Source organism: Mastacembelus armatus, chromosome 16 (genome assembly GCF_900324485.2).
Source record: "Mastacembelus armatus chromosome 16, fMasArm1.2, whole genome shotgun sequence".
Classification (NCBI taxonomy): Eukaryota; Metazoa; Chordata; class Actinopteri; order Synbranchiformes; family Mastacembelidae; genus Mastacembelus; species Mastacembelus armatus.
The window spans coordinates 16304173-16440672 of NC_046648.1; the positions used below are offsets into that span (position 1 = coordinate 16304173).

The 136500-nt window shown below is 40.3% G+C and overlaps 12 protein-coding genes across 18 annotated transcripts; 9 read left to right on the plus strand and 3 right to left on the minus strand.

The window, feature by feature from the left end:
- Positions 1-4736: 4736 nt before the first annotated feature.
- kcnj14 (potassium inwardly rectifying channel subfamily J member 14) lies at positions 4737-8448 on the plus strand. Its single transcript, XM_026317872.1, has 3 exons — positions 4737-5847; positions 6849-7166; positions 7747-8448. The coding sequence occupies exons 1-3, from the start codon at positions 4786-4788 to the stop codon at positions 7975-7977; spliced, it is 1611 nt and encodes a 536-aa protein (XP_026173657.1). The 5' UTR covers positions 4737-4785; the 3' UTR covers positions 7978-8448.
- Positions 8449-11701: 3253 nt separating this feature from the next.
- myh14 (myosin, heavy chain 14, non-muscle) lies at positions 11702-38832 on the plus strand. 2 transcript variants are annotated; one of them, XM_026317870.1, is made up of 44 exons: positions 11702-11839; positions 14811-14988; positions 16346-16552; positions 17484-17640; positions 18506-18533; positions 19266-19380; positions 20572-20583; positions 21627-21719; positions 21855-21918; positions 22092-22190; positions 22326-22469; positions 22558-22772; positions 22856-23008; positions 23316-23489; positions 23596-23769; positions 23921-24035; positions 25448-25653; positions 25765-25886; positions 26078-26147; positions 26219-26379; positions 27523-27631; positions 27818-27949; positions 28073-28279; positions 28456-28593; positions 28702-28825; positions 29106-29277; positions 29363-29575; positions 29682-29826; positions 29916-30122; positions 30338-30442; positions 30623-30775; positions 31033-31281; positions 31378-31491; positions 31571-31669; positions 31752-31964; positions 32051-32212; positions 32301-32429; positions 32530-32618; positions 32707-32830; positions 32945-33153; positions 33456-33564; positions 34086-34258; positions 34451-34474; positions 35175-38832. In XM_026317870.1, the coding sequence occupies exons 2-43, from the start codon at positions 14824-14826 to the stop codon at positions 34461-34463; spliced, it is 5862 nt and encodes a 1953-aa protein (XP_026173655.1). In that variant the 5' UTR covers positions 11702-11839; positions 14811-14823; the 3' UTR covers positions 34464-34474; positions 35175-38832. The 2 variants fall into 2 exon arrangements, with proteins under 2 accessions (XP_026173655.1, XP_026173656.1); XM_026317871.1 differs by lacking the exons at positions 20572-20583; positions 34451-34474; positions 35175-38832 and having other exon boundaries at positions 34086-34262.
- Positions 38833-43794: 4962 nt separating this feature from the next.
- Positions 43795-45960, plus strand: LOC113136486 (mpv17-like protein). Of its 2 annotated transcripts, XM_026317345.1 has the most exons (7): positions 43795-43860; positions 44011-44076; positions 44183-44209; positions 44392-44735; positions 45118-45188; positions 45274-45303; positions 45417-45960. In XM_026317345.1, exons 4-7 carry the CDS (start codon positions 44402-44404, stop codon positions 45534-45536), a joined length of 555 nt encoding a protein of 184 aa, XP_026173130.1. In that variant the 5' UTR covers positions 43795-43860; positions 44011-44076; positions 44183-44209; positions 44392-44401; the 3' UTR covers positions 45537-45960. The 2 variants fall into 2 exon arrangements, with proteins under 2 accessions (XP_026173130.1, XP_026173131.1); XM_026317346.1 differs by lacking the exon at positions 44183-44209 and having other exon boundaries at positions 43816-43860.
- A 553-nt stretch (positions 45961-46513) lies between these two features.
- Positions 46514-50899, plus strand: rpl18 (ribosomal protein L18). Its single transcript, XM_026317913.1, has 7 exons — positions 46514-46613; positions 47180-47266; positions 47416-47523; positions 48278-48376; positions 48475-48598; positions 49495-49564; positions 50775-50899. Exons 1-7 carry the CDS (start codon positions 46611-46613, stop codon positions 50848-50850), a joined length of 567 nt encoding a protein of 188 aa, XP_026173698.1. The 5' UTR covers positions 46514-46610; the 3' UTR covers positions 50851-50899.
- Positions 50900-51111: 212 nt separating this feature from the next.
- On the plus strand, positions 51112-62384 carry sphk2 (sphingosine kinase 2). The gene is made up of 8 exons (XM_026317116.1): positions 51112-51218; positions 53047-54604; positions 57110-57259; positions 57361-57455; positions 57601-57716; positions 58271-58474; positions 58595-60188; positions 60462-62384. The coding sequence occupies exons 2-8, from the start codon at positions 54142-54144 to the stop codon at positions 60522-60524; spliced, it is 2685 nt and encodes an 894-aa protein (XP_026172901.1). The 5' UTR covers positions 51112-51218; positions 53047-54141; the 3' UTR covers positions 60525-62384.
- Positions 62385-63785: 1401 nt separating this feature from the next.
- cyth2 (cytohesin 2) lies at positions 63786-72221 on the plus strand. Its single transcript, XM_026317410.1, has 12 exons — positions 63786-63954; positions 66794-66944; positions 68046-68112; positions 68198-68316; positions 68407-68487; positions 68734-68846; positions 69399-69547; positions 69664-69775; positions 70421-70497; positions 71135-71206; positions 71293-71447; positions 71614-72221. The coding sequence occupies exons 1-12, from the start codon at positions 63888-63890 to the stop codon at positions 71699-71701; spliced, it is 1251 nt and encodes a 416-aa protein (XP_026173195.1). The 5' UTR covers positions 63786-63887; the 3' UTR covers positions 71702-72221.
- A 3407-nt stretch (positions 72222-75628) lies between these two features.
- LOC113136477 (neuronal pentraxin-1) lies at positions 75629-79438 on the minus strand. The gene is made up of 5 exons (XM_026317334.1): positions 78749-79438; positions 77400-77892; positions 76987-77240; positions 76087-76266; positions 75629-75838 (listed from the first exon to the last, which is right to left on the minus strand). Exons 1-5 carry the CDS (start codon positions 79436-79438, stop codon positions 75629-75631), a joined length of 1827 nt encoding a protein of 608 aa, XP_026173119.1.
- Positions 79439-86113: 6675 nt separating this feature from the next.
- On the plus strand, positions 86114-95471 carry LOC113136454 (brain-specific angiogenesis inhibitor 1-associated protein 2). Its single transcript, XM_026317298.1, has 15 exons — positions 86114-86241; positions 88009-88150; positions 88341-88416; positions 88555-88641; positions 89222-89283; positions 89494-89565; positions 89988-90125; positions 90694-90846; positions 91139-91315; positions 91805-92450; positions 92527-92728; positions 93002-93064; positions 93499-93667; positions 93776-93816; positions 94353-95471. The coding sequence occupies exons 2-15, from the start codon at positions 88103-88105 to the stop codon at positions 94423-94425; spliced, it is 2007 nt and encodes a 668-aa protein (XP_026173083.1). The 5' UTR covers positions 86114-86241; positions 88009-88102; the 3' UTR covers positions 94426-95471.
- A 1866-nt stretch (positions 95472-97337) lies between these two features.
- ndufa3 (NADH:ubiquinone oxidoreductase subunit A3) lies at positions 97338-98559 on the minus strand. Its single transcript, XM_026316793.1, is given in 5 exon segments — positions 97338-97537; positions 97674-97751; positions 98155-98229; positions 98468-98531; positions 98533-98559. Coding segments are annotated over 5 exon segments (336 nt in total). The 3' UTR covers positions 97338-97445.
- On the plus strand, positions 98559-101745 carry tfpt (TCF3 (E2A) fusion partner). 3 transcript variants are annotated; one of them, XM_026316790.1, is made up of 7 exons: positions 98559-98762; positions 99039-99140; positions 99608-99730; positions 100247-100317; positions 100419-100488; positions 100751-100909; positions 101075-101745. In XM_026316790.1, the coding sequence occupies exons 2-7, from the start codon at positions 99039-99041 to the stop codon at positions 101147-101149; spliced, it is 600 nt and encodes a 199-aa protein (XP_026172575.1). In that variant the 5' UTR covers positions 98559-98762; the 3' UTR covers positions 101150-101745. The 3 variants fall into 3 exon arrangements, with proteins under 3 accessions (XP_026172575.1, XP_026172576.1, XP_026172574.1); XM_026316791.1 differs by having other exon boundaries at positions 98559-98747; positions 99039-99208; XM_026316789.1 differs by having other exon boundaries at positions 98559-98747.
- A 379-nt stretch (positions 101746-102124) lies between these two features.
- Positions 102125-111496, plus strand: cnot3a (CCR4-NOT transcription complex, subunit 3a). Of its 3 annotated transcripts, none has more exons than XM_026316785.2 (18): positions 102125-102278; positions 102913-102983; positions 103138-103205; positions 103293-103367; positions 103491-103580; positions 103680-103808; positions 104026-104121; positions 104267-104486; positions 104599-104732; positions 104954-105010; positions 105304-106228; positions 106348-106453; positions 106566-106707; positions 108387-108495; positions 108992-109190; positions 110080-110212; positions 110312-110437; positions 110643-111496. In XM_026316785.2, exons 2-18 carry the CDS (start codon positions 102959-102961, stop codon positions 110739-110741), a joined length of 2733 nt encoding a protein of 910 aa, XP_026172570.1. In that variant the 5' UTR covers positions 102125-102278; positions 102913-102958; the 3' UTR covers positions 110742-111496. The 3 variants fall into 3 exon arrangements, with proteins under 3 accessions (XP_026172570.1, XP_026172571.1, XP_026172572.1); XM_026316786.2 differs by having other exon boundaries at positions 108387-108486; XM_026316787.2 differs by lacking the exon at positions 104954-105010.
- Positions 111497-112671: 1175 nt separating this feature from the next.
- On the minus strand, positions 112672-117804 carry prpf31 (PRP31 pre-mRNA processing factor 31 homolog (yeast)). The gene is made up of 14 exons (XM_026316788.2): positions 117655-117804; positions 116912-117127; positions 116758-116818; positions 116517-116600; positions 116330-116427; positions 115381-115487; positions 115036-115205; positions 114716-114873; positions 114528-114617; positions 114209-114336; positions 113902-113974; positions 113218-113346; positions 113030-113128; positions 112672-112930 (listed from the first exon to the last, which is right to left on the minus strand). Exons 2-14 carry the CDS (start codon positions 117125-117127, stop codon positions 112817-112819), a joined length of 1527 nt encoding a protein of 508 aa, XP_026172573.1. The 5' UTR covers positions 117655-117804; the 3' UTR covers positions 112672-112816.
- Positions 117805-136500: the final 18696 nt, after the last annotated feature.

A 136500-nucleotide genomic window follows, 5' to 3' on the forward strand; every position in this document is an offset into this window, starting at 1 on the left:
TTGAGCAAAATGAAGAACATGACTTATTCAGTGATTTTTTTTTTTTTTGTTTGTTTGTTTTGTTTTTTTGGTTTTTTTCAATGACACTGAAATCATATTCTGTGCAAACCTAATCTGTCCACATAACACTTTAATATGGTCAGATAATCTGGATGAAAAAGGGATAGGGGATGTTCCACAGAGAGCAACTACATGGTGAGAAACCCATAATGAAAGAGAAGGTGGTGAAAATGGATTAGTGTGAGCCTGTAGGAGAATTATGAACATGATTGTCAAAGCAGATGTTTTGATGTACCAAGTTCTTACATTAACATTCTCAAATTTTTTCCTAATCAGACTGGTATTACAATTAGACTGGCTTCAACCACGTTGTCTGTGTAGTCTTTGTTTTGCCAGTGAATACTGTCCACCCAGTGCTTTATTTCCTATGGCATCATTAGCTCCTTAAGATTTTGGTGATTTTAGTTTATGCTGATGATGTCATACAGTTTATGTTCATGGTACCACATAAAACTTGGAGAAAGTAAACATTTTTTAATGTAAGATATATATCCTATAGTTTAACTTCTAAATCATCATGTTGTACTTGTTTATAGACATACAATGTATGAGAAAAATTGTTCTAAGATGCAAAAAACTTTTTTTCATTATATAGTAATCTGTGAATTATTTTCTGAATGATGTGTTAGACCTACAAAGTGTCAGAAAACTGTGATACATTCACAATACAATTTCCTAGGTCCAAGTTTAAGGTCATAACATTAGTTTTCTTGTATTGTTTGACCAACAGTCCAAAGCCCAAGAAAATTACATCTACTGAAAACTACTGTAAGATGAAGAAAATCAAGCATGCTATAATAAATTCATAACATAAAACTAAAACTTTAACATCACTGTATTTAGTTTGAATAACCTTTTCACAAAAATCTAATCAAATGAATTTTGGTTAAAGTGCTGCTAAATACTAGTAGTCCCATAACATCTTCTAGCCTTCATCAGGAAGGATTGCTGATTGCACACCCTCTTCTGAGGGCCCTGACGGTGTGAAGCAATAAATTCACACAATTTTCCAACACACCCCTGCGCGAGTGTTCTTATACAAGGAGTCAATTGAGATATTTCCCACCTCACCATGATAAGGATAGGCAACATTTGGACATGTGGACTCTCTCACATTACCTACACACAACCATACATCCCTCATCACCTCCTCCAGCTGTTGTCATCGGTTGTCCAGTGACACTTCAGTCCAGTCACTGAGATAGCAGTCCTGAGAGCTTGTTCATTTGGTGGTGCTGGCAGGAACTCATGTGGAGACATCAAGGTCAGGACTGCCTTCTCACACATTTGTTCATTTACTGAGCATAGAGTACAAGCTTGGCAGAATATGTCCTTATTCTTTTGTCGCAAAGCCATATGGTTCAGTTTAAATTCAGTCTAACATTCATTCCTCTCTTGATACATTGAAGAGTATTTGATAAAATGTAAAACTTTTAATGATCTTTCCAAAAGCATGCATTTTCTGTGCATGGATGGTTACTATTTTTACATGTCTGCATACTTGGTAGGGGATGAGATTTCTGTATTTTCTCTGTCCTGTAATAGCCATGATTTATTCTACCTGAGTTCTTTTATAGCTGTTCTTGCCACTTTCTCAAACACTAGTGGTTCTTATGTAATTCCTCAAAGGATTAGCAAAACCATCAGTGAGATTACAGGAGTCACGAGCACAGCTGTAATCCAGAGCCCGTCACCATCTCCACAGCAAGACGTATTCCCTCTTCACCTAGTCCTGGTTTATCACAGTCTATGAGTGGGGCTACAATTTCAGTCTCAGCCTTTGCCCAACAGCCCACCTCCAAATGATTGTAGTCCTGTGGTTTTAATCCACTATGACATATTTATTAAAAATTACTCACACTTGTACCACTTTGTTTTCTGACCCTAAATTAGGGGAGCCCTGCATTTCATCATAAGAATGATGTTTGTCTTCTCTGTAAAAGTCTCTGAATGTCCCTTTTATAGTTATTATATACTTATACAAATATACAATAATGAATATGAATATTAGCTGCACTCAGAATTTTTCACTGTTATAGTCCTTCCAAGATTCTTAAAATTACAGTGGTGTATATTTGGATACCACATCATAGTTGACTCTTGAATGCACAGAAAGGAGTTTCCGAACATACAAATAGAAAGTGACTTAATTAATTCACTGTGTTTCTCTTCACAGGTACATCTGGGTGATGTTTTGCTTTCAGCCATGACAGAGTTTGCTTCTTCAAGTTAAGACTGTTCAACCATATTTGACCAATAAAATAATCCAGTAGTAATACAGCGATTACATATGAGAAACCAAGAAGATGCATCTCAAAGGGTAGGTTTTTGATAATCACCCCTTTTACATATTTATCATATATAATAAGATTTGAATTTTTGGGAATTGTAAATAGATGCAATCTTTTGAAGAGTGAAAGGTCTCTTTGGAGAAAAGAATCAACAAAATAAGTACATCTTATTTGCATCTGTTACGACATGGTTTTGTAATTTCTGACTCGCGTTTAATTTTCGTTCTCTTTTTGTTTCAAGACTGCCAGTGCATTAAACAAGAAGGGCCTAAAGCAAAGGGATGCAAAACAGACAACTGACACTTCTCTAAAAAGAACAGAAACCAGCAGCCTTTTTTTTTGGTCTTCTCCTGTGATTCTTCCCCTTCAGATCAACAAAGCTCAATGTTTTTACTGAAATGTGTCAGAAAGGGAGGTCAACACACGAGTGAAGATGAACCCTTATGTCAGTTCTCATTTCAGGAGGGATCTCTTTCCCCATTTCCATTTATTGTAGACTTTTGTCTACCCTGCTGTTACTTGTTGAATGAAATATTGTTTCTATATTTCTACAGTTAAAGCAGTAGGTTGTTTGAATGTTTTTCAGTTCTATTTGTACTTGCAGGGTTAAAGTATAGGGTGTGATTCTGTCCACTATACCAAAGAGACTGGATGTGTATTCCCTCTATTCTTTGTCAGGATTCAGTAGTAAAGATCTCTCGAAATACTAGGACAAGGTAAATACTAACACCACAAGAACATTTTTCATTACCAGATCTGTTTGTACATTTGCTTTTGCTTTATTTAAACAGATTCTCAGAACTATTTATATAATTGTATATATAATATTGCATGCTCATACATTTTAGATACCAGTATCTAGCGCACCTCAAAGTTTCTATTGCATGATCTTATATGCACATGGCATCACGTTATGATAATGCTATATTTTGTTTGTGTAAACTGATGTTCAGACAGCCTTTTGTGATTTGGGTCAAATAGGGATGCTGAGTAAGATACTACGGTCTGCAAACCCAGATACAGTCTCAGCCTTCTTAGTTCTCAGCACATCTGAGCTTTTCTCCATTGTGGCCTACACCTGATCTATCAACTGTGTCATCAGACTGCCAGAAAAATGTAGAAAACTTTCTCAGGTGACCTATGTACTTACCTTTTTCCTCTTATAAATCTTGAGTAATGCTGGAGATAGATCAAAGTAATCCCTCTCTGTTTTCTTCCTGTCTTATCTTTTGTCTGGCATACGCAAATTCTCAGCCGTAATGCTGAGCTGTAATGAGGTATGTCTGTTCTGAGAAACTAATTGGCTAGGTGATTACTAACAGCCGTGTAGCTCAACTCTGTACTACCCACGCAGTACACAAACAAGTAATTTGACAATGGCCATCAGACACATATGCAGACCCTTAGAAAGAAAATGTGAAATAGTTAAAGCGGTGACATGACTAAACAGGAAATGTCACACAAAACATGGTTCTTTCTGTTGGGCCCATTTTGTCGGGCAGAACTGACATATCCTTGACTTGCGAAGACTGGAAATCTGCAGTTTATAGTCAAGTGACACACATGCATTGTGTGCTATATTTTACTACATTCAATGCTTTAGTCAATCGGCATTGACTAATGAATAATGTTAGTAGTCATTTGATATGCTGAAAGCACTGTTTTCTTTGTTTCCTCATGCCCATACCAAGGGGTTGTGAAACTGGGAAGAACTTTGCTCGTAAGAATTGGCATGTTTTTTTTTTTTTAATCTTCATTTTGTTTTGTTTACTGCATGGTGTCAATGCTCATACCATATCATCCTGTTTTAATTTTATTTGGATTTGTCTGTCTTATATGTTCAATTTCCATCTTTGTGCAGTATTTTATAAAGTACACAGTAATGAGCTGCATATCCTTAAAATGATTCCATCGCCACCCTCTTATTCCATTGCATTGGCAGATTATAGCTTTTATCAATTGATGCCTGCTTGAGACTTTCCTTTTAATTGTTGTGAACTGGACAGAATCAATCCTGCATGCTCTTTTGATGTCTGTTGAGGTCAACACAACCCTGTTACCCCTTGTCAGTTCAGTTTTTGCAAACTGAGTCATAGAAATTGACTCCTTGGGCTACTCCTAACAGCCCTCTTTTCCCTGGTTAATAAATATACCAGTGCTTCTGCTTCAAATCAACCTATATTTAGCTGGGCATTTTCTTGGTACAAGTTGTGGAAAGGACACTAAAACAAGTGATTCACCGGTATATGAACTATCCTCTGGTTATTGTTGGACAGTATGGACCTACAGTTATCTCTTAAGAAGGACTGATAGACTGCGTTGTCAGGACTATACATAACACTGTGACAGCTCCTGATGACCACATCAACAATAAAATCAAGGCTGACTAAGGAACCGTAAACTTCTTTTCAAGAGAGAATTGACTTTATAGTGCATGATGGGAGCAGCACGTGTGAAACGTCGCTTCAGTGCTGTGGTGGATGGGCCAGTAGAGGAGGAGGAGGTCATGAGGCTGGCACAAAGTGCAGCAGATACGGCTCGGGCAGGAGGGAGCCCAACAGGGTCAGGGACCCCAACCAGCCCTTCTCCAACCCATGCCCTCAATGGAAAAGCTCTACCTTTTCAGAGAAATACCAACAATGCACGGAGGCAGAGTGCCATTGGAGAATCAGCTGGGGGAGATGCAGGAGGAGAAGGGGGGGTGAGAGCAGAAGGAATGTGCTCAGGACAAAGGAGCAGACAAGGCAGTAGTGTAGGAGGAAGAGAGGAAGGCCGTTCGTCCTCAGACCAGGATTCCATCTCTTCCCCCTCCACTACCAGCTGCCGGCGCACCAGACGCTCAAGCCGCCGGCCCCGACAACGCTTTGTGGGCAAGGACGGGCGCTGCAACGTAACCTTCGTCAACATGAGCGAGAGGGGCCAGCGGTACCTCAGCGACCTTTTCACCACCTGTGTGGACATCCGCTGGCGCTGGATGCTGGTCATCTTCACCCTCTCCTTCCTTCTCTCCTGGCTGCTCTTTGGATTTGCCTTCTGGCTCATTGCCTTCATGCATGGGGACCTCTCCATTAGGCTTACCCCCAGCTCAGGTTCATCTCCTGGATCAGGAGAGGCCGGGTCCGAAGGAGAGTCTGATAGAGAGCTAGTTATTGGGGAGCCATGCTTCTTCCAAGTGAACAGCTTCATGGCAGCCTTTCTGTTCTCCTTAGAGACGCAGACATCTATTGGTTATGGATTCAGAAGTGTGACCGAAGACTGTCCCCTGGCGGTGGTGGCGGTCGTTTTGCAGTGCATTGTGGGCTGCATCATTGACGCCTTCATCATCGGGGCAGTCATGGCCAAGATTGCCAAGCCCAAGAAGCGCAACGAAACACTAGTGTTCTCTGAAACAGCTGTGGTGGCACTAAGGGATGGGAAACTCTGCATGATGTGGAGGGTTGGAAACCTACGCAAGAGCCACCTGGTAGAGGCACATGTCAGAGCACAACTTCTGAAGGTAAGTAAATAACCACAGTCACAAAAAGAAAGAGATCAGAAAGCATGGCAATTATCAGAAACACAACTTTTTGTTATGAGGAAAAGGTCATTTGGTGAGGGGAAAGTTTTAAAAAAAGTGCCAAAAAATAAAGGTTGCTGTTGTGAGCCATATCAGAAAGGAGGAAAAGGTTGCAGTAGAGAGAAAGGGAGAGACCATCTGGCCTGTATTCTCTGGTTCATAGTTAATGAGGGCTTGTTTTATTTTCCCTTAGGGGTTGGGAAGATTTACCATGGATTAACTTGCGCACAAGTCTTTAACTGAGAATCATTGTCCTTTGTCATCTCATTTTCCTTTGTGTGTACTGTATGTGGGTTAGGTGATTGTACTGCATGTGTGCTTATGTTTACCGTTACTCTTTAGCCTTGTGGAGATAGTTTTAAACATGTTCCTTATTTTGGGGAATCACTTTCATTGTCATGAGTCACTGCTGTCTGTATACATGTGTGTATGTGCTGCAAGAGTTGTCCAGATGATCAAAATCTGTGGAACATTAAGGCTACAGCATAGATAATGGGATCTCTTTCAATATCATGATGGAAAAAGGTCAAACAGGTCAGATGAGATTACATTTACAAAGACGTATAATAAATCCTGTGAGCTATAGCAGATTACTACCATACTCAAATTATACATATAATATAAATATTATAAATACTACTACGTTTGTGTTAGTCCAAATTTTAATTTGAATGTTTTTCTCAGCTGATCTTGGTATTAAGTGGATTTTCAATTTTCCATATAGTATGTCCATTAGGTTGAAAGATGAATGTCCTGTTTTCTAAACCCTGGTGTTGCATGTTATAGTCATGTTCCGCCTGCATTTGCCTTTTGCTTGTTTCATATTGAAAATCATTTCTAGTCTCCATTTATGTGAAAATCAATTTGCAACATTTAATGTGGAAAGTTCTTTGCACCAAATTGTGACTTTGCTTTACTCTCTATTCCCATCCTGCTCTCAGCCAAGAGTGACACCAGAGGGAGAGTTCCTCCCACTAGACAATGTGGACATCAATGTGGGATTTGATACAGGCACTGATCGCATTTTCTTGGTCTCGCCTGTCACAATTGTACATGAAATCAATGATGAGTCGCCCTTCTTTGAGATGGACCAAAAGACCCTGGAGAATGACTCTGAGTTGGAGGTGGTGGTCATACTCGAAGGCATGGTGGAGGCCACAGCAATGACCACACAGTGCCGTAGCTCTTACCTGGCTTCTGAAATCCTCTGGGGCCACCGCTTTGAACCAGTGCTCTTTGAGAGAAAGGACGGCTACCAGGTCAGAAAGGAAGAATAAAAAAACATGTAGACAGGACATGGATTATTCCTTTCCCTTTAATGTTAAGTATGAAATAAAGTGATATTAAATACTTCATTATAGTTGGAAGGAGTTGTATGTATTAACTGTTTGCTACCTGTGAAATGGCTGGTAAATCCACCACTTTGGTCCAAAATGAAATACTCCATTGACTAGGCTATTAGACTTTGTACAGAGATAGACAGCGTATCCTGATGACTTTGGTGATTCACTAACATGCCATCCAGTGCCATCAACAGTCATTTGTCAATGTCCATTAGTTTTGGTTTATGACCAAACACAAAACTAGTGACACTTTTCTCAGCTTCAGTTTAACTTTTGTGTTATACTAACAGACCAAGATGATAATTCACCTGTTAAATATGAGCATGTTGGTGTCGTCATTGTGCCCATAGTACCATGCAGATATTTGAATTTTGCTCAGTGCACAGCCTCACCTCACAGACACACTAGCTTGGGTGTAGACTCTTACATTCTTAGTATTTTTACCATACAAATGAAATGCGCATTGAAAAATTCTTGTGTTCTGTTCTTTTTCCAGGTGGACTACTCTTTCTTCCATCGGACATATAAGATTCCTAACACACCCTTTTGCAGCGCTAAAGAGCTGGCTGAGCAGGAGTACATTCAAAGTTCACGCTCCTCGTTTTGCTATGAGAATGAAGTAGCTCTGCAACTTGTCTCCCCTGATGACGAGCCTGACCAAAGCTCCGAATGTCCCTTCCCACCCACCCGGAGGCCATCCCTAGAAGAACATCTCCACTATAACTGAATGTAAACAACAGGGGGCCTCAAGGGAAGACAGATAGGAAGTATAGTGGAAATGTAGGCAGAAAGAGAGGGTTAGATATAGAGGAGTGAGCAGACCATGAGAGACAGGCTTAGAAGTAAACAGGACCATAATTTTGCTAGTGTCACGGAATTTAACAATGCATTGTTTACAGTGATTAGACAGAAAAGAAGGTCCATAATCCAAGCATGTTCTGAAATAATTTCATCAATTTTTAAAAGTGCAGGATTTAGATTAATTACAATTGTACAGATTAGAAGATTTTACAGAGTAATAGAACAGAAGTGCACAACAATGGGAGATGTGAGGTCAGTCAGTCACACCTAGTTGTCTGATTGGTCCTGGCAATCTTTCAGAATGACTTAAAAATTTATCTCCTAAGTCTCACTTCTGGCCCATCATTACCACAGCACACTCATTTTGCTGTAATCCCTGACTGGCAGCATTTGCAACAGCACCCCATTGTGGCTCTAACCTGCAACAACACCTTGATTTTTCTGGAGAGAAGTATTTGAAGTGGCTTCTGTATGCAGTGAATAGTAGTGTACTTACTACTCAGGAATGTATCCCACTGTGATGGTGACTTATCACAATCATCTTTTTATGGTAAGTATGGATAATGCACCTTTTGTGGTAATTTGATCTTGGGGCCTGTTTAGAATGTATTTGAGCTGCTTGTTAGAGACAAAGTGGAGCAACAGTTACATGGGGAAACAGCTGAAAACTGGCAGCGATTTTGAGCAGTTTCTTTTCCATGTAATGCACTGTATGTTATTTTTTTATGTCTTTTTTCTATATTTTGTGTGAAATATACTCACTGATTGTAACATTTGATATATGTAACATTTTGTGTTGAGTTGAATGCCATTCAGATTTTCAAACAGTACTGTACATGACAGATGATGGACCACCACCAGACATTCTTTCTTGCACTGCAGTATCTTCTCATGTTTTAGATTGCAAAAATTGGCCACACTGTACTGTTTTTCGTTGTTACTTTTGGGTTCTGGTTATTAATAACTGAGCTATAACAGTATAATATTTTATCTTGGTACCTGGATGAACCTTGATGGTTTGGACAGAATCCAAGGCAAAAGCAGTTGCACCAGAGACCTGCAGGCATGTCGAACAGCACTAAGTGGAAGTGAATCTAAGAGGTATTTTGATGAAGGTAATGAAGAATTAGTTTATTATACTTCTGAGAGTCAAACAACAATAAATTTATCAAGGTCAAATTGGTAACAACACTGCATTAAAAAAATGTATTCTGATTACGGTGTAGTAGGTGGTGGTGCCTTCATAACATTAGAGAACTTTATTTTTAAATGTACTTAAAGTTATATTTATTCTATGTATTTGCATAATGCTGCTTATGCAACAGTGTTTTTTCAGTCACTTTAATATTTGCAGTATGATCTGTTAAGTAAACAACATGTCTGCAAATAATTACTGTGATTCTGCTCAGTGATTCAGTAGTATATGACCATGCACTGATGACACAATGATGCTTTTAGCTGTATTATATTGTAGACTATGTGATATTTGCACTTTGTTGTTTTATTAAAAAACACCTGGAATTGTTTATTTTAGAGTCAGTGATACAGATGATTTTACCACCTGAATATTTATATGTGTGATTACAGATGGTGTTGGTAAAAGAAATCTGTCAGGAATGTTATAAAGTGATGTAAGTTAATGAATGACTTATAATCGGCATGTCCAACGCACAACCTGGGAACTTGTTCTTTTGTACTTTGCACTAACATAATATATGGTGACTAATATCGCCGTACCAAGTTTTCATGGTAGTGTTAACATCAGTCACAGTGTTGTACTTGAGTTACTGAAAAGATATTCTGCAGTAGTCTCGGTGGTGGAGGTATTGATAACATATTATCTGTTGTAATTAGTGTCAGTGGTGTTTTATGTTTATGCCCTCTCTTATTCTTCTCCTGTACGTCTAACATGTTCTATTTATAGGCTGCACGATGGGTCATATTGTTCACCCTGCCAACACTTCCATGAAATGTAACTTGAACTTGCAGCACCATCACTTTAACTATGATAGCACTTTTACACACCACAAAAGGAAAAGGACAGATGTTTCATGTGATAATTTCAGTGTTTAGGATTCTCTACTCACAGTAAACTACAGTTTTTAAATTAGATGTATTTCTAATATACACATGGTGTAAAATACATCGTATACTGTAATACTACATATTTTTAATAAGTTAGTGATGAAACCACTAAAGGCTGTAGCTACCTTTCCTTATTTTTCTACAGAAGTGACAAAATCTCTGCTGAAATATAAATCCACAGCTGCCTCGTGCACAGACCGCGTCCACATAAAACTGAATGGCTGTGCTGTAGAGCAAATAAAATACAAGCATCTGATTGCAATTATTGGTTGTGTTCTTTATTTATTCAAGTCACTACACTTGTGACATGGAGTCACAAGTCAAATGATGTCACAAGTCTAGTGACTTTTTAAAATAGCATCCAGTTGGGATCATTAAATGTATTTCATCATTGCTCCCACAATTTTCTTGCATTTCCATTATAATTTTTTATATTTTATGCATTACTGCACTTTGGAAGTTGTACTACAGAACTTTTTACATGAGAAATTTACTTTTGTTGAAGCTCAATTGAACATTTGTCATGTGTATATTATGCTGCTTCATATGTATGCATTTATTACCAGAATTATGGAGACATTTTACTATCGCACATTTTTTAAAAGGGATGCACAGTGTGGTTGTTACGTCTTCACGATTACAGCACTAGATATTAAGACTGAGAGTTGCAGAGAAAATGATCATCTGGCTTTATCACAGAAATAAATTTAAGAAGTGTTTTTTGCTGTATAGTGTCCAAAAGTCTGTATTCTCACTCATAGGCAAGTCTGTCATAGTACACCCTTGACCATATAGCCTACCTAAACCAAACAATTCTTTATTTATTTAAGTTTGAAAAAACAAAACTTAATCTGTTGTAAAATATATTTTTAAACTTACAGTCGTATCTCACAGTCATATGGGTGCGGTGTATATGTTTCTAAATGGCATATTCTGCATGATACGTTCAGAAGTTTTAGCAGTGCCTCATTTTCTAATTTTACAGTGATGTAAATATTTACCAATAGCTCCGGAAAGCTGCGGGTTGGGTCGGTTTTTGTAGGATGCGCTGAATCACTCCCCTGAAGTCAGATCTTTGCAAAAGTCTGTTTTGTTTGAACGGGATTCGACTAAACCTGATCCCGGATCAGCGTCTGCGGACGCACGCCGCCACAGACTGGTAAACAAAGGGCACGCAAATCTGCCTGGTCCTGCGCGAGTGGGCCGAGCAGGCACCTGCTGCATCGCTCCCATTGGTTGCTTGACACCGCAGTCACAGTTAGCCCCGCCTCTGCGTCATTGCCATTGGCTAACGACGGTTAATCTTTTGCTGTCGTTAACATGATTGGTCGCCGCACCCGTTTCATGCCAGGTTTGGGGCGGAAAGCTCTCGTCGCACTCATAAGGCGGGTCTACTGCTCGGTTGTAGATTTTGATTGGGAAAATTTCTCTTATAGGCTTGACTCAAACCCATCTCCTCGTACCCGATTGGTCCTTTAGCAGGAAGCCGCTCTTGGGGCTGAAGCCACGGCTGCGCCCTCACTGCTTTCTGTTTTATTCTCACCGAGAAGTGTGTGCGGCTCCGTGGAGAGAGCCGTGCGCTGATAAAAGCCGCATATGCGGTAGACTACACACCTATCAGGCAGGAAAATACCCAAGATCAAACCGTATCCCGGTCCTTCTCACACCGCAGTCTTATCCACGACCCACATCGGAACCTGAAGGTGAGATGTTTAATTACCTTTACCCTAATCGAACGCGTTAATATCCATTATTATATGTAATCGTATCATATTTTAGTGGATCTGGCTAATCTCGCTGCGTTAGTCTAAATGCGGTGGCATAACGCCTAAAATGAAGCGTTGGTGGGACTAGAGGAGTTCATAGGCTTCTGGTTTAATCTGCATGTACGTCTTCGAACAGACTAATGGAGATGACCTGAAGTCTGGCCAAGGAAACGGTGTCTGTCTAATGGCCATATTAAAAAGGATTTAGACCCATAGAATTATGAGGAATTGGCCTACTGTGATCTGTATGATAATAATAACAACAACAATAATAATAACACTAATCATTTTAGTGACAGTGGTTTTGTGGCTGCCACATGCGGTGCACAGTCAATTGAAGGCTGGAGCCCATGTGATTCTTCTTGTCTTGTACTGAAGGTGTGGTTGCCTTCGTCAGTTTTTCTGCTGTAGTCTAAAAATGCAGGTGTTTTCTAGAGGTCACTCCTCAGCTGTACCGGTTTGCGGCCGCACTGTGGTTATTGTTGCCAGAGGCTTAATAATGTCAACTCTCCTCACGGTTTGTTAAAGTGCGCAAATGCCACAGAATCACCACCGATGCAATGCCACTTCACATCAAAGCTGAACAAAAAGGCGTTTCCAGCTCCCCCACCCGTTTATCACACGCACAATCACGCGCAGGCACCCACACATTAATTGCACATACACACACACATATAGTACAGGCACGCACACACGCAGCACAGGACCCCAGCAGTGAATGACCTCAGTTCAGACTCAGAAGGTTTTGTCTGTGGGTTGCTGCTGCTGCTGCTGCTGCTGCCTGCTCAGGGTGCTGCTGTGGATTTTGGCAACTCCAGCTGCTGCAGGATGAGTTTACTGGTCAGTCCAGGCTGTACTGCGACAACCTGTGAGGTCTCTGCATATATGTGCGCGCCTCTGCTTTAGGGGAATCATTAGCATCTTTAGGATCCTGCAGCAGCATCATACGCTGCCACTATAGTGATGGCATGCAAAGGCTTCTGCACAGATGAAGCTGATGCAGGAACAAGTATAAGTAGTCATAACAAAAAGACAATGCTGACTATGAGCCATTTTAATATTAAAGACAAGGCCATAGACCTCTACCATTGTCCAAAACCAATAAAAACACATCAGGGATATAAGTTCACCATAAGAACAAATGGGTTTGTGTTAAGAATAGAGAAGAATAGTACTGAAGGATGGACTAACACACTGTTGGCTTTGGTCTCTTTGTGGATTTTGTTGATAGTAAGAAACATGTAGAGTAACAAAAGCATTAAAGAACAGATTTGCAGCTGATTTATACCACTGACAGGACACATATTTTCCATAGCAAGTGGCTGGGTGGTGGCAGTTCTTTTGTTCAGCACGTTTCTTCCACACCCACAGTTATATTGGAGTAGCAGGAATGGTAAAGGCAGGGTTGGGGACCAGGCCCTATCATGAACAGACAGAGTAGAAAAATAGTCAGACTGAGGTGTGTGGCAGGAATCAGGCCTGGTGACATATTTGCGGAGGTATGACGACGCCTAAAACTTAATAGTCACTATACAAGCCAGTACAATAACCTACCTGTCTGGTCAAAGTCAATATTCTCGTCAACTCAGACTTACTTCATCCCTCCATGAAGCTGTGATCTTTTGAATGATCTCTTAGGTATTAGTGTCAATAACATCAACACCCAAGCAATGAGATCATCTTTTAGTCAAACAGAAAATTAATCCGCCATTATTTAAAAAAAAGCATAATTTCCAGTTCCAGTTACACATGAAATTCAGGTCATCAAATTCTACAGTCAGATTTACATATTCCTGAGAACTGCCTTTATAGTCTAATGGAAAAATATATCAAGCTGCAGCAGCTAATAAGTAACCTACTTAAATATAAATGAGTCCCCTCCGTTTTTTTAGGAGGAAAGTGGCAGGTACAATATTCAGTTTGGGAGAAGCCTAAGAAAACCATATAATATTTCCAAGTAGGAAATTGGAACAAGTGAATTTCCAATATTTTTGCATAAAAATGTACTTCAGAGCTTAATTGATTTTAAAAATAGCTGGTTCTGAATTTTCTGTCAACTGCTAATGTTGTGTGTACGTGTGCCGTATACCAGTGAAAAGTCAGTAGAGGTCATGCTGGTCACAGCAGCAGCCTCGCCATCTGAAATAAAGTTCAAGTTTTATGGTTACAGGTTTTCCTCTACTCAGTGAACTTGTCACTGAATCACTGTTATACATGACTTCTTAGTTGTCAGAGCAAATCTAGAAGCATCATACTGTAGCACCAGAATTGCTCTGACTGGAGATTGCCTTCATGTTTCAGGGTTTTAGCTGCTGTCACCTCCTCTCTCACAGGAGACCGGTCCCTAAGGCGAATCAGCATTTTGGTTCCGCTGTGTCCACTGGTCCTCAGCAGAGGACCTCATTGGAGTTTCATCTTTGCTTACTTTACCTTAACAATCATCAATTTTCATCATTCTACTTGCTGCTCTACCACCCTGTTTCCTTCTTTCTTGCTATCTCCTCTCACTGTCATGTTGTGTTTACTCAGTCGATTGATGGATCTTGCTGTTTCTGCACCCCCACTCCTCCATCCAGCCATCTCCCTGCCTTTCTTTCATCCCTGTCTTCTACTTGATTTGCTGTGTCTTTCAATTAGGCCATCCCTGGGCCAATCTCAGCTGGATATGGCCTTCATGCTACTTGCGTGCTACTGCTCCTCTTTCTTTATGTGTGGTTGGGTGGGTGGATGCACATGATGGGTGGGTCTGTAATGTCTTGACATAAAATCACATCAGTGTCACAGTTCAACATCATCCGCTCCAGTTTTCAGACTGTCAAAAGAGAGTAGGATTGTGGCGAGAAGTGACTGAACACAGGCTCACTTTTTATTATCCCCCTTTTTTGATTTTCGTTTTTGCCTCACCCAGTGCCAGTAGTACCATGTCCAAGCCAACGGGGGGCGGTGCCAACGATGTCACCCGCTTCCTTTCATCGGGGGTGGGTCCAGGGTCTCCAACCTCCAACCCTGCGTTTTCTGCTGCCTCCCAGGCCGACTGGGCAGCCAAGAGGCTGGTGTGGGTGCCATCAGAGAAACATGGCTTTGAGGTAAGTTGGTGTGGTCTTCGTTCAAGCGAAATCGTGGACTTTCTATCTTTTGTTTCCAGCAAGCACAAACATATAACAGAAGATTAGACATGTTGAATTTCAAGGTTGAATTCAATTTATCTTCACAAACTGTTTTCCCAATCCTTTATCTAACTATCTGATAATTGATCCACTGTTAAATAATAAGCCCCAAGTGTGTGCCTTCAAACAAGTGGGGCAACGCAGTATAAAGTGTGCGAGTGTGCTTTGTGTGGTATCATATTTTATGGGATTTTTAGCTCCTTTATGAGTTCCATGTTTTCTTTTGCCCTGTTAGATTTTTAATATGCTCTCTGACATTAAGGCCTAATGACTGTCAATTCTAAATTCTATCTATCTATCTATCTATCTATCTATCTATCTATCTATCTATCTATCTATCTATCTATCTATCTATCTATCTATCTATCTATCTATCTATCTATCTATCTATCTATCTATCTATCTATCTATCTATCTATCTATCTATCTATCTATCTATCTATCTATCTTAATTAATTTGTTCCACTTTGCCCTGCAACTAATGTAAAGAACATTGCGAGTTTTCCTTGGTCCATACTGTAGGATGTGACATATGAATTCAATGCCCTGTCTTTCCCTCTCTCTGCTGGACTGGTTTCATAGAGAGCTCTATGAATAGAACAATACTTTCCTTCAGCCTCCTAATGTTAAAGAGGCAGTTACAGAGACACTGACTTCATTTTACACAATCATCTGAGAATGGCACTGTTGGACAAACGCACTTACAAAGTACACACATTCATACACTCACTCACGCTATCATCCAGTTTCATAGTCTGAGTTCGTAGTTTACTGCTAACTAGTATATATCCATAGACATGAAAACACACACACACACACATGTTTGGTGTGCAACAGCATGACAAAGAGGTCCTCTCCTTCATTTTCTGTCAGAATTTATCCATTTCTATTCTTTTCAGTGCAGAATGAAAAGAAAAGTCAGAATCTTAAAACCTGGTTGTGATGGATAACTCAGTGTCTTGGGAAAGTGCAACATCCAAGATTTATGAACTCAGAGAATTTGTGGCTACAAAACATATGTTTAATGCAAGACATTTTAAACAATAAATTCTCATCCCTCTTCTGAAGAGATTCATTTGATTTTCCATATTCATTATTCTGAGATTGATTTCCTTTCGGCAAATCTTTGACGTTAACAGCGGTAGATGCAACAGAGTGGATTACCTTCATCAAACAAGGTTAAAGTAGCTGCTAAATGATGTTCACACTCTACAGAACCTCTTTCATCATCTTCAATACTTCCATTTGTTAAATCTCTCCCAATTTTCAACCCCAGTCGGCCAGTATCCGTGAGGAGCGTGGTGATGAGGTGGAGGTTGAGCTTACAGACAGCCAGCGGCGGCTGACTCTCTCCAGGGAGGAGGTGCAGCGAATGAACCCTCCGCGATTCAGTAAAGTGGAGGACATGGCTGACCTTACCTGCCTCAACGAAGCCTCGGTGCTGCACAACCTCCGAGAGCGATACTACTCTGGCTTGATCTATGTGAGTGATATAAAACAGTGACCACATTCACAACATGATACCAATAAAGCAACTACAGACACATGCTCCACACAAGTACATGTACATGCATAAACAAGAGGATGCAGCTTGTGCAAATACAGTCTGTGATGATGTGTACAGGCATGTATTAGCGGTGGACTCCTGTGATACTGATATGGGGTGCTAAGAGCGGAGTCTGATTACAAAGTTGTTCCTGTATGTGGTGCTGGGGGCATCTCCAGTTACTGTTGCAGAAAGGGGGACAAGAGTACAAAGAAGAGTGGGATAGATGGCAATGAATGTAAAAGTGATATTAGCCATAATGACAGAAATACACAGACTGCACATAATATAATATGCACAATTAAAATAGAATGTTATATAGGCAAATGAATAATAATAATAATGGCATGAATGATGGAGGATGGATTGTTGAAATAGCTTAGAAAGGCGTATTACAGCATGAGATAAGATAAAGTAGTGCGTGCATCATTCATGACTTTCTCTGCAGTTGGAATGCGTTAAGAGAACACTAATGTCTGGGTGTGTCTGGGTACTGAGTAGAAATACAGTCACCGGCTACATTTAGATGAGTCACAGCTGTCTAGCTTAAACGGATGATGCATTGATGAAATAAAAAGTTGCACATATGACACAAATCTTGTGTGGGAGTACACTGGCACTGGTGCGTTGTATGAGTGGACGATGCAAACAAATGTTTATCATGGTTATGAGTATTTATGTATGTTATTATGTTGCAATAATACATATGTGTGTAGTTAGTCATTTTAATGTTTGAAATTTCCTTTTTTTAAATGGATCCACAGTCCAGTTTGCTTCATTGAAAGTCCTATTGTCCTCAATAAAAGGTTGAATGTAAATGTACGAAAGAGAGGTTAAATGTAAATCTCCATGTTCTCTGTTTTTCCAGACATATTCAGGGCTGTTCTGTGTGGTGGTGAACCCTTACAAGAACCTGCCCATTTACACAGAGTCAATCGTGGAGATGTATCGGGGCAAAAAACGCCACGAGATGCCCCCGCACATCTACGCCATATCAGAAACTGCCTATCGCAGCATGCTACAAGGTACTCGAACACAGTCCGTGACCTCTGACCCCTGACGATCTCTAACACTGTAGGTAACCCATACATTTGTTATCAGCTGTGCTGACCTGGAACATGGTGGTTAATCTTGTCTGTGATCCTTGATCGCTAAGCAACACCATGAATGCTGTTTGAAGGTGTGGTGAAATCGCGACCCGTGGCTGTTTTCAAAAGCTTTAAAAGTGAGGACAAATAGGCACATCTAACATGGATGTCCAGGTCTGGCACTCCTTTTGCCCAAGAGTAAATCAAACAAAGCTCTATATTTGTTGCAGAGATGATAGTAACCACATACTTTATGGCCCTTCTTTTTATGTTGAATTCATGAAATGACACAACTCCCAGGAACTATTTACAAGCAGTGAAGGGTTGATTGAGCAAGATCTTTGCTTCAAGGTGTTTAGCTGGGATAACAGAACCAGCGAGGCACTGCCTTTCTACCCCCCCCCCTCTCCTCCCACGTCACCGCCCCTCAGGGCAGGTTGGAGGTGTGCTACTACAGTGATTGAACCTGTAGGACCAGTATGAATTATTCCAGACTGTGGGAATCTTAAAAGCAAATACAAACAATGTTATGAACAATGCCTGCCCACTGACTATCAGTATTGTCTGGGTTGGTAGCCCAGGAAGACCAGTTCAGATTGTGACCTGCTTCTGCCTTTAGTATCTCAAGAGTCAGAGCACAGTCAGAGATTTGTGGATAGTGTCACGTTCTTTCTGTATATTCACTATAATGTTATGTGTCAAAATGTATCTGTCTAAGTGTCTTTCTGTGTCATACGTTGTGCGAGTGATGTATGTAATGCTGTGTCACCAGTCCTCATACTGTTATTTTTTCCTTTCACAGACAGAGAGGATCAGTCAATCCTCTGCACGTGAGTAGCCTACAGTAGGACTGTCTGTGTCTGTGTGTGCGTTCTGTATTAGTTCTTGCCAGTGTACATTTTTGTGCTTGATTTCAGATTTAAACCCTATGTCTTCCAAATAATTCTTCTTTTCATATCAAAATAGCACACAATGGTATTTCTCGTGGTTGTAAAGTGTAAACATGCAGAGATGACTGCTGTTCATACTGATGTTTGATAATGGCCATTTTTAACCAAGACTTGAAATAGTCAAATCAGACCTGAACAAAAAGTCAGACCAGAGCGTTAATGTTTCAACTATAAACATAGGCTCCTGTCTGTCCCTACCTGCTTGCCCGAGGGTGTGCCATCTGTCTCTCTGTTATCCTGTCTTCCTGCCAGATTCTTTCTGTCATTGTCAATGGTCTTACTTTAGGTTCATCTTGAATATTTGGGACAACGCGCCTGCTTCTTTTAGATTTTTTACAGCTGCTATTTTTTGCTCCATTCTCCTTTCTTCTTTTCCAAAAACAACAATCCTGACATAGCCTGTATCCTCTACACCTGCTTTCTGTTTAGACCTGTGGCTTTGAATGCACTGCATGGGCTCTATATTTATTGGCATGATGAATGTGTGTTTAGCCACTCGTTCCTGTGTGCTCGCCAGCTTTAAAATGCTCATATACACTATTCCTAACTGACACCATATGTGTTTATGATGAACCTTTTTGTAAAGAGAGCGGTATGACGTGTGTGTTCCAGGGGCGAGTCTGGAGCAGGAAAAACAGAGAACACTAAGAAGGTCATCCAGTATTTGGCTCACGTTGCCTCCTCCCATAAGGGTGGCACTCCGGGTAGGAACAAGGAAGCTATACAGGTACGTCACATAAGTTATGGAGTTTTGCGAGAAATATTTTGAGCAAAGAAACGAAATAAGAAGGGTGAGGGTGTAGAAACTGTAGGAACAGCTGCATGTCAATGAAGCGTTACACTCACTTCATCTTGTCACTCTTTCTTCTTTGTTATTGCCGTTCATCTGTTTGACATATGTTGCCATGATTTTCTGTACTGTTGCCCTAATTTAATTGCCTTGGAGACTTTTTGACCAAAACACAGTTTCTATAATCTGTGCAGAATTTTGGTGTCAGATATTTCTAGTAGAATAGTTTAGTTTACTCACTTTCTGTCAGTTAGATGACATTTTTAATAATTGACACATCTTATTTGTTTAAATTGCACACAAATACAAACAGAAATTTTGTAAGGTGTAGGTATATTTTTGACCATTGGACAGAGCCAGGGTAGCTGTTTCCAGCTAAGCTAAGCTAATCACCTCTTATCTCCAACCCATACTGTGTCTGTGTAATGAGTGTATCAGTCTAACTTTCCGAATAACTGTATTTTCCTAAAAAACTGCTCCTTTAACCTCATGTGATTTAATTAGGTCAGAGTTTCTGCTTTCTGCAGTCCGCTGTTTCTCTTCCCCATCCCAATCAACCTGCATTACATCACTTTCCTTTTTATTTTTAGTTTTTTATTGCTAAATGATCTTACAATATATAATGGGGGTTTCCATGCAGGAACAAGTTTATTTTATCTCCACCTTGGGTTTTCTCTACAAATTATTGTTTTTGATACAATATTAGTTCCTTCTATCCTGCACTTGTTTCCCCTCATTCCCTTTTCTCCACATTGTTCTTCTCCTTTTCCTGCATGCTCAGATGGATGGCTCTAGGTCTTTAACAAGAGGGAGCACTATGGTGAACAGGGTGAGTTTCTTCTGTCCTGCTGTCCTGTCCCTCCCCTTGTTTTTGTGCTGTCTTATTTTCTGCTTGATGAACTCCATAATGATTCTGACTAACTCTGCAGAGTAAACTCAGACTCTTTAACCTGTCACTGCTGATGTGGTTCATTTAATCCTTATACTGTGTATTTGATTTTGCCTATTTGTATTCATTTGTTTGTTGTTGTTATTGTTGTCTTATTTGTGTTTTTTTGTTTATCCCATCCACCTGTTCTCCTCTTCCCTAAAATTTCATCCCCCCCCCCCCCCCCCACAATTCATCAGAGTATGCAATATGTGAGTATGAAAGTATTTAGATTGCTTGGGGTTCACTTGTTGGGGGTCACATTTCGTAGAATTGAAATGTTCTATGTACAATATTCACTAGAGGAAGATACTTATGTCTTCTGTGCATAAAGCTTTTCTCTCTAGCTTTTAACTGAATACAGCCTGGCTTTAGGGGTCTGGTGGGCTCATGGTTGGTGTTGCCTACCTCTGGAGCATTTCTGCCATAGAGGTGGTTATAATGTGTGTATGCAGCTGAATTAGTGCAGGTGTGAGTGTGGAACTGGGTGTCATTGTGTTGTTGCAGGGGTTTGTGTTTGTGTGTGTGTGTGTGTGTGTAGAGAATTAACAAATGTACACACTTTAAGGATATGGTTTTGTCAGTGTCTGCTTTGTCATTAGAAAAATCTGCTGACCTCTTGCGCTGTGTGTCTGTGTGTGTCTGCCCTTAGTGTTGGCTCGCTACCATTGCTTGACATTTTTCACAGTAAACCACCTCCTGTAGCAACAGTAACTCCCTTGATACCCATCACTGGCTACTGCTGCTGCCGTTCCATCGACAGCTGCTGCAATGGCAATGCAACAGTGGCAGTGCAGTAATGCGTTGCAGCTAGCCAATCAGCTTGTGGATGATGTTAACTGTCTCAAGCTGCAGCTTTCTCCTGCTCTCATTGCTCTTCAACAGTGGTTCTCAACAGACTCTTATTAGTTGGTTTTCCTCGAGATTACTTTTTAATAATGTGATTCAATTTTAATTAATTAAATGTGAAATGAGATTGATACCCTTTTTATTGATTGCTTACTATAACTAATGCAGGCCCATTACTCTTACTGATGTTGAGAATCATTTGTTCCTGGGTCTCTGAATGCTGCGTTTTATGGATGCTCTCAAATGCACCAGTTTGTGCCTATGCTCTTCAAGATGGGCCATCTGTTTTTTGTTTTTTATATGTCAGTAGTTACTCCAAAGAGTAACTAAAGTGCATTTTAGTACATAGTCCATAAGAAAAGGTTAACACTTTTTTAACTGATCTAATGTCTCCTATGTATTTCAGGGTGAGCTGGAGAGACAGCTGCTGCAGGCCAACCCCATACTGGAGGCTTTCGGAAACGCAAAGACTGTCAAGAACGACAACTCTTCTAGATTTGTAAGAGCAAGAATTACTTGTAGATTTTTTTTTTTATTTATACAGACAGATACTGTTATGAGATCCTGGTATGTCTTATGTCAGAGTGATTACTGTTGAAATGAACTGAACATAAAACCATTTCTCCCTCTTCAGGGTAAATTTATTCGCATTAATTTTGATGTGGCGGGGTACATCGTTGGTGCCAACATTGAGACCTGTATCCTTTTACATATCTTCAAAGGATTTTGACAAATCAGTATACTCTCTTCTCCACTGGTAGAATGTGTAAAATTATTTCTTTGAAGGTTCATATGTTAATTTCAAACAGTTACTGATAAGAAAATGCATCACTGTACTGTTTCTGGTTGTACCATAACCATATGAATCTAGACCTCCTTGAAAAGTCCCGGGCCACCCGACAGGCCAAAGATGAGAGGACGTTCCACATCTTTTACCAGTTGTTGTGTGGAGCGTCGGGGGAAACTAGAGGTGAGCAAAAAGACAGAGGTTGATCAAACTGTGATATACTGCTATACATGCCATCTATAAAGTGGACAATAATACACATGATTCATGTCATTTTTACTTAAATGTCTTTGCTCATCTTTGTCTTCCCATTCTTAGCGGACCTCCTCTTGGGAACCGCAGATCAGTACCGCTTTCTCAGTGGAGGCTCCATCCCTGTTCCTGGTCAGAGCGACTCAGAGAACTTCACTCAGACCATGGACTCTATGGCCATAATGGGCTTCACTCCAGAAGAGTCACTGTGTAAGAGGCGCTAAAGTGGAAAAGGAGAGAAAATAGTTCACATTCTTGTATTAAATCGCCCTGATGTGCCTGTCTCATCTCTCCTCAGCTATGTTGAAGGTGATCTCTGCTGTGCTCCAGTTTGGAAACATTTCCTTCATGAAGGAGAAAAACCAGGACCAGGCCTCCATGCCTGATAACACAGCTGCCCAGAAACTGTGCCATCTGCTGGGAATTAATGTTCTGGAGTTCACACGGGCCATCCTCACTCCCAGGATCAAAGTGGGTCGGGAGTATGTGCAAAAAGCCCAGACTAAAGAACAGGTGAGTTTGACTAGAGGTTTGTAGTCAGAGATAACCAGATGTGTCCTCATGGGGTGGATTTAACAGTGTGCCTCTTCTTCTAGGCTGACTTTGCCGTGGAGGCGTTGGCGAAAGCCACATATGAGCGTCTGTTCAGATGGTTGGTCCACAGGATCAACAGAGCTCTGGACCGCAGACAGAGGCAGGGAGCGTCCTTTATAGGCATCCTGGACATAGCGGGCTTTGAGATCTTCCAGGTTTGTTCATGCCATGATTTATGGGTGCAGTAGCTTTTTATTCCAATATGTAATACCAGGGATGAGGGTGTATTCTTTTTACCATGCGCCATTATTTTCTCTGACATGTGATGAAGTGTATAATTTTTAAGTGCTGAGATTGGAGTCATAACTGGTGTTTAAACTTTAGGTTTTGACACAGTATCAGGTAAAGTTTAATTCTAAGACACGTTGTGGTCAGTCTTCACAGGCATGAGATGTTTTGCATAGTTTACATTACATGAGCTGATGAGTCATTTAATCTTTGTTTGCTTTCCCTCATCTGCAGCTGAACTCCTTTGAGCAGCTGTGTATCAACTACACTAACGAGAAGCTGCAGCAGCTCTTCAACCACACCATGTTCATCCTGGAGCAGGAGGAGTACCAGCGGGAGGGTATTGAGTGGAACTTCATTGACTTTGGCTTGGACTTGCAGCCCTGCATTGACCTCATTGAAAAACCGGTACATACTCACAGAAACGCGCACGCTTTGCTTTAATAGTAAGGCTTCTTGAATTCTAAAATCAACATTTCATTCAAAATATTTTTTTTTTCACTGCCTTTCTCAGGCCCACCCACCTGGTGTTCTGGCCCTGCTGGATGAAGAGTGCTGGTTCCCTCGGGCGACAGACCGCTCATTTGTGGAGAAACTGTCTGCTGAGCAAGGAAACCATCCAAAATTCTTCAAATCAAAGCAGCCACGCGGAGAAGCTGACTTTTCCATCATTCACTATGCAGGAAAGGTAAGTCACATTAGAGTGACTTAATTTTCTTCATCATTTCATGCCTGTCATCTTTCCCATTCAAATAAATCACACTGCAAATGACGTAGTGCCCTCCCTGTAAGGTCTCATCTAACCTTTTGTCTCTATCCTCGGGGCTCAAAACTCTCAGGTGGACTATAAGGCAGATGATTGGTTGGTGAAGAACATGGATCCGCTAAATGATAACGTGGCGTCTCTTCTCCACCAGTCATCAGATCATTTTGTCTCAGAGCTGTGGAAGGAAGGTGAGACCAGGTTATATGAAGATCCGCTACTATTTCTCTGAAATATTAACTTGTAAACTGCGTATGTGTACATTATGTAAAAATGTATGTAATAAACAACAATAATGTGCTTTTAACTGTAATTTTAAGTCTGTCAAATCTAAGCGATGGCGATTTCTGCTGCTAAATGTACTAACTTGACTGCATTTTTTTTTCTTTTTCTCTGTCATGGAACTATTCAATCTTCTGCTCATCTCCGTTCTTCTTTATGTTCTCTCCTGTGTTTGCTTGCTCTTTTCCCTATTATTTTCTTTTCTCTCTCCACTCTTGTGGTACTCACTGGGACTCCTTTTCCAACCCTCTCATCTTTCTTCCTATGCTTCCCTTCTCCCTGTGCCAGATATCCAAACGCTTCCTCGTGTGTACTTCTTTGACTCCTATACCACACTACAGGCTAATGGCTCAGACAGTAGGTTTTTCTCCCCCTCTGTGTTTCACACTCGCATTCCTCACTCCCACCTCTGCTCAGATAACTGCATTGTTTTCTGGCTGCTCAGCTTTTGATTGTAGTGTGCCTTTTTTGTGTCACTTTCGTGCTGTGGTGTCATAAGTTATTAGATGTTGTTAATTTCTTTTACCGTATTGTTATTGTGCTGTTAGTTCAGCTGCTCTTTCTCTGCTCTTTCTCTTAGTGCAGGCTTTTTTAGCGACAGTGCTCTGTTTGTGTGATGTACTGGTAGTTTTTTTTTTTTTTTTCATTTATATAGAAGTATTTCACCATGATTCTGTAGAAATTCACGTGTTTATGTAGCAGCATGCCCATGATTAGTCCTACACGCCACATTCAGGATCTGCCACAAACAGCTGACAGGCAGAAATATGATCCTGAATGAGCTGTAGAGATTCAATATTTTGGCATACAGTAGTAACATTTAAACAGTTCAAACAGCATGCTCATGAATGCAGATATTCAGCTGACTGGAGTATAGCACTCGATTGAACTGTCAAAGCAGGAAGAGAATAAACCATCATTAAGTATGAACGACAGACAGACAGACCTGTAGTGCAATACCTGTCTAAACATGCACTAAGACAACAGGTTAAGCTAGAAAAGCTTTAACTGTAATGCACCCAGATTGTACTAAGACTGTGTGTATCTCACTGGCTCATATAGCAGAGCAAATATATGCTATTGATAGTGGCTTTAAAATCTTGCCACTGCATCTCTCCAAACCTAGTGTTTACCATCTGACATCATCTGTCCAGAGACTTGATAGCAGATGTGAAAGCAGATGTGGAATCATTATGCTGTGGCATCAATATGGCTTTCACGCAGACACTACATGCCCAATCAAGCCTGGCAAGCACAGAATTTCAGTCTGCCTACTTGATAATAGCTGCAGAAACTGAGACGCTTCTGTGTTTTTATCCAGTGGACAGAATTGTGGGTCTGGACCAGGTGTCGTCAGGAGAGAACAGTGGACCTGTAACGTTCGGAGCAGCAGGACTGAAGACAAAGAAGGGAATGTTTAGGACTGTCGGGCAGCTCTACAAAGAGTCTCTCACCAAGCTGATGGCCACGCTGAGGAACACCAACCCCAACTTCCTGCGCTGCATAATCCCCAACCATGAGAAGAGGGTGAGACGGGGGAAGGGAGGACTGGATAAGGGAGAGAAGGGATAGGATTGTGGTAGAAACCTGTAGTGAAATAGAAGGAATATCTAACTTTTTTCTTTTTTCTTCTTTTAGGCCGGCAAGCTGTCACCCCACTTGGTTTTGGACCAGCTGAGGTGTAATGGAGTTCTGGAGGGCATCCGGATCTGCAGACAAGGCTTCCCTAACCGCATCCCATTCCAGGAGTTCAGACAGAGGTTTGCGTGTGTGTGTGTGTGTGTGTGTGTGTGTGTGTGTGATTGTACGTTTGTACGTTTGTATCACAGAAGAGCCTGAACAACAGACTGATCAACTACCTTCCATAACTGTCTGTGCCTCTTTCACACACTCTGCATGCCTCTGTAAGCACTTCCTCTTAAGCACTTACAGAATCACACTTGTCTTCCAGATATGAGATCCTGACTCCTAATGCTATTCCTCGCACCTTCATGGATGGCAAACAGGCATCAGAGCTCATGGTGAGTCATCTTTCAGTAGCTGTAAACATGGAGTGTAGCCACTGTTAGCTGAACCTTGTGTTCTTCTTCAGATCAGTGCTTTGGAGCTGGATCACAACCTGTTTAGGGTGGGTCAAAGTAAAGTCTTCTTCAGAGCTGGAGTCCTGGCTCACCTGGAAGAAGAGCGAGACCTAAAGATTACTGACACCATCATACGCTTCCAGAGCGCTGCCAGAGGCTTCCTTGCACGCAAGTGAGAATATAACCAAAGAGTAAACATTAACACAGATTGAGGGGAATGAGGTGAAGTCATTATTTAAGCTTTAAACCGTGGTAAGCCACTTTGCACGTGGCACGATATGAGATGTTTTAGTATTTCGATATCTGGAGTTTTTGTACAATACTAATGAGTTGTTGATATTGGTCAACAATTACCTTTTACCAAATAGAACCAAAGAGAGAAGTAAAGACAAACATCTAGCCCTGGTAGGGATTCACTTTAAGTTAAACTTGCTTGGTGCTGTTTAGGAGGCAGTTTGGTATTTCGCTCTTAAAGGAGCATTAATATTTAATCTTTTGTCAGCCCCTATCACTGACTCGGGAATTGCAGGAGCATTGACAGGTCTTTGGCAAAGCCTATGGAAGCCTGAAAATGACATAAATTATGAAGTTACATTTTTAGAAAAGAGCCTGTCTAATTTGAGGTAATTAAAATATATTATTCATTGACTCATTGGTTGATTAATTTGTAAGACTGCTCCTTTTTGTATAGCACATTTCATACACAGTCAAAGTACTTTACATAGTCCATTAAAACATCTTAAAGCTTAGTTTAAAACTGCATTTTAGGAAATGTCCCTAATGCTGGCCTTGACTAATATAACTGCTTTATCCTTTAATTCTTTTGCTTGATAATAAAACATTCTGTGATGCCAGTCCTTCAGATTTAGCACTGACCAATCATGGAACTGTTTAAATGTTAGTGAAAGGGTGCGATGAATGTCAAACGGGTCTGTAAGTCAAATTTTAGCTCTTTTTAAGGTGATGTCATGTCAAATGTATGTCAATAATAATTTCTGCTGGAAGATAAAAGAGTCAAATTTACCAAATTAAGACTCAAGCTTTGTTATGGCTTACATTTTAGATTTCTTCTAGCTATTTAGAGTTAGGAGGAACCAATAAATATAACAACCAGACATTATCTTTGAACATGGAGCAGTTGTAAGTGTCCACATTTGTGCACAACAGGTCGTAGGAGGTTAACGCTCAGAAGTTTGAGTCATCGTGTTTGAGGCAGAGACATGCTAATACTGACAATCCCCCCATGTAGATTACCTGCACATATAGTACACATATGTTTTTGTAACTTTACTGTGGTATTTCTCTTATTTCTCAGAGCCTTTTTAAAGAAACAGCAGCAGCTGAGCGCTCTGAGGGTGATGCAGAGAAACTGTGCTGCTTACCTCAAACTCAGGAACTGGCAGTGGTGGCGGCTGTTCACGAAGGTACTGTGAGGACAACTGTATCACGGCATACACATGATAGACAAAATGAATAAAGCAACGAGAATGGGATTGGAATCAGAACCTGGCAACAGAAACAATATGTTGAAATGTTTTTACAATGACAAGAAAATGAAGTCACAGGAATGTAGATGTCCTTCATATTGACCTCTGACCTGTGCCCGCTAGGTTAAACCCCTGCTGCAGGTGACCCGCCAGGATGAGGAGATCCAGGCCAGGGAATCTGATCTCCACAAGGCCAAGGAACAGCTGACCCGAGTGGAGCAGGACTATAGTGAGCTGGACAGGAAACACGCACAGGTAAACCTCCATTTTATTCTGCCGACCATCCGCCCATGTTCCCCTTAACCATCTGAAAACCATCTGCTTTGCTGTGAATCAGTGACTCACTTAATACTCCTCCTTCTCTCTGTCACATACTAGCTGATGGAGGAGAAAGCGGTGTTGGCTGACCAGTTGCAGGCAGAGGCAGAGCTGTTTGCAGAAGCAGAAGAAATGAGGGCCAGGCTGGCCAGTCGCAAACAAGAACTGGAGGAAGTGCTGAGTGAGCTGGAGAGTCGTTTGGAGGAAGAGGAAGAGAGAGGTGCGCAGCTGAATAATGAGAAAAAGAAGATGCAGCAGAACATACAGGTTAGGAAGGATATGCATTTTTTTACTTTTTATTTTTTTGCCAGATTTTATTATTGTAAAAACAGATGAAAATCTGTGAAGTAACATTAAAACAACATCTCTTACCTTGTTCTGTCTTGCACGGTCGGTCCCTGTCCCTACATGTTACTTAAATTGCCCTTTTGTGTCTTTCTCAGGACCTGGAGGAGCAGTTAGAGGAGGAGGAAAGTGCCCGGCAGCGCCTCTTGCTGGAGAAGGTTTCCTTGGAGACCAAAGTGAAAAGTCTGGAAACCGACCTGCTCACTGCAGTGGAGCAAAGAGACCGACTCAGCAAGGTAGACATCGCAGTAAAGCTTCATGTCCACATTAAAACTTCATCTTCATGTCTGTGTGCGGTGCGTGTTTTATAATCCTGTACAATATTGTTATTTTTCACTGAGCAGGAGAAGAAACAGTTGGAGGAGCGCCTGAGTGAAGTGACGGACCAGCTCACTGAGGAAGAGGAAAAAACGAAAAGTCTGAACAAACTCAAGAACAAACAGGAGGCAGTCATCGCTGATCTAGAGGGTAACTGTCCTAATATTCCATGCACAACATACACGTCTAATGCAAATGCATTTTCTATGAAATACTGATTTGGATGTATTTTTTTGTTAACATATTTAAAATGCGTTTTATTTTAAAACCTTTAAGCAGAGTATGAAGTTTAGGCATAATTACAAAAATGTTCAGATACAGTATAACTAACTACAGTGATATCACTCCACAGTAGCTGAGTCCTTAAATGTTCTTATATTTTAAATGCTGAGATCTAACTATCGTTAACTTGCTTTAACACTGTGCGCAGAGCGCCTGAAGCGTGAGGAGCAGGGTCGTCTGGAGCAGGAAAAGTGGAAGAGGAGGATGGAGAGTGAGTCAGTGGAGGCCCAGGATCAGCTGTCAGATCTGGGCATGGTGGTCGCCGAGCTGAGGGGCAGTGTGGCTCAGAAGGAAAAGGAAATCACCACCATACAAGGCCGGTGAGACACAGGATGAAAAATAAATAAAATGACTATTTTTCATGCTACAAGCCTCCTTTGATCAATCTCTCTGTGTTTCTGCCAGGCTGGAGGAAGAGGGAGCACGTCGTGCTGAAGCTCAGAGGGCACTGAGGGAGGCCATGTCCCAGGTGTCTGAGCTGAAAGAGGAAGTGGACAATGAGCGAGGGATGAGGGAAAGGGCAGAGAAACAGAGACGGGACCTTGGCGAGGAGCTAGAGGCTTTGAGAACTGAGCTGGAGGACACTTTAGACACCACGGCTGCCCAGCAAGAGCTCAGGTAAGTGCTCAGAAAATCTGACTTGGAAAAAACTTTGGGAAAGTTCACATTTTCTGTTTCTGTTGTCAGTTTAAGAAAAGAAGTCCTTTCTCTTCTGTCTGCACAGGTCTCGTCGGGAGGCAGAGTTAAATGACCTCCAGCGATGTGTTGAAGATGAGACTCGGCGCCATGAGGTCCAGCTATCAGAACTCAGAGTGAAGCACAGTGCTGCAATAGACAGCCTCCAGGAACAGCTGGATAACAGCAAGAGGGTATGAGAAACAAACGCATGCATTTATAAACATGCGCACGTGTGAGCATGCACCATTGCTCATCATTTGTCATCTGTCTTCTAATTCAGATGCGTCAGTCCCTGGAGAAGGCCAAGGCAGCTCTGGAGGAAGAGAGGCAGAATTTGACCTCCGAGCTCAAGAGTGTCCAAGCCAGTCGCACAGAAAGTGAGAGAGGTCGGAAGAGGGCTGAAAGTCAGCTGCAGGAGCTCAGTGCCCGCCTGACTCAGTCTGACAGAGACAGAGAGGACAGGGAGGAGAGAATGCACAAACTACAGGTGCAACAGAATGCAGGGGCACTGTTATTAAAACATCATTCCAGATATGTTTAGTGGATCATTTTTATGTGAATTTTCATAGTTTTCTTTGGTGTGATGGGTCTAAATAGATTCTTGTGCTGCAGTAAAGAGATCCTCTTATATTTAGGCTGATTATGATTAATACTAATTATGTTTTCCTGCTTTACCTTTTTATCCTAATCTGTCTTTTTCAGTGTGAAATTGAGTCTCTCTCCAGCAATTTGTCTTCGACTGACACCAAGTCCCTTCGACTCTCTAGAGAGGTTAGCAGCCTGGAGAGCCAACTGCACGATGCAAAGGTAACAAACTGAAATACACACCAGGGCTGGATCGGGTGTTGGGCTTTTGTATTTTGGGCGAGAGCCACAGACACTTTTAGCACTTTCCCAAAGAGAATCTTCCTCTTAAACTGAGGAATTGACTGCAATCCTGGCTCAAAAACACTTTGTTTGACAAGCTTGTCTTTTCCTGTCTCGCAGGAATTGCTACAAGATGAAACTCGTCAGAAGATGACCCTGGCCTCGAGGGTGAGAGTGCTGGAAGAGGAAAAGAATGGACTGATGGAGAGACTCGAGGAGGAGGAGGAAAGAGCCAAAGAACTGACCCGGCAGATCCAGACTCACACTCAGCAGGTAAATCACACACCAACTGTGGAACTACTGCTTCATCATTTAAAGAGATATCAGTATCCAATATTCCTGACAAATCCTACAAATCACAGTGAGCATACAGCTGATACATACAAATATCACAATTCAGTTTCTCATATTCCAAGTAGCTTCTGACAGTTTCGTCTAATACTCAATGTTCACAGATCACTGGTTCGTTGGTTAGTGCTTTTTGACTTTAAATAGCAAATCCAAGACATATATAAACCCCCCCTTTGCAGCTGACAGAGCTGCGTAAACAGTCGGAAGAGGTAAATGCTGCAGTGGAAACTGGAGAGGAGACACGCAGGAAGCTCCAGAGAGAACTGGACAGTGCTGTACAGAAGGAGCGCCAGAAGGAGGAGGAAAAGGATAGAATGGAGAGGCAGAGGGAGCGATTGAGGGAGGAGATAGAGGATATGACTCTGGCCCTACAGAGGGAGAGGCAGAACTGCATGGCCCTGGAGAAGAGGCAGAAGAAGTTCGACCAGGTTAGAAACTCATCATGCACAGGCTACAAAAGCCATAGTTAATATTCCTGAAATGTCTTCTCCTAACCTTTGACGATGTCTAACTTTGCCCCTCAGTGTCTGGCAGAGGAGAAGGCGGTGAGTGCTCGGCTGGCAGAGGAAAAGGACAGAGCAGAAGCAGACAGCCGGGAAAAGGAAACAAGATGCCTGGCGCTGTCCCGAGCCTTGCAGGTAAACTTCCGGAGCACAGGCAATACAAGATCATTTGTTATGTATCTGTGATTGTGGTAATTAACCTGTTTCTTTGTAGGAGGCACAGGACCAGAGGGAGGAGCTAGAGAGGGTGAACAAGCAGCTGCGCATGGAAATGGAACAGCTTGTTAACCAACAGGACGATGTCGGCAAGAACGTGAGGATCTTCCTCTTTGGACTCTTTTGTTATTTCTCTCTGTCCTCAGTGAGTCACTGCCTCTTATCGGCTCTTGCTTTAGGTTCATGAACTGGAACGGACCCGAAGGACCTTGGATACAGAAGTCCAGAACCTGCGAGTTCAGACACAGGAGCTGGAGGAGGAGCTGACAGAGGCGGAGAACTCCAGGCTGAGGCTGGAGGTCACACTGCAAGCGCTCAAGGCTCAGTTTGAGAGGGAGATCAGCAGCAATGAGGAGAAGGGAGAGGAGAAGCGGAAGGCACTCACCAAACAGGTAGAAAGGAGGAATCACAGGAAGAACGTGGTTTTGTTGTTCCTTTCTGCAAATCACTTACAATTTTGTCCTCCCTCCAATGCCAGGTGAGAGAGCTAGAGATCCAGCTAGAAGAGGAGAGGAGTCAGCGTTCTCAGGCTGTGGCATCCAGGAAGCAGCTGGACTCAGAGCTGCAGGAGGCCGTGGCCCACGTGGAGTCAGCCAGCCGTGGCAAAGAGGAGGCCATGAAGCAGCTAAGGAGGATGCAGGTCAGACAGAAAATTCCCCACGCATAAACGCAGATTTTCTCTGCTTCTCAGTGTATGGTCTAAAAACACTTGTTTTTATTTGTCACAGGGTCAGATGAAGGAAGTTCTCCGCGACCTGGATGACAACAAGTTGACTCGAGACGAGGTGCTGGCACAGCTGAAAGACGGCGAGAAGAAAATCCAAACCCTGGAGGCAGAGGTCCTGCAGCTCACTGAGGTCCGTGTGTTCACGTGAAACCCAGCAGAAATATTAAAATAAAATGCACTTAATATGGATTTTAACATTTTAATGACACTGCGTCCATTTCTCTTTGTAGGAGCTGTCTATGTCAGAGAGACAGAGGAGACAGGCTCAGCAGGAACGGGACGAGATGGCTGATGAGATGGTCAACAGCAGTTCTGGAAAGTTAGTATCTCTTCCCTCTTGGTATATTGTGTTATTCAGTATAATGTATAGACTTTTCTGTTGCTACTAAAATTTTATGTTTGTGTAGGACTGCGTTATTTGAAGAAAAGCGTAGGTTAGAGGCTCGGGTGAGTCAACTAGAAGAGGAGCTGGAGGAGGAGCAGACTAACGCTGAGCTACTTTCAGAGAGACAAAGAAAGACTGCTCTACAGGTATGCTAATTCACACACACACACACACATCCACTGCTTCTTTCTCTGTCACCTCTGCCTCCGCAGACGTGTATTTAATCACACAGTGACACTCCCGCTCTGCTTGTGGTCCAGATGGAAACTCTGACCGTGCAGCTGCAGGGAGAGAGGACCCTGGCCCAGAAGGCCGAGGCAGCTCGAGAGCAGCTAGAGAAGCAGAACAAGGAGCTGAAGACCCGACTGGGAGAGCTGGAGGGAGCAGTGAGGGGCAAACACAGGATGAGCGTCACCGCGCTGGAGGCCAAGATAGACTCTCTGGAGGAGCAGCTGGAACAGGAGAGACAGTGAGTGAAACAGGATGTTTAATGTTTAAAATCACCTCTTTACCTAATTTCCATTTTTAACTTCATATTTACTGAAAAAAGTAATACATACATGCATTTATGCATTAAGGTTTACCATATTTTAAGAGTTACATTCCCTTTCTGAATCAAGCCCTAACTTCCTCTGTATGCTTGGCAGCCTATTGTATTTTCAGCGTTTTAATCACAACATTGCCCGCACAAATCACAACATGACAGGAAATAAAAAGAAACTACATTCTAATAAATACAGGTAGCATGTAATGACCTTTCATGCCTGTCAGGGAACGAGCCATCGCCAACAAACTGGTGCGAAAGACAGAGAAGAAACTGAAGGAGGTGATGATGCAGGGAGAGGACGAGAGGAGACATGCAGACCAGTACAGAGAACAGGTAAGAAAATGGACATTCTTCTGACTTAATTGGTTAAGGTGAGCTACATAAGCACACACGGAATAGTATAGCCAGGGGCATATTATTAAATAACAATTTAATGGGGGTCAGATCAGCTCAAATCGTTCACCAGGGCACAAAGAGAGTGTTAATAAATCATCCTAAAATCACTGACTTATCCAGCTTTGTCCACTTTAATCCTAATCCCACTCTGGCATCTGCGTGTGCATTGGGAAGGTAGAGTGTATTCTACTCTGGAAAATAAATCCCTCAACCACAGCAGAGACATTGACTCTTCTCTCAAAACATCATCAGTGTTAATCTGCCAGATTTAATCTGACTCCTGATCCCTATTGGTCCTCCTATTCCCAAACTAATCTGTCTTTTCATATATACATCCTATTGTCTCCCATGTTACCTTTTCCTCCAATTTCATGCGTCACCCTGATTTCTGCAATACGTCCTGTCCTTTCCCTCTTCTTCTTCTCCATATCACTCCTTTTCTTCCAAACCTCCTCCAGCTGGATAAGTCGATGGTCCGCCTGAAGCAGCTGAAGAGGCAGCTGGAGGAGGTGGAGGAGGAGAACTCTCGCTCCAATGCCCAGAAGAGGAAGCTGCAGCGAGAGCTTGAGGAGCTCTCCGACAACAGTCAGACCATGACACGAGAGATCACCTCGCTCCGCAGCCAGCTCAGGTAATCAAAAGTGTATGTGAGTGTTTGTGTGTGTGTGTTCTCCCTCCTTGAATGATCATCATTTATTTTTTGTTTACCTTGTTTTTAACCCACCATTAATTTGAAATGATTTGTTTTGCTTTGCTCTTTTGTTGCATCCATTTGTGTCCATCTAACTCACTGTCCATCTGTCTGCATCACACCAACACTCAGCGTCCCTGAATGAAGACCAGATAAGTAGGTTATTGTGTGTTACTTTATTATTTGTGTGTGTTTGTGTACATGCTAAACATGTAGTACATAGTACATTTTTGGGGATATTTTGCTGTTTTTTATGTTTGCTTAATATTTGTGCATTTCATGTGTACTTATACTACCTTTGCAAAGGAATATATCTGTGTTTTGGTAAGAGTTTGGCTCGGTAGAAGCATAACAAAAGTCTGCTATCAGCACCTGCACAGCGTCAAAAATTCACCCATGCTTTTTTTTTTTTTTTCATTGCAAAGACATTGCACTTTGACAAGAGGTAGCCTGGCATATAAGCCCCATAACATGTACACTTTGCTCTTTCTGCACTTTAAACAAACAGGATACTGTACAATGCTGAATAGTGAGCTGGTATGTGCACTTTGATACCTTTGGTCAGGCTTCCTATGTATCATACAGATTTGAGATTGGTATCAATTTTCTCAATATATCTTGCCAAAATGCAAATAAACCTAGTTCCCAAAATATCTAGGCAATACTTCTTTTTTACTGATTGTCATATCTTGACCTCTAAAATATAATTTTTTGCTTTTATTTTGCTGTTCTAAATTATTTGAAGGCAAAAAATGAAAAATTGTCACTAGCAGATTTCTGGTGTAATCACTGTTTGACGCTGCACTCAGCTGGTTCCCAGTAGAACATACTGTAACTGCCCCTCTCTCTGGTCCAGGCGTGTGCCGTTGCCCCTGGCAATGCGTGGACGCAGAGCATTGGTCGATGACCTTTCTTTGGAGAACTCCGACTCGGAGGAGCCCCCTGCCTCACCAACCCCTTCCTCTGGACTCCCAGGGACCCCAACTCCATCCTCTGAACACAGCCTGGACCCTCCACCGCCCTACAGCGTCAACAACACAGAGTGACACATACACTGACTCATTTATACACATATCACACATGCACACACACAAAGACGCATCTGCCTCTCACAGCCTGGACCACTCAGGGGTGAAAGAGTGACATGCGCACAATATATAACAATGCTGTAATTTATAAAAGTAAATGAGCAAACTCACTTAGGGTGCGAACGTACATCAACTATAAAACAACCTCACTTATATATTGATGCTCTTTAAGATTTTGCCTTGTTTTTTCTGGATAAGTATAGAACATCTGTAAAAAATTAGATTTTACAACGAGTCAACTGGAATTAATTTTTATTTTGTAACAAACTGTGACATAAATCAACATAACAAAGACTGGAGATTTCTACATTACAAAACATCTCTGTAATGCACTTCTGAAACTACATCTCCCAGAGTTCCAAGGGGAAAGTGAATTATTATCAACTAATTTCATGATGCTGCAAAGAACTTAGAGAGCAGAAAACTTATGGTGATCATGTCTTTTACATTAAGAGGTATTTCACAACAATACCACCCTTTGTTGAGGATTGAATAAATTTACAATCTAATGTCACAAAGGGCTGCTGGAGAGTAAAAATACTTCTGAAAGGTGTTAAGACAATCTGATATTACATAAAACAGTGATCAAAAAGAGCCAAATACACACATTGAACAGAGAATTTCACCTTCTGTATGACTGTGTGTTAGGTGCAAATGTAATTTCTGACATCTTCCTTTGTAGATTAACTTTTTAAAAACAACTGGAATAAAAGTTGAAATAATCTATAAAAAACAGAAATAAAAAACGGTGAATAACAGACAAGACAGTATGAATACAACAGCAGATGTTTTTCTGGAGTTAGCAAAAGCAAAGTGGAAATTAGTATCCAATATTTAATCAAACTGTCCAGAGTTTGGCCAAACTTTCCAGAAACTGGGACACATTTCACAACGTTCCCTGACATATCAACCTGTTTTTCATACCATATCATGCTGGTCACAGCTGTCGTACATTTACAGCCTAAATACACTCCCAGTCACTGCATTAGGTTGAATTGGATACATATTTTTTTCATAGATTAGAAACGGTATGTTGTTAGACAATGCAGACTAGATATTGTTACATACTAAAGTCATATAAACCCATATTGCTTCAAAAATTTTAATTTATATCGAAAATGAACTTAAGTTATTATCGCTGGTTAGTTTCTGTTTGACTCTTTTTTTTGTGGGGAAGCATGTTAGTCAGATTATTTCTGCTCCTGCTGACTCTGATGTCAGTCTGGGTTATATAGGGTTATATCATGGTCAGCATTATGGCATCATGTCCCAGAGGTAGATTTGCATGAAAGACCCTTCTACTTAATGTTATTGCTGGTGTCAAAAAAAAAACCCTACAAATTGTCTACGACAGCCGCATAACTACTAGTGTATTAATTTATCTTGTTTTGTTATTTTGGACTGATACATCACATTTTATTTTGACAAGCATCTTGTACATTGTAATTTTGATTTTTACCGATTACATGTTTAAAATATTGATGAAACTTTATGTTTAACCAACTGATGGGCGTATGGATGAGAAAAAGGGACTTAAAGTTGTAGTAAATGTAGAGTAGCTGTAGAGTAGTGTGGATGACAGGAGTAGAGTCTGGTTAGGTTTTTACCATCATCCAGTGATTTAGAAGAAACTCAAGTCTGTGCTCTCAGTCCCTGTTAGAAGAGTTTAGAATAAACAGAGCATGAGACTCAAAGCATTTTCAGATACTAGTAGTATTAGATAAAAAATGACAATGGACACATTGAAGAATTTTTATGAAAAAAAATGACAAGTTGAACAAAAAAGAGATTTTTTTTTTTTTTTTTACCCTAGCTAATCTTCAAAATGATGTATGTGTTTGGTGTAACTCAAACACAGGCAGTTTAATAATGACCCAGCTGTGAAAGCTAGTTTAAAAATGTTTTTATTTTGCTGGAATGTCTCATATATTTCCGACATGATTGTTTTTTTTGGTTGTTTGTTTATGACCTCTTTCAGCACCTGTTTGCTTATCACAGCTTTAAGGGGGTCCAGAAAGTAAATGTCTTGCTTTGAATGCAGAAGCAAAGGCATTTTGGGAAATCTGTTTCTTTTGCTGTCTTATAAGACTTGAAGGACAGGCTCAGTAACACTCTTGTGTCTGTACAGTAAATATGTAGCTACAGAGTTAGTTAGTTTAGCTTTGCATAAAGACTGAAAAGTGGGGGACACAGCTTGGCTCTGTTCAAAGACAAAAAAAAAAAGATGACCAATTGCAGATTATTAAAGGAGCAAATGTAATGTTAGTGAGTTTTAGAGATGCTGATAGGTGGCCATTGTTACTTTCGGGCAAGGCCAGCTCTTTCCTCGTTTCCAGTTTTTATGCTAAGCTGAACTAATTAGCTGTTGGTTGTAGCTTAATGATTTGAATCTAATCTAACCCTTGACAAGATATTTCCCAAAATGCCAAACTATTCCTTTAATGAACTGAGACATGCTGCTGAAAGTAGAGAAGAATGTCATAGGCGCTTTAACCTTCAACTGGAACTAAAGAAAGACAAAGATTGTGTAGCAAAACTCACAAATTATGTTTTTGGAATTTCTGCAATGTTGCTTTTTAAATCTGGATATATGTGTGTGTATACTAAATGGCAAAGATTTAATGGTCCTGGTGGTTGATAATGCCCACAACCAGAACAGCAGTTTTCAATAATCAGGGCTGTCATTTCTGCTATTTGTCCGTGTTCGATACTCAACAGGCTTTTATTTTTACTATGCCAGCTCCACCATGAGTCACAGTTAGTGTCCAGTGAAGGAAGATTTAACTACTTGGGTCAAGAAAGTGTTTGACTACTGACGACATATATTTGACACCCTTTTAAAGTTTTTTTTTTGTTTGTTTGTTTGTTTTTGTTTTTCAATTTTAAAATTATTTTATTTTGGAAATATTCAAGGGATTTTGTTTTCATCTGCGTTTTTTTTTTTTTAAAGATATTATGTAAATGCTGCACACAGTACCAGTGGGAATAAACACAACTCGATGTCAGTACATCGTGTCTGCTTTGTCAGGCTGTAATTAATCTCAAAGAGGTGGACACAGCATTAAGGCACATGAGCTCACATCACATGTCATCATGATACTTTTATTCTGAACTATTCACTTAAATATTGCAATCACAAAATGCCATATGAACATCTAAATATGGCAAATTTCGATAGACCAGAATCTGCAGACACTTAGACTGAACTGCTGGTACAAGAACAGATGAGTTCTGTTCACTTGTAGCAAGAGACGAGGCTGGTGCTTCCCTAAGGTGTTATTTTTCTCTCTGTGTTTCTTTATGGCTTCTGTGGACCTTGAGACATTTTGAAAATGTATTTTGTTATTTTAGTCTTGTTTTGTTAACCATGCTGTAATTGTACAACTTCTGACTGGGGTTAGCTTTAATATATGTCGTTGGTTTTGATCTTCGTGTGTCTGTGTTTCTTTGCACAGGGTGGACATGTGCACACACACACACTACACAAAAATCCACATATTCAGAGAAAGCACGAGTTATTAGAAAGATCACACAGTTTTTTTTAAATGTTTTTATTCATATTTTTAAATGTATAACGCCTCACACAAGCCTTAACAATTATACACATAAAGGTTTTGGTGCAAAAAGGTGGAAAATCAAATTCAGTCTGAGTATTTGTAATATTTACTGTCAAAAGTGTTTAACTGAATAGTTCTGTGTAAATCCATTCAATTGATTGTACTTATTATGTAATTAGTCAGATTTTCTGTTTCACAGTATTTAAAATGTGTTTATTGTTTAGGAGTTAACCAGAATTTAGTAACAATTAACATTTAGATAAAGGGGAAAAACAAAGTAAATATGTTGCAGACCCTAAGACTTTTCTACACAGTCAATAATAACAGACCTATAGGGAAAAAACAGTTTTCCTAACAGTCAGGTGACTTCCTGTCTTTCAGGATGTCGGTGAACAACCAGTCATCCTCGTGTGGTGGTGTTGGTATGGGACGGTGCTCAGGATTATGCAGGGGTGCAGAGAATGACTGAGCTATACCCTCAAATGGTGTAAAATGGGTGTTATTTTCACAGTTTAGCAGCATGCAGTGACTCTCTTGCTGGGAACACTGGTATGCCTGCAGGTCTGAGACATTGTAGTGGTAGTTGATCGATTTGAGGAGCTGGTTTGGGGAACTGTTTGAATCATGGGATGGTTTAAAATTGTTGAATTGTGTCTCTGCAGTGTGGTTTGTAGTCAGTCCCTGATCTTCCTGACACCTGTATGTATACTGATATCTATATTCACTTCTGTCACGGTGTAAATCCTCCACTTTGGATCTGCTGTTACAGATACTTTCTGCAAAACTATCTGACTGATCTGAAAATGCAATTTCATCTGCACCGACCTCCTGGCCTGCATCACCTTGACATGCACAAATACTTTCAAAATAGGACTCTACATCCATGCAGCCTCCTAAGTCATTGTTGCCAGCACTGAATAGATCCATTATATCTGTCCACTGAGCCTCTGCAATGTCAGCAATGCTCCTCTGAGAATGTGTACAGGTCGAGATGTCCGTGAACATTTGGATCGAGAAGTCGCAAGAGTCAAGAGACAACGGAGAGAGCTCTGGTGAGAAAGAAGGAGATATATCCGCTTTTTGGATGAAATCAGAGTCCTGTAGGGCTGTTTGAGGGTGTTCTGCAAGATTGTTGTGTGGCCGTAGCGAGTTGTCGTCTTCATAGTACTCAGTATGAACAAGTTCTGCCCCATGGTAACAGTCTATATCTTTGGGAGAGTTTATGAATGTGAATTCAACCAGTTTGTGATTTCCAACCCTATTTTTCTGTCTTTTGCTCTGGTTGTTCTTTCTGGTGGTGCAGATGGAGGGCTGTGATTTGGGATGCCGTTTCCAAAGATGTCCTGAGTCTAGCTGCTTCTTTGTACTGACCTCAGTTTGATATGAGCCATTAGAGTCATGAGTCTGAGACTTTGAGATGCTGCATTTGTCTGGTTGTTGCAGATGACCGCTTTGGCAAGTACTACCTAACTGTTCAGATGTCTCTGGCTTCTGGGACTGCAGAGCGGGTACGTGTTTTTTCTCGTCCTTAAAATAAAGAGCAGATGCTAGTCGATGGTTTGCGGCCTCTATGTCTGCAAACTTTCTGTTGAGAGTTAAATGTGACAGAAAAGACAAAATGTTGGAACGGTGCTGTAAATATGAAGCAACAGTCAGTAGCTGGTTGGCTTCGCTATAACAGTGCAAGCAGAGGAATCAGCAATCCTGGCTATTTTCAACAATACAAAATATGCCAATAATCATCATATTATACCTTGTTTTTTATTTTTATTTTTTTCTTGGGACTAACCCACTGCCTTAAGATATTCCAGGAGCAAACTGTTATACATGTTTTTAATATGAAATGACTCCAGAGTTTGTGTGCTGTCCTAACATACCTCTGAATCATGTTGTGCAGAAAGCGGCGGTGGTTGACCTGCCGTTTGGACGGCCGGTTCTTCCGGGGTTTCTGCAGGGTCCTCATCATGTGACCTGCTGCTGAAGTTACAAAAGTGTAGAGGTCACGACCCCAAGGGATCCCTCGCTCTGACCCGGGCTCAAGAGTCACAGAGACAGATGGTTGCATGGCTGAAAAGAGAGGGAATGGGAAATAAAGAGATAAGCTTCATGAAAACATATGATGAAACAGTGAAATGACAGAAAAATAAAAAAGTGAAAAAGACAAATTACAAGTTGCTGTCATGTCATTGAGCAATACTATCTTGAAATCAGGTCAACTATATTAATTTTAAACGATTTAAGATGTAAGGAAAAAATTTCTTTCAGCAACATCTATCATGCATTTCAATCTTCTGAAGCAGCTTAACAGCAGAAGCCAACTCTTGAAAATCAAGCAGTTTAAAAATGTCATTGGTTTTAAATGAGACTGTCAATGTAACTAACTACACCACCCAAGTCCTATTTATTACTACATACATAAATGATTGCTGAGGTGCCAGTTATTTCACATCTGTAGTCAGTAGTTATTTTGCACAAGTTATTATATGCAAAATCTGTGCTGCTCTCATTCAATACAGTGCATAGATCTTTGTTATTCCACCCAACCGTTCAGCATATCAATTAATATCAGCTCCACCTCTGCCCACTAAACAAAATGCTGACCACACATTAATGGCAATATTAAATCAATAATATATTCACAGATAATAGAATAACACTGAATGAACATTGTACATAACTCCTTTTTTTACTTTCAAATGCAGTGTTTTTACCTGTAATGGAGTATTTTTACATTGTGGTATAACTACATTTACTTACATAAAGGGTCTGAGTACTTTTCCCTCCACTGCCTGTATTTGCAGGCAAAGTCAATGAGCGATAAATTAGAAATATAAAATGTATATTATGTGTAGTGTTGTGTTCAGTTCATTAGTATAAATAAAAGAGAAGGAAATTCATCCTACCGTCCTGCTCCTCCGGTTGCTGTGTATCTCACTTTATTTCCAGCTCCTCTGGGCACTGAGGAGCCAGGCTGCTACAGAGACAGAGGTGTGGTAAGTTAATTGTCAGTGTGTGTCTTGAATGTATTGTGGGTGTGTGTGCCCAGATTAAGTGAAGTGACATCAGTGGTCAATAAGCAAATGCACAAATTCCTTTTTTTCCCCAGCAGTATGAATGGAATCCAACCTGACAAATTGATAGTGGGTGAGGAAGTGAGACATGATGAGAGGCTCTGAAAAGAAAGAGGCAATTATCTGAGAAGTCAACCGCCCTCGGAGGTGTGGGCACACGTCCCCATTGTGTGACACACTAAAGGCAGCTTGTTAAATACTGGGAGACACAAACACACCAGTTGAGGCAGTTAACAAGCCCTTAATTGATCAGCTTAAACTCTGGCCCTAATTATCACATTCTCAGAGGGAAGAGCTAAGGTGGTTGCTAGTGGCTTTAATTGACCTTTGCAATTCAATAGCACAACTTCCAAGTACAGATTTTTACATATCTATGGCAGCAGGTGGGTGAAAAGGCTGTCCTTTTCACAAAACAGAGAGGGAGCAAGATAGAATGAATGGAATTAGAAATAATTAAATTAAATAAATATGTTTAATGTACATGTTTTTTTCCACATTTTTATTTTTCTATTTTAAAAATTAAAAATGACATAATCTTCACTTTTTCCCTTCCTTAGTCACATCTTGTTTCTTTTTACATGGTTTTGTTTCTGCTTTACTTTTTTGGGGGGGTTGGTCTTTGTTTTGTTGGGTGTTCAAACTTGAAAACAACAACATTAGCACATATGTACTTTCAGTATCTTGTCATTTTGTTGAACTCACAAAACATATGTTAACGTCTCCTTTGTTTATTTGATACATGTTCAATGTAATCAGTGCAAAATGGAAAAGCTTTGCATCAGTAACTTGCTAAAGGTTTGGCTGTCAGGTATTGCGTGTTTTCCCAGTCACAGTGCAGTTGTTTAGAAAACCGCTTTGCATATTTCTTTTGTGTTCACGTGGTCCTGGAAATGTTTTAGTTTTATGCAGCGCCAGAAAACCTGAGTATGGTTTATTCTCAGATCAGACAATGTTTTCAGACTGTTATCTGTGTGCTTTCAATCTGGTGTATTAAGAAGAGCAGAGCTACATTATTCCAGCTGGACACTCTTCATATTCTGCAATCCAGTCTGCAGAGAGGATCATCAGGGCCGATCTTCCCTCCATCCAGGACCTGCACCAGTCCATGGTCAGGACAGGGGGTAAAGAGCATTTCTGAAGACCCCTCACACCCTGGCTACAAACTGGTCAGACTCCTACCCTCTGGTAGTCGCTACATAGCACTGTACGCCAAAACCACCCAGGCTGTGTCTCTGATGAACTCTACTGTCATAGAGTGGCAGAAATAACGAATGTACAATAATCACTCTATGCATATTTACACGTGACTTACCTCATGTAAGGTGTCACACCACTGTTACAGTTATACTCACAGCTATACTTAAATCCTTGCACTCCTATTTGCACTAGTTCACAGATTGTTGTGCACTCCTAGTTTTTTTTTCTTTCTTTTTAACTCATGTATTCTATTTTTAACTTTTATGTACACAGAGAGCTTAGTGCACTGGAGACAAACTCCTTGTTTGTGTGCACAAACCTGCCCAGTAAAGTTAATTTTGATTCTGATTCTCATGAATTGGTGTTAATACATTGTGTTTGTGCACGTATTAGTAACATACCTCACCCAGTCATCTAAATGAAACAAAATGTTATTGTGGTATTTTACATTATCTGACCACTTATATGCAGCAGCTCAGCTAAACTCTTTCATAAAATTAAGACTGTGAGCATCATATGTCTGCTGCAGGAGTGGCATCTATATATAGCACCACCATGTGTGTTTCTGACCAGAGGGCTGCACTGTTAACTTTCTGGTGTTGGTCTCAACTCAGTTGAAAAAATCCTTGGTAAGTGGCATTTACTGTTCGACCCAGGCTCCAAGTACCTTAAATTCACATGATGACAAGGCATGAAAAACATGTGCGATCTGCTCTGCTGTTTACAGCATGTCATTGCTTGGTTGAACCCTTCTTTCCTCACATGTGTTATTTTCTCAGAGTCCTCTCCAGGCTGATAAAGTTCTTATCACACACTCTATGCAACAGTGGCAGAACTTTGGACTGGTAAGAAACCCTTCCTCACTTGTAGATCCACCTCAGCTCCACCTTTTCATGCCATAGAAGCAGAAAATGAGAAAAGAGCTTGTGTGTCTTGTTTCCGATTTAATAGGAATGTGAGAAGAGCTGGGCTTGACTGGTAGGTTTGAATATTATTTGGATAAATGTCATAATCTAGAGTGGTTCAAGATAATGTAATTATTATTGCTAAATGTAATCCTTCTTCACTTAAAACAAGCTGACAATCTGACAATCATGCTGTGAAGCAGTGGCACCCATTGGCTTTATTATGAATGAATCCAGCTTTAATCCTTTTTTCAGATTTGTCACTATGAACCGAGCCTGGACGGTGTTCAAGGCTCACCCATACATCAGTAATGTCTTAGGATACACAACACTGTTTGCCTCTGCTGACCTCATCCAGCAGAGTGTGCTGGGTGGGAAACCTGCCGCAGGATCCACCTCAGAGGATTCAACTGTCATCGACTGGTGTCAGACTGCTCGAGTGGCAACTGTGGGTTTCTGTTTTCATGCCAACTTCAATTACCACTGGCTCAGAGGGCTGGAGAGGATGTTACCAGGAGGAGGAGTAAACGCAGTGACTGGAAAAGTTGTGGTGGATCAGCTGATTGCGGCTCCTCTAACCATCAGTGCTTTTTATATTGGTAAGTGTATAAGTGTGCTGACCAACCTTTCAGTTTTAAAATAAGAAAGTCTTCATTTTTCATTTTTTTTATAAAACTGTCTAAGTTTCATTAGCCTGCTTTAAAAGCTAAATCAAGGCTAAATTCATACTACAGACTGATATAATCAAGATTTTAGAAATACGGACCATGCAGTTTCTGTCTCTTTTCCTTATCGCATTTATCGTTTTCCCCCAAAATATCAGAATGTGCATGTAAATGTAAAGTCTGTGTCATTACCCTCCTCTTATTCTAAAGATATAAAACTGGTGTCACTACTTTGATTTGTTTGATTTGTTAATTAAAACAATTGTCATAAAAACCAACATAATATAAACGATGTAACACCCAACTTTCCTTTTAGGTTTAAGTTTTCTAGAAAACAAAGAGGATCTGTTTGAAGACTGGAGACAGAAATTCTGGACATCTTATAAGGTACATGTTATTCTTATGGCTAGATGCTAAAAATGGTGCAGTGTGTCTGTCTGTCTATAAATCCACTGTCTGTTAATCTCTTTAGGCTGGTGTAGTGTTTTGGTCAACAATGCAGGTGAGACATATTTACTTTATGGCAGCACACACAGAGTCACAGAACTGCACACATATATTCAGTTGTACAGAGACATACTGCATATATTTGTTTTCATCTTTCATTCATCTCAGGCAGTGAACTTTGCTCTGGTCCCCCCTGTGGCACGGACAGTGTTTCTGGGAGGCATCGCACTAGCTTTCACAATTTTCCTGTGTCACCTCAGGCAGCAGCGTGACCACAAACTGGAATAAGACTGAAATCCTAAGCTTTATGATGAAAGTTTTTTTTAATGATAATAGGTGACACTTGGTAAAGGGCAGAATTCTGTTGCAGACTTGTTAGATTTACTGAGAAAACTAGGAAGCAATCATGCATTATAGCTAACGGTCACATCTTTGTGAATCAGCGGATCAGCCCATGTGAATTGTTGTTTTACTCATTTCAACTTCCCTATCTTTCCAAGACAGTGACATATTCAAAAGTACATGATATTTATTAAGCATTATCTCATTTACTCTGCTGAAACTGTTAATGGTGTAATCTGGTTTTCTCAGAATATATAGGCCTCGTGAGTCATTATTTTAACATAGACTGTGTAAGTATGTCATATATATGTCATATATAGGAGTAATATGCTTCATGGAATTCACAGGAAAATGTAAAAATGTTTCCTTACCTGCATTTTGTAATCAATAAAAAAATATTGTTTATTGTCTAAATGTTTTTTCTTGTTTATTTTTTCAAAACAGTTTTATCTTAAAATCAAATTCTACTAGCTTACTTTCATCAGTCATCTACATTGTGAATTTTACCACCACTGTAGTATGGACTGACCATTCATCTCAGTTCCTTCTGTTCAAATACGCCAAAGAAATGTACACTAATGAATTTTTAATTAATCCCATTAGACGTTATCGTTTATCTGTTTATTTATCTGTTAAATTTCTCTATAAAAGTAAATATAAGAACTAAGCTAAATATAAGATCTATCTGTCTATCATTAAATTATACACTGTCAAACTAACTAAAAATATTTATTTCTTGTTCATGTAAGGGAATATATGTAATACCATAAAACATGTAAAAAACATTATCATATTGAAATTAAGTAAATAATATACTATAAATATAAATATAATCAGTTTAAGAAATTAAAATTAGCTAATAACTACCACTAGAGGCACCATCTTAAAACCTTGCTGTTTTTTTTTATTTTGGCCCACGGGAAGCACGTGTTCAGCAGCCAATCAGAAACACGAGATTTCAGCACACTGTTTATCGCGAGACCTCAGCTCTTCCTTTTCCCTTTTCGCTCTGACTCCAAGATGGTAGGTGCCGCTAGGAGAAATTTGAAAATGTAATAGCTTGAGTATCTACGGTCATCCTCTGAATTAAAGAGTCTTATGTTCTTAATAGCAATTTGTCCTGGTTGTTAAGTCCATTTGCGTTACGCTTCTGTTATGATTTCGTTTTATTTGACCCTGTAATTCATATTAGCTTATCCTCATTCGTACAGACTGTGCTGCGGTACATGCAGGCGCTTCGAGCCTAGAGGTTGATCAGTAGCTTGCTGGCGAATGGCGAATATTATGTATTAACATAATTTATGTTTTCTATAAAGTTTTGTTCTGTTCGTAAATGTTAAAGTTAAGCACTCTGTGAAGCATTGGCTCGTTGACTGCGGCGTTGATGTTAGCAACTAGCTCTGCAGCGTCAACGTGTGAACTGGCCTCTGCTAATTGTTGAGCTGCTTGTTAACGCCACACATTCATTGGTGATATTTTATTTTCCACTTTTACTTGGACGTGGGATTTATGAGTGCACGATATGAAGTGGAGCCTGGATGAAGTGAAGGTGCTTTATATATGACTTATTTTTCTGTTCATTCTTCAAGGGAGTTGACATCAGGCACAACAAGGACCGCAAGGTGCACAGGAAAGAGCCAAAGAGCCAGGATATTTATCTGAGGCTCCTGGTCAAGGTAAATTATATTCACATGTTATGGTTTAATCTTCAGAATAATAGCACCGATATTTGCTTCTGTCAGCACAGTAGTTTATGTACCTCTCTGTGACCAGTCAGTCTGATCGCATGTAGTATTCCTGACTGTCCCACTGGGTTTTTTTGCAGTTGTACAGGTTTCTGGCCCGACGCACTAATGCTCCCTTCAACAAGGTTGTCCTGAGGAGGCTCTTCATGAGCAGGACCAACAGGCCTCCCATCTCCATCTCCCGCCTGGTCAGTCTCATTTCTCTGTCCACCACTTATAAATCTAATGAGCATTCATAGTACAGTTAATAGTTTGTGTTGTTACAAGTTGTAGTAAGCAACAAGTCATTCTTTTTAAGAAGCTGGTATGTATTTTTGAAAAGTATATTCACACCTGCAGCAGTTGGGTGACATTTAAAATTTGGTATGATTGTTTTTAACGATGTACTCATTTACTCCACTGGATCTGCGACTGATCACATCAAATACTTTTTGTCTATATGTAAATTTCAGTGTTCCTGCAATCAGTTTCATTCATTTATTCAGTGGACAGCCAACTTACCCACAGCATGTCTGATGACATGTAGCCTTACATAAAAATGATTCCATAATATCTGTATATTCCAAGAATTTATATCTCAGGAAAAGACAGCACTGATGTCACATCAATACTTACCCTGAGTTGAGATATTTGTAGGCGAAAAGTTTTATTAGTTGGATTCATGGAGTTTGACTTAAAACATTTGGATAAAATTTGTGTAAAGATGTTTTCCTATTTGCTGTCTCTTAATACATACACTATATGTTTTTAGAGTAAAGAAATTACAATTAAAGCCAACACATCACATTACACATATTACAAGTCTATAAATATATAATTGTCAACATATAATAATATGTATATAATATATATAATTCTCTAGACTGTTATATCTATAGTTGATAGTGTGGAGCCCAGTCATGGAGGCATTTGATTTTGCATACTTTGTCTCCTTTTTCCCAGATCCGTAAGATGAAGTTGCCTGGTCGTGAGAACAGGATTGCTGTTGTTGTGGGAACAGTCACCGACGATGTCAGAATTCAGGAAGTCCCCAAGCTCAAGGTAATGGCTTCTTTGTAGAATATTAGAATTCATCTGATTCTGTGGGTTTTCACCTTGTCCGTCTAGGATCTGTCTTTAACTTTGTGATCTGTGCACAGATCTGTGCTCTGAGGGTAACTGATGGTGCCCGCCGCAGAATCTTGAAGGCAGGTGGTCAGGTGATGACCTTTGACCAGCTGGCTTTGGCTTCTCCCAAGGGACATGGCACAGTGCTGCTCTCAGGTAACTCAATTATTAAACAATTAAACCCTTGCATTAGTTAATATAGGCAGTGTCCTGCCAGGGTGATGTACACCTGACAAATCACTGCCATCCCTGAATGTATTAAATTTATGCGTTTGAGTGGGAACTCACCGTCTTGTAATGCTATGGATGCGAATACTGCTTGAATTAAGAAGTCAGGGTTTCATTTTTATTTTGACCTGATGGCTAGAAACTGATCAACAAGTAGATGTTTGCATATTTGCTTAATCATATGCGAACCTGTGACCTTCCTTTATGTGAACTGTACAAGCTTGAAACCTAAATGTGTTGTATGACAGGCTTTTCTTAAATATAAACATATTACCAACAAACTGTGGTGTAGGTTTTATGGTAATAATCATTTTTGTGGTTTTCTGTAAATTTCATCCCTTATGTTTATCTCTGTAAAAGAACAGACATCAGGCATGTGCTGTGTCAGATCGGCCTGTTTGAACAATTGTCAGTTAACAAAGCACCATTTTCTTACTCAATGTATTTGCCTGTAAACACAAGCAAGTTCACACATAATGGTTTTCAGTCTTATTCTACAGTCTGCACGTCCATATGGTTCTGCCATGAGGCTGCCACTAAAATGCGAAAGGTTTTAATCTTAAAAAATAAAGGACCCTACACAGCAGAGGCTTGTGCCGTCACTTTTTAAATAAAATGTTTAAAAATGAAACCCTCACTGTAACACTATTTAGGTCTGTCTAAATTGTTCTAGTATTCATTGGTCTTGTGCTTAATTCTGGCACAAGGAGATAGTGTGTGTATACTTAACATGTATGTTAAGTATTCGTTTATGTATGGAGGTTTTTTGAATATGCTGTAAACCAGTCATTAAATCTAAAAATCTATAACACTTGTTTCTTCAGGACCCCGCAAAGCAAGAGAGGTGTACAGGCACTTTGGAAAAGCTCCTGGAACTCCTCACAGCCACACCAAGTATGTAAAGTTACGAAACTAAATGTTTAGTAAGACGTCTGTAGTTTATACTGTTGCCCCAATGCTTTGACCAGCCTGAGGCCAAGCTACCACTAGAGCCTGATTAGATGATTTTACTAATTTAGCACTGTAACTTTGTAGAATTTTGTCGCTTTTTTGTCTGATGCAGTCTTCACAGGACACATTCTTTCTGTTCTCTTGCTCTGTACACCTCACGTCTTGTTTCTCTCTCACCTCCTGTTCTATTTCTCTTTTGCTCTTTTGTGTCATTCTTTGTCTTTTAAAGGAGATTAGAATAGCCTAACTCTTAAGAGAAAAGTTAGTGGATGTAACTGCACAGACTACTGAGGAGTGATTGTTAAACACTATTCAATTTAGCAGAACTATCAATAGGCTGTTGTTTAAAAGCATTTAATTTAATAACTAAAGCTTCAGAGCTTTTTATCTAAGTGTCAGTACATTTAGCTACCTTGATTTAATCAGTGCTTGATCTTGTCATGAGTTGGTTTTTGGGGTGTCAGGAGGTGGGTTGTCTGCTGCTGATATGGTAATATACAGGACAGTATAATTTAAACCGAAAAAAATTGGTTGAAGGTTTCAGTTGTCCATCGAAGAGAAAGGACTGGTGGAAAAAATGAAAAAAAGTTTGTAGATTGCTCAAGCATACCTGCTTAAGCAAACTATAACTGTATCTTGTACACCAGGATGGAGTGCTGGCTTTAGTTATTGGTCATATCTGTGTTAAACAAGTATTGAACTCTTTAAGAAAAGTTCAAATAAATGCTAAAGATGATTGTATGATTTTTATGGAGCAGTCTGTTGCTGTTGCTGCTGTTGTGTTTAAGTGAATTCTGGCCCAAAACACAAAATGTTAAAAGTATTGTAGCTCCAAATTCAAGCTCCAAATTTAATCTGATGTTACTTAGTTGGATTTTGATTGACAGGGTTTTGAAGAAACTAATCCATACACTATAGCCCATTTCCATACATGAGTTAACATTACACAAGATGGTATAAATACCTTTCATTCAGGTACTTCTCAACCATGCACCCTGAGTCTGTTTAATTATTTTGTAAAGTAGCTACTAAAAAATCAGTAGTGCTAACTTCCTAGTGTATACCATTTATTGGCTGTATATATATTTTTCATTTTAAATGATTGTTGGGTTTGCAGTGTCATCATATCCTAAACTCTTCTTCTCTTCCCCAGGCCCTACGTCCGCTCCAAGGGTAGAAAGTTCGAGAGAGCTCGTGGTCGCAGACCCAGCTGTGCTTACAAGAACTAGTCTTTTTGTTTTTCATGCAATCTGACACAAATAAAAGATTGGCTGTACAGCTGTTGTCTTGTGTGTTTTATTGGACACCTTTTGTTACTGACATTGCCATACAAAGCTCCAGCCCTTAGAGGTTTTAAATGGCAATGTGATGCCATTTATGATGCATATTGATGAGAGTGGGCCAAGAAACTGATTTGGCCAGGAAACTGTGGTCGGTCAATGATTGGAGAATGTCGGTGGGTGTTGCGATGCTTTCCTTATCGTCATTGGGTTTCCTCTCTGCCGCTCAAAGCTGCTGCGTCTCCGGACACTTCCTGCACCAAGCCACAGTTTCCAGAGGCTTCACCGTGTGATCGTGAGAGGGCAGACAAGATGAGGTAATTCTGGTTTTTTTAGCTTTATTATACTGCGTTCAGTCTGTCTCATTGTACTTGATTACCACAATAAACATATCTCTAAAAGCCGAAATAATCTGCCGAGCTCGGCTTGACAGGTGGACTATAACGGCCGTTAGCTCATGTTACCGTGTAACGGTATCTGCGCTAACAAGGCTGCTCATGAAACCGAAAAAGAAATGAGACCTGACATCATAAAACACGAGCTTTGGGGTGTACCCATACAGAGGACTATTGTTTTTCACAGTACTAGTTTTGTCAGTGCAGAAAGTTGGCGTGAATTTGAGCTACACGTAAATTAGCTAACTAAACTGCTAGCTATCGCAAACTGACAAAGCTGTCAATTATAACAGCAACTTAGCGAGCTAGCATTTGTTTTCACCTTGGTTTCGCGTTAACTAACGTACTTTTATCTCCTGTCATTTTAAACTCTGCTTCTTGATGGCAGCTTTAAAGGATGTAGCGTTAACTAACGTTTTATCTCTGGCTGTAACGGTATTGTAGCTTAAGTGTAAAAGTGTAGCTAGGTGCTGGCTAACAGCCTGTTAACTTGCTAGCTAACGTTGGAAGGATGAAATCTGTTCAGGTTTATCGACCAATCAGAGCTAAAAATTGAGATCAGCGGTGTCGTTGGACAAACTCTCAACTCTGCTTTCAAGCGTGTACCCGTGACCTTTACTGTAACGTTGGACCTGCTTAGGGTTCAAAGCGTAAGCTAACCAAAACTTACCCAAAATTCCCTAAGTCACTCAACAGCAGCCTCATTGTGTGGAGACAAAATTAGCCTGTTGATTATTATTTCTGGATGTCCCCACCCTGTGGTTCAAGGACCTTAAGGTGCAACAATGGGCATCAGTGAGCTCCTTCTTTGTACGTGTTTTATCAGAACAGGGCATCGGCCACGTATTGATTTTGTCTGCAGCACAGCTTGCATAATGTTTCCTGGCCGCTATAAAACTTGAAAGATGTGACCAGTTTATTAATTTAGGGTACACTGAAGTCCCACAGTGACAGCCTAGTAATTGTACTTAGAGGCTCCAAAGTCTAAAGAGCTGGACTCTGCTGACTCAGAACTTTAACATTTGCGTAATCTGTCATTTATATATATACAGTTATGTGGTAATAATAAGTGTCCCTTATTGTAATTCACAGGGATGCACAGGGAATCATTTTCAAAATAAAAAAACAAGTGATTTTTTAAATTTATGTACAGTTGGTTCTGTGTCCCAGATTTGTTTTAGAATACAGTGTTTCTGTACATGTTATTATTTATTGATCAAGCACATTGTAAACTGTCTTTATTGGGAAGTCGATTGTTACTCTTACTGCTAGTTACAAAACCTCTAAAATCCAGTGACATTTAGGTCAGTGTTTTGCGAAAGCTCAATCCAAGATTCCAATTGTGAAATAGACACTGTGTCCCCAGATCCTGTTAGACAAAAGCCCTGAATATGTAAATACCAACCAGCTGTGGTCATTGTGTGCAACCCTTCATCCAAAATAATGTGGCGTCTCAGCAAGGCATTTGAGGATGTGTAACTCAGAATCATCATGTGCTTCAGCAAAAATGTACCTATGGTCAGGGTGCATCATAGATCTTGCATTGCTTCACCCTGTACCCATAATTCGGTTATCTTTCATAACAGTTCTCTGTATTGTTCTAATCTAAATGTGAAAATATTCACCTTTGTGCAGTGAAATGCAAGTTAATTTGAAGCAAGAAGTATCTACTTGATTTTGTTTGTTAAAGTTGTTTTTTTTTTCTACTTCTACAATTAATTGATTGCTGCCTTCCTTTGTCCTTATACAGGAGCAGAGATCTTTGGGAAGGAACATGAGGCTTTACTCAAGGACATTACCATGACATAAACCAAGGAGCCATCTAAAGTTGTCTCCTTGTTTGTCTTTTGTTTTGTTTTCATTTTTTTTTTTGTTGTTGTGTAGTTTACACCTGTCTTACTTTTAGTGGAGATCAGACAATGAAGTATAGCAGCATTGAAGTATTTTTTGGGTGAAATTTTAATATATCACACTACTGTATAGAGGACTGGCCCACTCCTCCTCTCTGCCTCCTATACATCGCTGAGACTAAAGAGAGCAATATAGGTATTAAAGGTCTAGAAAAAGTCTGCACTTACCACAACTTTATGGCATTAATTACATTTTGGCCAGCGTCTACCGTACAACATACTTTACAGAAATCTCTACATGTGCATTAATTGTTGTAGCCTCCTTGTCTAAACAATGTGTTTGCCAATACAACTAAGAGTTTCACCTTTTCATGTATGTAATTATTTAAAGACTTACTGTTATTGTTGAGTAGCTCCTCTGCTGTCTTATATTGTGTTCACAATAGGTGGCTTAAGTTGTAAACTTATTTTTTACGTATGCAATATTTGCAAACATCATTTTTGTTTACATGACTGATCTTGCGGTGAAAAAAAAAAGTAAGTCATGTTGTTTTTGAATATGTTCAGACTTTGCCAGTTCAATCTTGACCTGTCATTAGCCTGTAGAAGCTGACAGCTTTTTAAGTCCGTGTTCAGAGCTTTTTAACTGCGACACAAAGACTTTTTTTTTCCTAGCATTTTCCATCTTCACTGGATAAATACACTAAAGAGAGGAACTTATGAACAGGATGTAGTTTTTTTTTTTCCCAATGGAGACACCCATCTCAAATGGACAGATGGGAACAGAAAGTCAGGGCAGATTTTTTTGTGATGTTATTTTGAGTTCAAACACTGAAGAAGAAGAATGATATTCAAGGAGATTTCAGGGATAAAGTTCTCAAACTGACTGTCAAAGCCTGAAGAGCTGCATAATCCAATGCTTTAAGCCCCTAACTTTATAAAAATACCCTAGACTTCATTGTTTCTGAGAAATTTTTTTCACAACAACAGTGAGGATGCGATCCCCAGAACCTTCTTCACCTTCACCTGCAGAAGCTCTGCTGCATGGTCAGTTTGCCAGCTGGGGATCAGGCAGTAATAGCAGCAATAACAGTGGCCCCAACAGCCCTGGTGGTCCGGGTGGACTGTCTTCCGCGGTCTCCCCTACTATGGCTCCGGCCTCCAACTATGCCTTGACCCTCACCCACACCCACATACATATCCAGCGCCTATCACCACGGCCAGGGAAGGAAGCCCATCTTCAGCTGCCTTTATTGGAGCTAGTGGGATGCAGCTGCCCTCGCGCCCCCGCACCCCCACTCCTGGTGCTGTACTGGTACCCTCCAGGCAAACGACGGAAAGGGGTGTCTAGACGCAGGCAGGTGAGGGCCTACCTGGCAGAAAGCAGGCCTGAAGCTGAGAAGTGGTCGGCCGCTGTGCAGTGTCTACTCAGAGGTGTGACCGTTACTGCTGACACTGGTGAGTTTGTGTCCCACCAGAGGCTTGCTTGTCCTATTTGATGTGTTATTAGGACCATACTGGTGATTATATGCATTCCAGTACCCTGTATATATCCCTATGGGTGCATTCTCTGGTGTTTTAGGCAACGTCTGTCACACTCATTTCATAATGATCAATAACTGTAAACCTGTACTATTGTTTTATGAGAAATTATATATAACTGAGAATGCTAGGGCTGCAAAAAAAAAACATTAAGAATTGATTAATCTCAACTATGAATTGATTAATCTTAACAGTTCAGAATTCAACTGGGGTAGTGTTTTGCTTGAAAAAGACTTAAGCAGTTATTTGATAATCAAAGTAGCTTATAATTTTCTATTGACCAATGAGTAATTGGGCAGAACGGTGGTTCCTGGTTCAGAGGCAGAGGCCATTCTGTGTGGAGTTTGCATGTTCTCCGCGTGATTGTATGGGTTTTCTACGGGCACTCCGGTTTCCTCCCACAGTCCAAAAACATGGACATTAGGTCGATTGGTGACTCTAAATTGCTCATTAGAGTGAGTGTGAGTGTGCGGTTGTCTGTCTGTATGTGTGGCCCTGCGATGGACTGGTGACCTGTCCAGGGTGTACCCCTGCCTTTCACCAAAAGAGAGCTGGGATAGGCTCCAGCAGATCCCCATGACCCTAAATAGGAATAAGCGGGTATAGATAATGAATGAATGAATGAATGAATAATCAGTAATTGCCCCAATTCTTGCAATTGCCCTGACACCATTAATCATTTTTGTTGATGTTGCAACAACCCTAAACCTACTTGCCTCATTTTTAATAAGGAGCCTTGTTCATTGCTATAGTGCGTACATTTTCAGTGTATTAAAAGTTTTTAGTAGGTTGTACATTGGTTGACTAAATGTTTGTCTGAGTCAACTCCTGAATTCCTTTTGTTTGCTACAAAGCACATGTTGCCTCATTCCACCATGATTTACGGCTCCTTTGTAAATGCTTGCTAAGTATAGCTTAATGTCACAGTGACCAAAGACCTTTCTGTAAGTACAGCATTTTGTCACTGGGTGCACAAATAGTATCAAGAGCAGTGGAGCATTTCAGGAGTTATGTAACCAAACAAAGGGGAATTAACACTAATACACCTTAAGAGGCTATGAGATTTATTGTTCAGAGTATTTAGTTTGGATTTGTGTTTGTTTCACATGACTGCATCTTTTTTGAGTTTATTTATATAATGCCTTACTCCCTTTTTCTTTTCACCTTATCTGTTCTGCCCACACGGTCTGTATCATTCAGTGTCAACTCTAGAGACAGGGAGGGTGTGGCCTCTGCAGCCTGCCACCCCTTCCCAGGCACTTGGTCCCCCAGCCTTAATAATCAACCAGATAGCAAGGCCCCGCTCATTGTTTACTTTGACTGTGTGTGTGTCATGCCATGCCATGCCTGTCTTTTTCATACTGTTGCCTTTGCATCAACACTTACCATCATCTCACGTTTTTTCCTGTCTCCTTCCTCCTCTTTAATCTTTAATGATTTTTTTCTTTTTTTTCTTCCATTCACTTTTCACTGTCTTCCCCCCTAACGGTGATAAAGTCTCTGTATGTCTCTCATTGTCCCTTATCCCTGCCTTATTTGTACTGGGCTGCATTTCACCCTGTTCACTTCAGTTTTACCAGCCTTCTGTTGGACCCTGAGTTTTTTTTTCCCACTGTGCTCGTGCAGCCTTCATTCTTTCTCATTTGTCTGTTACAGCTCTCTAACTTTAGGAGCATCATTTCTGAATCACCTACTCTCTAGATTATGTGATTTTTATATATATATATATATATATATATACACATACTCATGGGCATTATAGCTGTGGTTCCGTGAGTTTGCATAATCCAGGATTATCTGAGAGTGCAGTTGTTTCATCCCAATTTCTGCACCATTGACATCCATCTAAATTATACTAAATCTTAGACTGAATTTCAGAGCTTTTTTTTTTTTTTTACTTTAAAGTCCAAACCTGGATTTTAGTGTAGTAGAGAAGACAAGAATGGTTTCTGTTATTTCTTCTACAAACTGATTGGCTAGATGATTTACCACTGATCTATCTAAAATGTATTTTCTCTCAAACAAGAGAACTGTACCAGACTGCCACAGGGTCAACACAGAGGCAAATCATTTTTCCTCACATTCACGTCTATCGGCAATTTAGAGTAAACCAGTTAATCTAACTTTCATGTGTTGTGTGAAACTGGAGTAACTGGAGGAAACCCACACCGGCACTGGGAGATCATACAAATTGCACCCAGACAGTCCTGCAAAGTAGATCCTGGGAGGGGAAATGAAGGAGGCTTAAATGGTTGAGTGCACTCAGAGTCCAGGGTTGGGCAACACTATGTAATGACATCTTAGCTTATGTCACAGTTGGTTGGCTTTGAAAATGCAGTAAACAACCAGTTCTGTCCTTTGTTCTGGACAAGAACGGTGAGAGATATAACCTATTCTCACTCTTCCTTATTTTTCAAACAGAATTTTCAAGAAGTCTGCTACCTCGGCCCAGGCGACTACTGTTGCTGGTCAACCCCTTTAGCGGCAGAGGCCAGGCAATGCAGTGGTGTCAGACCCACATCCTGCCAATGATCAGAGAGGCCAATATCAGCTACAACCTTATACAGACAGGTAACACATGATGGTCAAAGTTCATCCCTAAGAGGCAGATAATATATTTACATGAAATATACATATGTAATTGTGTTAACTTATAATTACTCTTGACTCAGAGCGTCAGAACCATGCAAGGGAGCTTATCAGAGATATATCACTGCCAGAGTGGGATGGCATTGTCATTGTTTCTGGAGATGGGCTGCTGCATGAGGTGTGTAGTACTCCTGTGAAGGGGGGGGTAATTTAAGGGATGTTCGGGAACCAAAAATACTTACATATTTGTATACCACATAATGGCCAGCTCCCTGTGTCTATCATCAACATGAGTTTCTGAATTTTAGCTGTAATTTCTTTAGGTAATTAATGGGCTGATGGAACGCTATGACTGGGAAAAAGCAATAAAAACACCTGTTGGCATTCTGCCCTGTGGCTCTGGGAATGCCCTGGCTGGCTCCATCAACCACCACGCAGGGTAAGCATGTATCTCGCTCACATTTGTTAAGGTGAGAATTGTCTTTTTCAGCTTTCATTTACTTCCAGACCAGCTGCGTGGAAATAGACAAGCAAGAAGTGCAAGTAAAACATGCTCTTCATATCTCTCTCTGCACTTTTGTATTAAAACGTTTTTGCGGTGTTCATCATTTCGATTGCGTTAATGATCGGCATAGTCAAGGTAATTGGGTGTTATGACAAATTGCATGTAAGCTTGGCATTATGCAGTTATAACTGAGTGAAGCTCAGTAATACCACATTTTGCTGTGCCATCTTTCAGAAGACTTTTTAAGCGTTGTTTTTAATGCAAAAGGGATATGTGGATCCATTGTATAATAATTCACAAAATCAGATTAGCCTAATACCTAACTAATAAGATGTTTTGCCCCTAAATACAAGAGCTCACTGTTTTTGTCATAACCTGGTTATCTACACCGAGATGGCCCTGAATAGTGGAATGACTGTGTTGTTTGTACAGTTGTGTCTTTATCTTTATTGACAAGAGGCAGCATTGTCTTTTTATTTCTCCCACAGATATGACATGTGCCTTCGGGAACCTCTCCTTTTGAACTGCTGCTTTTTGCTCTGCCGTGGCGGTGTCCGACCCATGGACCTGGTCTCAGTGACAACCAGCCCTCCTCCCTCTAACAACAGTCGTCCTGCAGCACCCAGCAGACTGTTTTCTTTCCTTTCTGTTGCCTGGGGTTTTGTGTCCGATGTGGACATAGAGAGTGAGAGGTGGGTGTGTAATTGCTTATACTATAAGCTTGGTTCACCTAAGCATAACTGCAATTCTGCTATATTGTGCAATATCACTTTGTTTCATAGAAAGGTAGTGGAAATCTATTCTTATTCCAGGTATCGTGGTCTGGGCTCAGCTCGCTTCACCCTGGGCACCCTAGTGCGCATAGCTTCTCTTCGATCCTACAAGGGTCGTCTGTCTTATCTGCCACCCTCCACTGTCATCACATCACCAGATGCCACACCTCCTCCTCCAAGGAGACCTCTCTCCCGTAGTATCACAGAAGGTCTGGAGGGCTTCTGCCGTACGCCGATCCACCGCACCTGTTCTGACATGGGTATCAGTGAACAGAGGAGTCTGCGTAGGGGTGAGGGAGAGAGGGAAAAGGAAGAGAGGCAGAGAGAAAGGGAGAGGAGAAGGGAGAGGGCCAGGGGAGGAGGAACTGGTGTGGTGAGGGCAAGCAGCCTGGCGGAGGACAGAGAAAGGGAGGGAGAGATGGAGATGGAAACAGAAGAAAGGTCAGGGACGAGTTCTGAATCAAATGAAAGGGATGAAATCAGTATGGGGAGGGAAGAAAGGCTGGCGGAGATAAAGGATGAAAGAGAAGATGAGGGAAGAATAGAGCAAGATTCCATTGAGATGGAGGAGGAGGATAGGGGGAAGGATGGGGAAGGCAGTGGTGGTTCTGTTGAGAGGGAGGGAGTGTTGCATGCAAGAGAGCTGGGAGAGAGCTATGGGGTAGACATGGGGCGAGAAGCAGATGAAGAGCCACAGAGTTCTTTTACTGACCAAGATAACCTTCAGAAAGCCCGACAGGCACTAAGAAAGAATTCTGCCCCTTCAGACCAAATAGCCAACTCTCTCTTCAACCAGTCTCTCAGTCAGGAGGCACAGGCAGATTCTGGTACTTCATATGGAGTAGAGGACGTGGATCTGAATGGAACCTACTACCAGGAAGAACCCTACCGACCAGATATTGCCCGAGAGCGAGCACTCACCATCTCCTCTCCCTTTCGTCACTCTCCTTTTTCTTACAAGACCAAGACATTGGACCAAAACCAGAACACCTCTAGGCCGAGGCCTCTGTCCCTCCTCCAACACTCCCACTCAAATTCCCTTCCGCCTAAGCTCCCCTCTCTCTCTCTGTCACTTTCTCCCACACCACCCTCTTCCCCATCTTGCGCGTCCCCACACTCCTCATCCTACCTCGTGCCCCGTCCTAACACCCCAAACTCCACCTCGCCCTCACCCTGTCTACGCACACCATCCTCATCATTTAATTTTGACATTGCCGAGCCAGCGGGACCCTTGAAGAACCGTCCTTTTGTCTCACTGCCTTTAAATCTCCCTGGGGATGATTTGTTACCCCCCCTCAACCAACCCCTTCCCACTAGAGACTGGGTCACCATTGAAGGAGACTTTGTCCTAGTCCTAGCTCTTTATCAAACTCACTTGGGGGCTGACCTTCATGCTGCACCCCAGGCCAGATTTGACGATGGACTGATCCACCTGAGCTTTGTGCGGGCAGGGATCTCCAGAGCCACCCTCCTAAGACTGTTCTTTGCCATGGAAAGGGGAACCCACCACTCCGTCAGCTCGCCGTATGTGAGCCACGTTACCTGCAGGGCTTTCAGGCTGCAGCCTCTGTCTACGCGGGGAACACTCACTGTGGATGGAGAACTGGTGCCCTATGGGCCACTTCAGGCACAGGTCAGAAAGGAGAAAAATGGTAGTTGGTACCAAATGTACTTGTCATGAAGTGTAATCTGTGTTTAGTAGCTATAGATGGGGTGTGACACCTAATTTGCTTAGGTTTGAGTTTTGATTTTACTATATGCCATTTATAAAGCCCATGCTCATTTAACTGTAATATAATTTGAAAGACTATGCTGGTAATAGTATTTTCAGTGCAGTGCAGAGCAATGATAATGAATTGACACTGGTAATAAAGTATTTTTTTCTGATCTCTCTATATTTTCACAGATTCACCCTTCCATGGCCCATCTCATCGTTGGTGACTCTGGAGAGAAGATTACCAGATTCTAATCAGAGATTGGTTGAGCTGATTACCAGATACAGGACTGTACTGAGTTATATAATCTGTTTCCCCCTATACTCAGAGAGAGGGGTGAGTGTCTGAGAGACTTAAAAGAGCCTGCATTGCAGAAACAGCTTTTCTGTGGTTTAATGAAAGGGATAATTTACCGAGCAACAAGTCATTGGAGCATGACTGCAAGGATTAATAGCAAATTTGAGAATGGATGAAAAATTCACCTCATTGCACTTCTGTTGGATTACGCTCAGCGTACCCTGAGAAGCATGAAAAACGCACAGCCTGGGATAACGAGGGATAAACAATCGAATGTTTATGGAACTTTTTTTGTGCAGATAGTGCATGTGTTGGATGTATACATAGTATGCATGCAGAGAAGCACTACCTGGTTTTTGCCTTACAATGAGATGGAGAGATTAAATTGAGTTTTTCTTAAACACAAAAGCTATACTTAAAAAATAATACAAGATTGACTTGGGGTAAGCTCCAATAAAAATGGCCCCCAACCTTGAACTACACTTTCATGTCCAAAAGTTGGAGTATAAAAACCTGTCCTTGAAAATGCCTTATCTGACACTGGACAGTACAGTTGTTTACCTCTTTCTTACCCAAGTAAGAAACCTAAATTTTCATATGTCTATCCACTTATCAGATTTTCCGTCCACTATATAGAAAGGTATGCTTATAAGGCACAGTGGTAGACCCACCTTCCTACTGTTATCTTTGAGCACGCTACTTTCCACTGTTTTACATCAGTGGGGAAAATAGCTGATGTAAGTAAACTTTAATGACCATTTTGCTCATGCACTGAATCAATGTAGAGCAGCAAGATCAAGCTTTTCAGGGTCATTACATGAATTGGAACAATGGAACCGTTGAACGGTGTCCATTACTGATGTTTTTACATAATCTGCCTGTTTTTCTTAGCCAGTGGATACATGATGATGATGTCAGTGATATCAGACTTTGCAACACAATAAGACATAAAAATGTCTGAACAAAACAAACTTTGTCAATGGTTTTAGACTGTTCATTTTCAAGAAATGTTTCAGAACCATTAGCCACAGCACTTCATGTCTACAATAAGTCTCAGTAATCATCTTTGAAGGGGTAATCAGAGGACATATCATGACTCGTGTTTAGTAATAAGCAGTGCATTTACTTTGTACAATAACTGGAGCTGAAGCAGCACAGAAAATCACGACACTAGAATACATAGTAACTTTTACATACATCTAAACAGTCGGCTGCAACGTGTATGAAAGTTGATAAAGTTGATGCACTAGTACTAAATTTGCTATGTTAAACGGATCATATTACATTCCTGTCTTGTTTAAATTTGTATTTTAACAGCTTTTAAAAGGTAGGTCTGACTGAATCATTTAGAGACCTTAATATCCTGATATAGACATAAACAAGGAAACAACACTAAAATCAACAGCTCTGTGTTCTGAGATCAGACCTTTGATCAAGAGATAAATCGGATATATAAGCCGGCAGCAGTCTGTTGAAGTGATAGATTCTGCTTTAAAATATCTTGCTATATGCTCTTAAGTGAAATCAGACAGCAGAAGTTGGAGCTCTACTAGAAACTCATGCAAAATTCAGCTAAGTAAAAAAATAAACCTGCTGATATACTTGGTCTGGACAAAGGAAAGTCTTAGCATGTACAGTGTATCAATCAGTAAGATTATGTGCTGACTGCTTGGGTCATCATTGCCCATACTGTATGTCTTGCTCATGCCTGGACAAATCAATGCCTTTGTATAATAAGCCTGTAAATTCTGGCTGTTGATCATGAACTGTTCAAACCTGACTGCAGAAAAAATTGGAGTAAAACTCTTTGCTCTCTAGGCTGTTTTTTTTTCCTTCTTCTTCTTCTTCTTTTCTCTTTGAATGCACAATGTAGCTAGTCTACCACAGTTACTGTTTACACAGCTACTGAATGTGAGTATGGCATTTTGAGTATGGCAACATTACCAAATCAAAGTATCTATATACACTTTGAATAGATTTTGCCTAAATATTTACGCTCTGTTTTAGAGACTAGTTATGACAGTTTACCATCCTAAACATTTAGATTGAAACATGATGTTATAGACCAATGTCAGGTGCAACTCCTCAGTTAATAGCACCATTAAAATGTAAGTACAGGAGTGACTGTAAGGAAATTGTAATTATTATTAATTAAAATATATACATATAGAACATACAGTTAAATAGGCTAAGGCTAAGTTTGTCTGGATCAAATCTACTCGTTTATCATACCAGTGTGTCCTTTCATTTATATAATACAGTCATACGATATCAAGTGTGGGAAGTTGTTTTTATCAACAGCATTCTTTTGATATCTAATGGCATTGTTGCACTGCCCTTAGATTAAAACATTGTCCCTTCTTCCATCAGTCACAGTAAACTTACAAAGGAGATAAATGACATTGCAATTAACTTCGTTTGAGCCTTAATCACTTCTGGTGTTTACTCCCTCACTCTTATTAATTGGTTATTTCTACAATTTTTTGTGTTACAGGCTGCCATTTGGACAAAGCTTTTGTCCATTTATCTGTGTGTCAGTGTATCTTTAGAGGTTTTCCCCTTATAAAAAAAAACAACGTGCAGTCAACTCAAAAATGAAAGTTCCTCAACCACAAAATTCTCTGATTAGGCTCTGAGTCGTGTGTTTCTCAGCAGATGGTGTTAAATTTGAAAGCCACAGAATGGCCACCTTGACTGTTTTGTCAGCTGCTGTTTCCAAGGTAAATAACGAGATTCAACCTCAGCCTGTAAGCCATCAGGGACAAGAAATGCTGGAAATCCAAACATTTTACAATTCAAAGACAATGAGCAATATCCATTTGGCCCTATATGGCCACTGTTGTGAGATTAATTTGACAATTCGATTAGAGTTTAAATGTTTGCATTCCCTAAGTCTTTCTGTATGTCTGACTTTACTTTTGAAGCTTTGCATTTCATGGCTTTGCAATAAATGACTCCACTTTGTGTAATGCAAGAGTATGGCTTGTTCTGTGATTAATAAAATAATAAAAAGTTTGCAGGCTCCTGTCATGCGACCTCTCAACATAAATTATTTACTAAATTAAAATTATAAAAATTATTTATTTAAACACCAAATTATATGTCGAACATACTGCCTCATAGGATTTAGCAATTTATGCAAATTTGATTGCATTTTGAAAAACAACTGACCGGAAGTAGAGTACTCGAAAGCCAGACGCCGCTTCCGGTGTCGCCACCTTCTTTGTCTCCGGCCCAGCACTTCGACACTAAGGGTTGTCTATTTTTTCCTTTAGTTTGAGGATATATTTACACATATATCCTTAATTTTCTGATGTTTAATGACAGTCGACTCTGAAATATTTATGCCTAAAAGTAAAGCGCCAAAAATGGATGAGCTGGACTACAGTAAGTGGGCTTATCTGTTTGCACAGGTTATCTCTGGCTAGCTGTGGCTAATGTGGCTCAGTTTATTTGCTCAGGTGTGACACATTTTATTAGTCTGTTGGACATTTAAATGAAAACGAGTGGGTATATATATTTTATTGTTTCTTCTTAACAGTGTGATCGTGCGTGTAAAACACACTTTGGTTAGAATAAGCCACAAGGCCAACTAAATATTGATTGTTTCGCTGTGTGCTAGGAGCTAACGTTTCAGCTAACGTTGGGGGACACGGTGGGCAGCCTTCGTTTCACATGAAGGGCTTATTTACCAGGCTGAAACCGTCCACTGTCTGCAGCTCGGCTATTGTGGTGTGAAAGCATACGGACAATTAATCCAGATTGTGGGCGTGGTTGGTGTAGAGCAGGTGTTTGTTTTGCAGAATAAACATGTGTGGAACCTTCGGGTGCTGTCAGTCACTGCTGATCTCCAGCTGCTACTCCGAGCTTCACATCTAGTCATTTGTATCAAATTTGTATCACCACTGGTAGCTGAAACTACTACAGCCCTGAACAAACGCTGCTCCATAGCAGTTATTTTGTCCAGTTTTCTTGACACTTTTAGTTTTGTGTTGATTTAACTTTATGGTCATGTGGAGGCTGAATTGTTTTTTATTATTATGTTCATTCATTTCAACAAAAACAAACTATCACCTTCATGAAGGGGGGTTTATTGAAGCAGTGTTGTCTTAGACTGCATTAGTTTTATCTAGGTGGACTTAAAATATTGGAAAATGAGAATTCTTATTTTTTTTTTCATTAATGCATTTATTTCATACAGTAACTTTTTTCCTTTAAAAGAGATTCTTATTTTTAATCATATTTTCATCGCTATATGTATGTAATCAACCACAATAAAATCACAGTGCAATCGGTAACAATAAATCATAATACAGTTATGTATGTCTCCAGTTTTAAGGCCAACTGGAGACATTCAGAATCTGCCCTATTCTTCGAAGACCAAGGAGAATGATAGTTAAGAAAAATAGAGATTACTGATTTATTATTGTACTGTTGATTTTTGATTTTTAGATACATTTATTGATTTAAATTAATTTATTGTTTGCTGTTTAGCTCTTGCCTCTGCTAAATAAAGTACAACATCTGCAGTTAAAATAAAAGCTTCCCTGCTTTAATTGTAATTTTATAAGGGTTTCTTTAAAGTGTCTGTAGCCTCTCCTCGTTGAGGTAAAAGAAATAGGCTCTAGTCGGTTTAGTCTAGACCCTGAAATTAATATCTTCTGAGCAGTAAAAGTATACGTACAGCTTAAATAATGTCCAGCAATCATAACAACTGTTACTTTTAGAAGGAAGCTACTTCACCAGTATCTGTAGTTTCAGGCCTATGCAGGTGCTAGTGATGAGGCAACAGGATAGCTGGATGAATTCCTTTGCTTCAGCCTAGAGAAGAAACCTCTTCTGTACAGCCTAAGGCAGGCTAGTAATTACCACTTTAATGTGAGGGCTGAACTGGACTCCTGTACTGGAGTGCCAGGGTAATATTTTTGGCATTTTTTGCACTCCCGATAGTAGCAAAAATCTTGATGCAGCCTGACAGTATCCTCCAGTAACTGAAAAGTTGGTACCAACCAGCAAAATTCTAGGTAGTGCTCTATGAAATGAATAAGACCACAGCAACACAAGCGCACCCGCCGGGAAAAAAATCGATTTAAATCATAAATCGGATATTTTGTGAAAAAATAAATCATAATACAGTTACTATGAAATCATTTCTCTTTTTACTGATTAAAATTTGCTCTTTAATAGTTAACTTTACTTTTACATGGTTTTAATCTGTATCTAACCTCCCTCTCCGCTTACTATGTGTTCCACAGTGCTGCTCTCCTTCATCTCTGAGGTGTATAGGGCTTATGTTGCATGTATTTAATTTTACCATCGATGTCTGTTTTTTTTGGGCTCTTATACATCTTATATATATGATATCTCAATCACAGTGCTAAATAAAAATTGTTGATTTATCACCCAACTCTACAGTTTAGGACTGTCATTAGTTTCATTGCTTCAAATGTAGGTTTTGATAGAATTGCTGAAAACATTAAATATTTTGTTTCCTGCATAGCACTGTGTTGTACTATGCTGGTCTGGCCTCATCTAAACTTAATAAGTGAATGATGGAAGTGTTAACAGAATGGCCATTTAGTCTAAACATCACAGCAACTCACTGTAGACACTGTGCACAAAGACTGTTCAATAGAAAGATGTGATGCAAATGGCTCACATTAATTTAAATTTCATTGTTTTTCATTATGATAATTTATTAATATTGTGTTGTTTTGTATAATTGCTAGCTGCAGCCCCAGTACCATACCTCAGCAAATAGGCAGTTGTAATGTGTAATGAAATACGTTATACTGCAGTTACAGGTCATAAACAGATTTTTGCACAAACTGAGTGTAATTAGATGTGGTGAGTAGAGAAAGGAGTAGGAAAGTGAGAGATAAAGGCAATGTGTTTGAATATGTGGAATAACTTTGACTTAGAATGAAGTGGTTTTTATCTGTATTTAAGAGAGAAAAAAAACTCTTGGGCCACCCAGTCTTTTTATGTTTTATCTTGCTAACTTCAGTTACTAATATTACAAGTGTTATTTCTCCTTCTTTTTTTATTGTGAAGTATTAATAGAAGTAAAATGTCATGGCCAATTTGAGTACCAATGCAGTTCTTTAAATAGTTGTTTTGATTGTTTTTAATTTTTCTAGTAAGAGCAGTTTCTGCCTTTGATTCTTTGGGCACAGTTACCATTTGTTAGCGGTCGTGGAGTCATTCTTCTTCTCTTCCCTTACAGTCCCTGTAGACCTGAGCCCAGAGGAGCGCTCTGAGCTGGAGGACATCCGCAGGAGGAAGGGCGTCCTGCTGCAAGAGATCCAAAGGCTCAGAGAGGAATTAAGAGAGGCGATTTTAGAGGTTGAGGGACTGGAAACCAGCACAGAGGGCAGGTAAGAAAACTAACAGTAGGACTGCTTCTCTGCACTGAACAGTATTGATTTGGCATTTTTGAAAAGACAAAACAACAGGCGTTTGCTTTGATTGCCACAGTGTGATCTGATTCATTCATCATTTGCCAATACCAGCTTTGGTGGTCATCGTTATCACCTAGACCTAGAACTTGTCATGCTCCCACCACTCCCGTTTAAAAGCTTTTCTCTCTGTCGTGGACGTGATGAAGCACAGTACTCTTAACTTGCTTTTGCTGACATCACTATATCAGCTGCAATTCAGCAACTCTCACAAACATGCTAGATTTGATTTTTGTATCCTTGTGTATACTCATGCAACCTTTTGTGTTAAGCATTTTGATTACCTAGCACCTTCAAAGCACTCCCTTTAAAATTATATATGTTGTAAAACAAATACCTGTTTTGATCATGGCCACCGCCTGCCCATTTCAAGTGTTTATGAAAATTATACAGTATACAATGATTTCAGAAAGTATTCAGACCCCTTCAAGTTTTGTACACTTTTGTGTAGATATTTTAAATTTATGTGCTAGTTGCCCCATTAATCTACACTTAACATCCCATAATGTCAAAGTGAAAACACACAATTTTTGTGCAAATTTATTAAAAAAAAGCCCCCAAAAAACATCACATTTACAAAAGTCTCCAGACCAATTCACACTGCATGTCAGCACCAAAACCAAGCCATGAAGTCCAAGGAACTGTCTGTAGATCCCTGTGCTACAACTGGTGAGACCTTGATTTGGAGAAGGGTATAAAATAGTTTCTAAAGCTTTGAGTGTTCCCAGGAGCACGGTGGCCTCAATAAGTGAAATGGAGCACGTTTGGAACCACCAGGACTCTTTCTAGAGCCCTGACAGGATCTGGAATATTAACATGCAGTTTTTAATGGTTTGAAATTGCCATTTGATGCAATGAAAGATATTAAAAACTATTAATGGTTTTAGTATCCTAATATTTTATAATGTGATCTTGAGTTATATATTTGATCTCAACACTAAGTTCTTACCATTATTGGTATGGACCTGTGACCACAGGAAAAAAAAAAAAAAAAAAACTACTCTCTCTTCTACTATGCAGCAAAACTCTACAGAAAAGCAGGCATGTGGCAATGGGAAGGAAGAAATTCAACATGGACCCGAAAAAGGTAATTCCTTTCAATATTTGTGTTGGTGCATTGTATCTGAATCTTTACTAGCTTTGTTGTGACTGATTCTATCAACTCTCTGCAGGGCATTGTGTTTCTGGTGGAGAACGAGTTGCTCAGACACACTGCAGAGGACATTGCCCAGTTTTTGTACAAAGGAGAAGGCCTCAACAAGACAGCTATAGGAGATTACCTGGGAGAAAGGTGCCATGTCTGCTGATATCTTCTGCTCTGTTTCTTTTCCCCCTCATGCACCAGCCTTTAGTAATTGTGCTGTCTGTTACTGTGTCGCAGGGATGACTTCAACATCAAAGTTCTTCAGGCGTTTGTTGACCTCCATGAGTTCACTGATCTCAACCTCGTCCAGGCCCTCAGGTTAACTATCCCTACCTTGGCATGTTTTTTTTTTTTTTGTTTTGAACCAAGGACAAAAGCTTTGACTAGTATCCTGGTATTATCTTTTAAATAAACCTTCTCAGCAATGGAAAGTCCCACTCTCTTTGCCACTCCAGGTTAGGGATGGAAAAAGTTATGCAAGCGAGCAGGAGTGACTGTAACTCTTCCTTGCTGGCAGAGGTTGTTCTCTCAGACTTGAACTAAAACCCGACCTGTTTTCTACAGACAGTTCCTGTGGAGTTTCCGTTTGCCTGGTGAAGCCCAGAAGATTGACAGAATGATGGAGGCCTTTGCTCAGAGATACTGCCACTGCAACCCCGGTGTCTTCCAGAGCACCGGTAAACATGTTTACATTTCATTTGTTTTCCTCCAGTGAATCACAGGAAGGGGGGGCACATTTTTTCAGTAAGGGCACTTTTCACTGACAGTTCTTTGGATTCCTGCTAGCACCACACAAAGTGAAACTCAGGTAGAGTGGCCTCACAAACAATGAGCCTCTTATCAGAAATGAAGTAATGTAATTGAATGTTTAGTATTGCTCACCCAAACATTACTGTGCTAACTTTTTATGTTTCACCTGTTTGCATGTGTATTCAAGTCTGCATGCACACGATACTGGGACCCACTCATAGCAGGGAAGCTTTAAATTGTTTGAAATGAGGTTTGTTTAGCTTTTCTTTATTTTTGGGACAGAAGAGTTTTAGCAAGGTTAGCATCTTAAAAATGTTGGCTATTTTAACATGTATAATACTGACTTTTATTTTAACGGAGTGGTGGTAGTTGATGAAAGTAGTTTTTGATTCAGGGTCAAACCAGTTGTACTGGTATTGAGGTAATCTTGTTAATTCAAATGCATTTTTGTACAGAAATCCTGTCTCTCCTGTTTGCAGACACATGTTATGTGCTGTCATTTGCCATCATTATGCTGAACACAAGCCTCCATAACCCCAATGTGAGGGACAAACCTGGAGTGGACCGCTTCATTTCAATGAACCGGGGCATCAACGAGGGTGGAGACCTGCCAGAGGAGCTTCTCAGGGTGCGATGATGTTTCTGTGTCTTTTTTTCTTTGTGGGAGTCAGAATGTTAAAAGTGTGTGCCGGCATGTGAGCAGATATGTAGAGGGCCATATCATTATCTTCTCTGTTGCTCCAGAATCTCTATGAAAGCATTAAAAACGAGCCCTTCAAGATCCCTGAGGACGACGGCAATGACCTGACGCACACCTTCTTCAACCCCGACAGAGAAGGCTGGCTTCTCAAACTTGGTGAGATGATGCTACAGAGTCTGCTTTGTTGGGGACTACTGCTGCCTAATGTTTTGGCTTCACCGCTGAATTCCTACAAATTCAGATGTAGTGTAGCAATATTAAAAATGTAAGGGGTTGTTGAGAAAAAGTGATTATGCCCTACTGTACTTGTACTTTTTTCTCTTCTAAGGCTTTATGCTATGATGAATCTGCCATTCTCTCCCTGAGGTTTGCTGTTTCTTTGCCTCCACCTGAATTGTCAGCTTACAGTGTTGTGGCATTCAAACATTGCCATAGCATGATGGTGAACAAGACACTCACTCTCTTTTTGGCAGTCTAAAAATCTGATTGTTTTCTTTTGCATGGCGCAGCCTGTGATCTGTGTCACTAATACAATCTCTCTTCCTCTCATTCTTTTCTTTCTCTCCTGTCCCCTTTCTCTCTCCCTCTAAAACCTGTGGTCCCTTTTGCCTCTTTCTTCCCTGTGATTTCCATCCTCTACTGCCGCTGCTTGTTTTCTCAGGAGGTATGTATTAACAGAGTACTTGTAGTTAAAAGTAGTCATGTAGATTGTAGAGATAATAAAATATTATCCACCCAAATTTAATGCGTTAAGAAACTCTTTCATCTTGTTCTTCCACTTGTGTTTTTATTGTGTTTCAGGGGGACGAGTGAAAACCTGGAAACGACGATGGTTCATTCTCACAGACAACTGCCTTTATTACTTTGAATATACCACAGTGAGTCCTGGTTTACTCTCTGGTTTGATAGTCCATGTAGATGCCTCAGATGCAATAAAGAAGATGTTGAAATGTTTTTTATGATTGTGTCCAGATAATGTGTTTGCTCTGGCTTTGTAAGAAATGACTCTGTGTGATCAGTTGATTGTTTTGTAATAAATTGTAAAGGTTTTTTTATTGAAAGGTTGGCTAACAAAAAGGGAGTAGTGTATCTGCAAGGAAGCTGGGTTACTGAACTCAAGGACCAGACCCATAACTTTATGAATCCACTGAGGGTCAACTGGTTTAGTTGCTTATGCACAGTAAAACAAAAGCCATACAAGTCAGACCAGTCACAAGAGACAACGTATGAAAGCAAAACCATACAAGAACACATTGAGAGGACTGTCCTCTAGCCTCAGCCCTTCCTGACTATACAATTAAAAAGTGAAGGCCAGTCAGAGTGATGCATTTATGAACAGCACAATAGATTTTGTTTAATCAGTGTTTTTTGTTTGTTACAATTTTCCTCCCATTGACAATTTTTTTTTAGAAATTATGCTGAGATTGGTTGGATTATCATCATCATAATCAAAATCCTGTAGCGATTGATTAAACAGAGACAGACAGAATTCTAAATAACTATTTGCATTGACAGGATAAGGAGCCACGAGGCATCATTCCCTTGGAAAACCTCAGCATCCGTGAGGTTGAGGATCCAAGGAAACCAGTAAGTTTGCATTCCTGTGTAACATTGTAGTTAAGTAGGAGTATTTTGATTGTTTATCTAAGCTTCCTCGGCTTTTGTTGTAACAGAATTGCTTTGAGTTGTACATCCCCAACAACCGCGGTCAGCTGATTAAGGCCTGTAAGACAGAGGCTGATGGGAGAGTAGTAGAAGGGAACCACATGGTGTACCGCATCTCCGCCCCCACCCCTGAGGAGAAGGACGAATGGATCCACAGCATAAAGTATGTAAATGAACAACCGAAGATACTGTGACAGGATAAATGGAGTTAGTGGTAAATCAATGAGATGTTTTGAGCAAAAAAACATGAGGTAGCTTCCGGACATGTAATGTAATGGTATATTTTGAGTGTCCACCCACTCACTGGAGTTTCATTGTCATCTGTTCAGGTCTGCTGTCAGTGTCGATCCGTTCTATGAAATGCTTGCTGCCAGGAAGAAACGTATATCACTGAAGAAAAAAGAGGAACAACCATAGATGATTCTCTTTATTCTCTCCGTCTTCCTTTGTCTGTCTTGTTTCCCCGTTTTTACAGGGGACATGTTTTTGTCCCTGCTTCTTACTGCCTGTTTCTATTCATGCCCTCAACAGAGTCCTGTCTCCTAAATATGGATTTCTTGCTATCCCATCCACGAGACTTTTGAAAAGCCACATTTCAGAGTGAAGAAATCACCCACTGTGGCTGCATCTGTTATCTTGGTTACACTACACTACAACCAGAGCACTTTGTCCGTCCCATCTTCTCACCACATTCCTCTCTCATCTAACATTTAAGTGAACTGTGAAACGCGCCTTAGACCATGTTCACACTAATTTAGGTAATTTCTAATTTTGTTTCCTTGTTTTTGGCCTGTCTTCCACACTTGGCCCTTTTTTTTTCTCACCAAATGTGTTCTTACACTGGAGAATATGGAGGATTTGAAAGTGTCCTGATTGTTGTGATCTCAGGCATCCTCATCCATGTTGACCTGCTGCTGAACCACCTTATTCACAGTTGCTTTACCCACAAAAAAACAGCAGAATGTTGCTCAGCAGAAATACTTAAGGCTGCTGATTAAAGCCTTTTGTGCATGCATAATAGCATACACCTTGGATATATAAATTTCATCAAGTTTATAGCATGTTTAGCAGACTTTAAGAATATAATTTCAGAATGCTAGTGTGGACCAGAAAGCCAGAGATTTATCTGCATTAGTGTGAATCTGGTCTTCTTCAAGGTAGCAAGCAGCTTCAGTTCTCATGACCTCGTTCACGTTTTTTTTTTTTTTTTTTGACGCCTCCTAAATCAGATGTTGCCTTTCTTGGTTGTGTTCACCCAGACAAAATGTGAATTTAGTTTATAAACACTACACTTTAGATACAGTGATATTTGGTCAGAGAGGAGGAGAAACCAAGCAGCAAATGATTTCAGGTTACTCAGATGTATCCATCGCTTCCTGTAGTACTATTAACTGCTTTAATACACATTACAACATTAATACTACTGTTCACAAGGAAAATATCACTATTCATTACTGTCTGTAAGTTTATCACCGAGCTACTGTTGATCTTAAAAAGTGGGTTGGGTCTTGAGGCCAAAAGTTGTAGTTAGTGGAGACAGAAATAAGCAGTTTTTGTACTTGTAGAAAGCTGCTTATTTCAGCTCACTGAGACAGCATATGTTCTTCAGCATGTTTCAAGCAATAGCCAAGTAGAAAAGCGTAGTAGCAGTCTGCAGCCTTGTTAGCAATTCCTGCACAGAAGTATACTGAGCAATGATCATCATGTCCTCTCAGACGTAATCTTACAGCATGCCACAAATCATTTCCTTCTTCCTCAATACTACCAGATGTACACTGATATCTCTGCCACTACTAACAACTCTGTCCGACACTTAACTGTTAGAGCCGGGTCTGTCCGCTATAGTGAGTCTCAAGAAATCACAAAGGCAGCTCATTATAATGTATACTTTTTGTAAATAGATGTTAGGATATTTGTTTACGATTCACATAGAAATGATTTAATTTATTCTTTACCTTTTGTTAAACTGATTTTTGTACAAGCTAGTGTAGGACTGCATGTTGATAAGCCAAGGCGTCAGTCTTAGGTGTTGACTTAACGCTGATCATGCTAGTGCACTGATTTGAAAAGTGTTAGTGTTCCCTGTTGACTTGGAGAAACTGCATTTAATGTGGAGGTTGATTTATGCACAAAGTGGCTAAATTCTAGGGTTTTTAGGAAAATAAGATATTTAGCAGCTGTTCTGTGGCCTGATTGAACTCTGTCCACACCATAAGGCTTTTGAGTAAATCAGACTCTGTAAAGCACAAGCAGCACCTCAGCCTCACACTGTGCTAAGCTGACATCCAGTCCAGGATGAGGAAGCTACACATAAGCTGAAATGAAAAAAAAAAAAAGTATTATGGTACAATGGCAACAAAACAAGGAACACTAATAAATCTGTGATTCATTATATAATAGTCAAATTATGTATTTGTAATGAATCAGTAACAAGTTTAGATTTGTGTCCAGTGGTAGATTTGCTTGACAGCCAGTTCATAAACTGTTTCTAGTAGTTTAATGAATTGGCATTTTCTTGATGGTAGGAGAAATAATTGTCTACTGCACTTTATCAATTTTAGCATTTTGAAAAAGATGCTGTTACCATGACTGACAGTACAACTTTAAAACTCTGTATCACCCTCTACTGATGATGACTCTCACACTGCAATATCCAGAAAGATGAACCATGCTGTATAGAAAGAAATCTCACCACCACCATCACCTGGTGAGTTCCCGCTATAGCAGCAACAGTTTCTGACCAACATGAATGGGCTTTTCTCTGTGATCAGAACAACAAATGATTAGTCCTTCAAACACTCATCTAGAATTGCCTTTTACTCTCCCACTTCATCGAACTGACTAAGGCCTAAGTTTATAACTCCATGTGTGTACTTCTGTACATCAGCTTTCTATAGGCATTCACTTTCTGGGTGTTCTTGAAGTGCAAAGTTGCCAAAAAAAAAAAAAAACTGTTGGAACAACATTAAAACGAAAGAATGAACACTGAAATAATCAGACTGATGCTGGTCCTCTGTTTCTGATTCCTTTGACCCCAGAGTCACCTCTTTGAGAAAATGTGTTTTTTTTTTTTTTTTTTGTATTTATTTATTTTTATTTACTGTGAGGTGAAGGTGGATTGATCATCTGTAAATGTAGCAAAAGGAAAATTAGAAAATTACAATACAATGGTGCCAGTAAACTATTGTGTAACAATAAAAGGAACACAGATAACGGACTGCCGGATGTTATTTTTTATTTCTCCTACTTCTGTTCTTTATGTGAGATTAAGTTATGTGATTAACAGATTAAGTCTGGCTAATGCAGCATAATTTGGGTAGATATGCAATCGGAAAACTTGACTTATTTTTCACACTTTTATTTACATTCTCACAACATTTAGAAAAAAAGTCACAACTCAATATGTAAGTCAAATTTCTAAACTGACCTAAAGCCTGTGTTTTATATACAGTACACTAAATACGTAGTGAAGGCCAGATCGTTTCAGAAAAGCCACAATGCAATAACTTCCCCACATCAGTCAGATTTCACAGTTAAAATCAAGTTATCGACAGTAAAGTGAGAAACATCAGTGATTTGTTTGTGAACAAACACTAAAAAAAAGTATAATAAACATTCTTCAGTTGTTAAAAGGAGCCTGGTCAGGATAAAAAAAAAAGTGGCAAGAGTTGTAAAACTGTAATAACTTTAAAATTAATAGATGCTGTAAAACACTAAATTCTGTCTGAGAGATATTTCAGCATTTTTCCCAAAATAGCACATCAATCTATCTGTTACATAGATTATTACAATACAAAGTATAACACAAGTCGATCTTAATTCTACAGTTTCTTTGGTAAATTAGCTGTATCTTCCATGGAAACCTTTTAAAAAGTGAATCCACAGTTGAAATTGGTTTCTCAGCACATATCTATCAGTATCAGTATTAAACTAACACCAGACAGTTTGTCACCTCACCACTGAACTCACGTAAGGATCTGCTAACATTATCACAGAGCCAACAGTGTTTAGTCTTATTACCAGTATGACAATATGTCATACAGCACTTGTCTCTTAAAAATAAAACACTAATTCATGAACATATTAGCCAGTAACTAAGGCCCAAACCATGAAGTCCCTACACAGTCAGATTGTTTTTTATCTTTTTTCTTTTTTTTATTAAAAACTCACTGATTTTAAGAAAGGCATTGATTGTTAATTTTGAGGAGTTGGTGCCACTGAATGATCAATCTGTAAAATCAACTGAAAGTCAACAAAACATTTGGTTTGTTCTTGCCCCGTCTTCTGTCTGGAGCTTCTGATAGATGGCAGATTTTCTCAGTACGTTGCAGGTTATGTGCAGGATCAGTGACAGGGGTCAAAGGGGTGTCTGGTGACGCCTCCATGAAGCTCCACTTCAGTATCAGACCAAGCGATGACATCTCCTGTGAGGTGGCTGCTGCAGGAGGCCAGGCCGTAGATGTCACTAGAGCTCAGGACATGTGACCACATGTGGAGGTCCGACATCTCGCCCACGAATGACTGAGTGGCATCAAAACGGCCCCCAAGGGTGTCCTGAAGCAGAGAGAAACAAGAAGTGTCAAAGAGCATCTAAGGAACAAATAAGACATTTTCACCTCAGATCAGTCAAAAGATAAACATTTGTGAAAAAAAATATAAAAAATGATTACGTGAAAGATGAGTTAACAAAAGTATATAAAACTTAGTCAATGATTAAAACCATGCCCATTATGAATTTAATATGCTCACTATGTGCACAAATACAGAATGCATATACAAAAAAGAAGACGCTTTTTCTTTACCTGCTCCTGTCCCAGGATGAAGACCCCCCCAGGTTTGATGGAGTGCCAGGGTGAAAGATTTCTCCCAGAGCCTTTCTGCACTCCGTCCTGGTAGGCCTCCCACTGTCCATCCCGTGTTGACCAGGTCACACACACATGGTGCCACTTCCCATCACCCAAAGACAGGGGCAACATCGCTGCCTGCAGAAGGAACAGTGAATATGGTGAGACACTGATATAAATGTGCTGTAATACTGTTGTACATGAATTACAAGCACACAGTTTGTTATTATACGGCATTAATATCTTTCAGCCATCAGGCAGAAACCAACAAGTTTTTAAAACTCATTATTTTTAGCCTCAGGCTGAAAAGCCATGTTTCACTGTTCTCTTGTGGTTGTGTATGTTTTCCTCTAAAAACACTCAGTAATGATGTCATAGTCCCCTTCAGTACATCAGTGTACCAAGGTAAGATGTCCAACCACTAGAGGTCAATGAAAACAAGGCTGTTTAGGGTTCAGGACTTAGCTCAATGTCAAAACCCCTCCACAAGCTCTCCAGCTCCAGTGGTGTTTGCACTACAACATTGTCTGATGGACTCTTTATAACAAAAGAAAGGAGATCCAGAAGTATTGTCTTTGAATCTACACATTCTTCCTACTTGTCAAACAAAGGGCCTACATTGCCATTATTACCATGCAACTCAACTTTCAGCAGTTCAGTCGGATGCCTTAGTGTGTTTTGCTGGTATTGACTGATACCAAGCAGGCTACAGTGGTAATCTCTCTTCTTTCTAACTCCAGACCCTAATAGGGTTTATATCACTCACATGATGAAACAACTGAGAAAATAAGTAAAATATAGGTAATTAAAACTGTAACTCAGAGGAGTGTTGTGGACTTTGTATTTTTGCTCATTCACCTTGTCATCAACCAGCAGCTCTATGGGGTTATTTCCCCATTCAATGAGCACTAACTCATTGGACTGTCCAGGTGTGGAGTAAGAGAAGGGCGTCCCCAGGCTGGGCCCCGCACCAGCCTTGATCCAAAGACACAAGGTCAGAGCGAAGATCTCCTGCAGCAGAGTCCTCTTCACCCGTCCATACATGTAGTTGGTTCTCATCGGGAAACTGATCTGGAAGGCGTCAGGAGTCTTGGATATCTTCCTGCTGGAACCTGTGTTAAGGAAACATAACATAATTCCTTGAAAGAACTTTAACTGTTCTGGTCTGGAGGTTTTTATCCTATCATCAGGATTTTCAGACACCACACTGTTATAGCTCTTCAAATGTTTCAGAGCCCCTTAAAGACTTTTGTATTTTTAGTGCCATGTACCTGCGAGGTGCAGCTGATTGAGCATTGTCTCCAGTTTCTTTGAGTGGAAACCAGCCTGTGGCCTCTGTGCTCTGTGTCCTGTATGTGGAAAGTAATTGTGATTGCCTGCTTCATTACTGTGTTGATCTTCATCAGTGTCATCATCTTCCTCATCATCACTGTGGTCATCATGGTCACCGCCTGAATCGTGGTGGTCATTGTTGTCGTCATGATGGTCAGTGTGGGTTCCACTGTCGCTGTGACCCCCGTTGTCATGGTCATCCTTGTGATCATCTGGGTGTCCGTCATCAGGGTGATCGTCGTCATGACGATCGTCGTCATGCCGATCGTCGTCATGATGCTCTCCATCGTCTCGGTGACTGCTGTCCTCATTGTGATGCTGTGGGCTGCTAAGGGCAGCTGTTCGATGCTGCAGCTGTTGCTCCAGAGCACTGATCTTCCTCTGAAGCAGCTCTTTCAAGGAGCTGGAGTAGGTGATGGACGTGTTTCTCTTCTGTTGAAGGAGGTCAGGGTGAAAACAGAGGTGAAGATTAAAGACATCAGAGCTGCTTTGGCATAGACATAAACTGTATCAAGGAATCATCTGAGTTCTGTCACCACCTGTGTGTGTTTTAAACCTCACCTCCTGCTGTTTACATTCACATATAATCTTGAAATACTAAATGCAACAATCAAGTGCTTTGCAGTCCCTCTCACATTCATATGTTTCTCCTCTCAGGTAATCCAGGCTTTGTCCTGACTGACAGGCTTTGTGCGTGTCCTGATTACCAGTCTGTCAAAGGAGATCACGATAATTACTGCTGATTTTAGACCTGTGCATACCCCTCCAAACACACACACAAACACACGCTCCATTGCTCCTGACGTAAGTCTATGATTGCAATCCAGGGGGGAGATATAGGGAACAAAGAGACTGAGAGTCAGAAAATCAAGCAGGTAGCATAAAAACAGGACTCTAAAATTTATTCCAAACCTTAAATGTACCAGATCAATCTACTGTAAACACAAGAGTATCAACATTAGCATATTGACCTTTGAGCCTGTGAGTGGCTTCATGTCATGAAGTAATTCATTATTGCTTTGCTTAAAGTGTTTAGTGGACATAGTGCATATTGGACATACTTGATTAATTGATAATTGGGTGATGACAGCATATTGTGTTTATACAGGGACAAGCCATATATGGGCAGACAGCCCATGACAAACCTTTCTACTTCTGTCTTCTTGATTTTCAGCTTTATTAGATTTGCTTTAGTACACCGATTCATTACACTCTTATTCTTTCTGTAGTTTTGTACGTGTTTTTTATTTTACATGTACTGAAAAAGTTTCCTCCTCTTGTTGCTCACCTGCAAGTTGTCCAGTCTCTCCTTCAGCGCCTGCAATATCCTCTCCATCTGTTCTGGTGCTGATGTGTTGTCCCCTGGTGTCAAATGTTTATCCTTCCCCTGATTGTTGCTGCTGTGCCCTCCACCAGATCGTTGCCCACCTACAGCGGGGTGGTGTGGTGAATCCGGTATGAGGTTGCTGTTTCCATGGTGACCCTGCTGGTTGCTATAGTGCCACTTGTCATTGTAGTTGTGGTGACTGGCCACCCCTGTATGATGGGAATGTGAGGCTGTGCTGTGGTGCTCGTCATGAGGCGTCACGCCCCGGCCGAAGCCCTCGCACAGGCTGAGTTTAGCAGTCAGCTCTCGAATGGTTTCCCTCTGGTCCAGGATGGTCTCTTTCTGTTGCACGAGGCTCTCTCTGAGGTGGAGGATGGTGGCTTTGGCCTCTTCGCTCACCCCCCACCAGCCAGCAGGAGGTGCACTTTGATGGCCTGGTCCGCTGGGCCCTGCTGCCCCTGCGCCTGGACCTGCTGTAGGGAAGCAGGAGGGATCTACATCCAGAGGAACAGGGGTGCAAATAAAACGTGGGTGTGCTCCGTAATCATAGTCAGACCCTGAGATTGCAGATGTGGGGTGGAGAAGGAGTAGCGAAAACACAAATGGAACAAGGAACAGGTGTCGACATTGAGAGTTCCTCATGATCTCCATTCACAGTTTAGAGACACGGACTAAAGATCTTGGCTTCACTTCAAAATGGGTAACGTCAGTTGAAGCAAAAGTTATTTTGACAACTTAGTTGTAACGGAGACATCAGGGATCATGATAACAAAAATCTCCATCCAAAAAGTGTCCACTCATCTGTGAGGAACAGATTCATCTTCTTTTTTGTTTTACACTAGAAGTGGCCTTGCCTCGTTGCCTCGCCGTCACTGAAGAGTGAAATGACCCTGTAAAAACAAAATATTCAATACTAGATAATGGTCTTTTAGTTGCACAACTGGCGATGGACATCACAAAATAATACGGGTCAGCTTTTTTTGTTGAAAATTTCTCATTGAGTTGTCAGTTTAGCCTTGTTACTAATTATAAGTGTGTACTTTATCATCATTTTGATGTATTGGATTTTTTAGTTCTATCTAATATGTTGTCCCAGTGCATCTACAGTTAACCAGGCATGAGGTGAAATGTCTTCTTTTGGTTTTTGCTGTTCTGGTTAGTTTCAGTTTCAGCGCTGTGAGTTAGACACTTTTAGATCAGGCTGACAAAAGGTCTTCAGCAGGATGTGACGGTGGTTGAACATCCCAATATGACGTCTCTGCCCACAGTTAGCTGCATACTCTGTCTGACCAGGAAACTTACATGGCATAGGCAGGTGCCAGAACAGCCAGCAACCTGCACAGAGACGGATTAGTCCAAATCAAAGGTGTGACATCCTGACTGGTCTGGCCAAAAGATAGATGGTAATGTGGGTTGGTAAGACAGGGTTTGGACTTCCTAGAAATATGACAGAAAGCCAGAGCCTTAATATATAATAATATAAAACTCATAACATTATTTATTTTCAAATGATCAGTTCTTGAAATGATTTTTGTGCTTTATTCAGGACTCGGCTTTTGCGGATGATGATAAATATTCTTAAAGGACAGAAGCACTAATGTAATGACTGTAGCACACTGATATATTTCAATATCATAAGGCATTTGCTGTATATTTTCTTGTTTCTTGTTGGATCCCAAAGTATAGCTGGAAATGGAATCCACATGATTTCATACCTATATATATCTATTTTCCATATTTTTATCTATATCATAAAGGATGGCTGACCTCTCTGTATCATTTCCCTCATTATACAGGGTCGGCATTTTGAAATGGCACACACGTGATGTGGCAGCTAAACCTCACTGACCACCTGCTGCTCACAGTGACCAGCCTCTATAATGTGTGTGTGTCTATGTTTGTGTTGATAGTTCATACATCATGCACCATATTTTTATCAATAATGAATCATGAGTGAAAATGTACATCCAAATATAGTCTGTTGAGTGAAGATCATAATGTCTGCCATTATTTAAATTTTGTTCAGTGAACTTTGGAAACCAGAAAAGATTGATTCCGCAATATTAACTGAGAAGCATTTTTGTAAAACTGTAATTCTCCCTGAAGGGAAATAATCTTTGTGATAAACATGTTCCCTCTCTGCAGTCCCTGTTGTGATTTGCTGGGTTTAGAAGAGAGACAGATGGTCGAGGCACAGAACCGTGTCACACCCAATCTCCACTGTTTAACCTTAAGTTTATTAGTTTATCACCACCCACAGGTTGCTCAGTTAACCTAATTGCAAACAGTTGTTGTGCTTCCTTAGCCTTGCACGCTCGTCTGTGTGTGTGTGTGTGTGTAATCCATGGTGAGCGCCGGGGTCGTGCACCATCCCTGCACCATATGGTCAAGGTGGATGTTTAAGTAGTGAGATTAGTCCCAAATTAATAACTGACAACTATTGTTAGAACTGTGAATTAAAAAACAGCTGACTGACAAAAAAGAGACTGTAAACAAACAGATTCTTTATCTAAACAAAACAATCATCATCACAGCGCATTATCAACCCAGGGTCAACATCATTAGGTTGAGAAAACATTTGAATGTTCTTTGTAAATCACATGCTGTTGTGTTTTGCATTCACATTGTTTTATACAGCCTTTTTTGTATCTGGTTTTAAAAAATACTTAGCTGTGTGCTAAGTCTTATCATTATCTTTTCATTAGATTTATTTAGTTTCCACCAGTACTGGGGTTGAACAGACTTTTTTTTTTTTTTCCTGCATTCTGGGAGCTATTTGTTCAAGGTTCAAGTAAGTGATCCATACAAAAACATAGAAACCAAAACCTAGAAAATAAATATCCCTAAAATAAAATAATAGGTAAAAACTAAGTAAAAGTATATTCCATAATAAATTCCCAAACACCAACAACAAGACAAAGATTAAAATGATACAAATTCAAATTGTTCCTAATTTTTTTCATGTATTTTTTTATGATTAACTAATTATCATTTAATATTTTTCACAATGTGTTTACGTACTTTTTTCTGACCTGTAACTCAACGGTCTGAAAACATTGGGATTTTTGCTTCTAAATGATACAGAGCAACAATCCTAACCAGCCTGTTTTATATCTTTACTTTGTTTGAAATTATAAAGCTAGTTTAAGGCAACAGTAAGATATGGCTCCAGTTAGATTAAAAATGAGTCTTTACCTTGAGTACAGCCCGTGTATCCACACCGTGAAGTTGTAGTGAGTTCCCCTGACACACTGATCAGATTGAGAGAGATTTACTCCAGAGGAGTGCTGAACTCTTTCTATCCCTCCTTCATTATCTCTTCCTCCTCTCCACCCTCTCTTCTTCTTTTTTATCCAGGTTATTTTTTTTTCTTGGAAGACCACACCTCTTTTCCTGCTACTCTGTCTTTAAAATGACTTTTTGGCCTCTTGCTCACATCTCCTCCATCTTTTTTTTTTAACCTGGAAATTTTGTTTTTTTACATTGTTTGGGTCCTTTGGTCTGACAAACCAAACCAACGGTTTTTTTTTTCTTCCTTAATTTGTCCTTTTTTTTTTTAACTGGTCATTTGCGTTTATCCTTTCAAACAGGACACACACGTTGGCTTCAGCTCCTCCAGTACACGTCACACAGCTCACCTAGATCTCAGCACGGGAGGAATTGGCCTGATTAACTAGCCGCCAGAGAGAGAGGCGGTGGCAGGACAGCAGATGGCTGCTCTGAGGTCAAAATAAATCACACAACACACAAACAATGGAGCCTGCATGTTGATTACAGGACAGACACTTATACTTACATTAACATTAGATAACAGGTACAGATACACTGGCATACGTTGGACACAACCACTGCTCTTTATCAGGTCCCTGGGTGTCTAATTATAACCCGGCAGGTGGTAGCAGCGATAAACATAGAAGAGATCTTCTTCATCTTGGTGATATTAGTGAATATTGATCATTTTTAAAATTTCTTCATAAGTAAGAGTTCATAAGACCAAGTTATTTGGAGATGTAAACTGCTGCCTGCTGACTTGTTTCAACAATCAGTGCAGTCAGATGAAAGTTAAAGCAAATCAGACTGATTACAGAAACTGGCCCTTCAGTTCATGCAACATCTGTTGTATGAAGGATTAAAGAGGCGATCTTTTCTGGCTGCACCGACTGTGGCTTTCTGCCTCATCGTGTACAATTACATCTGAATTAAGAAAGCTGAGATTTCCAGCTGTGCATGAACACAATTTAAATATTGTGTAAAAATAGTTTTACTTAAAACGTCTGCAAAGCCTCACAAACATTTAATAATTCTACAGATGTGATGCAAATAGAATAAAACTGTCTACTAGAATTTATTATCTGTTTTGCAAATGTAACACAGACATACACACACACACACACACACACACCTTGGCCATCATATTCTATTACATTAATAATGTAAAAACAACAAGCCGATCCACACACATCATGGCCCAGTGCTCCGGCTCATTATATCTCACCATACAATCCCCTGTCTCTCATTCAATAAATAATGAATGTGATATTTACTTTTCCTGCTGCATTGGCAAGGTTCATTTTATTTTGAAGAGCTGTTCAAAAGTGATATACTTATATAAAGTAATGACTTAAAAGCATTATGTCCACAGTGAGGGCACTGAGGTTTCTACACAGTTATAGTGTGTAAAGATGAGAGCTGACCTTTTATTTTTAATGAAGACTGCTGTGTGGCTGACACATTGTTGTCTTGTTTTAAATCATCTAGTTATGACAATAAGGGTTTTTTAAAAATTTTTATATTTTAACAAAATACCCGCAACAGATTTTTTCAATGAGCCTTTCCTTCCTGGAGACAGTATTGCTGACATTTGTCCAGGTGATGCCTGGTCATAACAATAACTTGATATCATTTATACATCATGTCTGCAATATGTTACCAAGCATTTTTTTAATCAGCCCCCTCCTATTTATCTCAAAGTGTAAAAATCCTTCTTTAACTGTTTCCTCACATTTACCTGTGATTGACCCTACAGTGTCTCCTGCACTATTTGTATGTGACACATTTGGACTGAGCCCAAGGAAAAACGTGTAACTGTAAGATCAGTTGAGTGATATTTTTTCAGGCAACCACAAATACATTACCTGTTTCAGAGGCAGAAGTCTGCTGCACCCCCTGTTCAATGAAACCCTTTGTGAAAACATAAAGGTTAGACGGCATATCGATGGGAGAGATGCGCATGATTCATCTTTATTGTTTAATAGGTCAGCGTGAGCAAAGTTCTTCTCTGTGTCAATCTCCTTAGCTCGTGTGAATTAGGCCCTGAGGAAGCCAGCCGACACAAACAGGTTTACGGCTCAGGTGCAAGGACACGAGACCACAGACGCTCCACGTTACCCCCAGCACCGACCCAAGTGACCCAGAACCCCACTTAGCACACTCGTCTACCATGGCTGTAAAACTGAGACTACTCTGATGATGGAAAGAGATGACAGAGGGGTGGTCCCACACAGGCTGAAACTGAGTAAAGATGCTGTTTTTCTGACGTAGGTATGGTCTGTTCTGAGTATGTGCAGTAGTATTAAAATTATAACGTTCTGTGTTAGTTCTAATTTAGGTTTTTATTGTATAGAGAAGTGATGTGCTGCAGTGATGAGGTAACGTCTGGACAGAGAGGACTGTATTCATTTATTTTTTCTTGTAGCTGTGCTGTATATCTAATTTACTGGCTTTGTTCACAATGGATTGAGCTGCTTTGTAAAGTTCCTACATTTACATTCATGTGTGTTTATGTTTTTTAATTACTTGTCTCCCTGGGCCTTCAAGACACTGATTTATTATCACAGCTTCTTACTTTGCATTTCTTACATCACACTGGTTCAGTTTCATGCAGGGGATGAGCTGCAGGAAGTGATGTCACTCTATCACCACCTACTGGAGAAAACCTGCAACTGCAACACAGGTCAGTATCCACCACCTGTACTTCCTACAGTTTGATGCGCATTAAATCACAGTGTCTGTTTTGTGAGCGTATCCCAGCATGTGTTGGAGAAAAAGAGTGTCTTTGCATCCACTGCAATAGTCTGAAATTTGTTGAAAGTATTGTATGTATGCAAGTTACTGTTTCTAGTCAATATTTCCTGAGAGTTGTGGGACATGCATTGATAAGATAAGATAATTCTTTATTGATCCCACAGTGGGGAAATTCAATTGTTACCACAGCTACAGGACAACAGTAAGGTGCAATGAATGAGAAATAAGAAAGTGTGCAAAATGTGTGCAGAAATTAACATTCGATGCCTCAATATTCCTGAAATTCTTAAAATTGTACTTAAAGTGCTGTTCTCAGTATATGTCAGGCTCAATTTACTGGCAATGCAGTTTGAGCAATGGCATTTTTCTGATGGAAAGTTTTATCTGTAAAGAAAACTCCAATTCCAATTTTTTTGGACTTTGAAGGGTAACTACTTTTTGAGCACAAATCCTATTTTTTATCATCTTAAATTGTAACTAATAAATATAACTAGAGTTAATGGAATTTCCCTTCCCTACCTTAGGGTGGAGGGGAACTATGGACCTCAGCATGTCTAAAGGCCTGGCTACAGCCCTGGTAAAGTACAAGTACTTCCCTGGTAAATGTTGCTTACATCCAGTACTTGAGTAAATGTACTCAGTTGCTTTTCACCACTGTGTAAAAAGAACAGATGTCATCTGACTTTCTGAACCACTTTAAACTTTCCTCACCAGCACCTTTATGAAACCAGCCTCAAATCTTTTCATCAGTTTATTGCAGCAAATGAAAAGCCGGCGTCCGTGCAGGGCCTCCACCTCCACCTCCTCCTCCTACACTGTCTTCACTCTGAGAATGGGGAGCAGGAATGTGTGATGGGCTGGGTGTATGTAGGCCAGTGATAGGCCTGCCTGTGCTGCTCTCTCTTTGGCTTAAAAAAGTCATTATTCTCCTGCTGCTGCTATTCACACGAGGTCCCGTTAGCTCATTGTTATTCTGCCCGAGTGAGAGAGGGAGACAGAGAGAGGCAGACACAGAATGGGAGGCTGACTGTGGCGTCCAACGGCAGGGAGCTGGTTGCACTAGGGGAACTGTTTCTCGCTGGTTTTCTTTCTTTTTTTTTTTTTTTCTGTGTGCGGGCGTGAAGGCATGTTGATAATCGGCTCAGTAATGAGGAGAGGTACTGAACGGCACCAAATATCTGACCCCAATTCCTGGGAGTAAAGAGAGGCAGAGAGAGGAGAGGGAGAGAGGAGAAAAGAGAGAGAAGGCCATGTGAAAAAGGGGTGGAGGGGAGTTGAGATTTAGTGCTCTGCTGGATGAAACAACCCCCCACCAACTAACGGAGAGGGAAAGTAGCCTAATAGGAAGAAAAGAGGGGGTTGTTCTGTTCATTAAACACTCAAAGACGCGCAGGAAGCCTTTAACATTCCCAACAATGAGATCAGAAAAGGTATGTAACTTCTTTTTTTTTTTTTTTAAAAAGTAGCTGAATTATTTGTTACTTTTTTCACAAATGGAAGTGGAGCTGAGTGTTTGAGATCAACAGGTAGCTGTTATGGAACTGCACTGTGTGGGCAAATGGCAGGGTGTATTTTCACTCAGGATAAACCTCCACAGTGCACGTTCCTCACTGATTTAATTATATTTCATCTTTAAAATATATCTTTGCACGTGTTTTTGTTCCTTTAAAAGAAATGAGATGAGAGAGTGTGGAAGAAAAGGTTCACTTAGCAAGGAAGTACTGCTTTAGCTGCTATTGTACACCGTGAATTGAACTTTAAATAAAGGCAGGGATGAAGGAGACATACCTGACTGCATTTACCCTAAAACTGGACATATTGAAAACCACCAAAAAATACATATATCTATTAGTAATTTATGGGGAGACTGCAAATAATGATGATAATTGTCTCAATTGGATGTTTAGTCTATAAATTAAGAAGCAGTGAAAAGTCCAAGGTGACTTCCACAGATTTCTTGTTTGGTCTGACTAACAGTTAAAAACAGATTAAACCATCAAATATTCACAAATGAGAATCTATGATTAGGCGTTTCTTGTGCAGGTTATATTCTCTGCTGATTTCAACGCTGCAGCTTTAAGTGACATTAATGGTTTTTAAATGCAGTGTTTAAATCAGAGTTGAAGACATTTAAAGAGGCTAAACCACATGAATGCACCTTCTGTGTCGGCCCTCCAACCACCTGCAGACTTTTCCTGTCGCTTCCTGAAACAAACAACACTTTATTTCTCATGATTAAACCACATGGAGCTGTGTCTTTAAAACATTTATACTGTGTCTTAGTTTTTCAGTATCCCCCTTTATCACCTTAAAATAATCTGCACAGTTTGAAACTATTCCAGGCCAAATAAAAAAAGACAAAGTTAGGACAAGTCTCAGTGTTTTTGCTTTATCCTGCAGGCTACATTTTCCCTGACAAATTACAGGCGGCACCAGGGTGGTCCTAATGAGCCAGAGTCTGGAAATGTTTTCTTTGTGTCATATACCATTAGTTGATCTGGGTCAACGTTTTCTCTGTAATCTTGCTGTGATAACAAAGGCGGGCTACGCAGGGAACACACAGCGATTCAAGTGAGGCTTTTTGCCTGTTTCAAATCCAGGCTGGAAAGTCTCTGGCCCCGGAGAAGTCCCCCTCTTGATCGTCCTCTTTGCCGAGGAAACATTGTTGTCGTGTGTTTATTCAGTGCTCTGACACCTGTGACTCAGGCCAGAGGAAGCAGACATTGTTCTAATCTGAAACTTTATAAGTTGTCTGGCGTAGGAATCTAGGCGAAATATTTGGGTTGTCGTAATGTTGTGAAGTGATAATTTAGAAACTGGCAGCTGAGGCTCTGTGGGGATCCATGTGAAAATAACACTGCTGCCCTTATACAAAGCCCAAGATGGTGTCACCTCCCCATAGCTCGTAGCTTTATGTGACGGTTTAATGGCCTTTAAAATCCTCTAGCCGAAAACTCTCACTTTCAGTTCCACTGCATGTCAAGTACAGTGTGACAATTTGAAAAGATTTTTGCAGAAAAACTCTCGTTTCTCCTTAAGAGCAAGTTATGATGAAACCTCAAATGTTTATATTACAGTTGTTTCCGGAGTTGCTCTGTAATATCTGACACATATACTTGTGTATTTTAGCAGCTGTGCTGTCTATGAAATGTCATCAGCCGTGAAAATAACTAATTACTCTTATTTTACTCTTTTAGGGGGTTTGTGTTTACTGTAAAGCCTAGGATCCTGACCAACAGGAGCAAGCGACGATAAAAACATATACAGGGGCAGCACGTACGTGAGAAGAAAATGTCTCGAACTGAAGAAGTCAACAAGATGACAGAAAATGTCTATAAGGTAAACTCCACTGTCTATAGCTGTCTTATCTGGGTTTTGTGGTGCTTTCCAATAAATTGCTTGTCATGTAACATGGTAATTTTTTTTTTTTTTAATGATGCAAAGATTGGTTTGTCACAAACACCGTCATACAACGCACAGTGTGCAGTAAAACACACCCTAAATTTGTCATGTCTGTGTGTATCAACAGGGGATTTTGGACCAGTTCAACCCCAGCCTAAAGAACTTTGTGACCATGGGGAAACACTACGAAAAAGCCCTGACAGGTTAGTTACACACAGGCTAATTCATGTCCTACATGTCCTATTGCTGTGTTTTCTGATATTTGTGCATTATTATTATCTATGCCTAATTTTATACAAAGATTATTTTCTCATTCCCTGAAAACGTTCTCTCTTCTTAAGGTGTGACAGTGGCTGCCAAAGGGTATTTTGATGCTCTGGTGAAACTTGGAGAACTGGCGAGCGACAGCCAAGGCTCCAAAGAACTGGGTGAGTGGGCGGCTGGTTGACAGAGAAGGACTGTGTTGAGGGGAAAATAAAACCCAATCGCCTTTAGACCTAATAAAGTTTATAGAGTCAGAGTGACAGCTGGAGAGAAGGTGAAAATAGTCTGCGAGCCTGCTGCATGGGTTGGTGAGCGGAGAGATGAAGACAGCAGGGAATGAGGAAATGTAGAGAGAGAGAGAGGGAGAGAACAGAGAGAAAGGGAGAAAGTAGGGTCATTGTTGGGAGATTAACAACACCACATGATCTCATTGTAATGCTGAAAACAGCGGGGGAGGCAGGCAGGAGTGTCGGAGGGCGAGATGCCAGCGGCCGCATACTACAGTGCTGTGTGACCGAGGGAGGGACTCACAGCTGACCGCCAAACTGTGTCAAAGCAGCGACTGTAATGACATTTGAACTGTTATGTTGCTGCATATATGCTGATGTGAAGAGGCTGTGGATGTCAGTGCAACAGCTTCTGCAGAGGTTGAAGACGCACTTTAACAAATAAAAACTGACTTGTTGCTTTACAGTCTAAATATCTGTGATACTGATGCCTTCACTGCTGTGCTGCTCCTGACAGGAGACACACTGTTTCAGATGGCCGAGGTCCACAGACAGATTCAGGTGCAGCTGGAAGACGTGGTAAGACGTGGTCATCAGAGTGAACATTTCATGACATCTATAAGTAATGATGTGGTAGCTTGGCTGAAAATCGAAACTGATTTAAGTTGTAACTCATTTTATATGGTAATGCATATTTTAACTTTTTTTTTTTTTTTAACTTTTTAACAACCATTTTAAAATATCATATGGTATTTAAATTATGTAAAATATGGCTCTTTTCTTCAACAGTTGAAATTGTTTCACTCTGAGCTGCTTGCCCAGCTTGAGCAGAAGCTGGAGCTGGACATCAAATACCTCACAGTACGCCAGCTTTAATATCTCACACTTGTATTTGCACACATACTGTATAAAGCACAGTCTACTTCATATCATTTTTGGACAATTTGATAGAAAAATTAAAGCTACAAAAACTGCAATGAAATCAAAAGAGAGATGGGTAAAACACGCAACAAACCACTGTTGCATGTGTTTGCATTTAAGCCACTAGTCCACTGTATTTCCCATTTGCTATATATTTATGTATAACTGTTTATGTATAATGAAAGGCAAATCAATATTTGGCAAGTTTTTTGTATATACCAAAAGAACATACAATAGAAATGTGTAAAATTTTCTGGTCTTTTGGTAAAACATATGTAGTATTGCATTTATGCAAAACAAGACTTAAACATTCGTTCAAATGTGAATCCTAACAAATCTTGTTGTGTCTGCTTCCCTCTCAGGCCACACTGAAGAAGTACCAGAGTGAGCGGAGGTCTAAATCTGAGTCCATTGAGCGCTGCCAGTCCCAGCTGAAGAAACTCCGCAGGAAGAGTCAGGGCAGTCGTCATCCAAACAAATATGGAGACAGAGAAATGCAAGTAAGTAAAGACCAGGACTCCACGTGGGTTATGGGGAAAAAATTAAACATATACAATATACAGGTAGTAAGTAAAATGCACATTTATAGGAGCTAAAGTGGGGAAGACACAGTGACTTTTATTTGAGAAGTCCTTCAAACATGGATCCTCACTCAGCATTACAGCAGATTAAAGAGCAGAGCGTTGTGTGACAAATAGGCTGTAGTGAATAAGGTTAAAGAACATTCTGCCTCAGCTTATTTTTCAGAAAACGAGCAACTTAGTGCAAAATCTTTCACTGCAGGAAATATGAACGGTATAAGTGAGAAGATTTGTCCACTTAGAGGATAAAAATGAGAAATCACAGAGGGGTGTTGCAAGAAATAGTCAGCAGGGCAGAAGTTTATGATTTGTTGTCATTGTGCAACAGAGAGGATATGATGCCACGTATTCCTCTGCCTCTGTCTGTTATTCTTCCCTGTACATTAAAAGTCAGTGTAGTGTATCATATGTATTAAGGTTTGTGTTTATGTTAATGCATGTAAAGTTTTCAGCTTTTTAGTGAAATCTCTGATTTTTTTTCCTTCAGTTCGTGGAGTTGATGAGCCGTCGGCAGGGCGAGCTGGACACGCTGGTTGCGTCAGGTTACAGGTCTGCGCTCACCGAGGAGAGGAGACGATACTGCTTCCTGGTGGACAGACAGTGTTGTGTTACTAAGCTGCTCATTAACTACCACTCCAAGGTGAAGGCTGAAAATAGTCCCCAGCAAATACATTGTTTATTTTGTTTTGTGGTGCTTTGGCTGAAAACTGTACTGCCCTGCTGTTTTAAGATTTGTTTTTTTTTTTTTTTTGAGCATTTTATATGAATAAATTGTAATATTCAGGACTGATAGGCTGAGTGCCACAGACAGAGCAGGGCTGGAAGATACAGAGAATCGAACAAGTGTTTGGTCTTTTCAAATAGATCACCTCCAACCTTATTCTTTAACAGTGTTGTGTTTACTGTATTTTGGGTGTTTTAAATGAATACAGGTGAGAGAGCTCCTGTCACAGAAACTGTCATCTTGGCAGCAGTCATGTTCTCAGCCGACAAGACTCCCAGAGCGTGCTCTGAATCTGTTGCGTCACACCGCACCTCAGAGCTCAGGGGCTGCTGGGATAGCCGAGGTCCTCCGCCACACCAAGCTTGGCTCTGCTCTGCCAGAACAGGTGAGGTCATACTACTCAATCAGATGTTTGTTGTGTACTTTTTATCACTCTGTGATTTCAGCCATCCTGTGGTTTATCTTCTCATAGAATAGACTCTACCAAAGCAGAGAATGAAAAGCTTTTATTGGTTTTAGTTGTTTTGTCACAACTAACTCTCACGTTTTTCATGTTGTGAGTCAAGCACCAAATCAAGTTGTGAAACTAGTCATTTATAGAATTATGAACACTAACAATGTTATGCGAAGACATTGATAATTATTTATTGATTTTTCAGACAATATTGAAATTGCCTGTGGTCTGTATACTTTTTTATATCAATTCTTCCCAAGTCGCTTTTGCTGTGTCGAGTCTGTCACCAGATTTGGGATTTATGTCATCTCTCTTCAATTCAACAGCTTAGATACTTTAATAAAACATTGAAATGATCCTTTATCTTTAACTGTGACCATAATTTCAGGTAGTTGACAGCATCTGTGCTTGGTTTTCCAGAGGCTCTCTGTTCAGGAAGTCCCTCCTCTTTTGAATGGAGACTCCACTCGCTCCCAGCAGCAGCGCTCGCTCCCCTCCACCACCCAGACTGACATCTGTGCACCTCAGGGCTCACCTCAGACTTTCCGCTCCACGTCATCCACTGGAGGAGCTGCTGGAAGTTCATCACGAGGAGCGTCTCCTCAACACACCAGCACATCCCTCAGCGTATCTGCCAGTCCCCTCCCTGACAGCAGTGCCAGTGATCGCGCCAGCCCGGCTGCATCCACTCCCACCGCTTCCAGCGGCTCGGCCCAACAGAGCTCACTCCTCTTGGCCACGAACACATCCAACCTCTCCCCGAGCCTCATCCCTTCCACGGTGATGACACTCAGTCACATCTCTCCAGCCAGCAGCTCCCCGCAGGGCATGACCCTCCCCATCCCTCACAGTGCTCCTCACAGTCCTCCACTGCCTCACAGTGCCCCTCTCTCCAGGGCCATGACTCCTGTGCCGTTACTTCATCAACAGGTGGGACCAGGAGGAAGCAGCACTTCATCGCCGTCACATAATTCCTGGTTACTGAAGACCACAGAAATGTGTGCAACAGCAACACTTCCACTGCCGAGGAGACCTGTCAGTGAAATGAGGCTGGGCGGCTTTCAGGGTAGGATGTGATAAAGTTGGTTCTGTGAGTGCTTCTGTCCTTCTCCCTGCTCCTAACTTTTTTTCCCCCTACCTAGGATCCAGTCTCCCCAGGGTGCTGCCATTATCTGGACCTACATGTGTGGAAGCCATGTTTGCTCACACACCTGGAGCAACTGAGGGTGGAGCAGTAGGGGGTGGGGCCTGTTTACTGCACTTCCAGGCTGGTGACAACATCACCTTGCTCATCTCTGAGCCCAGAGACGGGTGGCACTATGGCCAAAATGAACGAACCGGACGGTACGATTTACAAGTCAAACACTGATATGGAGTTTGTCTATAATATGTGAACCTGACAAAGCCCTGGATTATTTGCTGTATAACCTCAAGAGACTTTTTACCCATAGCATTGTTTTAATGCACAAAATTAGAAGATTCTGAAATACCTCAGTATCATGTTACATGTAAGCTCCTCTCAGTATATATGTTCATGACAAAGGAGGCTGATTTCAGACACTCTCTCCGGCCTATCTTGCGTCTTACTTTCTAATACAGTAAAATTTTCCCTTACAGGAAAGGCTGGTTTCCTTTCTCCTACACTCAGCCACACCACAGTAAACTGGATCACCTTGAGAGGTAAGACAGCGATGATGCTCTTAATGACAGAAATACTTCCTTTACTCTCAGCCAGTCTGTCACTGTCAGTGATACTTTGAAAAATAGAAAGTTGGAAAAATAGTTGATTCACAGAAGACGTAATAGCTTCGTTTTCATAATGAAACTAATATGGCACCCTTCCCTTTTCCATCCATATTCTGAATGAATCAAAACATCTGTCATGCCAGAAACCCAGAAAGTCACAGGAGCTTGTAAACTTCAGAAACTACTTATACTGTTTGTCCTTCAATCTTTCCACCACTCTTTTTCAGCACATACTTTTCTCTTTCCAACACCAACAGGGTTGTTGATAAATTCACACAAAACCAACATCTCTCAGCTCTCATCGTGCTTCCTTTGTCTTTTTTTCCCTGGGTATTCTTTCCTCTCTCTGTCTGTGACCTTCCCTGCAGCTCTCTCTTGTTATCTAAAGCTAACAGCACCAGTACTGGCCAGCTCGACAAGCTTGTGTCCCCAGGCCTCCCGGCCCTCACCCCCGAGTCAGAGGAGGAGCGCGCCTTCCCTCCCCACAGGGTCAGCACCTTCCGCCCACGGCCGTACAGCATGGCCGACAGCAGCAAGGTCAGAAATGTGAAAAGTGGGAGAAGGTTACTATTCATACTCACGAGAGTAAACAAAATGAATAACGACAGGAATCTAGTTGTTATATTTGTTTCTTCCGTATTTCAGATCGCATCAGAATTGGCCTCGCCACCACCTTCTCCAACCAGGTAACTTTTATGTCTCTTTTTTTCATCTGAAAAATTAATACAGATGACGTCTTCAGGGTTGTCTTGTAGATGGGACTTGAGTTTGTTAGACAAAGCCTGTGTTATGAACTGAAGGCCATGAGTTTGTAAAATGTGGGCAGTCACTGGACAGGGAGGGGCTACTGAGTTGCATCATGGGAACTACTACTACTACTATAATACAGCGTTTTTGAGATTCATTTCTGATAGCTTTACCTATGTTTTACCGGTTTGATATCCTTATCAAAATGTGCCTCCTTCAAGTTCCTAGATTCATCCTCTACACTGACCCTTTAATTACCAAGTTACATAACGTACATGTGGTTATCCCACAACAACCAAAGACATGCCTGGATAAACATTTTCTTTATACCTATTCTGTGGCATCCTTTGCCCACTAATAGGAATTAGTACTATTTTATTATTATTACTATTTTATTTGTAACAGATTTAATGAAATAGAGGACTTCTCATTGCAGTAATTTCATTATTTTCTGTTGTTTCTCTTTTTTTTTCAGGTCTAACCCTTTTGCCCATGTACGGCTCAGAAAAACAGTGACCAATGATCGCTCAGCTCCCATAATTGAGTAAGTGGTTGATTCCTGCAGCAGCGATCCTGCTTTCTGTGCTTTGTCAGTCCATCCAGCCTCAGATTGAGTCCTGGGAACAGCACAATGGTTAGACAGTTCATGTTGACTCTTTTGAATAGTATTTTGCTTTTTGATGTTCTTTTTTGCAGTTTAATCAAAACCAGATTGTGTTACATGTGCAGGAATAGAAAATTGTAGACTCCATATATAAAAGATTCATTTGTAAACCCTTATCTGTTTTAAATATGATCTATTCACTGTTAAGGTAGTTCATAGGAAAACATTCTGTCTGAGTGAAATGTGGGCATTTAAATAAAATATTAGGCTAGTTTTTATGAAGCAAAAGTATGATGTTTGGCTGTACTTAGCACCTAACTGATTCTTGCTTGTCCAACATAACTAACATTTTTAGGTTTGTCCTGGCCTGTGAAAGATGTCTCATGTTTCTGTTATTGTTTTATGATGCAATTTTTCTTGACAAAATATAGTTTTTGTGCCATATTGAGAAACGTTTTCCTTGTTCAGCTGACCTAGGGACTGGTTCCTAAATAGCAGGTTATTTACTTTCACCTTGACTGTATTGAAGTGTTATGGCAAGAGGACAGGCTCCTACTTTAAAAGTGCTATTATATTTTTTAGAAAAGCTGCCAGATTGTTGCAAATTGAGAGAGATTTGGCATATTTTCCTGAAATTGGCACACACCTTTTAACTTTAATCTACTGAACATGCCCAGTGGTGCTTGAATGTACATGTCCCTGGGATTTATATCTTATTTGATGCCAGTTACCACAACCATTCTGCTGCTGTAACGTTGCATGTTATTATTTTGAGTGTAGATTTTTTGGATTAGTTTAACTTTTAACTTTTGACCTGAGCTCAAAATACAGTGTAAATACATCCATTCTAGTTGGACTATAATTATTGAAATGACAATGAAATTGAAATTACACTTGTTAATTTCCTACTGGAATAACTGAGTACCTTTGAATTTAAAACAGAGGAACTCCTACAATGCAAAGAAACAGAAAAGTGCATGACCTTAACAAACACAAACGGTTACAGTTAATAGTTGAATGAGTGGATGGTGTTATTGAAGTTTGTGTTTTTTTTTTAAAAGAAAGTTGCAATTCGTGGAAGGTTTAAAGTCTTAAGAATAAGAGAATTGTGTGCTTAGTCTTCGGATTTGATGTCTTCTTGATTCCTTTTCAGTCCCCATGTGAAGCTATTCACCATCTAGGCTAATTCATCTTAGTTGTATGTTTACCATTCAGACTGAGCGGAAACTTCAAGAGAGATGTGAAAGCCAAGACAGACAATAGGATAGGAGTTTTATTAGGGAAATGTATCTAAGAATGTGATGGAGAAAGCATATGGGAAGTTGACCAACGTCTGAGCAAGTGTTCATGGTAAACTAGAAATACCCAAAGTCTTATTCTGTAGCTCTGTAGTCACCTTTACCAAACTGCTGTGTAAAGGTGAAATTTTGTGTGTTTAAGCTGAAATGATTATTTTCTTGGTCTAACTGAAGTTGCTGTGAAATTTTAGCATCTTTTAGACTGAAGAGATCATTCAGAAGGTGTTGTAAAACATAATTTCTAACAGATATATATGCTCTGGGTAGTATTGCATCAGTAATAAAGGTGGAAGTAAAATGAGAGAGCTAATGCTTATTCAAGCTTGTAAATAGTGCTTAAAATGTGTAATTGTATGACTTTCATTTGGCTTATTTTTATAATAATATTTCACTTTGGCAGAACACATGACTTTATAGAAGCTGCAAAAATACTAAACCTCCAGTACAGGAAACTGTTAATCTGTCAGTTGTGGTTTTCAGACATTTCTCCCCAAATCTGAACAAACAGGAGTACAACCTCTTACACAGACGCATGTAATCTGTGAATTGTCATCTGTCCGATATATCGACTGCAGGTCAAGATGATTTGTGAACAAAACATGTTTCAACTGTTTGTTTTTGTGAACACTGTTAAGACGTTCTCCTCTTCCAAAGTGAAATATTGCACACCAATTTCATATGGTTCCTTGATTCTGTTAAAAATATGCAACAATATAAACAAAAAAAAAATCTGAAATCCTGGTGACTGCAGAGAATTTTTTGATGATGAATACTGTTAAGAAGATATTCTTTACCTGAAATATTGATATGTTGTGAAATAAAGATTGAGGGAAATCTTTCGTTTTTCATGTGTATCTTTTAACTGGGCTTTATTTTTTCAAATGTGTGTTTAATGCAGTAAATAATACAGTGTATGTAGCATGTGTTTGTTAGTGGCTTATACAGTACATGCAATACCACATAAACTTAACGATAGGGAAAAAAATCCTATGGTGACGCAGTTATGACACTGAATAATCCTCAGTCCATTTTAATGGTGGGTTTAACGTGGTACTGTGCATAACATTGTTGTACTACCTTCCTTATGCAACTAGAATAATGCTGGTATGAACCAAGCAATTCATTTTCTCACAGTGTTAATCGGATTCCAGCTTTGACAAGCTAAGCCACCTCTGAAGGATCAGAGTCAGGTTGAAGCTTAGTTTCAAAACTCTCATAATCTGCTCTGTAAAATCAAACAGAGATCTTAACTCCAAGTCAAGGAAAATTCCATTTTTCACCTTGGTCAGTTTTTGAGAAGTTTGTCTACAAATCCACTATTTTATGGTGGAACATCACATTCAAATTTCAATAATGAGGATGAGTTAAATTTTGATCAACTCTGTCTCGATTAAGTTAAGTTGCAGGTCTGGTTAAAAAAAAAAAAACTTAGATAAATTCAAATTATCTAAAATTCAAATTTTAAATCAAAGTATGACTAGAGATTTCTAAATTTTCTTCACTAAGGCAACCGAACTATTCACTGAAAGCTTCCAAACCAAATAATGTGACATAAAAGTAGAATTAAATAGACTATTTTTATTTTGTGACACTGACAAGCGGGGCAGCCATGCAGACAGATATGAACAAGAGGAATAGTACAGTTGTGGACTGTGAGAATGTGAAGTTATAGTTTTTTAAGCCATTCCAAGTTGTTTCCTTTTGGTTCACGTGGATGTGTAGGGACATCAGGCATGTTTCCATTGTCTCGTACAGGAACTGCATTATGAAAACAAGACAAATGCTTTGATAACAGATTCAACAGGTGTTAAATCTGACAGTTCAAATTACTCAGTGAAGTTGCATCAGAAATCTGACACTGGAGACAACCAGCTGTACTGACGCCAGTGTTTACCTGGGTAGTTGTATGGCACAGATGAATTCATCATTCCTGAATACTTTGTCCACGGGCTAATGAATGGCAGAGTAACACCTGCAAAATTAAGTTTATTTTTGAATTAATTAGACTAACTGCATTTATTTTTTTAGTGTCTCTACTGATCAATTAACAAAATCAATTTGCTGGTTCATATACACTTGCATGGATTCCCATGAGACCCTTCACATGCTCTGACACACATCCAGTCAGTACAAACAAAATAACTAGAAATAAAAGGTAGCCTATCAGCAAACTATAGGACCTACAAGGCTCTGAATCTCTCTTATCTCATAATTGACACCCTCTGATGTGCTACTACTTATACCCAGTATAAATCAGAACCTAAAAAATCTTGAAATGATAATTTTGTCCAATGGAGAAGAAAAGAATTATGTTCCTTAGTATGTTGTCGTTTACTCAGTTTACTCAGTTTAAATGTAGCAAGCTGGTGACTGACCCATCAGTCCAATCGCACAGGAGACTAAGATAACAGGCTCCTTATTCCATGCATTCTTCAGGAAAGCCCCGATTCCTGCAGAAAAACACAGCCAGGTTAAAATCCTTCACACTGACTATCACCCTACGGTTAGCTAACGTTAGCAACACATTCAAGGTCACAGTTTTTCTTTTATTTCAAACTCACAAAGAAACTCTAACTTGTAGCTGGTGTAGTTTAAAATATGTCACACATTTATTTATGTTATATGGAGGCCCTAGTAGATCTAATTTAATCGCTTAGATGTAAAGAAGATGACAAAAGAGCTGCATACCCGCCATGTTGTCTTTTGTAGTTGAAATAAAGGGGTGCTCATGGGAAATGTAGTTACTAGTAGCTGACGTATAATTTCTGCGCCCGTCGCATGAAAACATTTGTTGATCGGCAGGATCGTGAAGAGAAGGCTCGTAGTTTCGCTTGGCGTTTAATTTCAGCCTAGTATTTAGTTAATAAACACTCCTCGCTGACCTGACGGTGTAGACATTAACTAATACACAGCCTATAGAGAAGAATGACTTTATGAAACGGTTTGCAGTGGAAAGACCGCTGGAAATGTAAGAGCCGATACAGTAAGAGCTTGTTGTCTAGCATGCTAGTCTGTTAATCACAATACTATAACCTTAACTTACGGTTTAATATTATTCTAATCATCCTGCACAACAACCACTGTATTCTAATTAACCTGTAAAACATAATTTCTTTTGGAAAATGTGCGTCACAATTTGCACCGTCGAAATCGATTTCTAATGTATTTTATTTTACAAAACAGCAAAGAAATTGGTATAATACTTTGGTTTGACGGTGTTTGTGTTTTTTGGACTAACGAAGTGTATATTTGTGTCCAGATGATGGAGGATTTCTCTGGTTTGGCTCTGCCTCCGCTGTTCGGGGAACACATCCTGGAGGCCGAATTGGAGCCTGGGGGTGTAGAGCTGGGACCCGGAGAGGTAGTGTTAGTGGACCGGAGTGGGACCAACTGGCCTGTGCTTTCTCTCACAAAGTCATGAAAAGAAGTGTAGGCCCTACATGCTCTTCATTGTTGTCATGTTAGATAATGTACTCCCTCTCTAATATTATCACTTTGCTGAATTGTTTGATTGTTAACCTTACACTTTTAGACCAGTAAGTGTTGACTGTGCATGGTTATCCCACTATCTAAGTGTACTATGCGTTTACAGAAGAGACATGTATAATTTAAAAGTATAGTTTGAGCGTTCACTGTATTTTTATTCCTTAATTATTTTACAGATCGAAAATATACTCTACTTGCAGATTTAGAGCACAACCTTACTGTGAGAGTCAGTAGCTCGAATTAATTTTAACAACTGCTCCATTTGAAACACAGCACTGGAAATGCTGAGACAGAGTATTGACCACAACAGAGAAATATACTTTTTTTTTTTTTTTTCTCTAGGTGGAACTGGGCCCAGGAAGCAACGAGCTGCTGGAGAGCACAGCACAAGAGGATGAAGAGAGAAGAGCTCTTGATAAGAGAAAATACCTGGCTCTGAGTAGAAGATGTAAAGAGATTGAACAGGTGTGTGTGAGTTTGTGTCTTTGGGGGTTGCACATGCTTCCTGCTTGTGCATCTTCTGAATTTTGAATCATGAAGAATGAGTTTAGTAATATTTTGTGCCTGACTTCTTATATAACTTTTAGGTAAGGGCCTTTCTCTACAAGTTTTCATTCCTATGAGTTCACACTGTTGCCTGTCACAAATTAAACTGAAATTGCTTCAGGAAGTGTTCAGACTTTTTTACTTTTAATGTTGTAGTTATATTTCAAATTGCCAAAACTACATTTTTCACATTCATCTACACAAATAATCCATAATGACATAATGAAAACATTTAGAAACATTGACAAATTTATTAAAATGAAAAAACATTTTAAGCATTCACATGCTTTGCAGCTGCACTCCCACCTGTGTGCAGGTGCCTCCTCTTTCCTTTGAATATCATTGTGTTTTCTGTTAATCCTTTTAGTCTGAAGTTATATCAGTATGCATGCATCTACACCCCCCCGTAAATGGTTATATATGTGTTCTGTTCAGGTGAATCAGAAGATCCTTGGTCGTCTTCACCAAGTTCAAAGAATAACAAGACGCTTAAAGAAAGAGAGACGGTAAAAAAAAAAAAAAAAAAAAACTCTTTTCATTTCATCTTACATTTTCTTAGACCTTTCCCACTTTATGGTCCATCTCAATTCATTGTTTATCTTGATAGGTTCCTCATGAAGACACTTGATGCTCATGGAGATGACTACAGAAATGCCCAGCTCACTATATTGCTAGAGGTGAGAGTAGGTTCGGAACGAGGTTCATATTTGCTATTGGATTGAGGGAATGTGTGCGTGACCATCAGTCCATTTCCAATCACAATTAGATTATCCACTTTGAAAGGCCCAGCGCTGGCATACAGCCATAATAATAAAATTTCAATGAATGACCTTACTAAAAAGCTGCTAATCCAAACTTGCAGTTGCTTTGAACTAACCTCTTAAATGTATTTAAGCTCATATTACTTATTTTTTTTTCATTTCTTAACCGTTCTTTCAGGAAGAGCCTGCAGTACACGTAGATTCAGCTGTTGCAGTGGAGGATGACCAGATCAATGGACTGTCTGGTTCCACATCTTCTGCAGCTTTGCATCATATTACAGGACCAAAAAAGAGGCGGCATCGAATTGCAAGACAAGAAAAGGACAAAGACCCACAGGTGAGTATTGCTGTTGTCAGTTCAAGTTTATTAATGGAATTCCTATTTTCTTACAATGTTCTCAGTATTTTCATGTGTGTTTCTTGTAGTTGAACATGTATTCAGGCACATGACAATGTAGAAGATCTGGTTTTATATAAATTGAGTTTCTGCTTATCTTCCCAGACTGAACCAGACATGACATTATTGGCAGACACACAGTTTGGAGAAATGCCCAGTCCAACATCTCTGTCTCACTGATCATTGCATCGCCCTGGATATGATAATGACTAAGATGCACCCAGTTTATTTAATTATTTGGTACATACTTCCCTCATACCTCTGTTGAGTCAGATTTTGCACTGTTTCTAGTTTTACTTGAACATTGTGAACAGTCCAAGTCCATGTAAGGTAAAAAGTAATAATTATTTGCCAACACACACATATATTTTGTATGCATTATTTTCTGTGCTATGAGTTAATGACAAATAATTATGATTAATGACAAGTTGTTGTGGGTAGCCTTGTATGGTAAAGATTTGACAACTCAGATACAATTAAAGTGAGGTAAAAAATGTGCAATTCATCATATTCCTGAATATTATGAGTAATTTTATGGTTTACAATTTTTTATCTTAGAAAATGTCATTATCATAGTTAAAATATTACATGCAACTACTGGTATATAGCTATTTGGATATACTGTGTTTTTTATATATATTTAGTATTAATGCTTTTAACTTTTAAAGCTTTTAGAAGCCTTTAGAAATGCATGTTTGTATTGTATTATGTTTTCTGGTGTCTTTATGTTCAAATCCGCATCACAGTTTAAACTCCAACAACAACTGATGGCAAAACTCAGCTGGGGAGTTGTTTTATCATGTTTCTATTCAATAGTTCAGCTAAATACAACAGCAATGTGTTTGTAAATTTCTTTTATGAGACAAAAATACTGAAAGTTCATTATATGGGTTTGGCCTCACCACACTTCAGAGGATGTTATTTCTTCAGTTGACGTGAACTTTTCTCTTGTCATTGTTATCAGAATCTGAAGTTAGAAGTTAATAAAGATAAAAGACGTAGAAACATCTGAAGAGCTGCATCAAACGCAGGTCTGGTCCATCACAATTCATGTCTGCTGAGACTGAATGGCCCTCATTCCAGCGGATATGTGTCACTGACAGGCGTGAGTTCCGTCCAATCAGATCTCGTGGATTAGATTTAGGGCGGGCTTTAAACGCGAAGGTGGGATTTTAGCTACCGTCCATCTTCAGCTACATTATAGTGAGCGAGCTTGTCGAAAAGAAAACACAATTTGGAAGTAACGAAGACTTTCTGGAATAAGTTCTGGCTGTATTTGAAAAAAGACAAACGAAAACCTATATCCTAGGTAAATGTCGTAAACAAATATAAATCTAGCTTCTCGGGTGACCCAGTTTCCCTTTTTCCTAAATTTGGCTAGCTGGCTAGCTAAGCTGCTAGGTAGCTAGCATTTTATGCATTAGCTAGCCAGGCAGTTAGCTATATTAGCTAACGTTAGCAGGTTAACGTTTAGAACGGATTCTGATATATTGTGCCTTACACAATGCAAAACCACAATACAAAAGCTATATTGGACCCCAGAATAACGATGCATGAATATGAAACCCAACCACCAACTTGTTTCGTGGTACGTGTTTTGAAATGGGCCAGTTAGTAACCGAGCGAGGTGGACGAGCTAAGCAACTGGCTAGTAATAACGTTAGTTGGCTAGGTGGCTAATTTTAGCTGACAAGCATGTCAGTCATGTTGGGACAGATAATCTACGTCCACGCAGCTTTAACGATATGCAAACGTCAACAGAACAGTTGTAATTGAAAGTGTCTTTAAATTCAGAAGAGATAATGCTAACTGGCTAGTCCTGTGGATGTAACGCCAGTTGCACTTTCTGGTAGGCGATGTGTTGATGATGCCTCTGTTGATGGGTTTTCTGTATTATTTGAAATGTGTGTTGTGTGTGTGTTGATTTTGTTTTATTCACATAGCTAACGCTGTGGCAGACGGAATGTGGACATTGTCGTAGTCAGAGACATGGCTGACAAGAGAAAACTTCAAGGTAAGAAGATGTTCATGAAGCTGTCATCAGTTATGTTGCACACAATCTATCACATTGTCCAGGCTGGCAGCAGGCACGCAAAGATACACTATTTACACTTCAACACATTTGGGATTCATGTTATAATTTTGGCCCACATCTTTTATCTGTACAGGTGAGATTGATAGATGTTTGAAAAAAGTAGCTGAAGGTGTAGAACAGTTTGAAGATATCTGGCAAAAGGTGAGAGATCTTTGTGTCTAGCATTCATTTTGGTACCCTGTTGCAAAAACTGATGTGATAAAACTCAATTAATTGTCTCCATTTTAGCTCCACAATGCAGCGAATGCCAACCAGAAGGAAAAGTATGAGGCTGACCTCAAGAAAGAGATTAAAAAACTACAAGTAAGAAATGTTAACAAGCACACATTTTGTCTGCATTCTTGACCTATAGTTTGTATATAATATATATGTATATATGTATGTTTATATATGTTTTAATATTTTCACTGCTTCTCTTCCTGCCAGCGATTAAGAGATCAAATAAAAACATGGGTGGCCTCAAATGAGATCAAAGACAAAAGGCAGCTAGTCGAAAACCGCAAACTTATAGAGACGGTAAGGCTCTTCGTTATCTCCTTTTTTTTTTTTTTTCTTTAAGTAAGTGGTACTGGACATGGTCACAAAACAAGGCTTACTGAACTTTTCTTTCCTTAGCAAATGGAGCGGTTTAAAGTGGTGGAACGGGAAACAAAAACAAAAGCGTACTCTAAAGAAGGCTTGGGACTTGCTCAGAAAGTGGATCCAGCTCAGAGGGAAAAGGAAGAAACCGGACAGTGGTTAACAGTAATACATCCATTATACCTGTTTTTTTCTTAGTTCTCATTATAGCCTTTTCTATTTTGCAGCAAAGGTGGAAAAAAAAAAACATGACAACAAAACATTTTGTGAAGGATTTGGTAAAAAAAAAAAAAAAATTAACAAGACAGTTAAATAAAAGGTTAGTTTTAGGAAAAAAAATTGATTAAATCGACTAACACTTTTTTTCACCTCTTGTCCACAGAATACGATAGATACTCTAAATATGCAGGTGGATCAGTTTGAAAGTGAGGTTGAAAATCTTTCAGTTCAGACAAGAAAAAAGAAGGGTGATAAAGAGGTAAGTCCTCCTGTCTCATTCTTTTAAATGATTTATTTCTACAGAAAAATGCTATGCTCTAATTCCAATCACTGTGTTGTAGTCTGGTAAAAGTTTAGCTAAAACTTTTATCATAAACCACATGCTTGTCTTCTGTCTTATGTAGAAGCAGGATCGTATTGAGGAGCTCAAGAGGTTGATTGAGAGGCATAGATATCATATTCGCATGTTGGAGACCATTTTACGAATGCTGGACAATGACTCCGTGCCAGTGGATGCAATACAGAAGATCAAGGATGATGTTGAATACTACATTGATTCCTCTCAAGACCCAGACTTTGAGGAAAATGAATTCCTCTATGATGACTTAGACCTGGAAGACATCCGTGAGTAGAGCATTGTGATGTAATGGGATGATGCCTTTACTCCTATAAAAAGTAGACACCTGAGAGGTTATATTGACATCATCTGGCACTTTCTCCCCTGTCTGTCTTGCAGCTGCAGCATTAGTTGCAACTTCTCCATCAGGTCAAGGCAATGTGGAAGATGAGATGTATCTTCACTCCAGCTCAACTCCCACTTCCACCACCTCCTCCTCACCCATCCCTCCATCCCCGGCCACTTGCACTGCAGTAAGTTCCTGTCTTGATATGATTCTAAATGTTGGTTTAGGGTGTGAAAGGGATGCTGGGAAGAAAAGGTGTATTCTGACACAATTTTGCAGATAATCCTCTCTTAAAGTTTGCATTTAGTTAACCCTTCTACCAGCCCCACTGTGTTATAGTCTACTGGCTAGTTTGCTGAATCAACATTTCAAAAGTGGATTGTCATATCAAGGTATCTCCTCCTATAGGAGAACTCAGAGGACGATAAGAAAAGGGGACGGTCGACAGACAGTGAAGTTAGTCAGGTGAGAAGTTCTCATCTGTGCTGTGTCAGTAGGTGAACAGTTTAGTGTAGCTATCTTCACCCTTGGTCCTGGAGAGTCACAGTGTCTGAAGGGTTTTGGCCTCTCAGGCACTGAAATGAAACAATTTTTGTTTCTGTGGGACCATGGTTGGAGAATTCTGATTTAGCTTGTACAATCACCTGCATATATGGGCCTCCATAATTTATAGTAAACATCTCTCCACTTTGTACAGCTGTATGTGACATCTGGACAGTTTTACCTACATGGTTTTCTCTGGTGCTCTGTCTTTTCAGTCACCCGTGAAGAACGGCACCCCATCTTTGCTGTCTTCTTTCTCGTCCTCCACCACCTCTGGGTCCTCCTCATCCTCCTCCCTTGTGTCCATGGCAAGTGTTGTGGGAGGGATTCCTGCAGCTGCCACGAGCAGCAGTCTAAGCTTCAGCAGTGCGGTGCAGCAACATCAGCATCAACCTGCACAACAGCAGCAACAACCTCAGACATCAAATCAACCACAGCAGCAACAGCAGCAGCCATCTCAGATAAAACCCTCTGCCCCCTCAAACAACACCCCCAGCCCACCCAGCAACCCCCTACTTCCAGCCTCCACTGCCCCCTCTATCCTTACACCCAGCACACCCAGTTTGTCAGCTCCCAACTCTCAATCTCAGCCCACACCTGGCCCAACCCCAGTATCCAGTTTGGGACTTGGACTGGGGCTGGGATTGAGCAAAAGTGGCATGACGGGGACCAGCAGTGCCAACCAAATACCTGGTTTGGGCCTTGGCGGCCACCCTACTCCTCTGAACACAATGGCAGGGCTCCTTTCGGGCTCCACACCTGCCCCTTACGCTCAGGCAGCAGCATCAGGAGGCTTGGGTTTGAGCAGTGCCACCCAGTCCAGCGTTTCAGTGGAGAGCAGCAGTTCCATACCCACCTCTGGTTCTAGTGGAGTCACCACCAACGGGGCAGGGACAGGGCTCAGTTTGCTTGGTTCTAGCCCAGCTCACAGCTCTCTGAGTGGGAGTATTTTGGGTCTGACTCCTGGACAAAGTGTAGCCTCTGGTCCCTCTCAGGTACCTACCAGTTCTGTCAGCTCTACCCCTGGTGTAGTTGGCATGATAGGAGGCAGTGGAAGGGATGTTGGTGTGGTTGGAGGAGTAGGGGTGAATGCTGCTCCTGCTAGACCATCCAGTGGACTGAAGCAAAATGGAAGCACAAGTATGTGAACTTCCCTCCTCATGACACTGTTTGCTTTTTTGTCAGTTTCAGAATGGGTGGAAAGGGGTTCTGTGTATAAAAAAAATAAATAAATCTTTTTCCATCCCTTTCCCTCACAGGTTACAGTGCTGTAGTGGCAGAGAGCTCCACAGAATCAGCTCCAAGCACACCAAGCCAGTCACAAAGCAGCCAACCCTCATCTCTCAGTTCTTCAACCAGTCAGCCGTAAGTTTTTTGTTGCCTGCTTTTTCTGAGTCCTCTTCATGTTTTTTGTTCTTTTCCTGATCGTTATTATTATTATTTTGTCACCCTGTTGTTCCTGCTCTATCTGCTACAGGATGGACAACGGTCCCAGTTTAATCAGCTCCATCACCCTGCCTCCCAGCTCTCCGTCCCCCTCATTCTCAGACAGCACACCCGGAGGAGGGAGTCTTCTCAATGGGCCCCACTCCTACACCCAGGCCTCTGAGGGCCTCAAGGTGAGCCAAGCCAGTAGGGGCTGAGTTTGGTGGGACATGTTCACTGACATAGAGCCCTTGCCATAGGTTTTAGTGATGGGCACTTAATAGTATAATTGAGTAGCAAGAATTTCCAGTAAGAACCAGCCAGATAATAGTACAGTGTATCAGCAGCCTCTGTAGATTACTGCATGAAGAGTTTTGTCAGCTGAAACAAAACGTTAACATTGTTATTTTAATCCATCAAACTAAAAATCAGCCCCCCTTATTTCCTCAATTAAATAATTCCCAGGAATTGCAGAGGTCAAATAATTAACCAAGCAACTTGATTATTTTTGAATTTCCACATGGTTATGCTGGCAAAGGTACACTGTTGTTTGGCACATTAATGCAGACAATAATATGCACAGGAGCAAACAGCGCTGTTGAAATATTCCACACAAAGCTCTGTTGTAGCCCAAATTCACACCAAACAAACATACACTTTCTCAGCAGTGCATTTAAATAGAAATTGGATGCAAATATATTTTTAAAGACATACTACAGAATATACCAGCTTCTTATTCTTGTCACTGCAAACATTATGAAAAAGACAATGGACAATGAATACATCTAAAGTTGCGCTTAGTCTGCAAGCATGCTCACAAGCAAAGCTTAGTTAAATGAATGTTGTCTCTTTCTTTGAACACATTACACTAGTGCAGGTCATTGGCTCTGGGTGCATAAATAAATCTGGGGCCGTATTCACAAAGCTTCTTAGAATCCTCTCATAGAGCTCCTATGTTAGCCTAAAAAGTCCTAGCTGGGAATCCTGGACTAAAAGTGATTTAGGAAACTTCTCAGAGCAACTCTGAGTAAGGAAAGTACAAAAACCTTTATCTTAGTGAGGAGGTGTGGTTGACCCCCGTTGCTAGGGATGATGCAGCAAAACTTTCTGTAAAGGTCTTAAAATGCGCTCTTTGTGAAAATAGAATAAATGATAATAGAATGGACAGTGAAATCATAAAATGTTTGTATTCATGAATACATGAATACAGGCTACTTTATGCAAATTTTCTCTTAGACTAAATAGCCATCCATTCATTATCTATACCTGCTTATTCCTTAACCAGGGTCACAGGGATCTGCTGGAGCCTATCCCAGCTCTCTTTCGGGTGGAAGGCAGGGGTACACCCTGGACAGGTCACCAGTCCATTTAGACTAAATATCTTAAAGTTAATTAAAACAGCCAAATGTTAAAAATGTGTCCAGTGTTTGGAGAATATTTCGTCTTTCCACCATTTTGTCCTCTGCTAAAGAAACTCTGAAAGGTCCTTCTCTCTACTCTTAACAATTTTTACCTTAGGAGCTGTTTTTAGGGCTAAGATGTGAATCATTTTTATCTTTACTAAGATTTTGTTCTAAATTGAAGGGGAACTTCTAAGAAAACGTCATAATTCTATGAATTTTCTTAGATTTTCATCACTAGGAGCAACTTTTAGGCTTAGGAAGCTTTGTGAATACGGGTCCTGATTTGTTTGTCTGTTACAGGTCAATATAGCAGCTTGTAACTGTAGCTTCATAATTCATTTTCCTGCACCAGTGTTTGTTTTCATAATACTGCCATACATTGTGCTTAAATTTCTGTAACTCTGTATTTTCATCTTCTATTTAATCAGCCACCTTGTTCTCATGTTGCCTCCATCCCATTCCCTCCTCAGGCTCCTGAGCCTCTCAGTTCTTTGAAGGCGATGGCAGAGAGAGCAGCGCTGGGATCAGGCCTAGACGGAGAAATTCCCAACCTGCACCTTTCAGACAGAGGTCGGAATGGTCAGACATTTTTTCTCTATTGATTTTCTGAAGAGTTATCAGCTTTAACACTAAATCTCCTCTCGCCTGTACTCTTACCAGTCTACTGAGAAGGAAGAAGAAAATGCATTTACTCCAAAGCAGATTGTAACAACTGTAGCAGTAGATGACACTGAAATTGCAAATGTTACAAACAGCTCATAGTAAGTAGAAAAACACACTATGATGCTGAAATTATTTAGTTATACCACAAACAGAAAATTACTTCCAAGAGAAGATTACTTCCAATCATTAAGTAAATGTTTGTCACTTGTGAAAACACACTAAACATCAGCTGGTTAGAACTTTGCAAATACCAGGCTCTATTATTGTTTTTGATTTATAGACTAGACTTATTAGACTTATTAGTTATTTAAACAAACCATCAAAAATGAAGGTGAGGTGGTTCTTAAAGAGATTGAACAGAAACTCAAGATTTGTGTAACTCATGCAGCCCTTCTTTTTCTTCATCCTGCAGATATCTTCTCCAGTTCGTCTGCAGCAACTGGCACACCTGCTGCCCCTCAGCCGTCTGTATCGGAGGTCAGCATCCCCCCCTCGCTCGGAGTCTGTCCGCTGGGCCCCACCCCTCTCCCCAAAGACCAGCTCTACCAGCAGGCCATGCAGGAGTCCGCATGGACACACATGCCACACCCCTCTGACTCTGAGAGGATCAGGTAGACATCACAGTTCTTAGAGCCACTGATTATGCCACTTATATGCCAAATACAAAAACAAAGTGTTTCACAGTTCACCTAATCCGTTGGTGATTATAAATTGACAATGAGCTTATTTTAAACGATGTCTGATATTATCTTGTAAAAAGATCAAAACCAATCAGTCTTGTGCAGTCTGAGCTTGTTTGGGGTCATTCAATTCAGCTTTATTTGTACAGCGCCAAATCACAATACAATCATCACAAGACACTACAAAAAACAAAACAAGTAATTCCTTTCTGCTAGAGAGCTCCATTGTTTTCCAAAGACTATTTAAAACACATTAACTGGCCACACCTTTACACTGGGTGACGTGTTCCTTTATTGTGTTTAATTGTAAGTGTTTAATTTGGGTCAATGCTATATACACACATGCCTGCTGCCATAAATACTCACTAGAACACTAAATCCACAGCTGAAAATAATGTAATCATAATAGTCTTTACACATGTTTGAATAGACAGTGTCCAGCTGTTTTAGGAGCTAATGTAGCCTTTTCTTTTTTTAAACACACAGTATGTTTTTGTGACTTCTACCCATTATAGAATGGGTTGGGCGAGACAGGAAATATGAGACTAGCACATTATTGATTTTGGTATATTTATGGTATTTAACAGTAACTAAAATACTAAATAGTGCCTCAGTATCTGTCATTCAAAGAAGTAATTCCTAAACCCCCCAAAAACAGTCAGTATTTAAATCATGATATGGATTCATGTAGGGATCTAATTGTTTTGACTGAAAGGTACTGGATGACTGCACCACTAAAAGTATTTCAGATTTACACACCAGAGGAAGCTTTAATCAGTTGTCTGTATTACTGATTTGTAACTGTGCTTTTGTCCTGAAGGCAATACCTGATGAGGAACCCATGTCCCACCTTGCCCTTCCATCATCAAATCCCTCCGCACCACTCTGACTCCATAGAGTTCTACCAGAGACTCTCCACAGAAACTCTGTTTTTCATCTTCTACTACCTGGAGGTAACCATGCACCCTTTCTGTTTATCTTACATTACATTGCCTTAACACTGCAGTCTGTTTTGTTTGTAACCAGTTGTTTCTTTGACGTCCCCCTCAAAGGGTACCAAGGCTCAGTATCTGTCTGCCAAGGCCCTGAAGAAACAGTCATGGAGGTTTCACACCAAGTACATGATGTGGTTTCAGAGGCATGAAGAGCCCAAGACTATCACTGACGAGTTTGAGCAGGTACATCTCAGTTCATTTCTCCCCGACACAAACTAGCATGAGTTGAATTTTATTGTTTCAGTTTTAAGTTATGTTAAGTTATTATTTACCCTTATTAGTCCCACAATGGGGAAATTGCATATATACAGCAGTGAACATACACCCAGAGCATGATATGCATGATGCTTTATTAATGATTGTTCTTTCCACTCCTCTCTTCCTCCAGGGCACTTACATTTACTTTGACTATGAGAAATGGGGCCAGAGGAAGAAGGAGGGATTCACCTTCGAGTACAGGTACCTCGAAGACCGAGACCTGCAGTGACGGATGGAGGGGACATGAAAGGACAGAGAGACAAAAACGTGCTGCTGTTGACATTCCGAGACTGAACTCCAAACTGTGGATAGAGATTGTGATGTGTAGTAGAAACCCTCTCCTGAATTGGAGACTGGTGTCTGTATAGGCTGCATCTCAACGCAAAGCCCTCAATCCTCGTGTAGCACTCTGTGTTTGACAAAAATGCCCTATGGGCCTGATGAAATGCATCGTTGTGCACAAGTTGCGAGGGTTCTTGTTAGAGATGTGTGTTTGTGCCTGTCTGTGTGCACACTCAGTATGTGGCATTAGGAAAGCCTACCCCATGCATGTTTCTCATGTTTTTGTTTTCTTTTTCCGTTTCAAGATTCTCTGTACCACCTACCCAACATGAGCCTGGAAGCCTTTGACTTGACACGAAACAAACCTTGAATTCGATGGTTAAGTAAACTGCCCATCTTGTATTTACTGTAATTTGTTGGTTTAGAATGGGGACGTACAGTGGACATTTAGTCATGGTGAGTAGGAACGGCTTCTTTTAAGACCTTACGATGCCTGTTGAATATGGTCACTATTAGAGATAGTGAGCGGTTATCAATAGTTTTATTGATATTGTCTTGGTCAATTAAAACGCTGACTGACAGTGACCACAGGGCCTCTCCCTGTGACAGGGAAAGAGTCCTTATTGGACATGGATTAAATTGCTATGCAATTGAACTGGTCTCTGACTCCCTCTCTTTACAAATAAAATGTTTTTAAGTTAACCTGTCAAAGAAGTTCATTATTATGGCACATTCATGTTTGTGACAAATTAATAAACTTGTAAAAATGAATCTTAAAAATAGGGTTAGAGACATTGATCTACTTAATGTTTGATTCTTAATCTACTAAGGATTTCTCATCATTCTAAAAGTAAAAGGCCACACTGAGCATAGTGAATGTACCTTTACCCAAACCACCTCCTAATTACTCAAAATACACAGTTTTAGATGAACAAATCTTGTTTGGTTTGAGTCAACTTCCCATTTTAGCTTTGATGTTGATATTACTTCATCCTAAACTCCACTGTTCAATTTGCCACCTGATATTTTAAGGGAGAACCCTATACAGTGAATGTGCACTGACAAACTTGTTTACATGTAGAGTAAAACCATAGAAATCCTAAAATTCTGGTGGTAGATTTAATCTGTGGGGGAACAGAATATGTCTCGTGGTTGTTCATGTGCTACCCTGAAGAACAATACGACTTTTTCTGGTTTTGGGACGGGGTGAGACAGATCTCACTTTGGCAGTTTGAATAGGGGGAGTGTTAAACCAAATCAGATTTTTCCGTTCAAGCAACCATGAAAACTTCAGATCTGTACAGCAGTTGAAATTTTATGTTGTGTGATTAGTTTTCAGGCTTTTTTGGGGAAGGGAAGGGGGGATGATGTGAAAAAAGGAAAATACAGCAAAACTATGAGAGATTTGCCTTTTATAGATTCTATTTTTTTGGGCTTTTAGGTTTTCACTAAGGAAAGGTCAGTTAAGAAATTGCTAAAATGTGAATTTCAAGATGTATTTACAATTTTTTCTCATCACAGTTCTGCATGGGAGATGTCAAAAAATGGGGTTATAACAGGATTGTACAATTTCAATAAATACTTTTAAGACATTACGACAGCGTGTGGTGTAAAATCATGTGATTCAAACAAAATATGGATTTACCTGATTAATTTTAGATCAGCTTGGCTCTAAGCTGTTCTGGAAATTTAAAAAGCTGACACCTGGATTAAATGGAGGTGTGGATGTATTCCTAGAGTTCAGTGCAGCGAGGCCGCCAAAGGTATGACCAATGTCAAGCTAATGACTTCTAATTTTATGTGTTCAATATGTTGTGGAAAATAGAGAGTTCAGTGACTAAAACGCAAAATGTCTTTAAAAAAAAAAGACTGAATGGTGAAATGTTTACATATTTTATTATAAAGGAAAAAAATTTAAAATGCAAAAACAAAAATACAGGATGAAGTCCAATGTCAGATAAATTTGCAGTGTTGACTTCAACTGTCCATGTGCAGGATGATGCCGTGTGTGTGTGTGTGTGTTCACATCTTAGCTTCTTTCTTGACTTTGAGGAACTCTGCCATATTAGAGAAATACTTCTGGTTGGCTTCAGCCACCTTCTTCTCTGCAGCCTGTGGGTTCACGATCTCCAGCCCCTGCAGATGAAAGCCGGACAGTTGTTAGCTACGATAGCTGAGCAGTGCTCTGAGCAGTGCTCAGGAGGTCTTCAATAAAAGATGTTTACTTGTTTTTACCTGTAGAGGAGTGAACGCTACGCTGGAGCTGGTTCCTGAGGAGCGATCTCTGACTGTTGATTTTCCTCCGTACGTCATGCTTTGCTTTTGCAAAGTCCTCTGTTGTTCAACAACATTTTTTAGAATTTAGAAATTGAGAAATCAATGTGTCACTGTTGGGGCTGAAAATTTATCATGCATGCGTTTACCTGAAGGGATTTGGAGATTCTGGCCTTGGTGGCTTCATTGACCTGAGCCTGCCTGACACGTCCGCTGCCGCTCTTCCCCAGCTGACCAAGACTGAAGCCCAGATCCTCCTGATACGCATCGTCTTCAATCTGCAAAACCGCATCAAGCATGTTTATACTATGCTCGGCATAAACATAGTGAATATTTCCTTCAGTGTTCAACATTTTTGTGAGAAAAACTGAAATTCACAAGCTCAGAAATTGAGTTTTGAGGACAAAAAGCTGAAAATATTCAACTTCATATTCCTTAATTCTCTTGAGCATAAACAATTTTAAATTACAATTCTGACTCCTGACTGAAAAATGTATGCAAACTGTCTGTGTCTGTCAATCTGTATCGAGCCAGCAGCTGTTTTGCTTTTGCAAATCAATGAATCCAGAGATTATGAAGCTGCTATTAGTTAACACTAACCTCATGAATATGAGAATTTGTGTGAATATACTGTGATGATCTGTAAGGAAGGATAGCCAATGTGATCAGTATCTGCATTTTTTACTACTTTTGAACATTTAGTTTTTGTCTTTAAGGCAATTAAAAAAAAAAAATCTCCAAAATTTTATACAGGGCTAATATGGGTTATCGTCTGTCAGCAGTAAAAATGCTGAAACTAAATGACACTTAAATAAACCAAAATAGCCACTGACCTCTGCAAAAGTCATCCTGTTGGCGTGTTTTCTAATCTCAGTCAGGCCGAGACGCTCCTTCATTTTTCGATACCTTCAGGGAGAGATGAAAGCAGTGGACTTGGTTATCCCGTATGTGTTAAATTTATGTATAGTCGATGGTGTTCTAAAACTGGCAATGAAAGTTATGTAAGCTCTGTGTTATCGTCCAACATCCTTCTCTGTTTTGTTTTGCTGCTGTTACACTATGTTTTATTTAATTTTGTTTGGGAAATAAATGTTGGTTAGTTCAGTCTCAGCTTTCTTAAGTATCCAGCAGGTTCTTTACCTTCTTCCTCCTCTCTTCTTCCTCTGTCCGTCCAACGGTGCTGGAAGTGGTTTGACCTGTTTCACTGGTGGAGGTTCCTGCCATTTATCAAACTTCCTCTCTATCTCTTCTTTTAGATCGTAGCCAACCTGCAAAAAAACGTGAGTCACTCTTCTCCACTTCTGCCATTTTCATCACTGCAGCTGCTCATCTTGACACCGTGTGCTTCTGCAAACGGCTACGTCACTAAAACTAATAATCAATAAATACATTTGTTGCCAACTATTTTAATCAAATTTCATTAATAATATTGATTAGTTGTTGCAGCCCTACTTCTCACCTTCCCATCTGAGCTCTCATGAAAACTGTCCACTCGAGCAGCCAGGGTGCATTTTGCAGCCACCAGACGAGCTGCTTTCCTCCTGAGGTCCTGAAGACAAAAATGGCACACAGCTGTTAGCTAACAGAAACACTGCAATGCAGGGCTGAATACTGCTCACTCATGTTTATGTACATGTATTTACTGACAGGTGGCAGTGACTGCACAACGTCACAGTGGTAGATGAAGCCAGTGTGGGGCAGCAGTGAGGTGCTACTGAAGCCAGACAGGGTCCTCCTCTGAGCTCCCAGCAGCATCAGATTGCAGGCTGGCATCTTTGAGAGATTAGTGAGGCCACCAGCAATACCTGCAGAGAGAAGAGAAAAGAGAAAGGAAGAGAGCATGGAAATAAAAACACACAGTTGAGAGTGATGTCGAACAAGACTGCAAAAATCATCTACATCTGTAACTTTCATTATGTAGTGCTGCTCTAAAGGCATTGAATGATAAATCTTTGTTCATCTCTCACCCATGATCTTTGCAGCTGTTGATGCACCGACAATGATGGACAGATTTGGGGCAATGAATGACATTCTGGACTCTACATATTCATATATCCTGTGTTTAGACTGGTTCAGCTCCAGGGCCATGTCACACGCCTCCTCTAGCTGCTTCAGTTCATCCTCAGTTAGTAGTGACCTAAAACCATGAAAATAGACAAAATCAACTCTCAGTGAACAGAGAAGGAAATTTGCATATTGATATCAATGCATGTCAATAAAGACGGTTGTCTTCAGATGTGACAGCGAGGATACAGCCCTGTGGGTGGGAGCAATAAGTCAAAAAAAAAAAACCCACAGGTGTATGCACTCACCCCTGTGTGGTTGAGGCTGTGACGCTGACAACCATAATGGTGGCGTTGGTGAGGATCTGCTGCAGAGTTTCGTTGTTCTTAGATTTCTCCAAATTGTTTCCCAGTTCCTTAGTTAGAATCACAAAATAAAGGAAAGATGCTGTTCAAACCCCAGGTCAGGAAGTAACAGGGACGAAAGTTTCAAGCTGTTCTACTGAATTAGAAAAGAAGATGGATTAAGCAAAGTTGTTATATTTTATATGTTGAGGTATTGTGCTGCAGTCAGCACTTAACAAAAACAGATGATGACCAATATACTGTGTGTGAGAAACACTGTTGTCTTGAAACACTGTTCTTTATATCACACATTCGCACTTTGCAAATCAGTGAAATTCTAATTACATTTTGTTCAAAATCACAAGTTTTCTCATGGTTTTACTTTGGATCCACATACTGAAGTTGGGCCTTTTGCAGATGTGTTGATAAACATAGATAATTAACAAAAATGTGTTAGTTGAATTAAAAAAAAACAAACAAAGGACAAAACAGTGGAGCAAACTATTAACTGTTAAGTAAACTATTTATATTATCAACATAAAATGTGGTTTTGAAAGTGAAAGTGACTTTACATGGCCAAGTACGGTGACCCATACTTGGAATTTGTGCTCTGCATTTAACCCACCCAAGTGCACACACATAGCAGTGAACACACACTCACACCGTGCAAACACACCAGGGGCAGTGGGCAGCCAATGCTGCGGCGCCCGGGGAGCAGTTGTGGGTCCGGTGCCTTGCTCAAGGGTCTCACCTCAGTTGGTGGTATTGAGGGTGGACAGGGCACTGGCTATTCACTCTGTGCCACCAACAATTCCTGCCGGACTTGAGACTCGAACCTGCAATTTTCAGGTTACAAGTCCGACACGACTGCCCCCCATTTTATTTGATATAAAATTAGAATAATTTCTCTCACCTTGACTGTACGGATGTAATCTAGAGCATCTGGTACCAGAGACTCAAGCTCTGGAAACCTTTTGGAGTATTTGTCCCTGGTAAACTTATGAATTATATCTGAAAACAAGACAGAAACAACTCGGGTTACAACAGAACTAAATCCTGCACTCTCTGACTGCGTTGCCAAGCAGGAACAGTCAACTCACTGAGCTCGTTGTCGATCTCTACTGTGAGATTATTGGCTGCTACGATCAGTCTGTATTCTGGGTCTGCTTCCACTGGGCCCGAGACTAAAAAAATACAACAGAATTACACCAAGTTAATTCAGAATCCTGTCATCTTGAATTAAATGTTATGGGACACGTCTAACACATAATACAAATTGTAAAACATTAATACACAATGATACACAGCTACTGAAGAGGATCCCAACTGGGTTACACGCACCGTCTGAGTTCTTGCGCTGTTTTCCAATATATCCTGAAATTTTGTCCATTATCTCCGCAAACTGTAAACACACATTTGGGTTATACAAGGATTAACAGGACAGGCATATTATTGCAAATATCAAATTGTGCAACGCTAATATGATATACTTTACTTGTTTGCTGTTGCGGAGCTTTGCAATAGATGTAACGCTCTCAGTTTTACTGTAGTCCACCTCCATCTCCTCTGGGATGGCTTCCAGAACTCCCTCAGTCATTCCCTGGGCTGGCTCTCCATCGCTGTCCCCCTCCTCTCCTTCTGGGTACAGCCCGTCTTCTCCCTCATCTCCAGCCTCCTCCAGGTCAGCCAGTAGCTCATCCGCCAGAGACATCTGCAATTTATAACAGGATGTGTGACGACACAGGTAACAGGCTTAGCAAACTAAAACTCTCAGATCATTTCCCACAGTGAATCCTCCAGCAGTCTTGAGCGTTACTGTGATTAGTGACTGAAATTAGTGATTATTTTTTTTCTAACTCCTAAATAGTTTTGTGATATACTGGAAATGTTTACCTCTTTAATCCCCTAAAATCTTTCAAATTAAACACCCATTTCAGTCATTCTGTATTCTTTTTTTTGTTCGTACTGCTTATAATTAAGGCCATAACCTGCTACAGTTACAGCCTTAACCACACATTGTGTCAGTTGTCTTCATGTTGTTTGTCATGTACATTTCTCGAGCAGTATCAAAAAATAAAAGGCGCAAATCAAACATGCACTTCAGAGAAATCTTCAACCAAATACAGCGGCTCTAACGTCAATACATGCTGTAGGTTAGCTAGCTAGCTAGTGTTAGCAAACGTTTGGTAGACGCAGCCAGGTCATGTTACTAAACGTTTTTAAGTCACATTCATTTACCTCGAGAGTTCAAACTCCTGCAAGATAAAGAAATAAAAGGAAAAATGTATTCCGAGGTCTTAAACTTCCTTCCGTAAGAAGTTTAAACAGGTCTCCAGGTGATGTTTTCCTCGTCAGCCTGTGTTCTGCTGTTGGATCGCAGACTAAATACGTAAAACGCTCAGCAAAGCTTTCTGGGAAATGGAGTCCATATAAGGCGCAGAAAGAAGGTCCTTTATGGAGGTAATAAGCAAAAAGCCGTCTTTAAAAAACATTTTATTATTCATCCATATTATTATTTCTTATTATTATTCTTTGTTTTTGTATTTTAAGGGAAAAAATAAGTTGATTTTTGATTTGGACTGAACATAATGTACCTAGGCGAACAGGGAACATAGATCCCTTGGTTATCCCTTGGTTGTCCATTGGTTATAGCTACAGCGCTATATAAACCAGTAAGACTTATTGTCATGAAACATTTCCATAAGATGTTCAGATTTTGTAGTTTTTATTTCCCCTTGTTTATACATTATCCCCTTGAAAACCATTATTTAAACAATACAGGTTTTAAACCAACATTTAACAGACTAAACAAACAGACTACCTAGACCTGGACTGCATGATGGATTGTTATTAGTAGAAAATGAGATAAATTAACAGATACACAAACTAATGTTATTTACTCATGAAAGGCTTTGATATTTCATGCTAAGCTACATTAACTGTCATTAAAGAAGGTAAAAGAATGACAAGACGGCTAAAAATTCATAGACATTGGAAAATAATGAAACATTACAGACATTGTTTGATACAGATTGGCATATATTAACCAGTAAAATTATACAAAATATTTTTAGCAATTAAGACGTTTGGGAAAATATTTTGATTTATTTGTTATGAAGATCTTAGAGAAGATATAACCTAGATGCATTCTGTCCCAAACAAATTATAGCTAGGTTTATTTATGTTAATTGCACAAAAGCAAATAAATACATTCATAAATAAATACATAAATAAATAATAAAATAAATAGAATATTGCATGGGAGCTGGCTTTACCTAAATAAATAAAACAATATAATAAATATAATAAATAACAAAGATAAATCTTTAGAACTAAAAGTATAAAGAAACACAGCTTGTTTCATTTTCCGTGCAGTCTAAGAATACATCTAAAAGTAAACAGCTCTAAAATGATATAGTATACACCTGTATTATGATATTTGTACAAATGTAGATGAGTGTTCCCAAATATAGGAGTCAAGCAATTCCTGTTCACAACTGCGGCCTACAAGAACGACTGACTGACTGCAATGAAAAACTTCTTAATAAAGAGGGGACTTGAATCCAGGTGTTCACATAGATGGATGAATGACTAAAGAAAGTGCATTCCCCACACGCCTGGGGAATAATACAACAGAATGAAGCAGAAAACGAGAATGTAAGCTGGTTCACAGCAAGACTCCCACTGCATAGCTGTCAAATCTGTTTCAGATTTTACAAAGCTCCAGGCTCCTCTTCTAGCAAACGCTGCTTTCCAAAGACTTCTGTTGCCAAAGGCTATGAATGAACTCTGTAAACAGTGGCAGGCAGGAGCACAGCAGCCCCTGTCATACAAAATCCTGTCGCTGGTAAAACCTGGAATGTGTCCAGCTTTTAAACCGGGAGTCTCATTCTTTCAGTTGCCTATTCGATAAAAAAATAGCCTCTGGGTGAATGGCTGGTTGTTGGGGTTAATTCACTGGCCGGGCCAAGAGGGTTCAGATCTAAAGGTTCCCATGATGACATGTAACATCACACCAAGTGGGGGTCGTCGGCAGGGCTGACAGTGAAGCGTGATGATGTCACTGGATTGGCTCCCACAGGTGACCTGGGTTTAATTGATAAATCCTCTTTCTTTTTTGATTCTTTGCTTTTGATGCTTGGCCCTGAAGGAAAGAAAACCAAATACAGTTTGTCATTAGGTGATTTTTATAGTAGATGACTAAATCATACAGTGCAAACTAATATTATGCTTTAAACTGAGGAAACCATTTGAAATTATAGTTATTCTTTAATTTAAAGCATAATGTGTTTTCTTGTCCCTGTTAGTTTGTTAAACCAACAATAAGATATTAGTCCCAAACCAAATACAGGGCAGAAAACAAACTCAGAATCTATATCTATTAATATAATCCAGTTGAAGAAATACAAAGTGGTTTTTAGGTTAAAAATAACTATATTTCTAAGTACAGCTTTTTGTTTAAAAGCCTTGAAGCTTCTGGCTACAAAAGAGCATAAAAGCATCTAAATTTGGCATTCCTGCTTTTAATACTTTTTCACTTGTATTATTGTGTCAAATGCGGTGATGAATGTACAAGATGGAGAGTGGAAGTCAAGAGAGCAAATGAAAATATGTTGGGAAACACAGCTTAGACTTGCATTGTTGAGCGGAGGATTTATGTCCCTGCTCAGATCCACATGTCACAGTGTCAATGGGAATAATTATAGAAGATTAATTCTGGCTGCATATTTGGAGGGGAGATGGTTGAACTGAGGGTTTTTCATTTCAGTGGATGGGAAGGAGTTGGAGCCCGTCAGATTTTATTACGTCATTCTGCAGCTTAAGGTGGGGACTGAGTGATAATACTTGTATAGAAAGAGACATATTTCCGACTGCTGTGGATTATCGTTATAGTCTAACAAGATGAAAAGTTTACAGCCGTGACAGTTGGAGACTGCACACAGTGGTCAGTGTTAACATGGTCACAGTTCTTACATGTTGATGTTAAGCACATATAATGTTTACCATATTCAATAAAACAAAGCACCGGACAAATTTTGACCTGATCATGGCGCTACATGTAAAACCAGAGAATCACTGAAAACAGCACTGAGGGGAGCTTAAATATCTCTATTGAATTTGTTGGTGATCCATCCAATATTAGTATAGCTATTAGATTCATCATTAGCCAATCCATTATGTATATTTTGTGATATTTCACTGGATAAGTGAAAGGTGACCTGCTGGTGCGGCTACAGGGGGAGTCAGGGGATAACTTAAGTCAGTAGTCACTAGGATTCACCCTCTGGGGTCCATTCATGTCTACACATATTTTAATGACTATTCAACCAGTAGCTGTTGGTATATTTCAGAATACACCAAAGAGGTGGACCAGCTGACTGACAGGCATATTTCATCTCTAGAGTCATGCTGCTAGTGGTGTAACAGGAGACATCCTCACTCTGGGAGTTTTTTATAACCTTACCATGCAAATCCAACTTGGTGCTTTTCACAGATACTGAAGCTGGACTAGTGGGTGCTGAACTGCTCAACTCATTTGTTGGAGTTTCCTGTTGCAGTGAAAAAGAGTAGTTAGGCCTCTTTTTATAATATCCAACCTGGTCTGTTAATTAGCCATGAAACATATGGGGAATACCTGATCAAAAAGATAAATGGTGACATCATCAAAAAAGGACACATTTCTTCCTCTGTCTTTCTCCCTGTCCATCGGTTCCTTGGGTGACTTCAGCAGACTCCTCAGCCCAACACGTTTATCCACGTCCGTTTCTGTGACAACGATTACCCTCCGGGAGCTTTCATCCTCCTGCTCGTCCTCCTCCTCATCATCAGGGTCGCTCCCCAATGACAGGCCTCGCCGCCTTCCAATCCGGCTTCCAATTGCTCCGTCTCCAAATCCTCCTCTGCCGGTGGGTGTGAGGGGAAGGGTCAGAGCAAGAGGAGGGAGGGCGAGAGACAGACGGGCTAGTTTTGCTGTGAAAGTGAGAAAAGGGAGAGGTGATAAATCTGAGGGACTTTGGAGAAGAGTCTCAGATCTCGCCTAAGTGGAAGCAACAACAAAATAGATTAGAAAAGCAATTAAGTCAATATTTATTAGAAGAACAGTTTTATTGCAAGGATAGGAAGGTAAATTTAAAAAAAATGCATCAAGCTATTACTATTACGACCGTTTATTTGTTTAATTTTCTCTATCTCCCCCTCTGCGTATGATTAAAACTCTTTTATTGATTTCTGTTCCCACTTCCAAGAGTGTTGCCTTCAGTGTTGCCATCAACAAATCAGGCAGACCCACATTAATTTTAGCATTAGCAATTTAGCTTAAGATATGTTGTGGTTACGATAGGTCTGTGGAAAGGGAAGAGGATACACAAATTGATGGGAAAACAAACTTCTAATATATTACTGACAGGTACTGTACACATGTACTATACACAACGTACAACAGATATTCCTCCAAAAACCATAATATATGTCAAATTCTATCAACACAACAGTACCTTTCATTGCCTGGTTTGCAGTAGGCTGAGGCGTTGTAACCTCAGGTTGTTCAATCACAGTGAGTGGCTCAGTTTTAGCTTCATCAGACTCGATATGTCGCTGAATGCTAGGGACGCTTTCCTGTTTGTGTTGTCTACACACACACACACACACACCACACACATTTAATTAACTTAAATTATTTAATTCAAGAAATATTAAAGATAATTAAGCAATATATTCATCAAACAAACCTAAACGGTCAGTTGGGCAAAATCACAAAATTATATTTTTCACTTGCTTCTTGTTGTAGCTAAGTCATGCAGATACTTTTTTGTTTTATGTGCCCTAATATTTGAATATTTTTCTTTACCATTTGTTCATCCACCCTGAGGTGACATGGGGTGTAATTTAATTTGTGGTGGTCAGAGTATTGAAAAATGGCAGTCAGAAAATACAAATGCAACTTATCTTTGCAGTTTTCATTGAAATTAGAAGTAATAGTTGCAGTGAAAACATGTGCCACCAGTGTGTTTTGTCAATTTCTGTGAGTAACCATTCACAGTTTCTAGGAAAAGATGTTATATCCATGTTTGTATAATATATACACACCAAAGCCACCTTCCATCCTGTGCACACATATTTGGATCTTGTGCATAAAAATAATCATATTTAAGGACTTACAACCAGAAATACATTAAAAAAATATGTTTTTTTTATTAGCGTGACCATTTGAAACTCACTCTGATAAATTATTCAGGATCAGATGTCCGAGTTGTACGTACCTTTCATCTTCTTTTTGCTCTTTCACAGTGACCAGCTCAGTGTTGCTGTCTGTGATTTGATCCCCCCAGGGCCGCAGCGTAACTGTGTCTTTAATACTCGCCCCCCAGAGCACATTTGTTTTCACATTTTCACTGAGGGAGAACTGCAGCCTCTCCTCACACACCTGAAGCAACAAAACAAAACAATAAAAAGCAATGAATAAACTCATACAGGTAATATAAAAATTACTGTCATGTTATGTTCAGCTATACAACAAATAACTAAAAAAACATGCTCACCTGCATCATGAAGCCATTCTTCATTGTCATTTTAGAGAGCGACCCCTGATCTTTGACATCTGATGTCTGGGTTGATAATCTCAGCGTTTCATTGCTCTCCTCTTGAGGTGACAATCTATCTTGGGAATCCAGGATCATGTGTGTTGCAGAATCGACCAGTTTAGACTTTTCAGGGGTCCCATCCTCCTTCAAATCTGCTGTGCCCTCTAAAGCAGAGGAGCCACATATGTCTTCAACTGTATCATTATCACCAGCACTGCCACCTTTGTGATCAGGCGTTTTCTTCAGAGACTCCAGGAGCTCTAGGTTCTCCAAGAAAAGGTCCCCCAGGGTGTCCTCCTCATCCCCAGATATGCAGCAAAGTTGTTCCAGTTTTTCAAAATCCTCCAGGGGCTCCTCATCCAAATTTTTCCACTCAGAAATCAGTAATTCTGGGAGACTGTTGAGGGGAACTTGGGGTGCTGACGGGGACGCAGACGATGTTTTCTGGCACAGGTTATTATGTTCATCCTGACTTTCTACATTGAATGTTAGGTCACTCTCATCTTGCTGTGTTATATGCACAGAGGGTAGGTTCAGATTGGCTGAGATCCCTTTACTCTGAGTTATAGCAGAGGGTGATTCTTGTAGAGGTGGTTCTGAGACATCTGTGTTGTGAGTTAGGGAAATATATGACTCTGTCTCAGTACTAGCAATAAAGTCATCTAGATTAATGTGACTAATAAACTCCTCTCCCTCTATAACAGATGGCGGTGGACTAGGAAAAGAGTCGTCTAAACTCTCTAGTTTATCATCTTGCACATCAAGGTCTATGCTCGGTGGAGGACTTGGAAAATCTACTGAACCGAAGTTGTCTACCTGTGCATATGACTGATCAGTCTCTTGTACGCCAAGGTCACTGGGAGAAGAAATAGGATTAGGTGGAAGAGATATGTCTCTGTAATCCTCCTCTATGTTCATCATACTAATTCCTTCTTCTATGTATTGCCTAGGAAGCCATGGTCGCGTTTCAGCCTCTGAATCAAAACCTGATTCAACATTTTCCATGTCTGAAACAAGAGAAGCTTCAGTGATGCAAATCGATATGTTTGAACTTTGATTCTCTAAAGTGTGACTGAAGTAGTTCTCGAAGTTAGAGCCTCCTTCTTCCTTGACCTGTTCAGCTGATGTCTGCTCCTCCTTTTGGATGTTGCAGAGGTTATTTTGTGGCCATCTGTTAAAATTTTGATTCTCTTCTTTCTCTGTGCAGCCTAGCTGACCTTCCCAGACTGTGCATGATGAAATCTGCCTCTGACCTTGCTCCAAGGTCTCTTGCCCTGGAATTTCTATATTCTCCACTTCAGTATCTGTGATTTCTCTTTGTGGGTCTTTATTAAAACTGTCAGTTTCTCCTAGATTCTCAATATTTTCCTCCTGCTGTATGTCTATTACTTGGACGGCCTCCATGTTATCACTATCCCACCTTTCCTTTGCACTAAATTTACCATTTATTCCTTGTGTTTCGTCATTCCAGGTTTCTTCACGATCATCTAAGACAGCAGGGTGAGGTTCACTTCCTGCGAGTTCATCATTTTCCTCGGCCTCCCAAAACTCCTGACCCACAAGAAGCCGCTCCCCAACTTCCCACATCTTACTACTGAACCCAGAGAAAAATTCAGATCTTAGTTCATTATCATCACATTTCTTCTCTGGAGAGGCCCACTGATCATTTTCATCAGGCCACAAGCGCAAGTCCCTTGATTGTGAAGAACGGTGGCAGTCAAACTCTCCTTTAACCACACTGGACCCCAACTTTTCTTCATTCTCCTCCAGAGTGCTCCACAATTCCTTAGTTTTCACATCCAATCCCTCAGAAGAGTCTTTATCCACATTGTTAGCAGAGTCCATCCCAATCGCTGCTTCTCTCAGAGGCAACTTTTCCTTCATGGTGTTACTCTGCTCTGCAGCAGCCAGTTTTTTCATCTCTGTTGTGATCTTCTCATTCTCACTGCCATCTGAGCAGTGAAGGTTTCTCAAGCCCAGCTGGTTGTGGTCTAGACCAGACCTCTCTTCTTGTCTCTCAAGCTTTTCATCACCCTCCTCAGCCCAAGAAAGACAAATCAGTCCACTTACTTTATCATTGACAGGCTTCCCATCATCACTTGGCTCAAATACTAACAGCGTTTCATCTCTGAGTGTGGCCTCACTGGTTTGAATACCATACTGTTGAGCTAATGTGGATTCTCTGTTGTCAACTCGGGATGGTGTCACACTTTCCACTGTGTCATTTCCACATTTGAGGGAATTCAGTGGAGAGAGATCAATATCTGTCTCTGTAAGACTTGCGTGTTCTTTGATGATTGGTTGTAACATGGAATCGTTTGACTGGCTGCCAGTTACAGACTGAGTCAAAATGTTTGTCTCTGCAAGGCCCTTGGAATGTAGATTTGACTCATTCTCTGCAGAGTCCTGGTATCTGCAATCTGTTATCTGAGAGATGATGCCATCTGTGTAATGGTTGTCTATTGCATACCCACCGCTGTGTGGAAGCCCTTTCAGTGGTTCATCATCTAATTTTGAGAACAGCCTATCAATTAAGTCAATGCAGTCCTTGGCTGGGGGATCATCGCACAGCAGTGTTGACTTATTGTTGTCATCGTGGAAATAGTCGTCTCTCTGTGCTGAGTGCAGTCCCCTGCATAGAATATTTCTCTCATCACCTAAATAAGAGATGTCATTTTCAAGAGAATTTCTATATATTATACCCTTCTCTTCACATGTTACAAAAGTCAGTTCTCCAGTTTCACCTTTTTTATCTAACATCTGCGTACTCTTTCTTAAAGGGCTCTTTTCTCCCATTTCTCCCTCCTCCTCGGTTTTTTCCTCAATTCCTGTCAGAATTCCCCTTTCTACTCCTCGACCGTTGCCTGTCCTGGATGCACTAAGTCCATCACTATTCCTCCTGTTCACCCCGTCGCCTTCCCAGTCACTGTCTGAGAAATAGGCCGAGTCTCGATGTGGTGTTTCATTTCCTAGAGCACGCCAGCCACTGCCTCCCACTCCTCCTCCTCCTGCCCAGGAGTCACTAGGTGTGAGGCAGTCGGCTGAGCTGGAAGTCATCGGTGACAAGACAGAGTCGGTGGGTGTGACAAGTGAGACATCAGGGGAGGGGTCCCAGTCCAGAATGGTTGGAGTGGCTGCAGGACTGGCTGGCTTCTGGGCAACATGACAGTAATTTTCTTTACTGCTGAGTCCAAGTAAATTTTCTGTTTTTGGCTCTGCAGAGCTTTCATTGGTATTTTGAGAACCCACATTTTTAGAGTTCTCCAAATCAGTTACCGTGATATTTTCAGAGACCACTGCAGAAACTTCATCACTTTGGTTCTTCTTTTCTTTTTCAGTATCATGTGATGTCTTATCAGTCTCTCTGTATGTTTGGTCCTGTCTATCAGGACTATTGTTTTGTAGGTCTTCTCCCATTATCTCACCGTTCCCTATAACAGCAGGGTTTTGAGTATCTGTTTTGTTTGTGAAGAAAGATTTGTTCTCACGCAGTATCACAGTGTTGGATTCTTTAACACTATCACTGGATTCAGCAGGAGATGCCTCTGAGAGATCTGTTTGCTCTCCTCTGGCAGGTAAGGCAGGTCCATCCACACAGTCCTCCTCCTCTTTCTGGCATGAAAGAGTTTGGTTATGTAATAAACCATTTTTGGGCATGATTTCTGAAAACACAAACTCACCCGACTGGCAGTGGTCAGCATAATTTCCTTGGCTGTCCAGTTTAAGAGGTTGTTTGTTTGATGCTATGTGAAGAACTGGAATCTCAGGTCTCATGGAAACCTTTATCTCACTCTTTTTAGCACGCTTGGTCACTTGGGCATATATGGCCTCAGTTTGTGCATCATCTTTACCTTTATTGGATGCTCGTATAGAGCTGTCTGACTGAAATCTTATGGTCTGAGCAGAGTTTGGGTCAATGCATATAGATTCATATTCAGGTGACAGTGTTGTGGGGGAGTATGATGATTCTGCTTCCTTCCGGGTTGTTGCAGCATTTTGTCTTGATATGATTTCAGTTAGAAAGGTCTCTGCTGATTGGATCTCCTTCAAGAACTCCTCCCTGGTCATTTCAGCTCTTCGAATCTCCATCTCAGTCTGTGGTAGTTCAGATTCCTGCTTTCCAATGGTAATCTCAGAAAGGAGAGAGCGTGACCTCCGTATACCCTTTGCGTAAGCCTCCTCAGCCTCAGTGTATGAGGGAAGGCCTGAAGAGTAGATGTAAGGCCGTAATCTGGATCCTGCAGGATAGAGGTATTTTACTGGGTCACTTTCTGGTCCTCCTTCCACATCCCTGTCAATCTTTCCTGTGTCAATCTCTGTGAGAAAAAGATCCCTTGGTAATGATTCTTTAGGGATTGGATTGTCCTCCTCAGCTCCTGTCCTGTTGATAAGTTTCTCTGGTCCCCAGGACTGTCCTGCAGAACCCAGCTCTGTGATCAGTGACTGAGAGCGACGCATTCCTCTATTGGGCAGCACAAAGTTCCCCCATCTCTCTCCATCTCTTCTCTCCTCCGTCTGTCCTTCCCATGAAGACTCTGATTTGGACTCACTAGCCTCTGTCACAGTAGAGATCTCTGTCAGAAACAGATGCATGGGAGATTTTTTGGCTGTCGCCACACATTCTGCCTGAAGTTCAGCATCTTCCTTCCAAATGGCAGGCAGGATGGTATCGAGACGTGACTGAGTCCTTTTCATCCCTCTGGCGAAGAGTTCTGTAGCAGCTGGGTCTGCATCTTCAGACAGACTGGAGTGAGTGACAGTAGTCAGACCACTGGAATTCTCAGGTGACATAAAGGGAGAGTCGTCCTCATCTGAGTAGGTGGGACTGGATGATGACTGCCTGTCAGTCTGGGAGTCTGTAGCCTGAGGGCGTGGTAAATTGCGATAAATAGGGCGCAAAGGGTTTTCTCTGCGAACAGGGGAGTCAAAGTCTTTTGCGTGTGAATGAGAGGTCTCCTTCGAGTTGTGCAATGATGCTGCATGCCTGGTTTGTGCCTCTCTATCAGACAAGTCACAGGTTAGCGGGTCTCTATTGGATCTCTGCATCTGCAGCTTACTGTATCGTGAGTATGTGTCAGCCACGTTGTAGCTGGGGCAGCTTCTTTGTGGTTTGCAGTGAGGAGGAAGAGGGGGAGGACACATTTGAGATGGTTGGGGGTAAACTGGATGGCTTGATGGAGGAAGGGAGGGAGAGAGGGATGGAGATGGGGGTAGAGTTTGTCGGGAGCGATGAAGCCCCAAATGATCAAAGGATGAAGGCAGGCAGCCACTCATGTGATGTGGATCTGTCTCAATTTTTCCACTGATGGTGTAGTGAGGCAGTCCTCTATATCCAAGGGGCGGGGCAGGGAGAGGGCGTGAGTGAAGGTGATTGGCTGATGACATGGACATTGAGCGAGGTTTAGGAGGGAGGACTGGTGCTTGAGAACTTGTGGATGATTTTTTATCTGCCTCAGTGCTCTTTTTCGTCTCTTCTTCATCATCATCTCCTAAATCGACTACAGAGAAGTCAGTCACTCTGCTCGAAGTGTCTCTGAACTCTGCCACGCCTGTGTTGGGCACTTGGATCTGGACCTCACTGGATCTGACCGTTTGGAGCCCCTTTCCGCACTTGTCGGAGGAACAATAAGGGACTCGCTCTTTTCCCAGCATCCCACTACGAATCTCCACCAGTTCCATGTCTCCAGGGCAAATCGAGTCAGAACGGAAAGAGGACTGCACCTTCCCTTTAAGTACCGGTGACTTGTCCTGGGGAGTGTGTTCCTCTAATCTGATGTAGTACTCACTAGCAAGGGAGGGGCTGCGAGCGCTAATAACTGGGACTACAGTGGGAGTGTCCAAAGACTGTCTGTGGTTATTGTTCACAGTTGGGATTGGCTGAGGAGGCGGAAGAGGCTTGTAGCCTCGTCTGGCATGAGCCTTCTCCCAGAAATATTCAAAGTTCAGTCCTTTGCTAGTTTCAGTGACCGTCAAGATGTCATCTAGTTCTGACGAGGATGGTGTGATACAGTTCCCCACAGGGTCCAGCAGGGGGTAGGAGTTGTCCCTGTCCTCCCTGCCGTACTCCCTCTCCCTTTGCCGCTCGTTTGCTGCAGTCTGAAAGGCAGGTGGACGGAGCAAGTCCCAGCGTCTTTCAAATGACTCCTCACTCTCCCCTCTCCTTCCTCTGCTTTCCTCATACTCCTCGTCCTCTTCATCCTCTTCCCTGACCCTCCCCCTCGCCAAGCCTCGCTCAGCAGCCAAGAGGGAGGAGAGGAGGAGGAAGATCTCAGCTACAGAAGGGCGTTGAGATGGAGGTAGCCAGCAAGACTGCATGATCTCATACCTACAGGCAAGAGAAAACAAAGGAGGTAACTTTCGCGAGACAAAATTAGGTCATTATCACTTCCATTAACATAATTATCATTTCTGCAGTATGCGCTTGGTGGTTAAGTACACTCACCAATAGTCTGCATGGGAGAGTTTGAGCCTGGGCTGAGCCAGTGTGATCTGTCTCTCCCTGATGACAAAAGTCAGCACCTCTTCGTCGCTCAGGTGTCTGTGCGGCTGAGAGCCAAACTCAAACAGCTCCCATATCACCACCCCCAAGGACCTGTAGGAAAAAAGAGCCAGAGATGTTGAGACACTGATCTGCACAACACCTTTTTTTCTGCAGAGCTCTGACTTCCAAGCAGACAAGAGGGAGAGGCATTATACAAAAATAAAACATATAAAAAGTTATCTTACTCTGTGTGTTATAATATTATTAGAGGAAAAACACATTTGAAGAATAAATGTGATAATAAATATATTTCTTGAATCTTAACCTCTAATATATGCTTCCTTTCCCAGAATATTTTCTGGCTGCTTCATTAAAAATACACACACACATCAAAGTGGAGTTTTTAATACTGGAGCCTGACAGCTCAGTACAGTTTGAGCTGTCTTTTTTTCATCACTCCCTCTGGTATTGCTGGGCCTGGATATTGCACTAAGACTGATGACAAAATGATGGACTCCAAAACTTCGATTCTGCACAACCGAGGTCACACTGATCATTAAAGGTAAACTTATATCTTGAGTACTTGTATTATTTGATTCAAAACATTTCATAACAACTGATTTTAATCTTCATTTTTACTCTGCTCTAATGTAAGATTCAAAAAAGATTTCAAATTTTGAAATTTTGGACCAAATTCAAACAAGACTCTACAAAGAGCATCTAAGATTATTTGCATTCAATGCTTTAAGTGTTAGGAACATTTTATCTTTAACATTATTATAAAGGTATAAGAGGTTTAAGGTTTACTGTTTTCCACTGTTTTCCACCAGGATATCAACAATCAGTTAATACTGGTCTTCATTCATCTTAGCTAAGTAGACATGGTCTGATGCTGGTTTAACAGGTGAATAGGAAAATTGATGATATCATACCACACATTGCTGGTCTTGGTTTGGTCAGTAACAATAAGAGATCCTCTGTACTCCTCCAGCAGCTCAGGAGCAATCCAGCGTAGTGGGATCCATAGCTTGTCTGGAGTTAGATAGTAGTCCTCCTGCACAAAAACATAATCCTTTATAAACTGTAGTCAAATTAATGACACACTACTTCAGAGAAGAATATATAGTAATGAAGAAAATTTGTCTTTATGGTTTCTAGATTGAAGATCACAAACATACATCCATGTACCTTATAATGGTTGTGTGACAGGCCATAGTCACCTATCCTAACAGTGAGGTCTGAGGTCAGCAAACAGTTTCTTAAAGCCAGATCACTGCAAGGAAGACAATACAACCCCCGAAAATCAGTCACGTCAATTAGAGATACACACTCAGTTTGTTGCTAATTGTCTGAAATAGCGAATCTTGGTTTCTGCTCCTGATAATGCATGGAGGTGATCTCATGACTGACCTGTGGATGTAGTTGTTTTCATGGAGATGCAGCAGGCCAGAGGTGATCTCAAAAGCCATTCTCTGAAGAGTCAACAAATCCCGGGTTGGCAGGTCTGGAGTCATCCCATCTGACTTGCGCTGGGCTCGCAGATATCTCTTCAGGTCCCCCTAGTCGTGCATCATAAAAATGTGAACATGATAGGCTTGTGCCCTTCTCCTAAATCACTGAAAAACCTGCAGCAACAACATATAGTCAAAGAGGAGATGTGTGACTTCTGCAATAAATACACCCCATCAGAGAGCCTCAAGAGCTGCAGGGGAATTGGTAATGAGCTGGCAGTCTTTGTTTTAGTCATTTGTGCTTCAGGAAGGGCAAGGAAATAAAATGAGGACTGCATAAAAGGGTGAAAAATATCCGGGAGTAAAGGACATAGGGGACTTTATCAAACAGGGTAATAGCCGTCTATGAGGACTCCAGTGGTGTTTGGATTCTCTTGTTGTGTTGCCCTAATTGATCTATTTGTGTCTTTGTTTGGCCTGAGAGTCCACTCATATGCTTTTCTTAAACAGTCAATAATTAAGCAAGCTGAGGGAAGGAAACCACACATGCAAAACAGATTTCAGTGACAATGGAAGAAATGACAACCCCTATAATTTTAAGAATTCATTCTGCAGCAAATGCAATGCAGAACTACTCATATCATATTATAAAGAACAAAGAGAAAATAAATATGTCATAAAAATAAAGTTTGATGTATCTAAACCAGGATTTAAAAACATAATAATGTGCCTGTAAATTAAAGCATTAGGCTTTTGATGTGATATGACCATTAGTTCTTTGATATGAGAGTTTCAAAACAACACGTGGGTCCAATTCAACTGAGATTTTAAATAGTTTGTATGTGGAAATGGTGGAATGGTGTTTAGCTTAACCTTATGCTGTTCGTGAAATGATGGCTTCTTAAATTTACACTATTCTTTCTACCCTCCATTATGTTCAAATGGTTGGTTTCTTACCAGCTGACAGAACTCCATAACCAGGAGGAAAGGGATGTTCTCGCTGCACTGCCCCAAACACTGAAGGATGTTGGGATGTTTAAGGCTCCTGGGGATAGTAAAGAAACCACAGATGATGAACAGATAGATTAAAGACTATCAACAGTATGTATTCAGGACTCATTCTGCAGAATGGCACATTTTTCATTGATAAAAATGATTGGATTATTATTATTGATGCATTATTGTGGTAATCACTGTAATGGTGCAGATGGTCAAGGTGGGGTCTAATGTTAACTACCTTATATTATTATACAGAATTTTGTTTTATTAATTTGATATTGAAAAATAACAAAAGTTAACAGATAAATGTAGTGAAGTCAAAGTATGAAGCTGAGATCAATGGAAATACTCAAGTAAAGTACAAACACCTCAAAACTGGACTTGAGTGTAGTACTTAAACAAATACAGTTAGTTACTTTCCACCACTGGAGATGGTTAAGGGGCTGTAGCCTTCGTATCTTTGTATCAGTAGAGAGACAAAGAAACAAAAAGAGGTACTTCTGTGAGGCGCTGCAGCACAGCCAGATTCAGTGTGAGTGCAAGTTAGAAAATGGAAAGAACGTATGTTCAGGGTGTTTGCATCTGGCACAAACTGGGACACAAAACAGGATGATGGGAAGGTCTGTGTCACAGCAGGAGCAGCAGAAACAAGAAAGGTACACAGCATATGAATGTGCGTGAACATGACTCCTTGTGTGTGTGTGTGTGTGTGTGTGTGTGTGTGTGTTAAAGTGAGAGAACAGCCAAAGGGGTACTCTGAATCTGAGTCAAATTCCCTAACAGGTTTGTTTAGTACTCATCACAAAGAACAACCTTTATTACCATCTACCTGCAGTAACATTACCAATGTAAATACACACAAAAACACTTTGATATCTTTATGTCGTTATTTGTCATGTCTGATAGCGAACCTCTACAATTCAAAATAGATGTTTGCTCATTTGATCAATTATTTCTCAAGTCAGATTTTGTCATTTCTAAAGAATCAAAATAAAAAGATTAATTGAATTTGTGAGCAATAAAATGCACTTTTTCTCAGGGATTCTACCAATATAGCCTTTAAAATCAGGCTACACACATTGCAAAGTGGTTTAGTGTAGTCATATGTAGCTTTGAGCAGTATTTGTAAGTCACTTCAAATTAGAAACTGTGTTTTAGTAAATTACCATTTCCACTTAAGGGTGACCACAGTAGGAGTTATATCTGTTGACAACTACATTAACACTTATATCTGCGTACAACTACTTTACCATGCGTTATTAAATATATTGCTGATGAATGCTAAACAGGGGCAGTAAAAGTGTTACCCAAGTGACTACTGTTCACTACTGTCACTAAATTTAGGTTGGCTATTCTTGTAGAAGGTTTATCATTGAGTCACCTAATTGAATACTTTTCTCTACTTGTGCTAATCTTATACTACAATTACTCCATAACTGTCACAGTGGTTGCTATTTAGTTACATGGTCTAACTTTAAGGTCCACAATGTCTGTCTGAGTTTCTCCCACCTGTATGGCTCTGATTCAGCCAAGAACTTTCTCTGTTCCAGAGGGCTGGCACTGACACGCAGCTCCTTCACCACAGCCTGAGAGGAGCTGCAGTCGCACAGCACTTCTGCCAGGATCACCTAAAAGAGATCGATAGACATCCAAGAGCACAAAGGATTAGGAGATGGGCAGTTGTTTTAGGTTTTAGTGTTAAATATAATAGAGCACAGGATGAAACAAAAAATCACAGTATGATTGTGGTTCATGTTTTACATGTAAACACAAAGGCTACGATCGCTGACAATTCTCAGATTCTGAGACATAGATGATCATTTTACCTTTCCAAACCAGCCATTTCCTATCTCCTGAAGGTAATTTAAAGTGTGTCTTTTGAAACACTGAGACTTGGAGTCTGGAAAAAAAGAGAAATAAAAAAAGATGAGAAACAGTAATAATACATTATTTGAGAGTGCTTTGCATAAGAACTGCCAACATTTAAATACAAACTACTGCACATTTTTGTACTTTGCTGTCACCAATACATTAAAAACCCAATGTCTGTGTTTCCAAAGCTGTGCTGACCAAATAAAATAATTACTGTCATAATTCATTCATTGGCTAATTATTATATATGAATAAATATTTTAGTCTATAAAACATCAGAAAGCAGTGAATGTCCATCACAATTTCACATCAAATGTCCAGTTCAAAACCTGGAAATATTCAATTTACTACATTCAAATTTAAGAAAAGGAAACAAATGTTTGGTATTTTTCTTTGAAAAATGCCTCTAAAAATAGTTAGTAATGAATTTTCTGTTGAACAATTAATGGATTAATCTGCTAATCCACTAACAGTTGCAGCTCTTGCTGATATCATACCATGGCTTTAATGTTTTTGGGCACAAACATCCTCCTTGTCACTAGAAACCAGCTCCAAATCACCCAAAACAAAGCTACAGACCAAGAACAGCAGAGCTGTTACCTGCTCCATCCTGCAGGGCAGGGCAGCTGGGCCTGTCTCTGACTGGTAAGGTGTAGACCTCAGGGAGGGAGGGACATGACGACAGGCTGTCCTCCTGGATGGGACTGGAGCCTCCAGAGCACTCCTCCCCATCCGCATTGTCAAACTCCTGGTTGACAACAGCACAGACTAATCATAACACTGGCATTATTAAACTGTACTGTTTCACTTTATAATGGAGTTAAATTTTGCAGTAGGTATCAAGGGTATAACGTGAGAAAGCAGCCACTCTGAGATAATATCACCGTCTGCTGCTGAATAACAGCACTGCCAGGTCAAAAGATGGATGCTTAGTCAAGGATAGACTGAGAGATGATTATTGATCATTTCTACTTCATTAGGTTGAAAATATTGACTCCTGTTTCCATTTCCAAACCAGTTTAACAAGTCAGATTTATATAAAAGACATGCATGCAAAGGCATGCACAAAGGGTGTAAGAAAACAAAGAAACCAGAGAGAGGTGAATAAATCTCTTACATGTTGAAGACTTACATTGAATCCCACTCCTCCTCTCTTACAGCACAGGCAGGTGAGGAGCAGAAGAACAAAAGAGACGAGCCCCGAGCAAGAGATGAGGATGACGACGTAGGGCGGAGGAGAGAGGGAAGCAGCCCTGGACTGAGAAACTGGGGGGAAGACAGGAAGGAAATACAAGGGAGGAAAGGATTTAATACAGAAACTCACAGTATTTCTTCATCTTTGGGGAGACATACTGTTAGGTTTGAGTCAGTGAGAAGGAAAAGATTTCATGGTCAGAAAGGTGTCAAATCTTGTTACATAGGTATTTTATTTAGAGGGAAACCATTGGAGTGTTTTCTTAGCAGCAGGTTTGGGACACAGTGGAGAACCCCAATGGACAGCTTGCATCAGGGACTCACGGGAAAAAAAGCAGGAAAAGAAACTAAGTTTGAGATCAAGAAACATTGTTCGAATCAGTAAAAAAAAAACAGAGATTGGAATTAAAGCTCGAAAGTGGGAAAATATACCATTCCAGTAAGGAAAAAAAGCACAGGGAACAGGGAAATATCAGAAATGGCATTCCACTCAGGAAACACAGTTAAGAAGCAGGGGAGGGGTGGCTGGAGTTGTCATTTGGGTAAAAAAGAGAGCTAATTGGGTAGGGATTGGAAAATTGGAAAACAATTACTGCAATCAGGAAGGTTTACTACTGAGGTGAGAGAGGGAGGGACTGGGACATTTGATATTTGTACCTCAACGTGGTCGATTGTGGGAAGTGAACCATCTGTAGAAAAGAAAAGGGGCAGGGCAGGGTGGTTAAAGACCCTTCAGGTGTTATCTAAAGGTTTCATTTCCACACTCTATCCAAAACACCTCACACATTGTATCACTTATGACAGGAGAGTGGAACAATGAGACTGAAACAGACAGAAGATATCCAACTCTTGCCTATACCTATATTTTATATCTAAACCTTAATACATAAATCATATCTAAGCAAATAACTTAGCATGTTGATTATAACTGTGTGTAAACAAAGCAGAATTTTAGTTGGTAAGAAAAACAATGGCAGGTTAATTAGTACAAATTTCATCTCATGTGGACCCACATAAATCCACACTTTATTGATTTGGTAAGGACTAGAGTGCAATGTATAAAAAAACTCTGGACAAGAATAATAATGTACCTGCATCAGGGAGAATAATGATAAGAATCCAAGTGGTTACAGTGGCAGTGAAACGTCCAGCACAAACGTGTGACTTTGTCTGTTTTCCAAGTCTGGGCCATCGCAAAACTACCTTAATTTTCTGTGTCCCTCATTCAAATCCAAAATAAATTCTAATAATCATTACAGTCCGCACACATAAATTTCAGCGCAATATTCAATAATTTTTCAACTTAATAAATATTGTAAAAAAGAGGATCAGTATTCTGTATATAAATATAAAGAAATAAATATAAGCTATGAAGAAGTGATATGTGTTTGTTAGGACACTATGTAGGCCTCCCTGCAGTTAATGCTTTAATGACATGTTTAACATGTTTTTCTTGTTTTTTTCTTGCGGTCAGAAAAGTTGGAGCACATATAGAACAGGATTTATT

Coding starts and splice junctions, on each gene's coding strand:
- LOC113136454 (XM_026317298.1), top strand. CDS start 88,103: ATGTCTCGAACTGAAGAAGTCAACAAGATGACAGAAAATGTCTATAAG. Junction 88,417..88,554: donor CTACGAAAAAGCCCTGACAG/GTTAGTTACACA, acceptor TCTCTTCTTAAG/GTGTGACAGTGGCTGCCAAA. Junction 89,284..89,493: donor AGGTGCAGCTGGAAGACGTG/GTAAGACGTGGT, acceptor TTTCTTCAACAG/TTGAAATTGTTTCACTCTGA.
- sphk2 (XM_026317116.1), top strand. CDS start 54,142: ATGCGATCCCCAGAACCTTCTTCACCTTCACCTGCAGAAGCTCTGCTG. Junction 57,260..57,360: donor CTACAACCTTATACAGACAG/GTAACACATGAT, acceptor CTCTTGACTCAG/AGCGTCAGAACCATGCAAGG. Junction 57,717..58,270: donor TCCATCAACCACCACGCAGG/GTAAGCATGTAT, acceptor TTTCTCCCACAG/ATATGACATGTGCCTTCGGG.
- kcnj14 (XM_026317872.1), top strand. CDS start 4,786: ATGATGGGAGCAGCACGTGTGAAACGTCGCTTCAGTGCTGTGGTGGAT. Junction 5,848..6,848: donor TCAGAGCACAACTTCTGAAG/GTAAGTAAATAA, acceptor TCCTGCTCTCAG/CCAAGAGTGACACCAGAGGG. Junction 7,167..7,746: donor AGAGAAAGGACGGCTACCAG/GTCAGAAAGGAA, acceptor TTCTTTTTCCAG/GTGGACTACTCTTTCTTCCA.
- rpl18 (XM_026317913.1), top strand. Junction 47,267..47,415: donor ATCTGAGGCTCCTGGTCAAG/GTAAATTATATT, acceptor GTTTTTTTGCAG/TTGTACAGGTTTCTGGCCCG. Junction 47,524..48,277: donor CCATCTCCATCTCCCGCCTG/GTCAGTCTCATT, acceptor CCTTTTTCCCAG/ATCCGTAAGATGAAGTTGCC.
- cyth2 (XM_026317410.1), top strand. CDS start 63,888: ATGACAGTCGACTCTGAAATATTTATGCCTAAAAGTAAAGCGCCAAAA. Junction 63,955..66,793: donor AATGGATGAGCTGGACTACA/GTAAGTGGGCTT, acceptor CTTCCCTTACAG/TCCCTGTAGACCTGAGCCCA. Junction 71,448..71,613: donor GAATGGATCCACAGCATAAA/GTATGTAAATGA, acceptor TCATCTGTTCAG/GTCTGCTGTCAGTGTCGATC.
- LOC113136477 (XM_026317334.1), bottom strand. CDS start 79,438: ATGGAGATCATGAGGAACTCTCAATGTCGACACCTGTTCCTTGTTCCA. Junction 77,893..78,748: donor AGAGACTGGACAACTTGCAG/GTGAGCAACAAG, acceptor CTCCTTCAACAG/AAGAGAAACACGTCCATCAC. Junction 77,241..77,399: donor CAATCAGCTGCACCTCGCAG/GTACATGGCACT, acceptor TCCTTAACACAG/GTTCCAGCAGGAAGATATCC.
- prpf31 (XM_026316788.2), bottom strand. CDS start 117,127: ATGTCTCTGGCGGATGAGCTACTGGCTGACCTGGAGGAGGCTGGAGAT. Junction 116,601..116,757: donor ACAGCGCAAGAACTCAGACG/GTGCGTGTAACC, acceptor GTATTTTTTTAG/TCTCGGGCCCAGTGGAAGCA. Junction 114,874..115,035: donor AACAGCTGCAAAGATCATGG/GTGAGAGATGAA, acceptor TTCTCTCTGCAG/GTATTGCTGGTGGCCTCACT.
- cnot3a (XM_026316785.2), top strand. CDS start 102,959: ATGGCTGACAAGAGAAAACTTCAAG. Junction 103,581..103,679: donor ACCGCAAACTTATAGAGACG/GTAAGGCTCTTC, acceptor TTCTTTCCTTAG/CAAATGGAGCGGTTTAAAGT. Junction 105,011..105,303: donor CAGACAGTGAAGTTAGTCAG/GTGAGAAGTTCT, acceptor CTGTCTTTTCAG/TCACCCGTGAAGAACGGCAC.
- myh14 (XM_026317870.1), top strand. CDS start 14,824: ATGTCCAAGCCAACGGGGGGCGGTGCCAACGATGTCACCCGCTTCCTT. Junction 31,492..31,570: donor CGCTGTCCCGAGCCTTGCAG/GTAAACTTCCGG, acceptor GTTTCTTTGTAG/GAGGCACAGGACCAGAGGGA. Junction 31,670..31,751: donor AGGACGATGTCGGCAAGAAC/GTGAGGATCTTC, acceptor CTCTTGCTTTAG/GTTCATGAACTGGAACGGAC.
- tfpt (XM_026316790.1), top strand. CDS start 99,039: ATGATGGAGGATTTCTCTGGTTTGGCTCTGCCTCCGCTGTTCGGGGAA. Junction 99,141..99,607: donor TAGAGCTGGGACCCGGAGAG/GTAGTGTTAGTG, acceptor TTTTTTCTCTAG/GTGGAACTGGGCCCAGGAAG. Junction 100,910..101,074: donor AAAAGGACAAAGACCCACAG/GTGAGTATTGCT, acceptor TTATCTTCCCAG/ACTGAACCAGACATGACATT.
- LOC113136486 (XM_026317345.1), top strand. CDS start 44,402: ATGAACCGAGCCTGGACGGTGTTCAAGGCTCACCCATACATCAGTAAT. Junction 44,736..45,117: donor CATCAGTGCTTTTTATATTG/GTAAGTGTATAA, acceptor CTTTCCTTTTAG/GTTTAAGTTTTCTAGAAAAC. Junction 45,304..45,416: donor TGTTTTGGTCAACAATGCAG/GTGAGACATATT, acceptor CATTCATCTCAG/GCAGTGAACTTTGCTCTGGT.